This window comes from Platalea leucorodia, assembly GCF_965183815.1.
Source record: "Platalea leucorodia genome assembly, chromosome: 13".
Lineage (NCBI taxonomy): Eukaryota > Metazoa > Chordata > Aves > Pelecaniformes > Threskiornithidae > Platalea > Platalea leucorodia.
This window is the reverse complement of record NC_138835.1, coordinates 17,479,890-17,620,634: the sequence shown is the minus strand read 5'-3', so window position 1 is coordinate 17,620,634 and position 140,745 is coordinate 17,479,890. Positions and strand designations below refer to the sequence as shown.

The 140,745-nt window shown below is 43.2% G+C and overlaps 10 protein-coding genes across 18 annotated transcripts in view; 7 read left to right on the top strand and 3 right to left on the bottom strand.

The window, feature by feature from the left end:
- LOC309597005 (protein-glutamine gamma-glutamyltransferase E-like) overlaps positions 1-17,104 on the top strand; it is a 17,353-nt gene extending 249 nt beyond the window's left edge. Inside the window, exons 1-13 of one of the 2 annotated variants that reach the window (XM_082325833.1) lie at positions 4,142-4,229; positions 6,133-6,300; positions 6,608-6,850; positions 7,417-7,535; positions 8,023-8,151; positions 9,631-9,808; positions 9,973-10,108; positions 11,023-11,126; positions 11,603-11,848; positions 12,603-12,908; positions 14,684-14,841; positions 15,052-15,185; positions 16,937-17,104. In XM_082325833.1, coding sequence (XP_082181959.1) covers positions 4,220-4,229; positions 6,133-6,300; positions 6,608-6,850; positions 7,417-7,535; positions 8,023-8,151; positions 9,631-9,808; positions 9,973-10,108; positions 11,023-11,126; positions 11,603-11,848; positions 12,603-12,908; positions 14,684-14,841; positions 15,052-15,185; positions 16,937-17,084 — 2,079 coding nt within the window. In that variant the 5' untranslated portion in view covers positions 4,142-4,219 and the 3' untranslated portion in view covers positions 17,085-17,104. Of the gene's footprint in view, positions 1-4,141; positions 4,230-6,132; positions 6,301-6,607; positions 6,851-7,416; positions 7,536-8,022; positions 8,152-9,630; positions 9,809-9,972; positions 10,109-11,022; positions 11,127-11,602; positions 11,849-12,602; positions 12,909-14,683; positions 14,842-15,051; positions 15,186-16,936 lie in introns of those variants that run through there. The other variant, XM_082325834.1, reaches the window with a different exon arrangement.
- A 5,081-nt stretch (positions 17,105-22,185) lies between these two features.
- On the top strand, positions 22,186-35,883 carry LOC309596952 (protein-glutamine gamma-glutamyltransferase E-like; the record flags this gene model as incomplete). The annotated part of the gene is made up of 12 exons (XM_082325724.1): positions 22,186-22,429; positions 22,631-22,870; positions 27,201-27,319; positions 28,046-28,174; positions 28,337-28,517; positions 28,746-28,881; positions 30,483-30,586; positions 30,688-30,930; positions 32,359-32,676; positions 33,677-33,840; positions 34,549-34,673; positions 35,733-35,883. The coding sequence occupies 12 exons, from the start codon at positions 22,186-22,188 to the stop codon at positions 35,881-35,883; spliced, it is 2,154 nt and encodes a 717-aa protein (XP_082181850.1).
- A 2,570-nt stretch (positions 35,884-38,453) lies between these two features.
- Positions 38,454-55,659, top strand: LOC309596950 (protein-glutamine gamma-glutamyltransferase 6-like; the record flags this gene model as incomplete). The annotated part of the gene is made up of 13 exons (XM_082325719.1): positions 38,454-38,460; positions 41,526-41,699; positions 42,545-42,784; positions 43,295-43,413; positions 44,610-44,738; positions 46,000-46,177; positions 47,055-47,190; positions 47,871-47,974; positions 49,945-50,187; positions 50,859-51,203; positions 52,209-52,366; positions 54,122-54,255; positions 55,506-55,659. The coding sequence occupies 13 exons, from the start codon at positions 38,454-38,456 to the stop codon at positions 55,657-55,659; spliced, it is 2,121 nt and encodes a 706-aa protein (XP_082181845.1).
- A 2,039-nt stretch (positions 55,660-57,698) lies between these two features.
- LOC309597004 (protein 4.2-like) lies at positions 57,699-75,379 on the top strand. Its single transcript, XM_082325832.1, has 13 exons — positions 57,699-65,268; positions 67,178-67,363; positions 68,048-68,278; positions 68,886-69,004; positions 69,742-69,861; positions 70,264-70,441; positions 70,816-70,954; positions 71,340-71,443; positions 71,767-72,009; positions 72,851-73,168; positions 73,470-73,627; positions 74,062-74,195; positions 75,117-75,379. Exons 1-13 carry the CDS (start codon positions 65,259-65,261, stop codon positions 75,265-75,267), a joined length of 2,091 nt encoding a protein of 696 aa, XP_082181958.1. The 5' UTR covers positions 57,699-65,258; the 3' UTR covers positions 75,268-75,379.
- Positions 75,380-75,475: 96 nt separating this feature from the next.
- Positions 75,476-82,759, bottom strand: CCNDBP1 (cyclin D1 binding protein 1; the record flags this gene model as incomplete). Its single annotated transcript, XM_082325718.1, has 10 exons — positions 75,476-76,246; positions 76,632-76,678; positions 77,687-77,747; positions 78,157-78,410; positions 78,906-78,982; positions 79,289-79,362; positions 80,559-80,655; positions 81,117-81,198; positions 81,840-81,919; positions 82,549-82,759. The coding sequence occupies 10 exons, from the start codon at positions 82,757-82,759 to the stop codon at positions 76,138-76,140; spliced, it is 1,092 nt and encodes a 363-aa protein (XP_082181844.1). The 3' UTR covers positions 75,476-76,137.
- Positions 82,563-97,234, bottom strand: ZNFX1 (zinc finger NFX1-type containing 1). The gene is made up of 15 exons (XM_082325830.1): positions 97,116-97,234; positions 96,072-96,208; positions 93,224-95,311; positions 92,293-92,424; positions 91,887-92,035; positions 91,579-91,722; positions 91,012-91,129; positions 90,502-90,749; positions 90,253-90,392; positions 89,794-89,948; positions 88,971-89,116; positions 88,490-88,600; positions 87,670-87,765; positions 82,950-85,480; positions 82,563-82,608 (listed from the first exon to the last, which is right to left on the bottom strand). The coding sequence occupies exons 2-14, from the start codon at positions 96,124-96,126 to the stop codon at positions 83,048-83,050; spliced, it is 6,015 nt and encodes a 2,004-aa protein (XP_082181956.1). The 5' UTR covers positions 96,127-96,208; positions 97,116-97,234; the 3' UTR covers positions 82,563-82,608; positions 82,950-83,047.
- On the top strand, positions 97,225-103,814 carry DDX27 (DEAD-box helicase 27). The gene is made up of 21 exons (XM_082325831.1): positions 97,225-97,419; positions 97,593-97,727; positions 97,831-97,890; positions 98,207-98,363; positions 98,737-98,783; positions 98,949-99,035; positions 99,802-99,907; positions 99,998-100,171; positions 100,492-100,642; positions 100,797-100,896; positions 101,005-101,146; positions 101,224-101,377; positions 101,493-101,574; positions 101,650-101,827; positions 101,968-102,074; positions 102,237-102,342; positions 102,445-102,539; positions 102,641-102,767; positions 103,035-103,119; positions 103,322-103,396; positions 103,681-103,814. The coding sequence occupies exons 1-21, from the start codon at positions 97,330-97,332 to the stop codon at positions 103,694-103,696; spliced, it is 2,274 nt and encodes a 757-aa protein (XP_082181957.1). The 5' UTR covers positions 97,225-97,329; the 3' UTR covers positions 103,697-103,814.
- SNRPB (small nuclear ribonucleoprotein polypeptides B and B1) lies at positions 103,700-107,439 on the bottom strand (the record flags this gene model as incomplete). Of its 3 annotated transcripts, XR_014229651.1 has the most annotated exons (8): positions 107,324-107,439; positions 107,083-107,234; positions 106,439-106,550; positions 106,029-106,181; positions 105,491-105,629; positions 105,185-105,310; positions 104,090-104,214; positions 103,795-103,866 (listed from the first exon to the last, which is right to left on the bottom strand). XR_014229651.1 is itself a non-coding variant. In XM_082325835.1 (7 exons), exons 1-7 carry the CDS (start codon positions 107,324-107,326, stop codon positions 103,700-103,702), a joined length of 852 nt encoding a protein of 283 aa, XP_082181961.1. In that variant the 5' UTR covers positions 107,327-107,439. The 3 variants fall into 3 exon arrangements, 2 of the variants coding, with proteins under 2 accessions (XP_082181961.1, XP_082181962.1); XM_082325835.1 differs by lacking the exon at positions 104,090-104,214 and having other exon boundaries at positions 103,700-103,866; XM_082325836.1 differs by lacking the exons at positions 103,795-103,866; positions 104,090-104,214 and adding an exon at positions 104,781-104,954.
- A 557-nt stretch (positions 107,440-107,996) lies between these two features.
- ELMO2 (engulfment and cell motility 2) lies at positions 107,997-133,235 on the top strand. Of its 6 annotated transcripts, XM_082325823.1 has the most exons (23): positions 108,035-108,118; positions 109,371-109,526; positions 109,671-109,811; positions 115,191-115,316; positions 115,454-115,494; positions 116,004-116,076; positions 116,413-116,463; positions 117,442-117,623; positions 121,180-121,279; positions 121,491-121,642; positions 123,922-124,000; positions 127,621-127,671; positions 128,003-128,125; positions 128,760-128,894; positions 129,336-129,440; positions 129,520-129,628; positions 130,282-130,418; positions 130,742-130,905; positions 130,988-131,100; positions 131,409-131,516; positions 131,854-131,936; positions 132,269-132,346; positions 132,931-133,235. In XM_082325823.1, the coding sequence occupies exons 4-23, from the start codon at positions 115,239-115,241 to the stop codon at positions 133,129-133,131; spliced, it is 2,163 nt and encodes a 720-aa protein (XP_082181949.1). In that variant the 5' UTR covers positions 108,035-108,118; positions 109,371-109,526; positions 109,671-109,811; positions 115,191-115,238; the 3' UTR covers positions 133,132-133,235. The 6 variants fall into 6 exon arrangements, with proteins under 6 accessions (XP_082181951.1, XP_082181950.1, XP_082181949.1 ...); XM_082325825.1 differs by lacking the exon at positions 109,371-109,526 and having other exon boundaries at positions 107,997-108,118; XM_082325824.1 differs by lacking the exons at positions 109,371-109,526; positions 109,671-109,811 and having other exon boundaries at positions 108,029-108,118.
- Positions 133,236-133,451: 216 nt separating this feature from the next.
- Positions 133,452-138,057, top strand: SLC35H1 (solute carrier family 35 member H1). Its single transcript, XM_082325829.1, has 9 exons — positions 133,452-133,750; positions 133,827-133,977; positions 135,352-135,415; positions 135,639-135,711; positions 135,897-136,065; positions 136,357-136,440; positions 136,779-136,954; positions 137,650-137,779; positions 137,926-138,057. Exons 1-9 carry the CDS (start codon positions 133,583-133,585, stop codon positions 138,042-138,044), a joined length of 1,134 nt encoding a protein of 377 aa, XP_082181955.1. The 5' UTR covers positions 133,452-133,582; the 3' UTR covers positions 138,045-138,057.
- The last annotated feature ends 2,688 nt before the right edge of the window (positions 138,058-140,745 follow it).

Genomic DNA, 140,745 nt, shown 5'->3' with positions numbered 1-140,745 from the left:
AACAAGGGAAAGAAGATAATCCATCCATTACCGTACTGGAGTTAAATATTATGAAACCGCAAATAGAGCAGAAGAAGTTATGGCAAACTGCAAACTATCTTTTAGCATGAAACTTAATGAATCAGAGAGTAGTTCAGGTATGAATGAATCTTGTGTTAATGGGAATATTTGTGCCAAGAATAGACTACGGGATAGATTCTTTCCTGTAGATTCAGAGTCAGCAAACTGCAATGCCATTTTAATTATTTGTTAAAATTCGCGTGAAAGGCAAAGGCACTTTAAAATACAGACAAAGCAAGCAGATGTCCAGCAGTGAGGTCTCAGAAGGAAAGATATTAAATCAAAACACTTTAGCAAGGTTGTCGATGTTCTCACTTAGGCCTGACTTGCTGGGACCTCTGTAAAAATGTATAATGAGGCGCGACCACAGATGACGCCATTTTACCTCTTCTACGCATAGAGCTCATGCTGTGCTGGCTTTATGTGACATAGGCTTGAAAAGCTCAGGAAATTAATAAAAAACAACCATCCAAAGAGAAGAGGCTTGAGGACAGAAATGACAGGCATTGTTTTCCCTTCATGGAGGTTAAAAGAGGCACAGTTACCCCATTCTCACAGTTTTAGGAGAACTGATTGCACAAACAGTTAGGACACGAGTGTTCGTCCATATACTGTTATTTGAAATAATTCATGTTATTGACCTGATCTACTTGTGCTAGCATTCCTCAACAGCATCTGCAGTTTGCCTGGCTTGATGGCGCTTAGTTAATGACTGTCTCTATGCATCTGCTAAGTGTAATATCATCTAAATGTTTACCTGTTTAAGAGCAGAACATAGGCTGGGAGGGAATCAGGTGCATACAATGGGCATAAGGCTACTGATTACCTCATAAATCTTCTCCACTGAGCAGAGCTTAAATAAATGGCAAAACACTATTTGATAGGTCAAGCTGAAAGATTGGACTGAGTAGAAATATCCTCCTTTTTAACAAAAGAACTATACGGTAAAGTGGACAGTAAAAACCTTCATCTACAGCAATGGGCGGGGGGGGAAACCACAAACCAATTGTTTCTGCATTGTAACACTTCCTCTTAAGCAATGATTTGTCAATAACTTAGCCAAGACATTTTAGCAAGCTGATCCCTAAAAACTTCCTCTTTAAGTGTCATACACCAGTCTATCTTTCTTAACCACAAGTTTCTCATTGCATGAAATGCAAGAAGCAATAGCAGCATTTAATGAACAGACTGGTGTTTGCTGATCATGATCAGCACTTGCTTGTGAAATACCCAGGGTCCAAGAAATAGCCAAGCCCAAGTTCAGTTGGAGATGTCAAAACTGCTCAGGGATGCTCCTCACAGTGTCACGCGCAATTTTAATGTAAAAAACTGTGAGGGTCTGCATGCAGGCATGTGTGCGCATAGCTGTTTTCACTCCCTCTTTCTCTCTCACCCCCACCCTCCTCCCAGCCCCCCAACACACACATCCTGCAAATACACACACTTTTTTCCCAGAAAGTTTTTATGCATCTGTGGACCAATCTCTGATTGATCTACTTCAACAGAATGCAGAAGGTGGTGCATAAAGAAAAGGCAAAACCACCTAAAAAGATCCTATAAATTTGATAGCGTGATTTTTTTTAAGGGTTTTGATAGTGTGCAGCACATTACTGCTACTAAGGATTCAGCAATTTGTTTCACAGTCTCACACTCAATTATCTCAGCTTCTGTCTGTCACTTTTAAGCTTCAGTGTCATTATAACCTAGGTGTGAGTCACACCTGCAAGCATCTTGTTTGTGTATTAGAGTTAAGAGTGCTTGCCCACAGAATGGAACAACATGTTGGATTCTTCGAAGAAATGAGCAGAGTGACATAGCGATGGGAGCTTGCAAAGAGGTATTCTTTGCTGATGAGTGTGCAGCAATAGCTGGAAGTTAAAACTTCCAAATAATGTCTTTACTCCATTCCAATGGAACAGATGTATGCATAAGTGGGAGAGGCAGGGAAATACATTTAAATATCATAGGCTACAAATAACAGGTTGTGTGTGACTATGTGGGAGCTGTCCGGGGAGCCTAGCATAGGTTCATCCCAGTCTGTGCGCTGTCAGTTTGGCTTATTCCTGTGTGCTGGTCCCATGGTAGTTTTTGAAGTTCACATATTAGTACATGTCACTACTATGCCACTGTCAGTCTACTTTCTGGAACGAGCCATCTCATCTGGAATGAGCCAAGATCCCAAGAGAAGATCTGAGCACAGCTAACAAGGTAGCCTACTTTACACAGACAATATGGGAGCTGACTGTGCCAAGTTCAGCTGCCTTCAAAGTCTGGCTATTGGAGAACTTCAGGAACAATCAGGAACTTCATGAAGGCTTCAGGCTGCAGCAGGCTGCAGGCTTCCATTCAAAATGTCCCTGCTATTTGCGGCATTGTGAATGGAAGAGGAAGACAGAAAATAAGAAGTATGTCTTGGACAACATATAGGGCCCAGAAGAGATCTCAGCCAAATGCTCTTCCATATGGACATGACCAATCTACATCAGGGGGTTCTAGTCCTGAAGAGTGCTGATACGAGTGAGTCCATACCACTGTTCCAGGGGCCCAGATTTCTTCCTAGCGTGGTTCACAAATACAGTACAATTGTAGAAAACCACTTGACTTCCTGTGGCTAGGATAGCAGGAGTGGGGTTTCCTGATGAAATTTCTTGCTTAACTATCCAACGAGGGAATGTGAGGGGAGACAGAATAGCCCAAAGTTCTCAGGATACTGAGGTGGTCGCCAGTGAGTCGTGGCCGTATGGTTGTAGCATGGTGCTTTAGGGGTATGTCAGGAAGAGCTGTGCTCAGAAAGAATAAAGGAGCAGATAGGCTATTCTAGGAATTGATTTCCCATCCTGAAACAAAGGTACAATTAATAACGGGTGACATGTAATAGAATTCAAGTGTCACTGCAGATTCATACAGAGTTGGTGGGGAAGAGAACGACAATGCAAAGAAGGAAAGAAAGTAATACTGAGAGGAATTAGTCTATTACAAAATATGTCCTTCACTGTTCAGTGCTGAACTCTTCCTCCTATATATTCATTTCTTTAACACAGTTACTGGAGTGAGGGAACAAATCTGGGTATCACTGGAAAAGGATGTCCTGAGTTATATGACTGAACCAGTTTGCAAAAGATGATCCTGATACAGCTTATTCTGGGTACATGAAAAAAAATACTAAGATGGCTTAGAGTTTTCATTTTCTGAGGTCTAAAAGAATCTTCTCTTGCTATCCACCAGAGTTTCAAGCACCTACCTGTGCAATCCTTACATTTACAGCCACCATACAAGCTCTGCAAATACTACTTGACTTACAGGAAGCTGCCTGGGTCAGATACATTTTGCTTGACTACTATTCTGACTAGTGTTAAGATTTCTTATTAATTCAATCCTCATTCTCAAGTTTGCCCATAATCTTTAATCCAAAGGTCAGGTATGTACCATTCATCATGCAATTATGACATGGAGTGCTTGTCTATTTCACATTGTTAAACAGTAATTATGTGATAAATTAAAAATTCGTTCTTTAAATTTGGCCTGATTAAATTTGGGGCAGAGGCAATAGCTTGCTCATCGTTTTGCAATTACTACATTGTAGTGGGGGCGGGGGGGGGGGGGGGGGGGACGGGACACACACGACGACACGACAAAAAAACAGCTCCAGGAAAACAATGGATTCAGTGAATTAATTTAAAGAAAAAGTCACTGTAAACATTGCTCACGAAGTATTCAAAATTAAAAACAATGTGGTGCAAGAAGGACTTAAGCTATTCCTATAATTTTATCATTATAACAGAAAGAAAAGCAACTAAATGCTGAAATTCTTATAAATTTAAATACATTAAAAAACTCTTAACAAGTGGCCAGACTGTTAGGGATAAATATTGTCCAAGCTTCAGATGTTAAGTTGCAAGGAAATGAGATCAGGATGTGGGGACTGAGAGTGAAAAATGAATGAAAAATGAATCCTCAAGCCCCGCTGGCCAGATAAAGGCTGGGGAACAAAGAAGGCTATTCAAGCTCCACCCCACAGGAAATACTGCAAACAGGCAACTTTACACCTAGACTTTTAAAGAAGTGAAAGGCACCAGCCATACCTTGAGTCAACAGAAGCAGAGGAGGCCATTCAGAGGAAAGCTCCAGAAGCTGCTTATACAGGACGTATTGATCACATATGGGCCAAGGTGAGCAAGGGGGAAGCCCCTACTGTGGTGCTCTCTTTGTTAATTTCTTACATCCATACCTCATATTCAGTTCTGTAACTGACACTGAAAGATCACTACTTCTCTAAGGAGTTTTGATCCAAGAAAAAAAGGGAAGAGAGAATTCTTCCATCAAGAGTTAGGAGGACTTGCACAGGAATTGCATTTTTTCACTTATTGTGTGCCTGGAAAAAGCAAGCTAATCAGAATGAGATTTGGGAGAACAGGTATATCATCTGATGTAAAAATGTTGTATTTTGCAAATAGAAAGGAAGGGAAAGACTGCAGCTATCTGAAGTTGTCAGACAAGTGCAAATGAGAGGCTGACATATCTGACATGGAAGAAGCCAAGCAGAATTTGAAGAAGGTATCATTGCAAAGGCAGAGGGAGGCTACAATGAGCAGAGACGGCTGAAATCTGAAGTTAAGGCAGAGAGGATACAAAGATTTAGGGATTTTTTTTTATTTGGTGATTTGTTTGTTGCAGTGGGGTTTTTTTTGCTTACATGCTTATATTTATACATATGGAAATTGACCAGTTTAATAGTTATTATAAATGGTCCCGTGTTGCTTTTCCAACGTTGCCAAATAATTCCCGCCTTTCTAAAGACAAATCTTCCCCACCCCTCAGCTTGTGCTTCAGATGTACTTCATTGTTAAGTTTCTGAAGATTTTTTTTTTTTAGAGTAGGTACATTCCTGGAAAATCAAAGTACGTGCTGCTCGCCTCGATACTGTAAAAAACCATGGTCCCCCCATTTGAACTGTGACTACATTGCTAAGACTACTAATGTAGTTATTTCAAGGCTTACCTAAACTTGATAAACGTAAGATCATGCTGTAAAAAAATCTTTACACTAATAAATCTGGTTGAACATGGGATAATGATTTTTTACTCAGTAATGGCACAGGGTAGCTGTGTTCCACTACTAAGGACGACACCTACTCTTTCCTATTCTCCCTCTTTGCGAGGGGAGAGGGAGGGATGGAGAATAATACAAGTATTTTTAAGAAACACACAATGCCCTTAGGAAAAAAAAAAAAACTCTCTTTTTCTTCTGTACTTCTGCATTTCCTTTAAACCATTGAGCTGTCTTCTCCTAGAGAACCCTCCATAGGCTCTGATGATGTCAGAGCCAAACCTATCTCAGATGCTTATTCTTTGGCCTCTGATTGAAGCCATAGTTCCCATGCAAGAGTTTTCTGCAACTTATTATTTCACATACATTATTTTAGTAGTGTTCTCTCTCCAATTCTGCCATCTCTCCCACTGCCAAATGACAGCCCAGTGTCCATCAACATATTCTTGTTAGGTGCTTCCAACAGATAGCAGCTGTCAGTTGTATCAGAGGTACGTGACATATAAATGGGGCTAGAGATCACACGTCATGGTTTAAAATGCAGAAGTGTTTCTCAGCTCAATCAGGTTTCTTTATTTCTTATTCAGAGGCAGCAAGGCTGTGCCTCTGTTAGTACAAGGCTATGTCTTGGAATGGATGACACCTTGAAAGAATTAGTTGAGTTCAGCCAGATTCTTTATCCGAGTAACTCACAAGTATTCAGTTCTCTCAGGGTTCTCTCCTCTTAGATGCCTTTCTGATTTCTCTTTAGTACCAGATATACTATTCCTTCTATATTTAATTATGCACATAATCTCTAACAGTCCATGCAAGGTGCAGTCTCTCTCTCTCTCTCAAAAAGAAAAACAAAACAAAACAAAAAGAAACAATAAAATGCTCCAAACAAATTATTTCTGTTTTTTGTGGAAACCTCACATGGGTACTAGTTACCTGTAGAAAGTAACACGCAATTCTTGAGAGTGTGTCTGTGCTCCTTCCTCCTTGGATGTACCCTCAAGTTTTCTTGCTCTTCTCACTTTTTCACAGCTGCAATGCAGCCAAGTACCAACTGGCACCTGAAAGAAAATGCAAGAGATCACCACACAAGTAAATTTTCTAGCAAAGAGTTGATTGTGAGGAGAGGACAGGCCTTCATTGTCACCTTCAATGGAACAGAACAGCCTGAGGAAAACTTAACATTCATCGCAGAAACAGGTATGGCTCCCAACTTCTTTCACAGAAAGAGTAATGCTGCCTTGTGACGTTCTTTTGGCCTGATATGCACTATAGGGCAGCAAGATAATACCTCGGAGCCAACATGTTGGTTCACATAGCCATGGAACCATTTGAGGTGTTTGTCGTATTACTCCCATCTCAGCTAGCAGTGATAGCTTCCTTCAGTTTCCAACATATGGCACAAATTCATCTGAGGGGAGGGTTACGTCCCTGCTGAGTTTGTTGACGACTAAATCTCTATTTCAGAAAGCTGGGGGGAAAAAATGTTGTTTATTTTCTTTAAAAGGTCCAAAACCCTCAAAGCTGGCTAAGACCCAGGCCACATTTGGTATCTCCAGCACAGTGAGCAAGGAGAGCTGGAGTGCAGTTCTACAGTCTACCAGTTCCAACTCTGTGAGCATCTCCATTTCCAGCCCACCTAATGCTGTCATTGGACGTTACAAGCTGAGTGTTCAAAGTACTTCAAGTGGCAGCTCCTCTCCAGCAAGCCTTGGCACTTTTGTTTTGCTCTTTAACCCTTGGTCTTCAGGTACGAACATGTCAAATTTCCCCTGAAAGAACTAAGTTGCTTGTAGCTTCATTAATATTTGCAGCTTCTCCATTTAATCTACTTTATTACGGGGGCTGAACATTCACCACATAATGTATCAGTGAGAAAAGAAAAGGGTTTAACAGTTACTTAGGACCTTCTGGTACATAAAATCAGCTCTGTATCATGTACTTACTGGATTGCTCCTTGCCCTAAAACGTTAAGTTCTGCTTAAGCAGATCAAGTTGTGCTTTTGTCAGAGCTTCCCTATTCCTGCACAAGTTTAGAAGAGTGCGTCTGGTCTCTGTAGAACCAAGAAAAGAGTCATATCTACCAGCTGCCATCTTCTCCCAGATTTGACAGCATCATACTTCTGTCTTCACTCAGACATTCCCCACCCCTTTCTCTAATTATAGGAAATCCTGAGTTTCACTATCTGTTTATAACAGCAAGAACAGCAAAGGGTGGATATCTGCAAGCGTTCTTATTGATGGAGACCAAGGCTCCTGAGGTTTTGTTTTATTTTCCCTGCTGTGGTTGTACATATCTCTGTTTTGGCTTTTCAGGTGATGATGTGTTCATGCCTAACAAGGCTGAGTGTGAGGAATATGTGCTAGAAGAGTTTGGCATCATTTTTGCAGGCAATAAAAATCGTATCAACAGCTTTGGATGGAACTTTGGCCAGGTAAATGCAGCACTGAAACACCAGTGTTTCGTGCTCTGGTTTTGACATGAACTGGGTGACCAGGGCTTGTTTGCTTTTTCCAGTTCATCGCAGTCATACACCTCTGAAGAGCAGGCATCTGGTATTGAAATCAGAACTCATACCAAGCCCCGTTATACTGATTAATATGAGGATTTGTAATTGAGTAGTCAGTGATATGACCTAGGACTTGGAGGTACAGCCAGCAGAAACCTTAGTCAAGTACTGTAGCAATGCTGGGAGGCAAAGTCCTGGCCTTAAGTCCACAGATTCCAAGTTTTGAAAATCTCTTTGAGTTCTAATCTTCACAGTTTGTTGAGGCCACATTTTTGTATGGTAATTCCTGGCTGAGCTGCAGCACTTCATTCAGTGATTAAAAAAACATTAAACACTTATATGACTCTACTTATCCTGATTTTTAGTAGAGCAATCTGTGTTTCCAAAACACTAACTTATTTCTATAACGTAGTTTCAAGGAGATATTCTCAATATTTGCCTTTCCATGCTGGATCGAAGCTTAAACTATCGTCAGGATCCTGCCACAGATGTATCTCACCGAAATGACCCCAAATATCTGGGCCGCGTTCTCAGTGCAATGGTAAGTAACATGGTCAAAAAGTCTAAACTGTTCTTTTAAAGTAGTTAGTGAAAGCAACTATGAAGACACCTCTCAGAAAATTTTAGGGCACTATTTGTATGCACCAGAAATGCGGACCAAAGAAACGCCTAGGCAGTCATCTGATCTGAGCCTGCTAGATTTGTCTCACCTGTGGTATTTCTGATACTTATCGCTTTGATATCCAGTAGTCAAACCAAAAGTATAAGACACGGGGTGGCACGTTGAAGGACCAGTCCCTTGGAGGTCTTTAGTCCAACCTCCCATTTGAAGTGGAACTACGGTGGTACTAGATCAGTTCAGCCATGGATTTGTCAGGCTGCCTTGAAAACCTCCTAGGATGGAGGTTTCATGGCCTCTCTGGCTGACCGGTCCAAAGCTGCACTACCCTCTTAGTGAGGAATTTTTCTCTTATGTCAAATACGATTTTCCCAAACTACAACTTTCTGCTATTCCCTCTTGTTACATAACCTGCCAGAACAGAGAAAAGTTGGACTCTGACAACTTCTTGTGTTCCATTCAAGTAGTTGTAAGCTGCTATTACGTTCCCCTTATCCCCTTCTTAACCAGACTGAACTAGCCCAGCGCTCTCAACTTCTCCTTGTAGATTGTGTGCTCCAGGGCCCCTGACCATCTTGGTAGCCCTCCCTCCTGGGTCCTCTTCAGTGTCTCAACATCCCCTTGAACTGAGGGACCTGAAACTGGAGACAGATTCCTGGCACAGCCTCACTAGGGATAATTAAGGGGGATTAACAGCTTCCCTCAGTCTCCCCGTCACACTTTTCCCAGTGTAGCCTAGCATGGGCTTTCCCTTTATGATGAGAGAGAACCATTGGCTCAAATTTAATCTGGCATTTGCTGTAACTCCCAGGCCCCTTTCAGATGGACTGCCACTCAGGCAGCTGCTTCCCAGCCTGTACCAATGCATGGGATTATTCTACCCCAAGTTCTGAAATCTACACCTTTTCTTCCTGAACTTCATGAGGTTTCTATTGACACAGTACCCAAGATTTTCAAGGGGACTGTGCCCCATTTGTTGTGTCAGCCACTTCCCCTAATTTAATGTAAATTTGCTGAGAGCTCACTACATCATGATCCAGGCACATTCTGAAAGCTTAGCTGCACGATAGGCTTTGATGATGCCATTCAATCATACAGTGGTAATAGTTGCCACCTCATGTCAGGAAGGTTCACTGAAAACTGGTGTTTGCCTTTTTGCCTAGTGCTACTGTACTTGGATGGGAGAAACAGCGATTAAATGCTCTCCATTTCTTGAGAGGACATGTATTTCATTTCCCTGAAAAGATAAGGCTTCTTCCTGAAGGGCAGCTGCATGAAGCAGTGACTTTTGTCCACTAAAATGTCATTCAAGGCTTTTCTCCTCCCCACTCCCCTACTGCTACTACATCTGTTGTAAACTCTTAATTTATCTCATCATAAATATAGTGAATATTTTTACAGGTCAACGCCAATGATGACCAAGGGGTGGTGCTAGGAAACTGGAGTGGAAAGTATGAGGGTGGGAAAAGTCCAAGCAGCTGGACTGGAAGTAGTGAAATCCTGCAAAACTGGAAGAAATCAGGATTCAAACCTGTTAAATATGGACAATGTTGGGTTTTTGCAGCGGTATTGACTACAGGTATGTTTTATGTCGTGCACATAACTGACACAGCACAGATTCTGTTAAAAGAAGCACTAATAATACTTCCTACGTGAAAGTCTTTCAAGTCATTAGTATGTTATATGAAACTTCATACTCCAGAAATACTGCTTTCTGACTATGGTTTTCTGTTTGCTCTTTAGTGCTTAGATGTCTGGGGATTCCCACTCGTACAATTACAAACTTCAGCTCTGCCCACGATGCAGATGGAAATCTGCGTGTGGATGAGTTTTACGATGCTTCTGGAAATCATTTGAACAGGGCAGCTGACAGCATATGGTAAGGCTCTATGATATTTTATAGCAGGACCTACCAATGCCTATAAAGTCTTCAGGTGCAGAGTATAGATTCTAACGACAAATGCTATGTTACCTTCTTAAAAATTGCCTTAAAAACAACTACACACACAGAGGATGAATAAAAAAATACTACAAAATAATACTACAAATCTTGATGTTTTCACTCTTTCTCAGTTAAAAAGAGAATTGTGACATCAGGTGCAACAGCTAATTGAAGCCAGAGCAGGCAAAGTTACAGTTATGATGCCACAGATGACTGAAAATTTGTGATATTACACTGGAAATATCGAACAGTGGGACTTAACTTAGTTTGGAACTATTCTTCAAAAACAGTTCATGTTAAACTGTAAAAGTACAACGGAACCAGCTTTCCTGCCTTTTTCTTTTTTTTTTTTTTTTTTTTTCAGTGACATAATTTGCAGTGAAAATAATTTAATTACTGACACTGTTAAGCATCAAATGCAATTCAAACAAGCTTACATTCAGCAAAGAAAAGGTGCAGTCCCTCCCTTTTTGCCTTGTTTATTCCCCTGCTTGTTCTGGACCCATTCTAAATATAAGTGATAAGTATAATTGTAGCATTGTGCTATAACAAAAACAGCTAAAACTATGGAAGTGCATGTGCTTAGAACTTTTGGAGAAAACCAGACTCAAGACATTATGTATAATTTTACAGATTTGCTTCCTGCCCTTGAACATTTATGTCTGTTCCACTGTGCAATTTTCAGCTCCTATTTAGTTAATATAGTCAGGATCAGAGTGGAAGTGGTCAGTCTCAGATTAGAACCTATGCAAACCAAAGGCATTTAATACCTTTAAGATGACTGATTAATGATGTGAACAGGAATTTGGAAACACATACTAGTAGTTTGCTTTGTTCATTCTTGCACATAGGAATTTCCATGTCTGGAATGAAAGCTGGTTTTCCCGCAGTGACTTGGGCCCCTCATATAGTGGATGGCAAGTTCTGGATGCAACTCCCCAAGAAGAAAGTGGAGGTACACAGATTTTATTTCAGGAATAATGTAGAGAAATTATAAAGTCAGTCACTTTCAGGGAGAAGAAAAAAAGAAAAAAAAAAAAAGTAAAACCATTGTAAAAGTAATTTCTCATCCTGCTCAGAAATAGAGCAGCAGAAGAGAATACTTTATCTATCACATCAGAAAAGCCTCAGATCATCTGTGGATGCCAAGAAACAAACTAGACTTCTCGGAGCAGTCTTTCACAGCAATTCCTGTATTTCTAATGTAGGTATCCAGAGCTATTGAAAATCAAGGGATAATATAAAATAAATCAAGTGTACCTTCAGAATAAACACAAAATACATCGATGATTGGCCTGGTATGAGGGTCTATGTGGACGAATGGGACAACAGCACTGGGCAATTGAGGAGTCATTGATAAATATCTGTCTAGTAATCTGCTTACTGTCAAAGAGTTGATTAGGTCTAAATTATTTTTTCTTGATGCCGTAGGAATTTATCAGTGTGGTCCTGCCTCACGGAACGCCATCAAAGAAGGAGATGTAGATCTGGACTACGATTGCCCATTTGTATTTGCAGAAGTGAATGCAGACTGTATGTACTGGAATTATGACCCTGCAACTGGAAAAAAAACATTAATATTCTCTCAGCCTACCGTAATTGGCCAGTTCATCAGCACAAAGGCAGTTGGTAGAGACGATCGTGTAGATGTCACCAATGATTATAAATATGAAGAAGGTAAATAAAAACACTGGTTCTCCTGGTTACATAGTTGCTTCATTCCCAAACATACATAAACTGTGGGCTAGGAGTCTCTTAGTGGGCAATTTTGGGCATCTGTAAGTAGGAGGAAAAAAATATATTTGGTTTATTCAGTTCTAACAGAAAAGGGAAGAGAAGGTAAAGAGTAAAAAACACTGCCTTGTCCTTTCTGATATGGACCTGCTTTGTGGGATCTAAATAAGGCAAGTCCAAATATCTCTGAGTAAAGCATTCACTGTTCCACCTGCCTATTGCTATCGTGTACTGACTGCCTCTGCTTTGTGAGAATTAGTCTACAGCCCAGTTATATGACAGCAGGATGAAAGGTCTATTACAGAAACCTAAGCTAAATCAGCACTTAGTCCCAGGAAAAGCAACTCTTTCAAAGGGTGAAACAGAATGTAAACTTGTCAGAGCTTTGGGTTTGATATTGCCTATTCTGTATTATTTCTGAATTTACATTTCTAAATATTACAACCATAAAAAGGGATAGAAATGGGAAGAGTGAGAAACTTTGGACTTAAGATTTTGTGTTACAAAAAATGCTATTAGAGGGGCAGTGACGTTACTGACTGCAGATCCAGAATATTAGGTGTGGTTGTGGAAAACAGAGGCTCTGTTCATTTGTAAGTACAGACACTCCATTCTGCTGGCTTGTCTCTAGCAGTCATGTAAAATAAGAGATGCATGTTAACTGTTGAGGATAAATTTTCATGGTTCTTTCTGACAGGCTCTACAAAAGAGAGAGATATTTTTAAAAAAGCCCGTAAGAAGCTGGGACTTGAGGATAAATTTGATCCTACAGCACCGACACCACAGGAAATTGATCAAAAGCCTGACATCTCAGGGAAGTTCAAGGTAGCTGGTCCTTTAGAAGTTGGCAAAGATCTCAATCTAATTCTGGTTCTTGCAAACTTACAGTCTGATGCTAAGACTGTTCATGCAAATATGACTGCTTGGAGCACTGTGTACACTAGAAGACCAGTTCATGAGATCTGGAAGGACTCCATATCTGTCACTCTGTCTCCTAAGGAAGGTAATTTTTCAAATAACTTTTAATCAAAATTGTACAATTGTTTTATCAGTAAATGGGCATTACAAGCTAGTCAACCTGGGGGAAAAAGCTCTTAGAAACTGCAATCTTAAATTTCTATGCAGAAAAGGCTGAAAAAAAAACCCATTACATTGCACTTATAAACATATTAAAAATGCATGTTTCACACCATCATTTCCTTAAGTACTGTTCGCATTTTGGAAAATGTATCTCAGGAATGAAAGGAAGATGGTGAGTAGACGTGAAGTTTCATTTAATAAAATTTGCATTACAAAAAAGATAAGGACAACATAAAAGCATAGGAATCAACTCCAACTAAATGTGTTCTGGTCAATCACGAGGGGCCTTACTGAAAGGTAACAGGCCATGCCTAACAGCAGAAACAAGAAACCTGATCCATTAGCACATTAGAATGGAATTAAAGTGTGAGGAATAGAAATAGCCCGCTAAGCTCCACAGAAAAGAAAGTTTGTATCGAAGAACTGTTGAGGAGTAAAGGACTTCAGATTTTTTTTAAAATTATTTTTTTTCAGATGGAGTTTGATAACCTTATGGAAGAAATTCTCTACCTAAATATGAGTATTGTTGGAAAGATGAAATTAAGTTAACATTAGGAGCTTGGAATAATAGATACATCAGCATCTCTAAAGTGAACTGAAAGATCATTGATTTACAACTGATACTATACTGCATTAATCTTAGGCTTCGAGTCACTAGTGAGAAGCAGAAATAATACTTCATTTCTTTAATATGTAATTTGACTTCTGGAGTTGGGATCTATCAGCTTCCTCTAAAGCATTAGGAATTGGACCCTTGGTGAAGACAGAGTTTATGTGCTTACTGGCATTACAGTCACGCAGGTACCTTCTGGTGTCTTGTGCTCACACAGGCTGTGTTAAACCAGTGGCTGAATTTACAGTCAGCAGGGAGGTTTTTCCCCAGATCTGATGGTGGGGACCATTCTTTAAATGGTCCCCATTTTTTGCCCTCTTCTGCAGGTATGCAGTGTTTGCTAGGATTTGTAGTTAACAAATTTGTTGCTACTGGAGGAATCTAGGAAACTCACATTGCCCCCATTTTCTTGTTTACTTTTGTGGGACTTTGCATTGGTGACTTGTCATCTTTGCTTGTGTTTTTCATCTGCTGTATACTGCTGGAAAGTACTTTGTGAGTATTCACAGTGTTTGCACGCAGCATAGCTATTCTACAGTTCTTCTGAACTTGATGTTTTATTATATGAATGGCCAAAAACATGGAATTGCTTGGATTCAGAGACAGAGGAGATCCCTTCCAATCCAGTATTCCTTGATTTGAACTACAGCATGAAAACTAGTGTAAAAACACATGATAATAAAAAGCAGATAGGGCTAGGAAAGATAAAAGAAATGTAAAGACATCATTCAGCTTGTCTCAGTATATCATGAGTAAATAGGACTGATGAGGCCTATCAGAGCATGTCCCATAACAAATGGAGTGGCACTGGTAAACTCCTTGAACTCCAGCTATCTTAGCTTTCAGAGCAATTGGGAAGAAAACAAGCCACACAATATGGTAATAAGGAATGGAGGAGGGATAACATTGAAGAAATCACATTCTCTATAGCAAACTGATAGATTTGCATGAATTGAGTTTGGCAGTGATGGCTGAAGGCCTTCCTAGTCCCAGACACAGCATAAAAGGAAAATACTAATATTAGGTATGAAACTCTGTGGGCTTATAAAAGTGTGTATTAATTCTTTTTTTTTTTTTTCTTCCAGAGAAACAATTTCCCATTAAGATACCGTATACTGAATATCAACAGCAGTTAACTACAGACAACACAATCCAGGTAACAGCTTTATGTCATGTAGAAGGTGGGATTCAAGTGCTTGTGCAAAGAGACATCACCCTGGACAATCCTACCATCGACATACAGGTAAATTACTGTCCCTTTGCTCTAACTGCAGTGGCAGAGAAAGGGGAAAACGAGCTCTTATAAGCACTTTCTTTCCAAAAGAGATGTTCTGCTCACATTCTGCCATGGTCCATCATAGCATCTCATAATATCGCCTCTTCTGACAATTGAGAAGGCTCAGATAGAAAAGAATACTGAGAACCTGCCCTTTCAAGTGTTTTCTTTGCACAGGTACTTGGTGAAGCAAAAGTGAATAAAGAAGTGGATGTGGAAGTGATATTTACCAATCCTATTGATACGGAAGTGATGGACTGTGTGCTGCAGGTAGAAGGCAACGACCTGCTCAGAGGAATCCTTGAGATAGAGTAAGTATGAGAAATGCCTCCTTCCTGCTATTAAAGATACATGAGCAAGAACGTAGGCATGGATGACTTGGAACCAAACTGTGGGATGAGACAGAATTTTCTTCGTGCTGTAACCTGGGAGGCCAGTCAATGTAACGTCTCGTAATGAAGCATCCAGCTTTGAACCAGCTCTTCATCTAAGCTAGGCTTTGGCTCCATAGCTTGGGAGGTCAAATAATGGCTGTCATAATTGGACAGAACTTGTTTTCCTGCTTATCTAGCAGGACCCCACAGTTCCAGCAAAAAAATACATGCTTACCCATACAGTAAACTTTGCTGAGGCTGTCTATGCTGCTATAGGCCAGACAGGTTGAACCTCCTTGTTCTGGTCATAGGGCCAACAACAGGATACACGACTGTTTCTGTCCATACTATACACAAATTATAGCATATATTAACCAGGATTTCTTTTTTCACTTTATGAAATGGACTGCAGGTGCCAATCTGGGTTTTCAGCCTTCTAAACAATTCGTGTTTACATCAAACAGAGAGACGTACATGTAAAAAGCTGATGCACCAGTGTCCCAGCTTTGGGAACAAAAATGAACACAGATTGTTTAGACACAGGTTGTGATCTCAAAGGGTGGTACCTCTGAAAAGCACAATTCCAAGTGTGCTCCATGCCTAGCTATTCCAGACACGATAAATCACGACTAAGGAGGATAGCTTTTAAAGAACAGACTAAACCATGACCAGCAGCCACTCCTTAGATGATTGAATTTACTTTACTAAGGCCTGGAACTTGAACACAGCTGAAATCCATTAGGCAGGCAGGAAGAGAATAGGAAAAATGGGGAATATTACAATAAAAGGTTGGGATGGGTTGGGTCTGGTTTTTTAACTAAAATTAAAAAAAAAAAAAAAAAAAAAAAAAAAAAAAAGCACTGTTCCAAAACAAGAACTACAGGCACACTGATTTTCAAGCTCTGCTTTCAGAACTCTACAAAATAATTACATTAGGAGATTAATAAACAGAGTCAAGAAACAAATGCAAGTTATTTCTAAAAAATACCTGGGATATGGGAGTATGCTCTTTAACTGAATACACGCACAGACAAACACAAACAAACAAACATGCACAGCAGCTTAACGTTGTCATTTTCACTTCAGCAACTAGGAATGGTCTATCCCATAACTTATAAACTCTCCTGCGGGAATTTCACAACCTCATGTTGTCTATCACATAGAACTTTATCCTCAGGCAAGATAAGACAATATGACAGGGTAAGGCTGTTTGGGAAAACCATAAACATGAGTTTTCAAGAATTACAGTATACTGGTTTAAAGCATTTTAACTTCCATTCAGAATTTCCTGTTGTGTAAACACTGAGGTTTTCTTGGTGCTATAATCTATTCTGTTTCAGGAGTTTGTATTAACATTCTTCATGGTCTCAGATCATTCTTTTTTAATCAGTGATGTGTTTTACACCTTCTGTTCTGCATGCAGCTTTATCTCATATGATACTAGTATGTCCTCCTTTGTGTGCTTATTTGGGTCACTGCATAATGTATTTGTGAGAGACCTTAATGCATTGGTTTGATTATTTAGATACATATCAGCTAGCCAAGTCCTGTATGGTCTTTTCATGGCCATTCTACACTGAACTGATAGGAATTCTTACTTAAGATGGGAGATGGTTAGTGAAGAAACTCAGGCATGATGCATAAGCCTATTTTCAGCTTATATTTTCCCCTTTGTTTCCTATTTTTAGCATACCACCACTGAAAGCCGGTGAGAAATCCAGTACAAAGTTTAAACTCACCCCTTTTGAGACGGGTCCCAAACATCTACTTGTTAATTTCTCCTGTGATAAATTTGCAGATATCAAGACCTTTAAGATGGTAAATGTGACTGACTAACATGAAGATATACAACGAATATTGTGTGTGTATAAATTGAACAAAATGTCCTAAGAAATCTTGTATTTGTAAGAAAACAATGAGAAAATTAGCAAAACAAAATCCTCACTTCCTGTGATAAGGGGTTACCAACATCATATCATTAAAATTTTACACTGTAATTTTAAATAAACTGAAGAATAGTTGATTCTTCATTTACTGTTGTGAGTGTCCATGTTATTAAAAAGAGCATCTTACCTTCTATTCAGAGACTGTTTGTTTGACTTTTGTCGGGTTTTCTTTGGAAATCATTCTTTCTGGCTCCAGATGTCTCTGCACAAACATTCATAAACTCATTTTTACACATTCAAAGCCTTATGCAGCGGACTTTCAAAGCGGTGTTTCTCCTTACTGCAACTGTGATTCTAGAAAGTAGCCAGGATGAGTTACACAATTTATGTCATTTGGGTTTGTCTTTTTTGCTGCAAAGTCTGTCCTGACATTTTTCCTTTTTTTGGTAAATCACAGTGACTAAATGAGGCATAGGAAATGTTCAAAAGGAATTTGGGTGGCGTCCAATTTGAGAGCCATTTGACAAACATTTTGAGATAATTGCCCAGCTCAACATACACGGTATTCTTGCATGCTGATATTTTGCACTTGCTGAAAGTCGTCTTCGGGAAACAAAGGGAGGGTAATCTTAAGCCTAAGGGTATTTTAACTTGAGGAGTTAAGAATTCTTCGCTACAGATTGTGTGTCAGGAAGTCATCTTTCAGAGTTCAAGTTCAGTAAAGCTTACTTAAAACCCTTTATGGGAGGATAGGTATGGGCTAAAAGCTGGGTTCCAGGAACAAGTGAACTAGGTGTAGCCCAGTGAGTGACTTGGTGTCTGGCCAATAATTGTACAACAGTGAGTCAATCTCTGACTGAAAACGATCTGTGTAGATGAAGTGAATGGAAGGTCAAGCTACTCCTCTGTTGCAGTTTGGACTGCTGGGCCAGGAAGCCAGTAAAATCTTAACAAGTGCCTGGAGCCAGGTCTGTGCTCCCACTTCAACCACACCACACAGGGTACCTGTGACTTACCATAGGGACTCCTCACTGTTACATGAGCAGCCCAAGCTCAGATTGGCTATGAACTCCTTTTGTCCCTGGAGCCTGCAAAATTGCTTTAGGAGGGCACTTGCAGCCACCTAGCTTTCCACTGCCAGTCACATGATGTCAGTACGAGACCATACTGGACATATAATGAGATGAGCTACAGAGGGGCTGTACAACTAGCCCACAGTGGTACCCTCTCTTTTTCTATGATATGTTAGTGCAATACTTGAACAATAGACAAAATGACTAAGGAAATGAATGAAATAAAAGAGTAAGGTTTTCTCTGAAAGTTAGCAAACTGCACTGCAATTTCAAGGCTCTGAAACAAGGGAAAAGGAGGAACAAAATATTTTGAACCATTTGGATGATGGGTGGGTGGAATCGAGCTCAGAAAAACACCTGCGACAATGTTACGTCATTAGTCACTTAGGACCCATGACTGCTGCATTCCAAAGGGATTACAAAAGCAGATGCTGATGCTTTGCTGTGGTGAGGGTGCGGACTGGCAGGTGCCAGTTTGGGATGTAGGCCAGTCTAAGAGAGGTTCTGGTGGCTTGGTGAACACCGCTGTGGGCGTGTCATACAAAGGTAAAGGAGGTGGTTGCAGCCAAGACAGAAAGTGTGTTCTGCGATTTAATTACTTACATGAGTAGCAAGGAAGAAGAGAGGAAATAGTCATACTCCAGTGGGAGCAATGTGTAACATCTGAAGCAATCACTATAAGTACTGAATGCCTGAACTTAAGAACTGGTCGATGCGGTTTGTCACTAGGGCTGTGTGTGAAGATCAGGTAGCACCAGAAGCTTGTGGCTCTTATGGTTTCCAAAGAATATGAATTAAGGAACAGAGAAAAAGACCAACTAAAGTAGCTCTGAACAGCAATCAAATCCATTTGAGGCGATTCCTGGAAGAAGTTTTGACAGCCTGAACATCCCGGAAACTTCCAAGAGGAGGAAGGACCTCTGAATTATAATGTAAGTGGAGATACACAATACCAGATATAATGCTGCCAAGTGAGAAAAGTTTTAGTGTTTTTCTTTCAGGATAGGGCTAGCATGAATGTCATGTAAGCAAGTACTCTTTTAGTCTTTGCGATATCAAAACAAAGTTCTCAAAAAGGTGCAAGAAGCCAATTTTTTTGTAAAATCAACCTTAGAAACAGCTGCTGGACCTTAATTTCTACTTCTTTTTCAGGTTTTTCTTCCTCTGTAACTTAAAATTCAGACTAATTTAATTTTTTTAAAGTCTTTACTAAGTGCTAAAACATCATCAGTGGAGCTGCAGAATCTTAGATAAATATTCCTCCCCACAGCAATGTCACTTTATTACCTGTACACTTTTAAGTGAGGGTACAAAAAAGAAATATATTCGTAGTTGTGAAGATAGACAGGCTTAGAGTTTGCACTGATAAAAATGACTCATGGTTAATAGTTTGGGGTTTTTTTTTGAAATAAGACTTTTGCTGAAATAGTAGCATGGAGCTGACTAACGTAACAGGTGAACAGACATTTGTTTCTGGTGGGAGTTTTATCATTTCACATAAGTCAGGGGGCATTGGAGATAACTTGAGACCCAAAAAACCCCTCTAAAACCAACTCACAGCTGTTGGGGGGGGGGGGGGGGGGAACCCACACCACAAAAAAACAACAGAAGTGACATTAACCAATCTGGAAGTTAAGTAATCAGGAAATGCTCCTTTTTCCTTCATATGGCTTTTACATCCCACCACACTCCCCGTTTCCTTAACCTTAAAGATAACTTATTCATGGCACACCTATTATCCTTTGTAGGAAGTTCTTCTTGTCTTGGGATTCAGGAGAACGCATTTCCTCTGACTAAATAATTTTGGTATCTCCTCCCATAATTACACCCACGCTGAGTAGAAACATTGGCATTAGACATACATATATTATAGGAACTAGTTAATTCATTTGACAAGTCTACAGGTATTAATAACAACTGCTAAGTACCTCTCCCTTCTCTCAAATTTCAGCTGACAGCACGAAAAAATTGCTGGGTTTTTTTCTTTTTATGATTAATGTGACTTGGACATCCTTGAAGAACAAAGTAGAAGTTGTATGCAATTCTCATAAGCTGAGGGAATGGCAGGTGAGTTCTGTGCGTCATTTGTTTCCATTCAGCAGGTATTTTATTTAGGACTGTTTTCTTAAGATACATGCCCTGTAAGTATCTGCTCAGATTTTTTTATCTGAAGGAAATTTTATATTGTAATTTGTTCTTGCACTTAATTTTCAAAGTTTTAGTGTTGTTATTATTAAGACCTGTTTGAGAATAATTTTTGAGCTAGGCAGAGGATATTTTGGGAGGAAAAAAAAGAAAATAAATTCCCATCACTTCAAAAGGCACCATGCGGAACTCCATCTAAACGCTTTATTTTTTAAATGCCATTTCAGAGATGTGTTATGCTTTTTATTAACAAAATTAGTGTAATCCATCCTAATGGAGCTGTGAGCATGGAGCCTACAGATGGGAATTCAAAGATGCATTGAAACCCTACCAAAGGAAAACAGTAATGACTATCTCTGCTTTTTAAAGTTTAAAAATGAAGATTATTATCGAACTGGGCAATTGCAAAGCAGGGTTCTCTCTTGTTTAATGATGAAATATTTTCAAATCAGTTTTTAAAATGTTGCTTTGCAGGGAAAGCAGCAGCCTACTACAGTTCACTGTTGTCCCAGATAGTCACACTAAAGATTCTTTTTTAGCCCATATGCTTACTCACATTACTCCTTTGTGGTCATAGACTACAAAGAAAAAAATTCTTCTTCCTTGAATTTAGTTATGGCACTTTTTTTTGCATAAGTTAATTTTACTTTTACTACTTCTTCAAAGGTTATATGTAAATTGTAGTTTAATATGCAGCTATATTGTTTCAGATCTGACATAGCATTTCATTGCTATGCTATATGGTATGAGATAGACTTGGAAGCTTGTTTGAATATGCCTACCATAATAGTGCAGGGTGCCATAGGCCTTAATCCATCCTTTCCATCCCACTCATTTTTTTTGTTGTTATTGTTTCCTTTTGAATTCCCTTTAAAATGGTGGCGGTCATGTCCTCCCTCCCCTTCCAACCTTATTGCATTTATGATACTAGCATTAATAAAAGTGATTTGGAAGAATCTTCACCAAGGCACTTGCCCTGAGCATTTGCCAAAACTTGCAACACAATGCTCCAGGTGTACTCTGTGGAGTCTCACAGGGCAGATATAAACACAGAGGACAGTGCCTCTCAGAGCTCCTGAAGACAGTATGACTGCTCAAGTTTGAGTGTGGCAATAAAACGTGAGCTATAGAAGAGAAAATTTTGCAAGGAAGATCATATACATACTCCCTTGCCAAAAAGGTAGTTTAACATTTAAGGTGGCAAAAGCCACTTTATGGGTTTTAAACCACAGACCATAATAACAGTATGTGTGCAGGAGGACACTTGATATCGGAGAACTTCAAGCACACTGTAAGTCATCAGAATTCCTCTAGGACATGAAGGTAGTGCCTACTACAACAGGAATCCCAGTGGTCCCTTTGGACAGAGCTAAATTCAGTCAGATTGATTTGTTTGTCAAAAGCTCCAACTTATGTCCTCAAATACCTCTTGTTCATTCATATAAGACGGATGATCTCTCACTATGCATCTTTCCCTACTCTAGGCCAAATGGCATCAGGACATAAGCAGGAAAATTAAGATGTCCTAATTGCCATTTCTGGATCCTAAAAATATATATGTTGAAACTGTAGAGGGGCTACAGGCCACTTTATTTGCTGCTGACAATGAAATGACACTGATTTGCCCCCAGAAATTTTTTTTCTAAGTCCAGTGATAAAACAGCATCCAGCACTATATAGGAAGTATATAAGTCCTCGGTGTATGACAGTCCTGTAACAAAACCCAAGCAAAAATTTCTATGAGTGACCACTAGACTTAATCAATTTAATGGAGTGTCTGCTTTTGAGTTGTTCTTCCTCCAATAAAAGACAACTGCTCTTAGCAACCTCATCATGCCACTTACCAGCAAATTACTTCTTTCCATGCTGGCTGCTTCTTCATGTCCTGTCTTCTGTTTTACAGATCTGACACCAACACATATCAGCTGGCAGCCATCAGTAAATGCAGGCACGCACCATACTGACAGATATGCCAACACTGAGTTGACTGTGAGGCGAGGACAAGCCTTCACTATTACCCTGTACTTCAACAGACCACGGCAGACCGGGGAGAGCCTAGCATTTGTCACTGAAATAGGTAACGCTCCATTAGCTTAATCCATGTTCTCACAGAACTGTAATCTTTATCCCTTGTAGTTCTCCCCGTATTCTATTTAGAGATGCAATTTTTCTTCAGGTACTTTTAATGCTTCCCCCCTCAATGTGCTCATTTCAAGTGCGAGGTTAATATTGAAACCACACTCTGGAATGGAAACCAATTATCCCCTCTTTCTGGCAGGGCCATCCCCCTCAGAATCTCATCGTACAAAGGCTGTATTTAACCTCTCTGAGGTGGGGGCAAGTGGCTGGAGTGCTGTCCAAGGACCCAGTGAGTCCGGTTATACAAACTTTACAATATCCAGCCCAGCCAATGCTGTCATTGGACGATACAATCTCATCCTCCAGATAACCTCAGGGAACAAGATCTTCTCCAGATTCTTGGGGCAGTTTGTGTTACTCTTCAACCCTTGGTGCCCAGGTAGGTACCAATGCCTTTGCTCTTGAATGTAACTGACCTATTTGCTTTCATATCTGCACAGTGAGCTTGCTCCTTCAAGCTGTCTCTCTTTGTGTTGCCAGCGGCAGCAATCTCAGCTATCTGTTCAGAGATCTGGTTTTACTACATTAAAAAGCTGCTACCACACCCCCTCCCCCCCTTTTATCCTCATGAAATGTACTATATGGGGTGATATCATAGACACTTTCTTCAGGACTGAGAAGATCACTTTTTCCATAGACAAGGGCTGACAGACTTTCATAAGCGCATGTACTTCTCAGAACTTGAAGCAAGCATACAGTAATGTCCTTGACTGGCACCTAAATCAAAGCAAGACTGCTCTTGTAGATGTTAACTGCAAAGACAATAGCTCAACTAACTTTATAAAAACTGATAGAGGGCTAGTGTGAAGATTTGCATTTCCCATGTCTTTCATCAGGGGTTGAAAAGGAACATCTCCTGCTGCTCCATTTTTTATTTCTGCAGCCTCAGCATGTTGCAGAAGAAATGAAAATTCCTAAACTCAAGTTTTGCAAATATACAATAGTCTAGAAACCTAGATTAGCCTTAAAATATACCACTCTAGAGTTAAGGGAGCTCTTAGACAGACAAGTGACTAAACAGATTATAAAAGAAGAGAAAAGTAACCACAATCATCCACTGTTTTCTATGAACATATGTTAGTCAAGGGCCACTAACAAATATGTCAAGAGCCAAGATGAAAAAAGCTGCTAATTAGCTCAGCATGTCTTGGAAGACAGGAATAATTATAGATCTATGTTCAGGAAACTCAGACTGTCTCTGCATAGACAGTCCTGAGGGAAAAAAACCTTCCCAGAACCCCCTGAAAGATCACGTGTGGTGTAACTTCTAATTGATGGAAACCACACTGCAGGGACCGAAATATTTGACAGCTCCTGAACTGGAACACAGGAGTAGCAGTGGTACTCATGTGACCAGACAAATTCTTCTTAGAAGAAAACTGAGAAAAATTAAGCTGCGCCATTCCAGTTAAAACTAATGATTTTGCAGAAGAGCCCTCCAGATTTATCAGATGATGCAACGACCACTGCCAAACAAAAGGGAGTATCCTTAAAGCAGGATGCTCTTGAATGAGTTTCTACAGCGTGAAATAGCTCCCCGATTCTGACAAACAGGAACAGATTCAGTTTGCGGGTACTTTACTGCCATAGTAAGTGTCATAGCACAAGGGAAAATAGAAAATTTATTTTCTCAGCAAAGGATAAATGGCAGATCTGGTCTGTAGATATGGTTCCACATGGGAGATTATTTATTAAGCTGGAACAGACAGGATTTAATTAGTAAACTGCAATATCAGTAAAGAACTACTTGCAAGGAACCAGTCAGGACTAGAGATGAAAGGAAAAGCACTGGGTTAGAGAAAAGCTACTAGTGGATCTTTAAGTGTCATCTGAAAAAACTGCTCTCATCAAATGGTTCATTACTGACTTCAATATGCTGACATTAAGCAGCATTGTCCATACATAGATGGGCTGGGATACCACATAGAAATAACTGGCTGGCCATAGAGACTGGAGTAGTTGAGAAGGGATAAGGTACAATAATACAAAATAAAAGACCATACGTTTAGGGAGACATAACAATAATTTCAATGGTAGACTGACCAGTTGGAAATCATGAAGAATGTGAAAGTACTTGTTAATCAAAGATGAGAACCCAAGTGAAATGGCCCTGAAGAAGGCAAATGCAATCTTAAACTGAATAAGAGGAAACAGTTACTCATATTTAAATGTTAATGCCATTGTACAAAGTGATGACATCTCATTTGGAATTTTCTTTCAGTTAATCTTTTCTGAACAGGAATTATGAATTAGAACATGTTCAGTGAAGGGTTACTAGGATAACTGAACACATGAAAAGCCTTTTGGACAAGAGAAAATTTCTAGTTTAGCAAGCCGAAAGCAATTAGTTTCAGAGATCATATATATGAAGTAAAGACAGAATTTGGACACAGAAAATACTGATCTTACCATAAAGGTAACAAACCAATAAGCTTATTAATTCACTAACATATTTGTTTCAAACCTGTGGATAAAACAAAAGTGATGTTTTAACATTAATAAAGTCTCTTGAGGACATTTAAAGAGAAATCTAAGACACTTGCAAGCCAGCCTCTGATAATGATGCATTATGTCCTAATGCTATTGAAGGAATGTACATTTAACTACTAGAATAAAGAGTGCTAATCATGAATTAAATGAATGATCATACACTATTTATCTATAGCTCACAAGTGAACATGTCAATTGTAAAGCTTTAGGGGATAAAAGGATTTGTATGTTTGAGAATTTTGTAGAATGTATCTTTTTCCCTAGATGTCTGATACTTGCCACTTGTTTCTGTGACAAAGATTATATGAAGACATTACTAGAAGTATATCTATGTTAGAAAGCATGCTTAAATATTGATTAAAAAACGATCAACAGAAATTTACATCCTGCTTCTTTCTCACTATGCCAGGATAAGCTTTAACTTCAGAATGAGAGGACAGAATATATAACAACTTTGTATTTTTGTATTAAAAGGAATTAATTTAACAAAGGGTTAAGTCTATGGTGGTCTGTCTTTCTGTAACTGTCAAAAAAGAGGACTATCGTGGCTGATTGCGTTTATTTTTTCCTCCTTGTGTGTTGAGAGTAACAGAAGGAGGGGTTGTTACTGTTTAGTCATACTTGAAAGGAAGAGATTGTGTTGTGGAGTTTTTTTACTCCTTTTAAACTAATGTGAATTTTGCTCCGAGTTATTGGTAGGAATAGTGTTGTTATAAAAAAAAAAAGTCTAAGTATATTTATTCAAAGAACTGTCTCTAGATCATTATAATTGAGAGCATATAAACCGTGGAAAAAAAGACGTTCAAGTGATTACAGAAGGACATTTAGATTGCTTATAATCATAAACTCATAGGGCTAGAAGGATCTTAAGAAGTTATCTAGTCCCACACCATGCTCTAAGGCAGGTTCAGTTCAGCACTTACATCATTCCTGACAGATCTTGAATTCCTTCTTAATGATCAGCCATAAGGGAAGCTCCAGTACCTACGCCGGCAATTCACTCCAATAAAATTTTTCTCACAAAAACTTCTGTAATTGATTGCCATGCTTGCCCCATTCCTCACCCCCATTTTTTTTTCCTACCTTAAATAATTCTGAGTCAATTCATAAGTTATAGTTTCTTCATAAGTTATAGTTTCTTCATAAGTTATAGTTTCTTCATAAGTTATAGTTTCTTCATAAGTTATAGTTTCTTCATAAGTTATAGTTTCTTCATAAGTTATAGTTTCTTCATAAGTTATAGTTTCAGGATTGCTGAGCATTCTTAGTGCTCCTGTCACTCTTTCCAACTGGCCCACACCTTAAGTGCAACACCTGGAACTGCACACAGTTCTCCAGGTCTATGCTGGCCCAAAAGCTTGGGAATCAACAATGATGATATTATTAAAAAACAAAGTGTGGACAGCCACCACAAAAATAAACTTACATAATGTGATATAATTTTTTAAATAAATTACACAATCTTTTTATTTGCAGGAAGGGAAGGATGGGAAGTTCCTATAGGAAGGTAAAGAAGTTGACTCAATAAAATAAAAAAGCTGATTTCTGATTTTTATATGTATTTCCTGAAATCCTGAAGCTTTCAGAAAACAATTTTAAACATTATGAAAGTAAACACAGAGCTAAGTAGATATTGCTACCTAAAGAGTGATCAAAGCAATCTAAACATCTGTGGGAAGCCAGTGCTTTCATAGCAGCTACATACTGTGCCATAAACCAGGGAAACCAATGAGTAACAATGAAATCAAAGTGAACGGTTGAGCAGGCTATCCTAATAACATTCCTGCTGGCACTTTGGATCAGGCAAGTAGAGATCTTCATTTAGGCATCTTAAAACAAGATGAACACGACTAGAAAACAGATAAAAATGTCATTTGCGTGATTCTTTTCAAATGTCTATTCTACTTCTAACTATCCTGAGAAGGTGGAAAAACCCAGTGAGCTAGCCTGGACTTTTCTCCATCTTCCTCACAAAAATACAACGTACAGATAGGGGACAAAATTAGGGAAAAAAGTTAAAGTAATATAACATGGATTCCCCTCCGCCTCCCCCCATAAAATAGCAGGCATTTTCACTGGACTATACATGTTCAGGGTGCTATAACAATACGTTTTCCAAACAGTAGTTTTCCCCTTGCTAAATCAAGATACAAATGTTTTTGAAAGGTTGCAAGTATTCTCAGCATTAAGTGTAAAAGCATGTCCAACTTGGTTTTCAGGTGATGATGTCTACATGGCTAATGAAAATGAGAGACAAGAATATGTTCTAAATGAAAATGGAATAATCTTTGTGGGCAATGCAAAGTACATTGAAGCAAGAGGATGGTACTATGGACAGGTAAGGAATTCATTTGGGCTCTTATTCTGTCTCCAATAGCATTTTCTCCTATCATTATTTGTCTCTCTGACAGGTATGCCTGTTTATATGAAAACTGAACAAACCTGGCTAGCCTTACTTGTGGTTTGCTCACTGTGTGCCTAATAGGACTTTGGTGTGAGAGATGGCCTAGCACCATCTAGACCTCATCTGTGACCAAAGCATCCACAGTACAAGTGACAATATACTTGTGTGGCTCCAACACACCCACTATTTTTGTAATGCAGTTAAAATGGGCCAGAACTGACATTGACATAGAATCATAGAGTGGTTTGGGTTGGAAGGGACCTTTAAAGATCACTTAGTCCAACCTCGCTGCAATGAGCGGAGACATCTTCAACTAGATCAGGTTGCTCAAAGCCCCATCCAACCTGACCTTGAATGTTCCCAGGGATATAACTCAAGAGAATCTAATAACTGCAGTCAGAATAAGCTTGGCAGTTTTAGTTTTACTGCAGTCATCTCTTCTGATGGCAGAAGGCATCCTGCCAGATTTTTGCTTTATTTAGTTAGCCCTGTCTTTAGCCAATATTGCAGTATGAACTGCACACTACTGTCTTTGTGCCTCACTGTCCCTATCACCTTTGGGCTGGAAGATTTTAGAAAAGAGGTACTGCAGTAGAATCTCCTCTAATTCTGTTTGTGAAACTATCTATTTTCTTAAAAATTTATCTTATCTGATCACAGTTTCAAGATCACCTTCTAAACATCTGTCTCACCATGCTTGATCTGAGCCTGTACTATCGTCAGGACCCTGCCATTGATGTATCCCGAAGAGGAGATCCTAAATATGTGGGCCGAGTAATCAGTTCTATGGTAAGAAAAGGACAACTTAATCTTAATTCCACATGCTTAAGCAGTAAGCATTAGTTATACCACTGAGACTCAGCCACTTGCACCTTAAACAATATAATTAACTAGATATGGTGTATTACACACAATTGATTTTGTGCATTCTGTTCATTGGCCTACTTTTAGATCAATGGAAATGATAATGATAATGGAGTTCTCCTGGGAAAGTGGCAAGGAAGTTTCCATTCACATGAGAATCCATCCAGATGGGATGGCAGTGTGGTAATCCTCCAGAAATGGTGTCATGACAACTACAAGCCTGTTCAGTATGGCCAGTGCTGGGTTTTTGCAGGCGTGATGTGTACAGGTAAGCTTTAAGAATAGAGGACTGTGGTGAAATGGAGGCATTTGTGACCTCTGGTTTTACCAAAACTACAAAGCAGTTAATTCTACAAGAGGAACAGTTTTCTGAAGACTGCAAATGCTGAAGAATCACAAAACATTTAGACTTAACTTTAATTCAATGATTATAAATATCTGAGAAACAAAGCTCTGTGTTTTTTGTTTGTGTTTGTTTTTTTAAAATATATTTCAGTTCTGAGGTGCTTGGGGATTCCAACTCGCTTGGTTTCAAATTTTAACTCTGCCCATGATGTGGATAGAAACCTGAGTATTGATAAGTACTATGACAGCTCTGGAAAGAGTCTTAATATCGGCAAGGATTCCACATGGTAAATATAATTTTTTGCATCTCACCAATAATTAGAGAGAGGATTTATGAGACTTAAAGACATGAACACTAGTAGTACAAAAGCAACTGAGTGGACAAAATTTAATACAAATATCTAAATTAATACACTAGCCATCCATTGGGAAAGAAAACATACTTCATGGTTTTGAGATAAGTTACTTCAAGCAAGCAACCAACCAGCACAATTTTTTGCTGTCCTTGACCTCAAACAAGTTGCAACTTTCTTTAAAAAGTATGTTTCCATTGACAATGTACCAATTCCCAAGGCTCTTTTAACTATTGACACATAACCAGTCTGTTCCTGATAATGCAGCTGTGTACCTTCCATGCTCTTAACTGGTTTACTGCTGCCATAACTTTCTCTCATCACACATCCAAAGCCTGTGTTTCTCAGCTTGGCCTGTCATCCTCCCCAGGTAAATAGGAGCCTCCCCAAGAAGTTTTCCAGCAGTCCTTTTTAGCTAGACCTTCCCTTTGTGGGAGCTGAAAAAGAGAGAGCAATCCCAACGCTCTCCAGACTTGGTTATTGGACATTGTAGTCCAGTGCTGTAAACTGTAAGTGATCCATGATCATCAATCAAACCCCAAAACTCGAGTAGCCAAAGAAACATGATATTCTTTAAATAATACCATTTTATACTTCAGTTGCCCTCCAGTTTTAAAATCTTTACTCTGCAGCCACTTCACTTTTCAGAAAGTGAACTAACTAGGCCCAAAGGTATACCATATAGCTCAAAGTCTCTGTGCACACTAGGCTTCACCAAAAGTATCATCTTTACTTAGTCTGCTTCCTTTCACTGAGTGTATGTGGTTGAAGGATATGGGAAGCCTTTCACCTCTTAACTTCCTTAAAAGTATTAGCCTCTGAACAAAATTCAGTCAACAAATCTTCTTTTCTGGGTCCTCCTGTGACCTACATTTTACCAATCTTTCATGCTATCCTTTCCTTTCAGAGTTTGTGGAACTCATTACCACTGGATGCTGTTGAAAACAAAACTAAACAGGGCAAAAGAGATTCATAGAGAATAAGATGACTAACAACCATTAAACCCAGTGGTCTCAATGTAATGGCTAATTCATGAAGTCCCTAATTCTCTGACTGCAAGAAATCTAAAGCATATGAGGGGAAGGGTCATTCTATTCATGTGCTGTTCTTACCTCTTTTCTAAACATCTACTGCTGCACACTACTATACATGGACTATTGGACATTTTATCTGACCCAGTATAGCTATTTTAAGTTTCCATTTAAATGAAGCATTTCCCACATTTGAAGGTTACTGAACCCAATCACCAAGTGTTGCCTATATATATCCAAGACTTAAATCTTTCACTTATAGTTCATATTGCTCCCAAAGCAAGCTGCTGACATCTGTATTCTCTCCCTCCCCACTCTGAGGTCTACACCTCAAAAGCAGGAGGTAAATCTATCCTTTGAAAGAGGTAGTGAGTTGCTGTAACTAGACAGCTTGTGTCACATCTTAGAGAATCTTTAAAAAACAAAATTCCCTATTCCTTTCAAATTGGAAGTTTGTATGACTCTATATTACTATGCTTTCTAGACATTGTTCTTTGTCTCCAGGGATTATCACGTCTGGAATGAAAGCTGGTTCATTCGCCCAGACCTGGGAACATCATACGGTGGATGGCAGGTTTTAGATGCGACTCCACAAGAACAAAGCAAAGGTAACAGTGTAAGTTCTTAGCATGACTTAACATCCCTTTTCCAAACTGAGCACAACTAATAAAGTTTGACTTTTTTTTTTTTTTTTTTCTCTATGTTTTAGGATTATTTCAGTGCGGCCCTGCATCTGTCATAGCCATCAAAGAAGGTGATGTAGACTTGGATTACGACACCTTATTTGTGTATACAGAGGTGAATGCCGATTGCAACAGATGGATTGTATACAGTGATGGAACTAAGAAAAGAGTTTATTGTGATACTGAAATAATTGGCAGGTTTATCAGCACCAAAGCTGTGGGTAGCAATTCCCGCGTGGATGTCACCTATAATTACAAATATCCAGAAGGTAAAGGAATTATCCCAAATTATCTCCTTGTTATCACAATTACCTCCTACTGAATTCTTGGTGCTAGGAAGCTAGGACGGATAACCTGTTTTGTTTGAGCATCTCTCCCCTTCCTTCAGAAAATATTTCTGCCAGTGTTCTCAGATTACTTTCTTAATACAATGGGTATTACATGTCTGGTTTTGTGTATTTTGTAGTTTCCTTATGAAGACACAATACAAAATATACTTTAGTCCCTGACACAGAAGTACAAAATGTAATACATACACAAAACAGGGCTATAAAATACATTTTAGTACCCAAGGCAGACAAATCCTCAAGCTGTCATACCAAAAAGTCTTAAAACTGAGTCCATCATGTATCACGAACTGTGCAGAGGTCTGCAGTATGGGAAATTGCAGATTAATAAGTACTTGTTTTCTGACATATCTGGCAGAGGGAGTAGGGCAACAATCAAGCCATTAATCCAAAACCTTAAACTCTAGTCCTCTAACACAGACATCCATCTCCCCTATGACCTCATGCTCAGTGTCTCTCAGGAAATAAGTTCTTTCTTGCTGTGTCCATTCCAACTCCTCATCTTTCCTTTTGAAGACCGCATTACATCCTGTTCCTAAGAGGAGTGACTCACTCAATCTCCCTCTCTGACTGTATAAATTCACCGAGTTAGGCTCCCTTGTGCTCCTGCTCTGACAGCCAGCCATCAGCTACCCAGCCATTCAGTTATGTGTTTGCACTCCCGGTGGACTCGGTCTACCCATTATTGGATTCTGGAAACAAAACTACTAGGAAACAGTAAAGGGACTAAGTGCCATTCATCTGTACTTAGGAAAACAAAGCAGCAAAAGTTAAGAACTGCATAGCCATATGTTTGCAGGAATGTTTTTATCTTCCCTCAAAAACTTGGTACCTATGTCTTTCCATCTTTTTTAAATTTAGGCTTACAGATTTCATATAATAGTTTGCTTAATGTTTGTGGCTCAAAGTCTTTTAAAAAAGAAAAAGGAAGATGTATTTCACTTCTTTAAAGTTTGCCATCCAGAATCAGTGGCCACATTTCACTACTTCACTCCTCAAGGTTTTAGTGCAACCATATTTAATACAGAGGTTGGTTATCATTAGATTAGCAAAGTAACACTTATCGCACTGCTGCATGTTCTGACCAAAGAAAAAGAGATCTTGCATCTTAAACAAATACAAATGCATCATATTTCATTTTAGTGACATGTTCACCTTATTACAGTATGTTTATTACTTTCCCATGAAAAACCTGAAGGGAGGCCTAATAAAAATATGGGGAACTTTTAGGTATTGCATATTTCTGGGTGATGCAGAGCTGACACCCTTTATCATTCTGAAAGCCTTTACACAGAGAAGGTGCAATGGCAACAAAAGTATGAATTTTACTTGGTTCTTTCCTTTAACCAGGTTCTTCTGAGGAAAGACGAGTTTATAAAAAGGCCTTGGCCAAGATATTTGGATCAAACATCACAGAAGGACACACAGAATCTCCAGATGCAAGATCTTCAGAGACAATTAGAAAACCTGGGATCTCTGGGAAATTCAAGCTGGCTGAACCTCCGGTGTTTGGCAAAGACATTACCCTAATCTTAATTCTGAATAACCTGTCTTTTGACCACAAGACCGTGAAGGTGGACATGAGTGCATCAACCATCCTGTACACAAGGAGAGCAGTGGCAGAGATCCTGAAGGCAACCACCTCTGTGGATCTTGGTTCTAAAAAAGGTAACTTTTAATGTCCCTAAGGAGCCAACATAGCCCTCTTCTTAGCCACATGAAGGCAATTGGAAGGAAGAAACAACATATTTCTATCATCAGCCTTGTAGCGCATGTACTTGTTCCATATCTTAATAGCATTGTTTATGACTACATTTTACAAGATTTTTTTTTCCTCTGAAAACTTTCAGTAGTTCATTGAGGAACTGAAGGTCTCATTAAATGTTATATAGTAGGCTACATTTATATTATAGCTCCAGAAGCAACACTATATATGTACGGGGGGTGGTGTGGTGTGTGTGTGTGTGTACATATATATGCGCGTATGAGTGTGTCTATTTGCCTGTGGTGATTATTACATGTATAGGAACACATCTTACTCTTTTAACAAATAAAAAAAGTGTGATGTGTGCTTTCTGGCACTCAACAGGCAACACTTCAATAGAAATTAACTAGGACAAAGGTTAAAAGTTACAGTGAAACTCCTTGTCTCTCTTTTGAAGAGTCAAGGCTATTAAAATTATTATAGAGATCTTTTTTATCCCCAGGGACTACAAAGATAAACATTTTTTTTCATACACAGCAGAAAAGTTGTAGGACTACAATAAGCATCTGACCAGGTCACTTGAAAAGGATCTCTGTGAAACTTGACCCAAACTTTCTTCTTGACTGAGGTAAAACAAATAGGATATAAGGAAGGAATAAATAAAAATGGCTATACCTCTAATTATAAGAAATACAAATGGACAGGAATCCAGTGAAATGCAAATGAGCAGATTCCCTCAGTTTCAGGCTAAAATCCTCCATTCAAAACTGTGTTAAATGAGTTAAAGTAGAAAAGGATCACCAGAAGAGGGAAATACACAACCAGTCTCACAAGGAAGAAACATAAACAGACTCCAGCTGTCTTATCTTCTGTTCCCTTCAATAATTTCCAAAACCCTCACAATAGCTCTCTTTAACATTCTTTGAGAATGTAATGGTTCCTAAATATATCTCTGAATTTCAGGGAAACATATCCGGTTAAAAATCCCTTATTCTTATTATGGAAAATATCTGACTACTGACAAAAGGATCCAAGTTACTGCTTTGTGTGAAGTCATGCACATGCACGGGGTAAAGTTGCTGGTGGAGAAGACAATCATTTTAGAGGACACAAATATTATCATTAAGGTAAACAATCCTCTCCCTGATGTCCTGAATGACAAAAAGAACTAAAGAGTCTTTCTGGAGCTCAGATCTTAAGATGAGAATTTGGGGATAAATGCATTAATTTAGGCTGCAATTTCAGATGTTACTCTAAAATTCTGCCTGTTTAAATTGAGAAAGTAAGCATGCAAGAGACCAGTTTTGAATCTTTGCCTGAATCTGCCCACTGTTCTTCAGAACAGCTCTGTTACCTGCTTTATTTCCCAGTCCCATGCCACTGCTTTATGTTCCCAGAACATGTTTTCATTTCATCTGTATTCTAGTTATTGGCAAGTGCTTGTGTTGCCTTTAAACAATTTTGCCTACTCCCAAAATACAGACTTAAACCCTTAATTCTAATCTACATTAGGGCCAGTTTATGTTGTTTTAACACTTTAATCCTAATCAATGATGTGTGTCATCCCCCCCTCCCCCCCAAAAAGGCACTCAGGGCTCTATCTCACTGAAATTGTGCACAAAATATTGCATAGAGCTTGACAGCACTATTTAGCTAAACCAAATCCAGCTTCAAGTATTAGGAAAGGCATACCAACTATCAGTTAAATTTCACTGCTCCTACCAATATCTCATTCATCATCAAATATGAGAGATGTCTGCTTACAGTTCAACTGAAGTCTGGCTCCAGAAAAGTGTAAAACAGTGAATGATCAGAAATGTGTCTTTGTCATTTAGATTCCTCGGCGGGTTGTGGTGAACAAAGCTGTTACTCTAGAGATCTCATATGCCAATCCCCTCCCTGAACCTGTGAACCGTTGTGTATTACTAGTGACTTTGATGAATCAACAGGTCAAGATACAGTAAGTGAAAGCTGTAGCATTTACTCAGTGTTTCTAACATGACCAATAGCATGTCTAGTTTCTCAATAAGAAAAACTCATGGTTGAATTGTCTTTTTCATATTTTCTATTTATGAAAGTAAAAATGCCACCAAATATATAGCGATATTATGATTTCTCAAGCATGTATTTTTTTTTTTTTTCCCACATAGGAACTTCTTTAACAACTAAAAACTGCTAACATTCTTCCTTCCTCGGAAAGCAAACGGGCACGTCAAATTCTTTTGTCTCTCTGATATTTCTTCTACAGCTTAGCTTTGTTTTTCTAGTTTTATATACAGTACCCTAATACTACAAAAATGTCTGCGCTAAAGCAAATAAGTAAGACACTGCCATAGCTCCCCTCATTCCAACCCAAACAACAAGTTGCTCTGTTCTCCTCTAAAGTAGGAGAAAATCATGCCTTTTCAAAACATAAGAGTAAAATGTTCTATTACTTTTTTCTTTTCCTCTGGACTCTGCTGCTTTATGGATTAACTCAATGTTGAGCAGTTCATATTTCCTAAAGTTTATTTTATTACAAAACAGCCTGACTTGCTGGGCTCTGGAAATATTTGGACATAATAATCCATAAAAATATGGAAAACATTATTCCAGTGAAAGACTAAGCCAATTTAGGCCGAAAGGAGACACAAAGCACCCCTGGCCATTAGAAAAATCATATTATTACCAAAACGGATATGAACCAAGCAGGCATCGGACAGAGTGCTGACTTTTGACATAAGAGTTTTCCTATTCTGAGTTTGTGTTGACTTTCCAAACTTGTACGCAGCCCTAACATGGAAGCATGACATAGCACTTCTCATTTTCATCAGTCTGTTCAAGAGTAAATTAAGGTGGTACTATCTTTTCTCATTTCTTAGTCTACACAAAGCCTCAAACCCTAAGTAATTCTCAAAAACCAAGCCTGGGTCTCAAGCAACTGTTGGTGCCCTAGCTATCACGGAGTTCTGCTTCTTGGGAATCTCAAGAAAAGACAATGCAAGCCTGAATTAATTGATTTTTTTTTTTTTTCTTCCAGTCTGGCACAACTGGCACCGAGGGAGAGATCAAAAATTTATTTTGAATTCACACCTCGCAGGACTGGGCCCTTACAGCTGCAAGTAGACTTCTCTTGTGACAAATTTTCACATGTGAAGGGATTTGTAACCATTGCAGTAGCACCTGCATAATGTGATGGAATCAATCTCCTATTTCAGCATTAACATGGCAAGACATTCTCCCCTGTATAGGGACAGTGATGACGGCAAGAAACTTTCCACAGAAATTGGTGACCTCTTATACTGCAATAGAATCAAGGCTCCTGCTTTCACAGTGCTTAATTATTTAGTCTCTAATTATATTTCTTTTTTTTGTCCTCTTGTCTAGAAAAATGAAGCCCCTTCCTTGTAGAAATAGTTTCACTGTTTTATCAGATCTCATTGTGTTAAGCTCCCGGTTTTGACTTTTCCATCAGATAATTAATACAGTGTCTTTGTGACCACATTCTAATTGTCAGCAATAAATAAAAACTATTCATATAACTGTATTCTTTTGTAATGAATTGTACATTCCATAGAAATATTATGAGAAATCACAAGATTGAGGAAAGTTCTTTTTCCTCCATTTCACAAGCTTGTTACCTAAAAAAGTAGAACATTTCCTCCATTGTTCATTTAATTTCTGTATTTTGTGACACCTGTAACTCTGTGAATGGGGAGGAAAAAAGCTTATGAAGGCTGGAAGAAGTAATGTTTGGGGACCATGACAACAATATTTCTGTAGCCTGTGGGCACAGGCCTGTCACAGAGCAGACAACACATGTACATATTCAAATCAGTAACTTAATCCCTATGTAACACGACAGAGGCCCAAGCACCACAAAGCATGGGGAGAGTCCAGCAACACAACGTAACTAACACCTTTTTCCCACCAGCATAAGGTCACTGGAGACAAGAACACATTTGTCTTCAAACCTTCCCGATGTAACTCGTTCACAGGCAGCCCCTACTCCACACCTCTGTCACAGCATTTGCATACAGATGCCTCTTTTGTGGATTCCCAATCCTAACGTTGCCAGGTACCAGGTCTCACCTGAAATGCACTTTCATGTAGCCTTAAGGATTCTCTATTAATGCAGGCAATGTAGCCTCTCCAGGGACTGCTATGAAAGCTAATGACTGACAGGGCACAGTAACCACCTGGCCACACTTCAGAAGTAGCATGTGAGGCAACAATGGTGTACAAACAGCTCTGCCAAGCCTGAAAATTTAGATTTGTTGTCCGACTTATAAAATGTTTAAAACAGAACTAGTAAGGCCAAAATTCTGAACCACAGAGCTGTCAGGAGTTCAATATGGACATCCTTTGTCTGACAGGTGATAAAATTTCAGTCTGACACATCCAGACACGATCACAAATTCTTACTGAAAAAAATACACAAGAAACCATAACCATTAGATTTCTTTTTTAAAAATACATTTAAAGTGCAGGTAATTAATTTGCCTTTTTGGTTGCCAGCAATCTTGATATGAATGTGGAAACAAAACAGAAAACAGCAACAGACAAAAAAAAGACACAATGTAGAAGTGTAGAGGTGAGGAAAATAAGGGATCACCCCTTCTCCCCTTACTCCTCTGTCACAGTCCATTGAAAGTTCAGAACAGCGTGCAACCTCCTCTCAGGACAAATTGGCAGGGAATGCTTCTAGGTAAGTTGTGACACAGGATGAGGGAGGAGAGAGCATGAGCGAGCTTCAAGAGTGGAGAAAAGAGTGTTTGTAATTAGAGTGGGCAGGGCTCATGCCAGAAGAACAGCTCTGTAGCTTCCTCCAGGGCCCAAGTCAAGATGCCATGCCAAATAGCTACAGAGAAACTATGTACATGTATTATGAATGCCAAACTATAAAGAAAAATTATTAAAAGCAGAGGCAGCCATTAAACACTGCTCTGTACTTAACAGAAATCCCTGATGCACGGGTGACTGCATAAAAATAACCTCTGTGTGGGATGTATTGCTTCTTATATAAGAAATGCATATTATAGGTAATCATATTAGGAACAGATAATGAGAACATCACAACTCTGTATGCTTCCAAGAAAGAACAAATTATATGCAGTCATGTGAAAGATCTTCAGGCAGACCTGCCTTTAAAAAAAAAAAAAAAAAAAAGAAAAAAAAAGAAAAAAAGAAAGTGGTTTATGCTATGCAAAGTTATGATGCTACTGAGGGACACTAACACTAATATATTACAAATCTACTTAGATCACTCCAGGTCCCATACATCCATGTTGTATGATATGTATATTTGTCTATACCTGCCCTCTGTACATACAGCTTCCAAAAACCTAAACTGACACAAACCAAACCATCCAAAGTGAAGTTTCTTCTGTCTACTTAAGACTGTATTTCCTTCATTAGATCCAATTTGGGATGTTTTCCTCTCTTAGTAGTTAAGACACCAGGATACTGCTTATCATCTTTCCTCAGCTATTCACCAGTTCTAAATAAGCATAATTAGGTTCAAGATTGTATAATTAAAGCAGTCATAAATAGATGTTCACATAGGACTTTACTACAAAAACAGTAACTAGCAACCACAGGCCACACCCAGCTTGTATAAAGTCTAGTTTATGTAGCAAAGTCAGGAGTCCTAAGCCTTTCGTTACTCGTGCTGGTAGAAGAGGATTCAGAATGTTCTCACACACTTTTGTATCCGGAACCTGAACTACGCACAAGTGTGGAAAAAGAAGAAAGAAACCTTATGGCAGGTAAGTTAAAAACAGCCTGATTGCTCCTGGCATCGCTCTTCCAATACAGATGAGTGACATTTGCTGAGGAAACAGGATAAATTACATTTAGTTGTTGTCTTGGCAATTTAGTCCTTTTTAGGTTAAATGTATTTATGGGTTATTCTACTAGAACTGATTTTCTTTTTTTTTTTTTTTTTTTAATATCATGGGTCTTGAACATATTCTTTTTTCCTGTAACACAGAAAAATAGAGTAAGAAAATATTTTTCTATCTTATCCATTAACTACTCTATACAGTACTTTTGCAGCCATCTAATCAACACTGGTGGCTAGTGATTTGGGCATCAAACTGCCACACAAAAGTCCCAGGCTCTAATCCCTCTCCAATATCGAATTGATGTGTGGCCTCAGACGGGTCACTTGATGGCCTCTGGACTCCCATGTTCACCTCCCTAGAGAGTGGCTATGTTAGCCTGTGTGCTGCTTTGTGAAATCATAGAATCGTTAAGGTTGGAAAAGACCCTTAAGATCATCGAGTCCCACTGTTAACCTATCACTGCCAAGTCCACCACTAAACCTCAAGCACCACGTCCACCCGTGTTTTAAATACCTCCAGGGATGGAGACTCAACCACTTCCCTGGGCAGCCTGTTCCAGCACCTGACTCCCAGTATCTATGTATTACATTGCACTTGCTCTCACTCTCATGCTTACTGGAAAGATCTCTAGTTAGAAAGGTGTGTCATATAATACACTCACAGAGTCTATCTACAATTTAGCCTAAGGATTTTTTTCTGTTACAGCTTCAGCTTTCTCTCAGAGGCATTAAGAACCCTGTGTGCATAATGATCAGCATTTTCAGCAGTGATCACCGATTTTGCAGACTTTTGCTTATGAGCATGCTCCCAATGTCTATCCATTACAGGATAAACACCCAAACAAATTTTTCAAAGTTTGTCCAATTGTACATTGACAGGATTATTGAAAATACGTTTTTCCAATAGAGGGGTACTGAAAGCACAAAAAGAAATTATAAGATTTAAATTGAAACTGTGAAGATCAAAACAAGGAGAAACTTGAAGTACACATGGACAAAAGACTAGTATGAGGCTTTATTGTGCTCTTGCCCCACATATAAACCATTTTTTGCTGATCTCCTGCACGTAGTCACTAGAAATGCCTGTGTAACCATGGACTTTGCAAGGCAAACCAAACTATTAATGCAGTAAATTCTTAGAGCTAACCAGTGTTAGCCACTGCCTTCTTTATCCTTCCTACTTCTCCAGGTGTCCCCTCTTACTCTGTTGTACATCTTGTCTCTGCCTGTGACATTCCACTCTGAAAGTCTTAGCAGCACTGTTTAGCTCCTTAAACATCAAAGTCCCACTAGTATCAAACCCATGTCTCAGTTGCTATTAAACCCTACATCTGCTACATTTTTATTTGCAGACATGCAAAATGCTCTTATCTTCATCACTGCACAACTAATGACGCGCACGGTCCCCACCTTGAAGAGCTTGGACATTTAGCTTGCGCAGTTCAGGGTGCACAGTGGTAGGATATACATGGGTAAAGGGTTGCAAGGCTAACTTCTTTTCAAACTCTGAGGCGAAGTGCCCTTCAGAAACACGTTCTAATTAGCTTTAAATTACAGGACTTGATGTTAGGAATGCTGTTTTCTGTAGGTCCTTTTCAATTAAACATATTTAAGTCAGGAAAATAAAGTGATGATGCAAGCGAGAAACTTTCTAGGCATTTTACATCATGTGACTCAAATATCACACTCCTATCAATGGATTTTTTTTTCTCCAGGTGACATACCTGAAACAAGACCCTTCACTTAACTGAAAATACTCAAATATGTTTATGCCCACTGACTACAGGAAAGCAACTTGCTCCAGGCCCTTACTGCAGCCTCAGAACTGCATGTGCATACTCACATTTCTTCCAAAAAGCTGAAAAATGAGTATAATTAGGATTACATCAAGGCTTCACAGAATATAATTCTGTGCTGCAAACACAGCAGAAAACTCAAATCCCACCCTCTATTTCTATAGTAGAACCTTATGGATTCCCTCACATATGAACCTCATTCCAAGTGATTCAAGGTGGTGCTAAACCAAGTCCTGTATCTTAGTTCAGTGAAATGATGGAAGTGTTGCTTATAGCACCGTTAGTCTGCAAAGGGTTAACATTCTCTAGTTGTGGCAGGACATTTTCTTCAAGTGAAATTCCTCTGGAATATCATACTGGGAAAGGGCACTTCTCAAACACATGTTCATAGAGGGATCTGTATTTTTTTCTGCCTTGTTTTTCTTTGTTGTTTTGTTGTTGTTGCTGCTGTTTTAATTGATCGAGGAACATGAAAGGTTGAAAGCTTTTGTAATCTGTGCTTCAGCATCCCATTTTCAATAGTGGGTAACCTATCATGATACAATAGAGCAACCTGTAGTACCGCCTCAAGGTACGCCACTCCTAATTCTACCATCTGTCCTCTGTTGGTTATCTTTTTCCAACAGAGTGTGAAATAACACCCAGCTTCAAGCAACAAGACTGAAAATTAACTGAGATACGTGATACACGAGAAGATAACGCGCAGGTTCAACAATGAAGATACTAGCCTTCTATTCATCACCTGTCATACAGTGTTTCCAGGATCGGGCATGCACTTGCTCATGAGAGCAAGTCTAATACTTCTTTTTGTGCATCTGTAAAGCATTCTGGGAACTAGAGATCCCCACAGAAAAAGAGGATGAACATGGTGGAATAGAACAGTCTCTTCAAACTTTAACAAAGTCTTCTCTAAATACAATAGGGTTTTGATGTCTTTCTTTTTTTTTTTAAGACGAATTCTCTGAATGGGTGTTTTTTTTCTGCCTCTGAAAGACGGCTGCAGAAAAGATATTTTAGCTGTTCCTCTAAGTTGTTTATTTTGCAATTTTTAATAACAACAGTGGATTTTTCTGTTTTCCTAGAGCATACAACTCCAGCTATATATAATAAAATTACTACATTAGACAAGCTGAAAAGATATACAAGTTTGAAGGAGCAGTTTTTTTAATTAGCTCACCTTGTGTCTTTCTAGCCCTGAAAACAGCAAATGTCAATTGGCAATCCAAACTAAATAAAGCTGCACACCACACCTCTGATTACAGCAGCACAGAAGCAATCTTGAGAAGAGGACAGGCCTTCAACATCACTCTGAACCTCCAAACAACAGTGCAATCTGGGGACAACTTCACCTTTATTGCAAGCACAGGTAATTTCCTCATGGCCCTCACCTCACATCCAAGTCACTCCAGCTCCAAAACACCAGTGCCTTACAGCTGTATGTGGTCTACTCCTGAATCATTAAGGTTTGTCCTGTATCATTCAGGATTCATTGTCCTTTTAGGCTTAGGAGCTCCCATTTTAAAGTTCAATCTGTACCTTAAGGCAATAGACAGTTAAAGTAATAATTAATAGGAAGGCAGGGGCCATCCACATTCTAAAAACAAGCCTATATCTCTGCTCCTAAGGACCTACCTGCAATGTTGCAAGTTGTCTTCATTTTGTGGTCCCTGAACATTTTGCAACTCAACCTCTCACAGACCATCATCCCCCATTTGTCTCCTCTCCTGGCTCCCTACTTCACCTGTTTAAACTCCCCTTGATTAACTTAATGTGTTCCCTATTACTAGAACAGTCTACATGACCCCTCCCATTCATAAGACTCCTAGCTGTATCCTCACAAAAGGCTTCTCAAAAAAATTCTCCAGGCAGCTGCTAACTCTTAATGAAATGTGTATTAAAATTTGTGGTCCATCCTGCCTACATATTTTTGAACTGTCAGGTTTTCAGGACAATAGGCTTCCCTCCTCACTTGTCTAGAATGATTACGGTCGTTATCACCTTTACTGGGTCATGCACACAACACAGAGGGCTGCATAGTACGATTCTACAGATTGGAGCACAGCTAGTTTACAGGGAATAAGCATTTGTTTTGATAAGCCACAATCTTTCAATGTAGTCATTAAAAAAAATATGGAATTGAGATCATCACTGACCCCAAGTTTGTCACCCACAGCTGTCATTCAGAATTTCTGTCCCTGTTCCCTCTGGCAGGACCATCTCCAGCAGAATCACAGCAGACCAAGGCCATATTTAACCTTTCTGAGGAATGTGCTAGTGGCTGGAGTGCAACCCAAGAGCCCAGTGAGCCTGGCTGCATGAACTTCACAATATTCAGCCCAGCCAATGCTGTCATTGGACGATATAAACTCGAACTCCAGATTGTTTCTGGGAACAAGGTCTCTTCAACACTCCTGGGCCAGTTTGTGCTACTCTTCAGTCCCTGGTGTCCAAGTATGTTTTGGTGTATCATGTCCTTCAAATAACTCATTGTCTCAGTCAGGAAATCTGGGTGTCACAGTAAAGCATGTACCTGACAGACACAGCTAAAGAAAGTTTTTTTTTTTGGTCAACATCAAGGATCAAGTTTTTGCCCCTTCTTCAGTGCTGCAATGCATCAAAGATCCAGCCTCTTGCTTGTAGAATAAAAAATCAGAGGCAGGAAATATTCCAAATATTTATCCTATAATTTTTTTTCCCTCTGATACTTGTTTTCAGTTGTAAACCAAGCAACATCTACCAGTAAGACACATACCGACATTAGTGAAGGGACAGGATCATAGTCAGTTCCCCTCAAAGTAACCATGCTTATTTTATTCACTCTAAATGATTACAGAGGTATAGCAGGGAGTCCTAAGGCTGAATGCACAGGCAGCCTGACCTGTTCCCTAGAACTCCCCTTGAAGTGAGATTTTTAGTTACAGCAAAACAACTTTCAGCCAGCATGTCTCATTCTGCTTCTAGATGATGATGTCTATATGGCTAATGAAAAGGAGCGGCAGGAGTATGTCCTGAATGATAGTGGAATCATATTTCAGGGACTGGAAAAATATATTCAACAAGAAGCTTGGAACTATGGACAGGTAAACAGCATCACATATTCCAGAACTTTGAAAATAAGAACAGTGGGTAAATAGGCTCTTGAGAAGAGAGAATCTTTATCTCATAGTATAAGAGTTCAGTATTCCTCTCTCACTTATGATTTTCTTGCAGGTATATGTCTCACTTATCAATACATTACAGCAGCATCAGGATCATTTCCCATCTGGCATGTGCTAATACAGAAATAAAAGAAACAAAGCACAATTTTAGTTTTCTTTTGCCTATTACACAAACTGGCAAAATTCTACTTGTTTCTTGACCGTTGTAAAGGGCAAAGGAAACCATTCCAGTATTAACCTCTAGGTATTGTGAGGCTATACATCTAAATATTTATACAGTTGATTCAGTCATGGGGCAGAAGACACTAAAAGGATATCCCAAATCTACTCAACTGAAACAACTCAAGTTGGAATTTTTGAAAATCAGTTTGGCCTTCTAAGCATAACTGCTAGAAATACAGTCATAACTACAGCCCATCTGTAGTCATATAGCTATTCCGCAACTTGTTGGGCCAGTCAAAACCATTCCTGACCACTTCATGCCTTACAACTGCACGAGCAGTTGCACAGACAGCATTTCTATCAGTCTTCCTGATCACTGTGGCTACTTTTACACTAATAAATGAAACAAGGCCAGATCTGCTTTCCGTCTCAGAGGTCAAGTGGCGTCCTTGACTGAGCGCATCCATATAGCATAGCCCTTTGGCATTCTCTGGGCCCAACACAGTGTCTCTGTGACCCTAATCCACAATAATGATTTCTGTGGGTTTCCTTCAGTTCAGATCATCTGATATAAGGTGAAGGCAGCCCATTAGAGGGAAGATTTCATAACAGAAGGGTACTTGTAGGGGCATGACAGGATGTGGGAGGGTGTGAAGCCTGCTGAGCCAGACCTGGAGTGGTCTTGTCCGTTCCACCAGGCCACGTAATGTCTTAGTGAATGCTAGTAGCTATGGCCCCAAACCATGCTCATAAACATGCTGTCTTTAAAATACTATAGAGAGTCAGTAGCCTAGTGCTTATGCTTTCTTTTTGGCCCTATTTTCTTTAACAGTACAGAAAATGCCTGTATTACCAACATCATCCTATTGTGCTAGGAGAAGGAAAACAGGTGGGGAGTTTATCCTTGGGTTTATTTATGAAATTAGCCTTTAATATATTGCTTCTTTTGATTTCAGTTTGAAGAGGATATCCTTGATATCTCTCTGGCTATACTGGACCGAAGCCTGAACCACCACCAAGATCCAGCTGTTGATGTATCCAACCGAAACAATCCTATCTATGTGAGCAGGGTTATCAGTGCTATGGTAAAGTGATCAATTAGTTACAGCTGTATAATGCACCTACTAACAAAAAACCCAATACTTTATTGTGAATGCCTCAATGTTTTGCAGGAGTAGCTAACTTTTCTGCAAAAAATAGCTGCAGAAGAGGTAAAATGGAGATTTATTCTCAAGGAAAAATACCCCAAAAGTTTAATTTACCTTCTTCCCAAAAGCATGCTCATAACTGAAGGAATGTTTCCAAGAATTTTTGGGGAACACTGAATCTCAGATGTGTTCTCCTAACAGATTTTCAGTCCATTAGATCTTTTCACTAATTTGGAAAGCCTGTTTCCATTCTGAAATAATTTGCTAATTTTTTTCAAACACCGAGAGAAGCATGAAATATTTTGGAAAACCAATATTGGTATGGCTGCATTTAACGTGTGTATTTAGTATTCCTCACTTAAGGGGGATTCGTTCAGTGAAGGCTGTATGCATTTCCTTCAACAAATAGTTACATCTTCTCAGCACCCCCCCATCCTCACAAACATATCAGTGCACAACTAGGCAACTGAAAAGTTTTCCATTTTATAAATACTACATGCCTTACCACATTCCTTATCTGAGACTCCTCCTTTATAGCCGTGATCCTTTTCACCCTTTTAGACAGCACTCACTTTAGGTGATTTCAACTTCAACAGGAAGTAAATAACTCTACTTAGATGTACAAAATTACTAAAAGTACAAATACTTATGAAAAAAAATCATTAAAAAACCACTTACTGTTTTCTGTACCACCATATGTGACACTTAAACAGGCCTCTAAAATGGATGTGCACAAATATATGCAAGCACATCTAACAAGTTTGATCAAGCTATATGTACTATATGCACATTAGCAACAAATGCACATTCAGAGAAAATATGTACTTCTTGAGGCTTCCATATAAATCACTTGAGAACATGAACCAATACCGAATACACAGTGTAACAGTATAATGACATACAAGGAGGTGAACTTAATCAGTGAAACAGAGAAAATGTAAATAGGCTGGCAGTCAGTACATTTCGGAACATTTGTACCAAAAAGCAAGGCAATTTTGAATCACCAGACTCTACAATCTGATCTGGGTTTGATGCAACTGTTGCACTTGAGCAGACAAAATTCTATCTAAGATTCAAATACTATTTCCCATCACTCAGCCAATGAGAACAGTGGTACAAACAGGGTCATTTCTGCCTATTTCCCTCTCTCCCTTTTTCTGTAAATATTTTAATTCTCTCATGAGAAGGATTCTTTCAGGTTAACAGCAATGATGAAAAAGGAGTAGTGCAAGGGAAGTGGAATGGAAAGTACTGCTCAGGAACCAGCCCCTTGCAGTGGAGTGGAAGTGTGACCATCCTTCGAAAGTGGTACAGGGGGAGATACAAACCTGTCCGGTATGGCCAGTGCTGGGTCTTTGCAGGAGTAATGTGCACAGGTATACACAAAGGGATGAAGAATGCTATCAGAAAGGAAGCTTACTAGAATTTCTGTAGCTTTAATTTTCTGGTGTTATTGTTGAGGCTGTTTAAGCTTTGACAGACAGAGTGAAGAACCTATGCTCTCCATGCATGAAGGGTTATTTTCTTCTATTTTAAACAGCCATAGGTTGTAATACTGCACCCGAGTTTTGTGAGTCATCAAACAAAAATGCAAAGAGGTTTGCCATTCTGGGCTGGTGAAAAGAGCAAGGTTTCCTGTTTCAAAGCTAGGATTCAAAGAAAACCAGTGCTCTTTTAAGTCTGTCTCCTCACAATGCCAGTTTTCTACTGGCATTCTACTGGCATTTCTACTGCCAGTTGTCTTACCTACTGGTGATGCAAAAACAAATCACAATTTTGAGGACCTGTAAAGGTTGCTGCAAGTCAGGAAAAGCGTTTCATCCTAGCAGTTTCCATTCAGAGCTGCCCTGAGAAACAAGAGTCACTTTGGGGAAAATACAAAGGAAAAATAATGCAGTCAAGAGGTATGTCTCAGAGAGGAAGAAGAAAAAGAAGCAGGTAACAGAGAAACAAACACAGGGAGAAAATGGGAAAGAGAACAGGACGAAGAATGAAAGATTAAAATAAATGGGTGACTCTAACTCTTCTTAAAAAGAATATGGCAGCTAAGAATGTCATGTGAGTGGAACTGTCTTCTAAGCAATTGTGCACAATGACTGTGACTTGCATCATATCTGAGAGTGAAGTTTCTGAGCGTTTGTTTCCCCACTGAAAACATATACACTAGACTGCTTTGCCAAGAAAAAGAGAAAAATACTTTCTAAATGTCTGTAAAATAGGTTTACAGCACTTTCATGGTATTCTGTATTGCAGTTCTGAGATCCTTGGGAATACCTACTCGTGTTATTACAAACTTCAACTCTGCCCACGACAGGAATATAAATCTGAGTATTGATAAGTACATTGACATTTCCGGAAAGACCCTGCACTTGACTGAAGACAGTGTGTGGTAAATATAATTTTTTCCTTAATATTTCTTCCATTATATTCTCCTCTAATTAAAAGATCTAGAATCATGCTCCTGAAAAACATCCCCAACCTCATGCTCCCAGTGATATAAAACCCTATACCAAAGAATCAACAGAGCAGAGTGTTCAGAAATGCAATATGTAGTCAGTTTCATCAAATTATGCTTTTGAGAAACGAGTGCACAGAAACTATCACAGTGCACCTGTGTGCATGCATCAGTGCACCTGTGTACCGCATGCATTAGTGTTTCAGTCACCGAGCACCCTATACCATGTGGACTGAATGGGACAAGGGTGACATGAAGTAGAAAGTAACTGTGAATTAAATACCAACAGATAGCAATGCGTGCAGGAGACCTTTGGCTGCACAATATGTTGTTCTGGAATGTCCAGAATCGAGTACTTGACTCTGCAATAAATTATTTCCCTTTTAACATTGTTTTTTTCATAACATCCCAACATTTCTCAGAGATCTGAACACAAAAAGCTGGCAAAGAAGGGGAAAGAGGTCAAGAAAGGAGTCAGCAGCTGGTCTCTCCATAGAGGAGTTTTCATTCACCTGATAAGGGTTATTTCTTGCATTGCATCATAAATGTATCAAATCTTTCAATATAAAATTAATTGTATGAATCAGGGATTCCCTATTCTACCTCCCTTACAGGAATTTCCATGTCTGGAATGAAAGCTGGTTCATTAGAAGAGATCTTGGCTCTTTTTATGATGGATGGCAGGTTCTGGATGCAACACCCCAGGAAAGAAGCAAAGGTAACACTGTGGTAAATATAAAAAGCTGTAGATATTGTTACTGCTAAAGATTGCTACTGAAATTTCAGGACAACTCTCTTCTATCTAGTCCCTGCAGATGTAGCACTAATTCAGATGCACAAGAAAAGCAATACCCACATCAGTCTCCAGTAGGTTGCTTTTCTGTCAGCCTCTGGATTGCCTGCCAGCATGCGAATTCTTACTTTTTTTGATCTTCTGCCTTCACAAAAGCCAGCACATCTTAAGTTCACTTATCTCACCCCTGCTTGTCTTAGCTCCTAACATTACACAGATTCATAAAATGACATAGAATGACATAGAATAGCTAAGGTTGGAAGGCACCTTTAGAGTTTGTTTATTCCAACACCCTGCTCAGCACAGGGTCAATTAGAACAGGTTTCTCAGGACCATTACCAGTTGGGTTTTGAATATTTCATAGACTCCACAAACTCTTTGGGCAAACTGCTGCAGAGTTTGACCACCCTCATAGAAAAAGGTTTTTTCTTATGTTTAAATGGAATTTTCTGTGTTTCAATTTGTGCCCACTGCCACTTGTCCTTTCAGTGGATATCACTGAGGAGAGTCTGATTCCGTCCTCTTTACACCCTCCCATCAGATATTTATACACTTTGATAAGATTCCCCTGAGCCTTCCTTTCTCCAGGCTGAACAGTCCCAGTTCTCATCCCTTAATCACTTTTGTGTCCCTTTGCAGGACTTGCTCCCATATGTCCATATCTTTCTTGTACAAGGATCCCAGAACTGGACACAGCACTGCAGATGTGGTCTCACCAGTGCTGAGTAGAAGGAAAGGATCATGTCCCTTGACCTGCTGGCAACGGTCTTCCTGATGTAGCCCTGGCTGTTGGCTTTCCTTGCTGCAAGGGCACATTGCTGGCATTAGACACATTTGCTGGCTTGCACTGGACAGATTTACCAGCAAAACAAATTAGAACCCCTTTTAGTAAGATGTTAAGTAAAGACTTTAGGGCTTACAGTCACAGGGTTGAACCAAACAGTTTACAACAGAAAATAAAATATGCCCCATGACTCTACACTATGTTTTACAGGACACACTGGAATGGGTAGGAAGATATTTCATATGATGTCTCCGTGGCATGCAACAACATGGCATATATGTGCAAAGCTACATGAAAGAAGCCCCAAACTGTTCTCTGGTTCTGAAACCAAGTGACATAGAACGGCTTTTGTTCACAGCACTGAACTCCCCCTCCCAGACCAAAATAATAGCAGAGCCTGCTGGGAACAAACCCTGGTCTGTCCTATTCCCTGAATTCTTCACAGCCACTGTCTGAAAGATCACACATCGACAAAGGGAAAAAAAAAAACACATTAAGAAGCTTGCTAGCAAGTAAACATTGTGGATGACCAATGGCCAGCACTTGGGTTCACACTTTGGCTCTGGTTTTACTTACTAATACAGACACAACTTCATTGATCTAGTTTGATTACTTCCATCAAAAGATTCATTTATTTGGCCATTTAAAACCCACCAAACTCCAGATAAACTGCTTCTCATTCCCCATTACTAAGTTTACCAAATTTAGCTTCCAGGTTCTTCTCAATGCCTATACAGCATTGATAACTCACATCTCATAAGTCTGATGATTGTACTTCTGACTCGGCTCGCATCCTCTCCTTTCCTTTCACTAGACAGCTTAGCATACAGCCTTGCAAGCTTTGGAGGGTTAGAACATTTCACATAGCACACATCATAAGAAGTGTTAGCTCTCCCTACACATTATTAGCCTTACAACCTCCTCTGTGCTCCTACCTTTTGATAGAAAATGCATGTGGAATCTCTGGACATGCTGTTACACAGACGTAGAAACAATGCACTTTATCCAAACATGTCTTTGAAGTGACTACCTCTCCTTCTTGCTGTCAGCATGAGGATTTGTGTTCTTTCACAATAGATAGTCATTTAACTTCTCCCTTTCTCTAATACAGGCATATATCAGTGTGGTCCTGCCTCCACTAAAGCCATTAAGGAAGGGGATGTGAACCTGGATTATGACAGCTCATTTGTGTTTGCCGCAGTGAATGCTGACTATATTACTTGGATTCACTATAGCAACAAAAAAAAAGAGAGAATTTATTCTGATACTAGGAAGATTGGAAAATTTATCAGCACCAAAGCAGTGGGCACCAACTCCCGTGTGGATGTCACTGCTAATTACAAATATCCAGAAGGTAAATTCTTTATTACAGTTGTCTTGCCACTGATGGTCAGAAGTGAAAAGAATTTAGGCCTTCGTTGGATCGAGCATTGACTTAATTTCTTTACTTCTGGAGCAAAATATTCACAAATTTTCAAAGTCTTAGGGCTCGTTGTCAGCTGATAGTGATTCAATATGACCTTTGTGGCCCTTGATGAAATACTAATGTATTCAATACAAAGTCAAAGCTACTTCTGTAAAACATTCTGTCCCTGCTGTTCTGATCAGCTGGTGAGAGTATTTCTGTTATGACATGCAGCAATATCCATTCTGGAGAGTTGTTTGGGGAGAGTTTCTGCAAAATGATTTTTTCACCCTTCTTAATTTCAGAGGAGATGGCAATTGCCCCAGCTTATGCAGAACCAAGCTCTCTCAGGAGTTATCTTTCTACTGCTCACAGCTTCTAAGAGGTGCCCATGAACAGCCAGCTAGAGCTGACAGGCAGGTTTTACTTTCCAGACCTCGTGGCCATGCATATTCATTTGCTTTTGTGTCAAAATTAGCATTTAGGTTAGACCTCACTTTCTCTTGTGTACCCTTGCCCTCCTCAGCTTTCCTAAACCATATTTACTGAGAGCAATTATGGCTCCATTGAACTATATCCAGCATGCATGAGATCTCTGACCATGTTATCTTTCCAAGCAGGATCCTTGAAAGAAAGGCAGGTGTATAAAAAAGCACTGAAGCTGCTTGGTGTGAGAAGCACTGGAAAAAGAACCAAAATTACAAGACCTAGAAGACGATCTTCAGTAGCATGGAGACAAAATATGACACAGCCTGCACAAAAACCCAGTATCTCAGGGAAGCTGATCCTTGATGCATCTCCTGTAATTGGCCAGGATATCCTGCTTACCTTGGCACTCAGGAACTTGATCTCAGATTCCAAGACCATAAAGGTTAAACTGAGGGCTTCAGCCATTCTCTACACAAGAAAACCAAAGGCAGAGATTTTGCAGTTGTCTAGGTCTATTAAACTTGGATCTGAAGAAGGTAATTTTAATTTTATTACACCTTATGACAAGACATAGCTTTGGTTTGTGGCAAAATCACATAGAAATAATGAATGGCTCAGGAAGTGCATGACCTGCAAACGGTTGGAGCTTAAGGCTATTCAGGGGAAGAGAAACATATGTATTTGCCCTGTCTTAAGCATTTGCTTTTGGGCACTGTCAGAAAGGATACTGAGCTGAGTGACCTTTTGTCTGACCCAGCACAGCCACTATTAGCTCTACATTATGACCTTTTTTGCTAAAGAAAGAACAACTAAGAGACATAACACCGGAGACTACTCAGCTACCAGCTCCCCATAAGCAAAGTATAAAGACAGAATAAAGGCGGAAACATAAGCCTACGTCTTTTGCAGCAGTAGGGCAGTAACTACAGACTGTAGTAAGAGCTACACTACCTGCAGATAGTGGCCTTTGCCCTGCTTTTATAGGGACAGTGCTGAAAAATGAGATGTGTAGCACAGATGAATATAACTACTCTCTCAAGCTAATACACAACACATTATAACTCCTTCCACCATTTCAGCAGTAGATGAATGTTTTTTCTCAATGTACTGAGATCCATTGCCTTCCTTACTGACACAGAGGCTCTGACTGTGCACCCTCTTTAAGGCAGAGGCTGAACAGCTGCATCAGCAAGGGCATTTAAAGCAATCCATCTTTTCACTTCTGTCTTCTTTGCAAGGAAGGAGCATTAAATGCCCAGCTTCAGACAAATGAAAAAACCACCAGCAGGGGTTGCCACATATATCCATCCTCAGAACTGTCCATCTACCGAACTGTACCTGATCATTTAGTGTTTGATGTGAATGTACGTAGAAGTCACCTATGAGCATCATTGCTGTCTATTGGCTGTCAACACCCACAAATGGACAGCCCCAGGGTGATAGCATCCTTGCTCCTTAAAATACACATCTATTACAGATAGCTGGTACTTAGACACATTAAAAAAGAAGAGGGGGAAATTCTGTTTCTATTTCCATTCCAGTGAAAGAGATTTCATTCAAGATCTCCTATTCCCAGTACAAAAACTCTCTGATGGATGACAGGAAGATCCTAGTGACTGCTCTGTGTGAAATCAAACAGGGAGCCTCGCTTCTGGTGGAGAAGGATATTGTACTTCAGGATCCTTTTCTCACCATCAAGGTAAAAGCTAATCCCCTTTGCGTCCCTAGACAGATATGTCGAGAAGAAGCAACGAGAATCCTTACTCCATCTGCTCCTCAAGGGAAGGAGTGTGGGAAGTGAAATCAACTCAAGGAGTGTGGGAAGTGAAATCAGGCCTGAGAGTGATTTGATCTTGTTCCTCTAGTAATAGGACATATGACACAAGTGAAATGAAATACACTAAGGAAAAGCAAACGTTTCCAAGGCATAGCTGTGCTATGGTATTCTTGCCAGTGCTTGTTGACATGGCACTGATAAAGTTCTCAGTGTTATGAGGGTTACAAGGTAAACTTATCTCCAGAGAGACAGACAGACAGAGAGAAACAGAGAGAGACAGAGAGATCTAGTCCATATCGAGGCCTCCACTTTTGTCAGGCAAGTCTGATTGTTCTTTTCCAGTTTATTCAGGAAGCCTGATTTTTACCAAAGACATCTTCACTGACTAGCTGATAATGCCTGGGGCTGTGAGGCTCATTATTACTAATACTCAAGGAAGTTCTTTCACCTCATCAGGAAAAGTGGCGCTTTTCACCTTCTGTAACATCTTCCCAAATGATTAATAATTAGAACTGGAGGCTTTTTTTCCAGTTAAGACTGACTTCTGACAAATGTTGTACAATGGGTAAAAAGCAATTCTTGGTCTACAGGAAAGACCACAGAATATGTCTGCCCAGGGACAGTCCTCGGTTTTCATGGCCCATCACATCCAGATAAACTAGCTTAACTTGTTTTGGACAGTTGAGCACATTCACATGCTGTATCAGACAGGGGATCAAATGCTAGCTGCTTACTATACTGCAAACAACGTAGAGGGAGTATGACAATTTGCAGAGTCTTTCAGCCTCCAGACTAGATTAGCTATCCCAAACCACTCTGTCAGTAGCATACAGGAAAAGCAAGGTTACACACAGGAATAAAAAGTTTGGATTTTTGCAGGTCTGGTGATTTCTGAATACCAAGTTCTAGTGAGACTTTGTAAAAAGCCTTCTGTGCTGTATCACGCAAATACCAGAGTCAGTTTATATAGGGCAGGCACCTAAATTAAATTGCTTCAATTCAGTGACTAAGTTTCAAGAAGGTTTTATATTTCTGTTGATTGAAACTCCTGTATAAACATACAGTCAATAATAGAGAAATGCAATTGGCATGTTGGACTTCTCCATTATGTTAATTAATATTACATTGTCTACAAAGATAACCAGATATGCCAATTCCACTTTATCTCAGTCAAAATAAGGTAATGAATATGTTTATTTGCTACTTGGCACTCTATTTTTTTCCCCTGAGATGCCACAATTCACCTGTCTCACACCTCCAATGTTTTCTAATCCTAAACCTTCCATTTAGCCTAAATAAAGCTAATAATTGACTTAAGCTGCCTACAGCAGTTAGCCATATATGCCAAGTTAATACTTGTATTCTCATTCTGTTCTCACTCATTTAATAAGTATCAGATATTGTGTTATACATAACACCATACACTGACCTAGTTAAAAAGTTAGGACTAAATGGTAGATTCTACAGCAGTTTGTTCTTTCTCAGCCACGCTGGATGGCTGATTCAAGCCTGAACTCTGATGCCTAAAAATATGTACATATGTTAATTCCTGGCTCCTTCCTTCCTGTCCAGGAGATCCTAAGAGGCTAAGTGGTTTGCCATGGGAATGAAAAGAGAAAGCCATGAGAAAGAAGTGAGACTAATGCAGTGGCTGAGCAGAATGTTTTCTCTCTGTAGGTCCTTGGTCCAACAGTGGTACACAAGGCTGTTAATGTGCAGGTCACATTTACCAACCCACTGTCTGAAGTGGTGACAGACTGTGTGCTGAGAGCAGAAGGTAGTGGCCTGCTCAAAGAGCAACTCAGAATCAAGTACGTAAATGCTATCTGGCTAATAACTCACTCACTTTGGTGGGAAATGTGGAATAAAAGTGGATTTTTTAAAAAAGATTCTGTCAACCTCATGACTTTTGTTTGCACAAATCTTGGACAAAATACCATCATGTCAGTACTCTCCATATACTAGTTGGAGTTTTTTATACCTCCTTTGCCAAGCTTTGAACTACAGAATGCTCAGGGAGTGGAGAGATGGCCTGTTTTTAATGACAGCATGTAAATCAGAGTGCTATAGTTAGTGACTGAATTATATGAAGGGCAAAAATTTAAAAACTTTCTTCTTTTTGTGGTTTGCAAAAGGAAAACCAAACAATCCTTGAAGGATAAGAGAAAGTGATGATATCTTTTTTCCTTCAGATATTAAACTACTAAAAAGCCAAGACATTTGCTGTAGTGAAATGTCTTAAAAATGTGTCCACTGTTATCATAACAGTAAGAAATTGTTCTCCCATCTCCTCCATGGTTATTGTTGTAAAAACATTTTTAAAAGTCTCCAAAATATTTATGCTGGGGGAGTTAGCACCAAGAAACTGTGAGAGGAAAACAAAAAAAGATAGCAAAAGATGGATAATGATGTGAATCACTAAGGCCTCATTTACACTGAATACAAAATTCAGGTCTAGATCCTGACCTTGAACCTTAACTTGCCTTACCAGCATCAGTATTGTTCAGCTTCAGTACCTCCTTAAAGCAGAGAGGCCCTTTTCCCCGACTCTGTTTCCTGGTGCTACTATCAGTCTCCTTGTGTTGGACAGCCAAGAGTCATTTCTAACTATGGACATAAAATCAACAGGTAATTATATTCACCACACAAAAATACAGCACGAGCATATCTAGAGTACTATAAATGTTGTGAGTGTTGAGGGTAATACATACAGTTGGATTTGAGCTCTTCTAAAGATAACCTTTCTGATCATTCCTCTGGTGCTCAATACGTTTTGCCCTCATGATACAACCCCTAATTCTCTATCACAGGTTGAGAACTGCGACTATTCCACCACGTTCATTACAGCTTGATTAGTTTTTCAAGGATAGTGTTGTGGGGGTTGTGAACATGGAACATGTTGGGGGTTGTGAACATGTTGACCTGTGCTAGGAGCATGCAAACACAGCAGCCACTTACTCTGACTCTTCCTTTCCATACTGTCTTAGATTTGGGGACTCTGAAGAATACATAGCAAGAATTTTTCAGCTGCTTGAACTTACAAATGTATTCTCTCTTTTAGTGTGGCAAGAATGTCCCCCATGGAGAGTTCAACAGTCCAATTTGAAATCATTCCCTACAAGAGTGGCACCAGGCAGCTTCAGGTGGACTTGGTTTGCATCCCTTTTTCAAACATCAAGGGATTTGTGATGCTTGATGTGGCTCCTGCTCAGTGATATAACCTGTACATCAGTTCAGTTTTGTCTCTGTTTATGAGACTGATGCAGTGTCCATACATTATTATGACTGGGAGCACAGAAATGCACACTACTCAGCCAAAGTAAAGCAATGTAATATGAACAGAAATGAATAAAATGGTACTATACACTATACTGTAAAGACAGTGTCGTCTTTTTCATTCCCCAACCTGTTTTATGGACCTTCATGAATAGAATTACTAGTGGAAATCATTATACAATTTAACTTGAAGGGGAGGATCAAGTGTGATGGTTTTCAGCATTAGAGCCTGTAGCAAAGATCGCGGCTAGATTTCCAAGGAACACAATTTAAAATCACTAGTTTCGTAAGCTTCATTGAATATAATTTAATTATACTCACTAAATATAAGTTTTATTCAGTAATAGCCAAAGTACTATCCAAGTAGCTGACATAATTCAATTCTAGAATTAAATTTTATCATTTCATCTAATTACCAGAAGGAAAATACAGCAATAAGATATGACAGTCTTACAATAGAACTCTCTTCTTATGACTGGAAAAATGAGAAGCTATTCAATAAATAATACTCTTTAATTCACAGTTTCCATATTCAGATCACGATTTAATAATTTGATAAATTATAAATAATTAAATATTTGGCAAAGAAATGACTGAGAGTAACAGTACAAAAGCAGAGAAAAGAAACATGTCCTTGACTAAGGACTGGCAAACACTAGAGCATCTGAAATAATAACAGGCTGGAATAGCTGTTCCTGAAAACAGGAACGAAGCAGAACATCATTAAACAGTAAATAGGTAATCTGCCATCTGACCTAAAACACATTTATTTACACACATAGCTTCTCACACATGCACCACTGTCTCAAAATGCCCAGAGTTCTTTCTGGATGAACCAAATGAATGAGTGAAAGTTCTCCAAAGATAAAAGGATAAATCATTACCACAGCCAACTTGACTGAGACCAGAACACATTACATTTCTATCACTGATACACTATACTTAAGCACTATGCAAATTTTCATGTATACACATCTTACAAATTCACCTCCTCATACAGCCTCAGTTATCACTTACTTTAGTTAGCTCTACCAGGAAAAAAAGAAAAGCATTTGGCTCTTGAGAGGGGAGAAAAAGGTATTTAACAAGGAAAATATACTGTAAGAGATGTCTAATAGCCTCTGTACTATGGGTTCAACCCCAAATCTTGTTCAGCTGGCTACATATCTCCACAATCACGCTCTCCCAGAGAAGCTTCTGGATAATAAATTTGGCATTTTAATGTAAAACTGTATTTGAATCAATTGACATTTTAACAGCAGCTTCCATGAAATGTCTTGTTGGATAACACTGTATTCAGGTATGTCAAACCCACAGGGGCAGGAATATATCAAAATTCTCATGCAAGTCACAAAATATTTTGAGGAAATAGAGATGTCACAGCAAGTGTACTCAGAAGGAGTGCAGGTGCACAAATAACATCTCCTCTCTTCCAGGAGCATAATGTTTTATCCAAGTCTTAAACCTCCATTTGCTAAAGTCTCCTTCTTCTATCAATCACATATGCAAAAGTATCATTCCTAGTGTTATCTAAGACAACATAATCTTTAGAGATATATTATTTATGTAGTTGTGGAGGTATACACAGCATTCTTTTAAAAGATGTGGTAAGAAAAAGTCTTTGCCCCAGTTTACTCTTTTTAATGAGCACTAAAAGGAAAATATAAAGAACTGTTATTTTTACAGGTGGTTAGATCTTTAGGACATAAGAAATGTTAAGAATTCATAGGAATAGAGAACACTGAACTCAAGAAATCATTCTGTTTTCATCTAAACAAAATGCATTTGGTTTCTGTGACTCTAAGAGAACATGACTGCAAGTGGCCCTATGCAGTGGTGGAGCCACGAATGACAGAATAGCTACCAACAACCCAGAAAAAAGAAAAAAAAAAAAAAAAGAAAAAGAAGAAGGAAAAAACAAAAAATCATTTCAAAAGCAGTTTACAGGAGAGGAAAAAATGGTTCCTGTTCCCATTAGGCAGAAAGAAAAAAATGCAGCTGATGTAATGAATAAGTAAATTTCTCAATACTCTGCCGACTTATGTTCTCAGTTTTGCAAAGTAGCTCCAGAAACAGTTTCAGACAAAGCCAAAACTGATACCTATACTGTTTTGTTCATAGAAATTACCTAAACACTTTCTATTACAACTTTTCTAACTTAAGCACGGCTAAAAGCTTTCAGGACTTATATGTAACTCTGAAGCTGACTGCTATGTTTCACTGCATTTTAAATACAAACGACGGACAACACGAAGGTGCCAATTTGGAAGATTTATTGCAGGAAAAGATGACTGAGCTATCATACTGGCCCACAGCAAAGGACCCCAAACTGTATCCTCTTCATAAGGAACTGCAGCTTTTGCCTTGCAGCATTTACAAAGGCTTTGCTAAGCATAAACACGAGCAATTTCCCAAAGAGAAAATGAATGTGTGTGGGGACCCACTTTACGATGCTCTCTGGCTTTGTAATCTCATCCCCTGCTAGTCCGAATCTATTCTAGGACTAATAGGCAGTAGTAGTGATCAGAAGCCATAACCAACACAGGCAACCAGTCAATGCATTGGTCCTAATTATTTTCCTAGACTCACAGAATCATAGAATGTCCTGAGTTGGAAGGGACCCACAAGGATCATCAAGTCCAACTCCTGTTCCTGCATAGGACAAGCCCAAAATTCACACCATATGTCTGAGGGCGTTGTCCAATTTTGGCATTATGCATTTTGACAAAGTTGCAGTGGAGACTGGGGGAAAGGTTGGGTGTTGTCACTTTGCTCCAGGTCAGAAACTTCTCACTGTACTACTGGGAGAATTGGCCAAACTTGTCTATGAGACCACTTGAGAAAAAGCAGCCTATGACATGTATTTTTGTTTTGTACTGGCACTGCCTTGAGGTTGTTACTTGCTCGTGCTTGCTGCCACATACTTCACCCAGCCCTTTATCTGTGTCTTACAAAACCATTGTATCTACCCTCCTGTCAGAGGAAGTTCCACCTGTTTCCTTTCATGCAGGTATCATAAAGCAGACATGAAAAAAAGACTGGGTTTTCTGTTTGCAAAGGCAGATACTTTGCAATACTTCCAGAAGGGCTCAGAAAACACAGGATGGGAAGAAAAGGCTCAGGACAATATAATCAGAAGGATGTACAAAAATTCACAACTAACAGTCACACATCCTCATTCCACAAAGCTGCTTAAAGTAGATCATCCTCCTCCATGAGGAAGGCATGCCACCCATATCTAAATCCCAGCACTGTGTTCATTTATTCCTTGCAGAGTTAACAAGCCAAAATAGCAAAGATCTGAATGTTCCTAAGAGACAATTTGACCTTTTCCTCCTGACAACACCTAGTACTGTCCAGCAATGCAGTCCCAACTTCCCCCAGAAAGAATGTTTCATGGACACCAGCTGACTCTGTGACACAGATTAAACTGAGGTCTCATTTAAATTTCTTTGATTTAAAGCCAACAAAATCTTCAAAACATGTAAACTCCTATTTTATTACATCAATTACAATATTTTGCCACCCACACATATACTTAAAAGGGATGCAGAAGCTTGTCAAAACTAGTCAGCCCAGAGAGACTGGAATGAAGATTGAAAAGGACACACATGTGCACACACAGGAATTCAGATTTCTCCAGGCAAAGCAGAGGGGAATAGGTAGCTTTGCACCTATCAATTAAGTCTTGCAGGATCTTGGAAACTCAGGGTATACGATCCTCCACTAGCCTCAGAAAAGGCCTCGAGGTAGTGAAGGTATGTCACAAAATCTCATTAAATCCTGCAAGAACACAGACTATCATTACATTTAACACACAGTATAGCCAGGCCATTCAAATTCCTTCAGTATTTCTTCTTAAATACAATCCAGGAAATTATTTCAGACAGTGTTTGTCACACCAGCTTGGACTGACCTCATCCCAATTAACTATTTGTAAAGGAAGCCTGCTGTTCAAAGGAAAATCAGCCCTAAAGCTTGTGCCAAGTTCCAAGCTTTGCGACACTTGGGGTTGCTGGGTTTTCAGGATGTCAGCATTATTAACTGCCCTCAGCAACCACACCCAGTTCAGTTTCAGTGTTAAAATGCAGATCTGGCCAGTGCCACGTACAAGATATACATTCTTCCTGCGTTAGACATAAGACAACTGTTCAATTAAACTACTGATTATTACAGAGAAAAATGTGTAAGTGCCCAAGGAAGGATTTAAATAGCTTTTGCCAAACCTACAATCTTTATACAGCCCTTGACTCAGAAGTCAAGGGAGTTGGTGGAGTAAAAGATGGCTAATTATGAGTATTTTTCTTTATAAACACGCAGTTTAAATCTGAGCATGCCCAAGAGGCTGACCCAGCCCTCATTCCATTCTGATCACTCAAAAAAATCAAGTGAGCACTAGCTGATACGACAGATTCATACTATGAACGACATTAAAATCAGTTTCCAGGATGCTGAATGTTTCTCCCCACCATTCTGTTCTCCTGATCTAAGTTTCTAGAGCCTTGATTCAGGCAGTCAATTAAATTACTACCCTTTTACAGATTAACAAAACAAACAGAAATAGCCAAAGTTGGTAGTTTCAAATCACTTGGTTCTGTCACCAAAGCTGCATTGCTTTACCACTTGCTACCTATCACTCTTATGTACTGAATGTGGAGGGTACTGCTCACTATAAAAGACAAAACAAAAGGCACAATGTAAGCATTTCTTGCTGCTCTGAAGAAACAAGAAACTCCACCAAAAAGGAAAATTCACATCCAATTCATGGATGTGCCATGTCAGAGCTGGAAACGTAGACACAATAAAAGGGAAACTTAGATGTATGTATTTTTTGATCACTACATTCAGAAAGAGGCCCAGTTATTAAAGATGCTCAGATAACATTTTAAGCTTCTATTTTTATGGTTAATAAAGATGATAAAAGTTTTTATGGATTTATGTTTGGACCTGTAAAACAACAAGAATCCCAAGCACTATAAAAAGAATAACACAGTAATATCCAGGCAGGACGGATACTTTGTATCACTTTTCCTTTAGATTTCTACAAGCATGTCAGGGATGTAGTGGATATAGAACAGTGACAACACTTGCCTAGACCTGGATGAAGTTTTTCAGAAGAAGCAGTGCAAGAAGTGAGCGCAAAAAGGGTACAAAATCTGCTCATGACATGAAGCCATTTAAATTACTGAGGACTAAAAACTATGAGGAACTTCAGAGGGTCCCAAACAAGGCAAAATAGATGACAATATAATGGTCAGTGAAATTCAGCTTGCTAAATGCACCGTAGGAAAGCAATTTTTAGTCAGCCATCATGCAGAGTGTTACATCAGCCATAGCAAGTACAGAAGGAGACCTCAGCATAAACAGACAGCTCGACTGAGATTACAGCACCTTGTGTTTCTATGATTCCCACTAATGACATGTTAGACTGCAAAGTAGACAGGAGGGGACTACTACAAAGAATATTTATCATTAATGAGAACTCTCAGAGTGATATTAAATCTTGCATATCATGACATATTCAGTCTTGAAAATCATCAACTATGAGATGATGCCTCACTTGCTGAGGTGAAGCTCATGCACATTCTTCTGAGGCATCTGGCATTGTGTACTGTCAGAGACCAGATTAGACTGGATGAACCTCCATTCTGATCCAGTCTAGCAAGTTGTACATGCTTATGCTTTTGTTGCATTTTAGAGACAAGTATAGGTTTGGACATGGTTAATTGTGAGTGAGTGAATGTTAATTCTTACTGAATCCTTACAATGAAGAAGGGAATTAACTCGGTTGATTTCATGGATCTTGTGCACATGAGATTACACGTGCCAACACTGCTGTTAACAATACTGCAGGCTCCAGTTCAGAGGTTGAAATCAGCATAGGCAGAATGCTGGTCTATTACAACTGCAGTTTTGCAAACAATGGCACGTATCAGAAGCATGTTTAATGTGTGCTAAATGCATATTATAATAAAGGACAGCTTGAGCTCACACACTTCAACTTCTTGAATAAAAGGAAGTCTGAAAAATAAACCTGGTATAAAGCTGACTTTGTGACTGGAGAGATCAGTGAGAAGGACTTACGGGAGGGGTGGATTTTGCAGGGGAAACGCAAACCCAGTCTTTTCAAAAGAATGTCATAATGAATGCTGCTCCTGGAGCTCCAGCAAAGATAAGGTGTTCCTGTTGAAAAGACTTTCTCTTTTTGGAGCCAGAAACACACAAGTAAAAGCTATGTGGAAAGTATATGAAAGAACCACCCTTAAAACAAATCTGCAAGACAAAGTAAGTCATAAGGTTACTGAATTTGCCCTTTACAGTTCAGACTAAAAAAAATACTATTTTTTCTGAAGTGTCTGATCTTCCTTGCTGAAGGACCTTAGGGCAACACCTTTGGAGGACACATATGGTAGAGCTACCTGTCATTGTATCTGAAGGGTTGTCCATTTGCCCACTTCCTGACACAGAACATATCACTATCAACAGACAGTGTTGTACTGAAGCTAGGCAACCAGTAAGAGAGAAGAACCTTTGTGCACAACTCCAAACACAGTTATGCCAAGTGCACAGAAGAAATACTACTCCAAAGTGTTAGTGTAACCACCTTTTAACCACCAAAATATAAGGAACACAAATAATACTTGTATGTACGCTTTAAAAATACCTATCAACATGTCTAAAAGTTCAGAGTGCCTGCATAGAGACATGCAAATTGCTGGTTGCATACAGCAAAATAGCTGAACCAATCCAAACTCAACTTTTTGACAGTGCAGTTACAATTGCAATATACAGAAATGGCTGCACTATTTTAGTACCATGCAGCATTTTGGGTTTGCCTTTACCAAACACAAGTCCTGGATCAGGCGTGAATGGCATTTAAACTAACAGATAAAACAACTGACAACTGAAAGAAAATCAACATATGAGAAACCCATATTCCAGACAGAAAGAAGGGTGAGTCACAAGAAGGAAATCTCAGCACTTCTGCTGAATGTTTTGACCTCTGTAGTGGCCAATTCCTGTTTCTTTCTTTCAAATCTTGGATGGAAAACCTCAGGTATCTAATTTAGGATCGCAAATTCTCACCAGATCAAATGCCAGTACAAGCACTTGAGCACTGCATGTGGAAGTCAATTTTGTGTGTTAACCTTTTCAATAGGCCTTTTTAGCCCATTTCGGTGTAATGAAAGATACAAAGGGACAATAAGTAGTTCTTTGTTCACAGTTTACAAAGTGCATTGTACGTAGCAAATATTACTTGCAGTTGCCAATTTGACCAAGAGATGGTACTATGTGTATAAACAGCCATTACAAGGCAGTGGTGATGGGATAAATACCTGCTTGTATCTAAACCGCTCTCTGATTTAGATGTTCATAAACAGGTATACTGCAAAGGTGCACTTAAAAATACTGATCATGCAGAAAAAGTCGGAGATTTGAGCACAATCAATTGGCTTATAATTTGCATACACTTAAAGAGCACGAATCAGTCACTATATGCTGGTTTAGCTCTTTATATAAAAAGCGAGTTCAAGAGACATACTAAAATCACACATAATTGACATTGAAAGATGTATATTGACAATAAACTCACAGAATTTTCTGGAAGAGGTCTCCAGTGTGCTTATATTTAGTGTTTCCCAATTTCTGCAAATCTGGTGACCTCCATGTTTCCTAATAAAAGTCAAAGCAGTGAAAGCTTACATAAGGCAGCAATGTGTCCCTGCTGCAAAGAAAGGTAATGATATCCCGGGGTGCATTAGGTAAAGTATTGCCAGCAGGTTGAGGGAGGTGATCTTTCCCCTTTACTCAGCACTGGTGAGGCCACACCTGGAGTACAGTGTCCAGTGCTGGGCTCTTCAGTACAAGAGACATGGACATACTGGAGACAGTCCCACAAAGGGCCACAATGATTATAAAGGGACTGGAGCACCTCTCGTATGAGGAAAGGCTGACAGAGCTGGGACTGTTCAGCCTGGAGAAGGCTCGGGGGGGGAACTTGTCAATGTACATAAATACCCGAAGGGAGGATGCAAAGAGGACGAAGCCAGGCTCTTTTCAGTGGTGCCCAGTGACGGGACCAGAGGCAATGGGCACAAACTGAAACACAGGAGGATCCCTCTGAACACCAGGAAACACTTTTTCACTGTGAGGGTGACTGAGCACTGGCACAGGTTGCCCAGAGAGGCTGCGGAGTCTCCATCCTTGGAGATACTCAAAAGCCATCTGGATGTGCTCCTGGACAACAACCTCTAGGTGGCCCTGCTTGAGCAGGGGGTTGGACAAGATGACCTCCAGAGGTCCCTTCTAACCTCAACCATTCTGCGATTCTGTGAAAGTGAATCTATACAGTTAAGGCTATGCTGTAAATGACTAAACTAAGAGAGTTTCTATTTAGCTTAAATGACGCATATAAGAAAGCAGTTGTAAAGTTTAATATGCAAATACTAAGAAAAACACCAGGCTCGCCTGACCATATTGTGCAGCAGTTACCTAGTATAAATCTAAATCTCATTCTGGAATGGCTACAACTACCTCTGGATGCATCACTGCTTATGTAAGACATGGTTCTTTTTTTCCTGTTGTATATGTGCCTACACTGATCTCTACTTGCTATTTTATGGCCTAGTCATTCGATATCTTCAGATTCCTCTACAATTTGTCCAAAGCTGCCTCCCTCATCTTTACTACTCAGAATAACTGAGCAAGCTTTGCCACCTCATGTCTTTTTATCAGCTTCTCAAATTATTCATGAATTTGTGGAAGATCATACGATTTCTGTGAAACTACTGGTGACTCACTCCACATTGAAAACTGTTTATTTCTGCTGTCTTATTTCCTGTCTTTTGACCAATTATTTATCAATGCAGTGACTTTGCTTTTATATTACGGCAACTTTAAGAATGTATTTAGTCCGAGCCTCCAGTGTGATATTTTTAAATAGTCTGCATTATGCTACAGAAATTCTACTTTTTTCAGTTGTAGCTTTTAACAAGTTTCCTCATTTTGAAGTGCTTTCACTTTTTTTGAATTAGGCACAAGGGTAATGAATGTACTGACCTCTTTTTTTTACTCCTTGAAGGGTTTAGGATCTAAGTAGCTTACGGTCAATGTTGGAGAACAGCTCTTCAATGCTTACATTTGAAGTGTGTTCTGTGCATTGTTTAGAGCCAAGTTAAGATTTGCGTTTCCTACTCTGGGGTCCCCAATGCGTGGCTCTTTGAAGAAATTGTCATTGGCTGTCTTTAAAGGCTTCACATCCTGCTGTAGAAGTTAACCTCATCTGTAGGTAGGAAAGATCTCCCCTTTCTGTGGGTCTCTCTAGTGTGGGCTGAGAGATAAAAGAGTCCTCAACTTCTGCACAGCAGGCCAGCAAGATAAGCTGAAGGAGAGGTGGCAACATCACGTCCCACCCTGTATAAAGAAATAGAGCAAACAACTTTGCAAGTGGATAATTTTTAAAGAAAGCTGAAGGAAGGAGCCATTGCGCACCAGAGCAAGCAGGAGCTGAAGACTGTCACGGCACGCGGAACTAGACATGGGCCAAGGTAAGCAAAAATCACTTTGGTTAGTCCCAAGCATTTGCCAGTTGTCTGTCAGGTAAAACAACTGACCCTGCTCCAAGAGAGTGTTCATGAGGCTTGTAGAAGAGGTGATCTTCTTACAGGGCAGGAGCCAAGAAAGTGCTCTAAAGGCTAAGGGAGTTCAATTTGCACGAAGGACTCCACAAAAAGGGACAGCAAACAAAAGCTGCTACAAATGCCTAAGAGGAGTTTGAGAAAAGCAGTAAGAGGCAGCTAAGGCAGACATGTGAGAGTTTGGAAGTAAAGGCAAGAGAGTTATCCTTAACACAGGGGATGGGAAGCAGGGGGTGGAGGGAGGTAAGCCAGACTACACAACTGAAGCAGAGAGATGAATAAGTGTTTTAGCCACTTGAGCAAGGAGAGGGTCAAGGTTCCAAGCAACTGACAATAAGATCCATGAAAAGTCATGGAGGAGAGGGAGCCAGACTGCATGACTCACCAGTCTACAAGATAGTTAGAACAGACACCTTCATCACAGAGAAGAAAATAGACAAGGTCAGAGCTGGCTCTGTAAAGCTTAAACTGCTGCAGGGCTATGAACTGGGACAGTCATAAAGGGATTTGAAAGCCAGACCAGAATCATTCACTGAAAACAATGCATGACAAAATTCATATGGGAAAAAAGAAACAAAGCACACAATCCAGTGGGACTCCCACAACAAACACAGAAGGAACAATACCAATGGGAGAAGATATCAGTGCAGAGGACAAGGCAAGTTAGACATAAGGAGAGAGTAGACCAATGAAAACTGCAAAGAGTAGTAGTTGTGGCTTTAGCACAGGAGCAATGGCTTCAGATAGCAAGGGAATGCTCTGTGGATTTTTTTTTTTTAGCTGTAACAAAGGAAGGAGCCTGGGTCAGCAAGGGGAGGTAGGTGACAGGATGTGTCATTTTAGGGGCAGTAGTTACAACCCACAGGTTCAAGGATCTTAGTGATGAGTTGGGAGCTGAAGAGATAAGTGAGGTCAGGATGATCCCAAGGCTGAGAAAAATCAGGGTGTTCTCTGCTTCTCAGCAAGAAATCTGGAAAGATTAATAACACCACCAAAACCAGAAGAAAAGTGCAAGTATATGATCACACTACAGCCATTGAGCACCAAATTGGGTGCTTGAAATTGTGACAATTTTTTCTCTTTTGATGCTGGACAGAAGCATGTATGATGTGTATGATGCATGTGTAGGAGACTGGAGGAGGAGAAGTTGTTCTTCTGTCTCCTGCAGCTCTGGGTGTGAGATTGCCAGCTGATGTGGTACAAAGAAGGAACAACTGGTGTTTGATTTGCTGTGATCCAGCATAGTTCCAGGACTATACAGCCACATTGCATTCGAACCAGCAGGGAAGTTTGCACTAGTTGCTGGTCTTTGGTGCGTATCAGACATACATAGCACAGTAACTGCTGGAAGAGCTTGCACCCACATTGCAAATGGGGTGTAATAGCTTTCCCCTGTGCACAATTTCAACCATGTATCCACATGAAGAGATGCTGCTCTGAGTGACACCAGTGCCCTTGAGTACACAGAGTAAGACTCCAAATGCAGTCACAGCGCATGCTCAGTGCTAACCACAACATTTGTATCATTTGAATGCTCAGGTCTGTTCCATGTCCTTTCCTGGGCAGGAAGAAGCTTTTGCATAATCACCTGGTTCACTTAATGATGCTAAGGTATAAGCAAAGGCCACTTGACACAAGAACAACCAAGCTCAGAGTGAAGGCTCTTACAGTTACTGGGCAGAAAGTCTCAAAGGCAGCGGGGCACTATCTGAGTGGAGAAACACATGGTCAGCTGTTTGTGTGCCTCAGGATGTGGCCCAGGGCCAGACTGCGGGCAGCTCACAGCCCCAAACTCATTCTATATCTTCTCACACTACAGGTTTGAGCATCAAAAGATGTGATTTCAAGATCACAATGAACAACAATAACCACCACACAGAAGAAATCAGCACTGAAAGGCTTATGGTGAGGCGGGGGCAGCCATTCACTATCACTGTGAGCTTCTCAGCTCCAATACACAGCTACCTGCAGCAGCTGAAAAGGACCTTCCTCACAGTACAGACAGGTAACAACATTACCATACCTATCAGAGCTCTGGTCCTCCACCTACCTGAAGAACAGAGCTGGTGGCAAAAGCCAACTTCAGAGCTGGTCAGAGGTGCCCACATTTAGAAGTGAGGCCAGTGAACTGTTTATCTAAGGCAGAGTAGAGTCTCCTGCTGCTGGGACTGCAGGATCTCGTTCCAGAAGACACTGCAGCACAATAACCAATGCAGGTTCACTACTCTATGATTTGAAAGTACTCATGGGATATCTCTCTCCTGGCTTTTGGTTTAGGAATGTTCAAACTTAGCTAGCCTGTTACAGATGTTTTCTGTTACAGAGTGGTTTCTAAGTGAGACCCCTGAGAAGGGCAGCAGCATTCAGCCCCAGCTTGTTTTACCATAATCTGAGCATTTGGCTGTGACTTCTGTTACAAGATATTGAATCCCAGGAGCAGCAGGTCCGCACCATTCTGGCTGTTCCTGGTTTCTACAAATCTATGAAATACACATCCCACTTTCAAATATGGAGGCCTGAGTGCAGTACTAACCTTAGCAAGATACACTAGGCATTAAGCTGCTAAAGGGTTAAGACTCTCTCACAAGAAAGGAGAGCTATGGCTCCAGATATAGACAAGGTCCCTGAAATCTGCATGGGGTGAGGATGCATGTCTGCAATAGACACAACCAGGTATCTTTGGCCGCAGGGTCACATCCTTCTAAAGCAGATGGAACCCAGATCGAATTTCCCATCTCCAGCCTGGGAGACCAGAAGCAGTGGAGCGCAGCACTGGAAGAACAGGACCCATACTTCTGGACCATCTCTGTGAACACACCTGCCAATGCTCCCATCGGCCAGTATGCTCTACTTTTACATGCCTCCAAGTCTTACCGTCTCCTGGGCAACTTCACCCTTCTCTTTAATCCCTGGTGCCAAGGTATGTGGTCAGAAACAAAAAGGCAGGCTGGGATCAGTCACTTCACAAAACCAGCTTTTGAGCACTGGCACTCTGCCTTCCATGGAGGTTGAGGCTGACTCACCCACTGCTCCCCGCCATTCCTGCCCTGCTCCTCACAGCACCTTAGGAAGGAGGTAGGGGCGAATAAAAGCTCAAAGCTGCCTGCCTCAGCATTTCTGCACTGTTCTGGAGTACTCCAGTGCAAGGGCCCTGTCCTCCTGCTACGGGAAAAATGTTTGATAAAGTGTTTCCTATAATAAAGATTTTAAGATGAGTCAAGATTATAATTGGTCTGATTAAGGCCACTGTATCTTTCTTAGGAATGGAGAAGTCAACAGCCAGGAGAGTAAAAGAGCTAGCTAGTATAATAGCCTAGGTCTGGAGGAACCTTTTAAACAAGGAAAGAGAGATGACAATGAAATTCTTCTTTCCTGTCTGATTCAGAATCTGTGGTATTTTTCCAGGGCAGAATGCCAGGGACTGCCAAAATCCCTGGAGTGCAGTGGAGTCTGCTGATGTAAGAGAGATGCAAGTGCATCTGAGACCAGAAATGCTTTCTTCCTGATGCTTTTCTCCTCTAATCTAGACGATGAGGTGTTCTTGGCTAATGAGGCACAGCGGCAGGAGTACATTTTAAACCCAGAGGGTGTCATCTACTGGGGGACTGAAAATGCAGTCTTAGCACAACCCTGGGACTTCAGTCAGGTAAGCAAGAGGTCCAATATGTCTGTGCTCTCTTACAGCCACCAGCAGAGGAAGGGTGAGTATCTATCTCCTGTATGTGCAGGATGCTAACCATTTCCATACTGTGGCTTTGATGAAAGAACTTGCTCTCTGCACTCACTGTCTTTGTCTAAGACTGCAGGAGAACAGAGACCTGTGTATGTAAAGTCCCATAACCCAGTATATGTAATTTTAGCTACCTTCTCAGGCTGTCCTCTATGAAGGAAAGCATTGATCTATATCTAGGCTTTGTGTGCCTTCCTTTCATCAACAGATATAAAAGCATTTAACAGAGCTTAGTAACACTGTCTTTATTTTACAGATAAAGTGAGGACAAGTAGATCTTCTAACTTGCCCAAGGCCATCTGACACAGCCAGTGATTAGAACGGGATTTTATTCCACTTTAGTGCCACCATATCACAAAAGTACCTCTGTGCCAACCTAAAGAGTGCTCCAGAAAAACATCAGTTTCCCTCAATCAGGGGACGTAGTATCACACTAATGCATTTCCCACCTTCCTTCAATAAAGCTGTAGGTCTGCCTTTAGTATGTTGTGTTCCCCCTCCAAATCTCTACCTGGAGCTCTCCTCCACAGCCCACTTATATAAGACTATCAGCAGAAAGGGAGACATAACCTGCACAGTTACAAACCCTTGCAGGGACTCCAGAGAACAAATGTTGAGGCCAAATTACCTGAAATCATGTGTTCTTGTTTCAGTTTGAGGATGATATTGTTGATATCTGCTTCACGCTGCTGGATGTAGGTGAACGCCATCGAGACAAGGATCACACCCAGCGCAAGAACCCTATTTACATCTGCCGCACAGTTGCTGCCATGGTAAGGAGAGCAGACAGCAGCCCCGACCCTAGCAGAGAAGCCCCAAATGCAGAGCGAAGGCTAGCATCTTCTCTATCCCAGTTTATGGCAACCCACTGACCAAAGAGGAAGACTGCTCAGGGCAGTTCAAAACAACACCTCCTGTCCATCTCCAGCCCTTCCTGATATTCCTGCAGCAGACAAGTCGTGCTGCAGGAGTTTCTTAGCAGTGACAGTACACTTACTGAATAAATCTCAGGGGAGATGGTTGCACCTGTTCTGCTCAGCCATGACCTTCATGCTTTGGACAAAAAATCCTTTTGGTTTCATCTGCCTTGGGAGTAGCTTCATCAAACAGGATGAGGTGTACCTACCAAAGAGAGGCAATTCCTTAATCCATCTTTCTTTCCTCCTTCCCTGCAGCTGAACTGCGATGAGTTTAGAGGAATCCTGACAGAATGTGGGACCAGGCAATACTATAATGGGACACCCCCTTCCAAGTGGCTGGGAAGCAGCCCCATCCTCCGGCAGTGGGTTGCATCGCAATGCAAGCCTGTCCGCTACGGGCAGTGCTGGGTGTTAGCTGCAGTCATGTGTTCAGGTACAGTGGTGGTTCAAAGATTTCTGTATTGAGCAAAGCCTTATTTGGTCTTCAGGACCCTAGCATATGCCTAAATTCCTGGATTAACACAGATCCCAGTAATATAACCTTTAACCTTTAGGTGAGAGGAAGATCCTCAGAGTTTCCTCATCAACATTCAGCATCGCTAGCTTTGAGATAAAAGAGTATCAGTACACACCATTCACTGAACGCACCTATGATAGCTTATTTCCTGAGGAGGCAATACCTCTTGCAAAGTCCAAACAGCAGGCCATTCCTAATAGGCCTAGCACCAAAAAAGGCTCTACATCTATCAGCGGTGGTACCCTTAGGGTAGGATGCACAACTGATTCACAGCTCTTTCTTCTGCACAGTTCTAAGGTGCCTGGGAATTCCCACCAGGGTGGTCACAGGCTTTACGTGGGCTCACAACACTAACAGCAGCCTGAGTGTGGATGAGTATTATGATGAAGATGGGACACTGCTTACACAAGACAGGAGTGCCCGTGTCTGGTAAGAAAACATGGCAGGACCCAAGCGAGAATTTGAGACAATACTTGGATCGAGGAAGTGATACAGGGGGGGAAAGAAAGAGGTAAACAGCTGCAGGGAGGTGGATAGGAGACAGCTCAGCTGAGATCCTGTCTACATGGCCTGTTCTTGAGAAATCACCACAACCCAAACTGAAGACTGCCCTATTACTAGGGCCCACAAAGGACGAATGATAGCCCAGTCCAGCTGGAGAAACTCTACTTGTGTCAAAAACCATGGTCTCTGCTCTCCTCAACAAACACTGAGCTCTTTCAAAGGAGCATTCATTGGCTGTGGTTTGGCTAAAACTTCACTGTACCTTAGGGCTCAGTCCCTTGGTATAAGCACGTGCTGTTGTCTCTTGCAGGACCTTCCATGTTTGGAACGAATGCTGGATGGCTCGAGCAGACTTGCTACCAGAGTACAGCGGGTGGCAGGCACTGGATGCCACCTGCCAGGAAAAAAGCAAAGGTAAGATGTCAAAGATGGGCTTGAGAAGGTGTGGGGGGAAGTGGAGCAGGGAGCAAATAAAGCAGCTCAATATTCCTCCCTTCCCTAACTTCCAATGGAAGGACACAAAAGGACAGGGACTCACTCTGTTGACTTTAAGCACTAAATCATCATTTATCTGGCTGGTTTGTGCAACTTGTGTAGCTCTAAGAGCTCTATCACAACACTGCTCCCTAATGTCCTCCTAAACTAGATACTTCACCACTCCCAGTATAGGTCTAAACTAGGCATGGGTCTAGTTTGTAAAGCATCTGAATCTTAACTGGGCCACATTTTCTCTTCAGGTCCATCCTTCTGTGGGCCAGCCCCTGTTCAAGCCATCAAGGAAGGGGACACAGAAGTTGATTATGATGTCTGCTACTTCTTTGCTGCCCTCAATGCCAAATGCCAGGTCTGGATACAAACAGCAGATGATACCCTCAAGCCAGCTCTAGGTGGCACAAAGTACACTGGCAACAACATCAGCACCAAGAGTGTGGGCAGTGAACGCTGTGAGGATATCACACACAACTACAAGTATCCTGAAGGTACGGGGTAGGCAAGTGCCTGACCACATTCCCTGCCAGTGTTACAAGTGAAGAGTAAAGGACTAGAGAGCAGAGCCATAGCAGAGCATTAGGGTCGTCCACTTCTCATTACTTCCCCTTCCTGAATGGCACAAGAACATCTTACTCTTGCTGTGTACAGAATCAAAGCACATGTCATACCCCAAATTTCATCCTGCTTAATTACATTAACTGGCTCTCTAGAAGGCCAAGCCTTTCTTCACCAGGCACTTCCCTGTCTGTATGGAAAACTTTCTTTCCTGATTTCTGTTACTTGTACACTCTGTACATTCACCTCCCATTACCCCTGTAATATATATCTATGTATTTCAGACTCCAGCTTTCTGAAAAGGACTGTTGTGCTCCCAGATATTGTCTAAATCCCTCCCTCAAAAAGTAGCTCCCCATTCAGAATCCATTACTGACTGCTGTTTCCCTGACCCAACCCTACCATCTCATCTTAGCCTATGGCACGTTGTCCCTCCTTGGCTGCAGTCCATCACAAGAGAACCATACCCTAGCTACAGCTATAGTTAAAGAGGCAACTGCCTCTTTTACTCTTACAGATGTTAGCACCAAGGTGCTTAAAAAACTATGACAAATTTTTCCAAATAGAATCTTTCAGGTACATCCAATGAATGTCCTGTCAGCTGAAATTCTCAAACTGCTCCAACCAGAATCACAACAGGGTATCTCTCTATGCTCTTAGAAACAGTTATCTACAGTACTGCCAGGATAATTCAGCGCCATCCTTCTGCATTTACTGCTTCACGCTAGTAAACAGGAAAGAAATCTAAGATATGTGCTCCCTTTTTTGTGACAGGTTCTTTTCAGGAAAAAGAAGTACTTGATAAAGTCTGCAGAAAGATAAAGAAACTTGAGACAACCAGCAGCAGTGAAACACAGTTTAGCTCCATTCCTACTGCCCTTGAAGAGCCAGTTAACCTTTTCATCCACCTCCAGTCGAAGAGTTCTCTGCTACTAGGAGAAGATGTTCCGCTTTCCATTGAAGTGTTTAACCACAGTGGTGGAGAAAAGGCTACTCACCTGGTAGTTGGGGCCCAGTCTCTACATTATAATGGTGTGCCCATTACCCAACTTTGGAAGGAAGAGTTTCATTTTATCCTCAAAAGCAATGAAGGTAAGGACTCTACTAGGTGCATGGCTAGAAAAGTATATCTAGTCCTCTCACTTCAGGAAAAATGCACTTAGCCATAAGTTTACAAAAGGTTGGCTGAACAGTTGATTGTAGGTGATTGAAATAAAACACTGGCAACATAACCTTAGAGAATCTGCAAATCCAGTTGGGATCACTTAAGCTTGTAAATGTTGCAGCTTTTAGTATAACGGTGGGCACTAAACACTCCTAGGTGCCATGCAGACTACGATCAGACTGCACTTATCATCTGCATTGTCATCTGTATTTCACCACTCTGTTCCAGCTAACAACCTGCAGGTCTTTGTGCCTTACTCACGGTACAGAAGAGAGTTGGGAGAGAACCATCTGCTTAGGCTGACTGCCATGCTGAGAGATGAGGACTCCTACATATACTTTGCACAGGAAGAGATCAGCATTTGTGATCCCCCTCTCACTATTGAGGTTAGATCAGTCTATTATTCTGTTACTGCAGTAGTGAGAAAACAGCTTTCATAGTCATAAGCAGCAAAAAAATTCTGCTGGGTTGAGTGGCTCTCCTCATGCTGTCTTCTTTCAAAGCACTGAGACATCAGTTTGGGAAAGGTGAGTTGTGCCACACTGTTGAATACAGTACTCCCACTTCTATCTTGTCTATGTGTGAGCATAAGGAAATACCAATGACTCCTAACCCACTCACCAGTCTGGAAATCAGAGGCTGCAGAAGGAAACTACAGCAGAAGACTGTAGTTGAGAAGAAAGTAAGCCGGACTTTGCCTCTTCTGGCAACTGGCAGCTCAGGCTGAGACCTCTGGCACCAAAAAATCATTTATCTCCCTGTAATCATAGAAGAATCTCTTTCCTTCTCTCAGTTTCAGCTCATTTCCTTCTTTCAACAGTTTCCAGAAAATATGGTACAATATCAGCCAAGCACAGCAAAGATCAGCCTCCTGAACCCTCTCACTGAACCCTTGGAGAAGTGTGTGATAGTGGTTGCAGGGCGAGGGCTCATTTACAGACAAAGGAAGTACAGGTAAGTGGAAACTGATTGATCTAAGAATGGTAAATGGAAAAAGAGAAACAATACAAGCTAGAGAAACAGAAAGGCTGTCCCCAAAAGTAAGTGGACAACAATGTGGCAGGAAGAGACTGCTACAGCATGAAAGCCCCAGGCATCCCGTCCTTTATTTACAGATAATACAGAAGATTATCACACTGAAAAGGAGAAAAGCCAGATAACAGAACTTTCAACAGATGTGTAATACATAAGTTGAAGTCAGTATGACATTTGTGAAAGCGTCAACCCCAAAGGCCTAGACAGCAGAAGGAAAGCCCCTTGCCAACAAAAAGGGTAACAAGAGAAGTATCGCAAGACTTAGGCAGAAATAAACATTAAATAAGACAACAGTTATAGGTCACTTAAATGAACTATGAAATTTAGAAATTATTTGCTGTTGAGAAATCAATTGCTTTTTAGCCAGCCACTTGAACATCCATAAGCGGGGTAAAACTATACTGTTTGTGACATATCTTCCCACCCATTACCCACTGCCAGCAATAAAGACAGTCCCTGGGTACAATTTTAACAGTGTCTTCCCCTTCTCTACTGAAGAACCAGGCAAACCTGACTTAGCCAAGAGTCATCCAAAAAGGCATGCTCTCCTTCACATGAAAAAAAACCCACACTTCTCTCAAGAAGCTGCATTAGGACAAAGTAACCTTAGATGCCTCCATGAGGAGTTCAACCCTCCTGTCATATCTCCCCCCCAAACTACTGTCAGATCGCAATTCCATTGTGGTAGTTTAGATAACTGCTAGCCTCCTTCTATTTCTATTTTTTTTTTCCTACCTTTTTTTTGGCACCACACTCTGTCTAGCAAATGGATCTTGTGGGCCCTGGGAACTAGAAATACAAAGAGGTGCGCTTCCTATATAATCTCTTCTCGCTTTTCAGGTTGGGCTCTGTGCAACCTAAAAGCATTCAACAGCTGCAAATCCCATTCACCCCGACCCAAGCAGGGCCCAGAAGGCTCATTGCTCATCTTACCTGCCTTCAACTCCAGAACCTCAAGAGCTACAAAACTATCAACATTGCAGCTGCCTGATGCTCTAGAATGGGTCCTGCTGTCCTATTGACAAAAAAGTGGTCATGATCTGTGCCCTGATCTTAGGCAAGCATAGATGTTAACAGTTTAATTAAAGTTATATTTAAAACCATGTCTGACTTTGATTTGTACAAACTCAAGTCTCTCCCATCTGCCACTATGCCCACTCTCCAGTTCTATAAGTTGAACCTTACTCTGACAAAGATGGGCTAAAGGCTCAAGCAGATGCTGCATTCCTCACCATGCATATGTGCTCAACCCACCACTGCTTAGTCATTTTTCCCTACCCGTGGCAAAAAAGGATATCCTAGAACTTTAAAGTGATGACAGATGTAGCATTTCTCTACAGATACCCCCCTACAGATCCCTGTGTTGGTAAAGTAGTAAATAATATTTTCTACTGCTTTCTGAAGAAATAGAAAAGAGAAAGATAGTTCGCTCTTCTCTAAGGTTAGACAGGTAATAGCAGCAGTGCTGCATATTTTTAATGGTTCATTGGGCTGCTTGCAAAAGAAGCAAGACCCTTTCCTTCTGTATATATCCTCTGCTACCTGAAAAGAGATAAAGCCACTCATGCAAATCTAGCAGTATTTTATTGTTCTTTGAACCCCATAGTAGTTATAACGTCTGAAAAATGGGGCACATTCACAGCATTAAGATGCAGCACTGCACCATCCCAGGAACCCAAACAAAATGACACTTTCTGCAATGGCAAAGAGCAACTTCCTGGGAAAGTTTTACCAAGTGGCAGTAAAGTTCTCTCCTAAAAACATTGTTTTCATCATTCTCCCAGTAGCTGGAGAACAGCGAGATTCACTGGAAAAGCATATGCCAGACCCAGTGGCAGCAACACATGTAGACATGGAAGAGCTAAAGTTGACCCTGTGTGAAGTTCTTGATTTTATTCATGTTGTGATCTACTGCACCAGTTAGAAACTGCACCCAGCCTTCCTCTGATGGTGGACATACATGGCTTGTCCTGCAAAAGCGGAGGAAATTCATTAGGAAAGCCTTCTAGGTGTAATACTTATGCATCCAGACAACACATGGGTATTGTGAAGTGCTGAATTACCACAGCATTAAAACAGGACTCCTATGGCCCCAGAGTGCTTTGAGCAAGGAAGAACCCACATCCATGTCTCTAGTCCCAAACTTTAACACACATGTGTGTGTCTTCAGTGATAACCACTTTCATCCCTACCATCCTTTTCTTACTCCCATCCCTTTGTGACTGGATAACATCATAATTATTCCAAAACGCCAGCATTTACTGTCTAGAAATGAGTCATCTTTGACAGGAGGCAGAAAGATATCAACCTTCATAGCAGGGAACACACACTTATAAAACTGTAACTCATACTCACTTTGTAATCTCTAAGACTTTCTTTAATACCGAGGCCAACTTAGCAGCCTAGAAAAAAACAAAAGGGAAATAAAGTGAGCCAAACATGGAAAAAAAGGGGCTCAGCAGTACTGGAAAAGAAAGCAGGGTGCAGGAATGCCCAGCACAGACAAGAATGAGTAAAACTGCCACAGATCCTGATGCAGATGGAAGCTATCTATCACTGCCATGCTGGAAGCATCTCCCAACCTACTGCTGGCTGGGACAGACGACAATGAAGACAGGCTGTTTTTTAAAGCATACATTAAAATGCTTTTTTCTTTAAAAAGATAAGCCTATTAGAAATTGATAACTAATATTAAGGCATGAAGTTACAAGTGACTGACCGTAATGCCATCTGATATTAAGCAATACTTTCTTTTTTACCCCCAAAAAATCAAGCCACTGGCCAAAGGCATGAAACCAGAATTAAGAATAAAAAATCTCCGATATGAGAAGATATATACTTAATTTATGATGCAAGGGACCCCTGGAAGTCATCTGGTACAACCTCCTGCTCAAAGCAAGGCCTACCACAAAGTTCAGTCAGGTTGCTCAGAGCCTTGCCCAGTCAAGTTTTGAGTATCGCCAAAGATGGAGATTCCACTGCTTCTCCGAGCAGCTCGTTTCAGTGCTTAACTACGCTCACTGTAAGAATTTTTAATTTGTATTTTTAATTTAGATAACTTTATGTGAGCAAGTCTACATTACCCAAGGAAGAAAGTAGACATGCAGTACATCGGCAGCCTTAGACCTCACTTTCCTGAGGTACTGTCATTGGATGTCTCTACGGATTACAGTTCAGAGCCAAAGCTCAAGTGGCCATGCTCTTCCCTGAAGAAGTAAAGATAAGGAATGCATTTCCACCTGAAGGAAGCCAAGTGTGCAAGAATCAAAGGGGACTCTTCATTCCTAAGAACTTGTTACTGAGACAGTCACTAACACCCACATCTCCCTAACAGTCACGTAATTCCTCCAATTTGATTTCTTCCCCTTCTCTACAGCCAAGTGAGTTGGCTGCAGGCTGCAGATACTTACATTGAGTCGCACAGCCAACTGGTTCATAGGTGGGTACATGCTCAGTGCGAGCTCATCAACACTAGAACAGAAGAGAGGGGAGCAATGGAAGAAACGTCCTGATAGCACAACTCATGGATCCTGGTCAAAGCCTACACCCACCCTGAATGTAAATCAGGAACGGCAGTGCATGACAAGGAGATGTCAGTCATACCCATGGAATGCTTCTCACTGCCTTCTCAGATATCCGTGTGCCACTCTCACCTGAGTGAGACATGGCCACAGCTCCACCCCAAGGTGCAACATATGTTCCTCTCCCAACTTGCACAACTCTCAACAGCCTATGCCATAATAGTCTTCCCACCACACCTGCTTCCACCACCTGCTCACGGCTTCAATATCATAAAGGTTTTCCTAATCCATTCTCTAGACCTCAAGAAAGACAGGGACTGCTCTGGAGCAAAAAGTAGCATGGGGAGAGACCTGTTTACCTTGGACTGATCTCATTAGCAATGTCTGCAAGATCATCCAGCTGAGCGATCTGCTCTGGAGAATCAGCTTTGCCATAAGCCTTCACTACACCCAAGACCTTCTTCAGGCAAGCTTTAGAAGCCTTCATTAATCCCATGCAGGAGCTAAGCAGTTTCCGGTCAGCTTCTGACCAATACGTATCTCTGTTGCCCCGGAAGCCCAGCTCTTCATCTTCCATGATGTCACTGTAGGGGTCTTGCCCTTCCACCAGAGCCTGAGAACACAGATGCACTGAAAACCTAGAGCCTGACATTAATTCCAGCAACACCCAGGAGGAAAGGGAAAACGTAATCTAGAAAATATACAAATAATTTATGGAGGAATCTTTCTCCAACCAGCATCTCAGTTGCCAGATTCTGTTAATCCTAGCAGGACTGGATCAAGAAAAACTAATCCCCCACTCCAATTCAACAGGGCAAACAGCAAGAACCTGGCAAATAGTGCCATTGTTACATCAACCTAAACCGCCACCACCTGCCCCCCTGCCCCCCCCCCAGTTCAGGACATGGCTTTATGGAAACCTTATATAAAGTAAACCAGGCTTGAGTTTAAAAACTCATTAAGATCCAGGCATAATACAATAATCTAGCTCATATCAGAACAAATTTTAAATCAAAGCCTGTATATAAAACAATCCCTGTGTTCCATCACTGAACCACCACTGCAATCCATCACTGCAGGTTCCTCAAAGGCTTAAGGGCTTCCTTACACGTTCCATCTCCTCCAGAGCATCCTTGACCACACCTAGACATGCAGCCAGAGCTGACGCAACTGCTGCCTGGTTATCTGCAAAAGCAAAAAGATGAAAATCGTGGTACTGCACTGATTCAAATCAGCTTGCAACAACATTCATCTAGGTTTGCGATCATTAGATCTTGAGATTATAGGATCAAACTTTTTGCAGAGCTCAGAGCTGCATTGTTGCCATGCAAAGAATCTGGCCTGGCTTCCAAGCTTATACATTTCAAAAACAGTCGGGTTTTGCAGAATGAGTGTGCCTTCGTTATACTGGCTAGAATGCCCCTTGCAAGTGCTACCGATATTCCAAGACAACACATCCTACTTCTGTTGTTCTGCATATACAATACTCACCTCGTGGCAGGTTGGACACTTGCTCACATGCCTCCCACACACCACCAGTTGATATAAGCTGTTCCTGAGACAAGCTAAAACAAAACAAAGCCCCCCCACGTCAGACTCAATAACACCACTCTGCTAGACTGTTTTTATTTTCTGCACCAAAGATGATGCACACTAGTAGAAGCTCTGCTGGAAAGATGTCACCAACCAGCTTGTCACTAGTATCTCCTCTCTGTGTAAAGCAAGAAGTACTGGCTCCTACTGAGTTTAATTATCCGTTGGAACAAGAAGCAGGAGCCTCTTACAAAGGCTTCTCAAGGTGCTTAGGCATATTATTTACTTTTCAGCGTCTATGCAAATCAGAAGTCTGTATTAGAGATTGCTGTCCTCTGCCTAAGGACAGTGGCGTGTAATCCATAAAGAGAGGAAGCGGTTCATAGTGGTCCAATAACTAGCTTTATAAAGTTGCACAATCATTGCGTATGACAGGCAAGAACAAAAACTGCCAAACAGTGCAAATGCTATCCAGCACCTTCATGGGAATCCTGCTCCCCGCATCTTTCCTTGCCACAGACAGGATGAAAATCTACTCTTCATGTAGGCAAATGTACCTGACTCAGTCACTGGGACAAGAGGGTACTGTCAGGGCCTTGAGTGTATTGCACCCTCCTAGGAGTTTAGTTGGCTCAGCTGAAGAGTTTAGTTGGCTAAGCACAAGGTCAGCTCCTTTGCTGATAGGAGGTATTGTGAAGAAAGCTAGAATTGAGGGCCAGCCCTTCTCACCCCAGGAGATGCTTTTACCCTGAGATTCCTTCACTGGGCCCTGTTTGTGCTACATCACAGCTGCGTAGCAGTTTTGTCTGCACCCAGTCTCATACCCCCTTGATTCTGACCTGGATCCTGATCCACTGATTTGACCTTCCTGCCTTGACCTCAGACCCAACTCATTGTAATGGACGTGCTGGGCAATCACTGGATGGTGTCTGATGCTGGTTACTCTCTCTGGACCTGATCCTGACTGACTTTCCAGCTTGACCTCATCACTACGGGTTTGTCTGATGGTCTGGACTCTCAACTGAACCTCACTACCCTCACCAACACTGCTCTGCTCACTCAGATACTGGGGGACAGGGCCTTTGCTGATGAGGCCACTGCCTCTTCCCGCCTTATAACAATGCTCTGCTTCTGCCTCCCCTCTTCCCTTAGAAAGCAGTCTGCACTTGCTGCTTCCTAACAAGTATACTTGTAACTTTTTCTTCCTTTTTTTCTGGAAAATTACTACCTCTCCAATGGAGCACTGAGAATTGTTTCTGTGAGTTGGATCATTCCTTCCACTACTTCAGTGGTAGCATCTCGTACCATCTTCCGAAGAGTAGTACCTGGTTGAGATTGAGAAAGAGCAAGAAAGTTGCCACAAAGTCAGCACCAACAGAAAGCAACTGCCAAAGATGAACACACAGACTGCTCTGTTTGTGTGGATACACTGTATAAATGAAGTTACAGGTATTTTGAAGGAAGCAACGTGTTTCGCAGTTCCAAAAGGACTTTGGACAAGGATCTCAACACTTTATAAATATGAATGCTCAATCAACTATACAACTTCCTACATTATCACTCTTTCACAGATGGAAATCTGCAGGAGTAGACAGACAAGCGGTTCACTCATAAACATGTTGCAAGTCTACAGAATACCTGAGAATAGGACTATCTGCTCATGATAACTTACTTTCCTGCAGATGCCAGATCTCATATTAGGCTCTGAAATACTGGGTTTCTTTATACAGTGGTGAAAGAACCACCACCCTAGATAGTGGTGACTGCCCTGCTGTCACTATCTCACCTTGGCCCTTGGGGAGCCAGTAGTACACTGTGGCAACTGCAAGAATGGCATTTTGGACATCTTCACTCAGCTTCCGGCAATCCTGAAAATGGATAGGCAAAAGGATTAACCCTGAGTAGTGCATGGCTGCACCGCATTTAGGAAGTCTCACAAGCAATCACTTACATTCAGATTGCTTTGAAAAAAGGGAAGCATAGTAATGGCCATCTTGTTTGAGAAACAAATACAGCACAACAAGAAGATACAGTAAGCAAGCTGTATACATCGTAAGCCACCTCATGATTTGGTAACAAAACATGCCCTGGTGTAGTGGTCATGTATCAGAGAGGAAGAAGTAGCTTAGATCATTATTCTGAACTGGAGGTCTTTTTTTTTCTCCTCCAAACACACAGACTTCTCTCAATTGACAGCAAAAATATTGTGTATTCTTTGTTGGATCTAAGGTCTGTGTTTTCCCATATCCTGTCTCTATCAGCAATCAGCTGTAGCTGTTAAAGAAAAGAATATAAGAATACTTCTATTTGGTATGTCTCCCTGACTTACAGAAATTAGTTCTCTGTGCAATTCTTGAATTGGATTAATATACTCTACTATGCATAGCCCATACCGACATCCCTTGTTTGCGCTGACCCAAATGACTTTGCTTTAGTCAAGTGAACCAAGAGATACCTGAGACTTGTCACGCATGCTGCAATTTCAGAGTCTGGGGGAGCTTTCACTCACCTCTGCAGAAGTCAGTGGAGGCCTTGAGAATGCCAGACTCAGCTTTGTAGCTTCCTGTGACGTTACTTTGAATGTCTGACCTAGAAAGGATTCAATGAGAGCAAAACAATAGAAAGTAACTTGGGTAAAAGATAAAAGAACAGAGCAGCTAGATGAGCAACATCTCTGATGCTACTTTGCCCTACTGCTTGATTACTATTTCTTCCTTCCAAGCAATACAAAGACATAAACTAAATCCCACTATAGAAGAAGAAAAATTCCATGGTATACTTGTGCCATGCATGTTGCATGTGTCCTATGTCTGCTTTTTTTCTAGTTTTTTTTACTTAGCTGGTAGTGATATGCACAATGACATTTTGTGTCCTGGTCCATGATACCTTCACCAGGATGTGCTGCAAGGCTTTAACAGAGGCCAAGGGCTTTAAAAATCTAGCTGTGACAACTGTTCGATACTGGCTGCTGCTTTGCCAATGCCAACACCCTGGCGCGGAGGGCAAGCGCAACAGCCCTGGCTGGAGACCTGCCGGGGATCTCGCTTGCAAGTCAGAGCCCTGCCACGCACCGGCACCGCGGATACCCCGCCTACGCCGCAGCCCAAAGCGCCCGCCCTGGCCCGCCCCGGTCCAGACCCAGCCCGGCCCCTGCAGTGCGGCCCAGCGCCAGCCGACCCCACGCGCGGCCCGCTGCCAGCCCGCTCCCCCACCCCTACCTAGCGCGTCCCAGAAGCGCGGCAGCTCGAACGGCTCGCAGCCCTCGCCCGGTTCGCCCTCTGTAAAGGCAGAGAGAGACCTCAGCCAGCGGAGACTCGGCTCGGCTCGGCCCAGCCCAGCCCCCGCCCGGCCCCGGTCCCCACCTCGGACCCGTGCCAGCACCGCACGCAGCGCGCCGCGCAAGTCCCGCAGCGGCTCCCGCGCCTCCATGGCTGCGGGAGCTGCCACCGGCGCGTACCGCTCCGTCACAGCTGCCCATCGACCGACTGCGCGTCACATCCGCTTCCGGGTAACAGCACAAACGACGCTGTCCCGCCACTTCCGGCAAGTCCGCCCGGTCCCATGCCCTTACCCGACAGACAAGACCCCCCAGGTGCACCATACACTTTATTTATTATACCCTGTAGCTACAGGGGGGGCAGCGAGCGCCCGAAGAGCCGATGGGCCGTCCCCGGGGCGGGGAGAGAGGGGGGAATAAGAAAGGGGGCAGGCACCCCACTACAGCAGTCGGCGGAGTTCCTCGAAGTTGAGCAGGTTGTTGGCTGTCTCGGACCAGGCTGGGTGGGTCGCACCATCCATCTCGGAGGCGAGGCTGTTGGTGCTGTCCAGAGCGTGGTTTGTGCCCCCAATGACTTCATGGCATTCAGGGCACTTACTCCTCTCCATTGCCCCTCCACAGTCACCAATTACATAGATATGCCCATTTCTGCACTTGAACCAGTGGCCACGGGGACAGCCAATAGCACTGACAATCTGCACCCGCTCAGCTTCAGAGATCCCCAGCCCTGACACAGGCAAGGCACTGCAGAGCCTCTCCAGGTGAGCCTTCACTGTCGCCTCATCCTCCGCTGTGAATTTCTTTGTCCCTTCCAGGATCTCACGGACGCTGGCAATCTCTGCTGCAAGCGCTGGGGTGATCATCCCACTTGCACCTTTACACCTTGCCAAGAGGCTCAGCAAATAGGTCAGTCTCTGGATCTCAGACTGCAGGTCAGAGAGCTCCTGTCCTGTAAAACTGAGGCGTGGCTTATCCAGCCACTCCTGGACTTCATCCAGCCCCCTTCTCAGCCCTTTCCTCTCACTCACATCAATTTTGCTCATAGAATTGGTTAGGTCTGCTACACGTTCATAGAAGTTAAGCTGGTTCTCAATTAGTCCGATGCTCTTTGTAGAGAGATCAGAAGCTTTTAGTTTATCTTCCAGCATGAGGTACTTAAGGGGTAGATTCCTCTGCAGAACAGCATTCCCTGTCAGTACAGCCTGCAGTCTCTGTCTACTAGACTCAATTTCCTGTGCTGGGCCTTGGATTTTCTTTTTCACCTTTTCTATCTCGTCTAGCCGCCTTTTCACAATAGTGCCATATCTCAAATTCTTTCTGATAGGTGTCTGACAGATAGGACATACCTTCAGCTTGATAACATCATCATCTTCATCCATATAATGGTCAAGGCCTTGGGACTCAAAGACATGACCACAGTCTTCAAGCTGTACAAATCGAGCATCTGGGTCTTCCTCAAAGCCGAAGAAGATCTGGGTGAGTTCCTCACGGTCACAAACAAGGCACTTCTTTGGGCAGGGCTCTCCACACAATCCAACACAAGGATGACCACAGCACAGTAGCTTAGCACACGGTACATTGCAGCGAGGCCTATTGCATGGTTCAGAGCAAAGATTGGTACACTGGTAGTGCTGGCACCGCCACTCACATGGCTCAGTACATGGAAAACAGCTCTCTCCACATTTCTTTTTACACCTACTGTGGATACAGTGGTTCTGACATTCCAGCTGACAGGGAGGGCATTCTGTAGTACAAGGCTGCTGACACTTGTGGGCGCAGACCAAGAAGCGCTTGCATGGGCTGTTACATGGCTTATGAAATCTTCCTTCAAAGCAAGTATGACAGGAACCAGAGCATACATGACCACACTCCAGTGTGACAGAACACTTAGTCTGACATTCCACAGGCTTCCCACGTTTCATCTCCTCAGTGATCCAGCATTTAACTTGTTGATTGTGGCCACATTTCAGCATGACTGTAACCAGTTCAGGACACCTCGTAGTGCATTCCTGCCCACAGAATTTGTTGCACGTGTGCCCACAGATCAGCTTTTTCTGGCAAGGTTCTTGGCAAAGAAACTCACTGTCTGGAATAGAGCATGGCACCATCTGCAGGTGGCCACATTTAGAAATAGTTTTTTCTACTATCACCATGCATGGTCCACAGGGCTCATAACATGACCGTGGACAGCGGTGCCCATCTGCACAAAGCACCTTTTGACAAGGCTTCAGACACTGATACTCTTTGTGCTGGGTGTCATATGGGTGACATGCCCTTGTGCAAACATGTCCACAATTCAACCTAGATTCACAGGGACGACTACAGCCTCCTTCTGGGACTTTGCTGAAGTCTGCTGCTGTAGATACCAGTGTCTTGGTTTCAGGGTGGTTTTGACAGCAAAGCACCAATGAGCGGCCAATGTGACCTTTCTCCCGAAGGGTGTGAATGATCTTGCTCCAGAGAGGAACCTTGCCAAGCATTCTCATATTTCCAATACAATACAGCCCTTTCTTAGCTCTGGATAATGCTACGCATATCCGATTAGGGATCTGCAAGAATCCAGTTCTCTCCTCTTTGTTGCTCCGCACGAGTGACAGCAGAATAATATCATTCTCCTCCCCCTGGTACTTATCTACTACATGAACCTTGACACCTGCAAAGGTCTTGGCTGGCATGAGCTTACGCAGACAGAAAAGCTGTCCAGTATAAGTAGTGAGAATGGTGATCTGAGAAGGTAGATAATCCTGACACAAGAAGTATTTGCACAGTTCCACTACAAACTGGGCCTCATGTGAGTTCTGGTGGCTTTTCCCTTCCTGGATCTCTTGCTCAGGAAAGTCATGTTCCACAAAGAAGAGGTTAGATAAGACCCCCTGAAACAAGAGAAAGGAATGTCAGAAACAGAATTCTAGCTTCTGTCACTGCAGCCTGTTTCCATGTCCCCAATTATCCACTGACAGGAGGACTCTTAAGGAGAGGACTACAGTATGCAGTTACCGCATACTTAGGCGATTTCCTCTTAAGATTTCCATAGCATATTAATCAGATAGGAATTTAAGCTTATTAATCACATATCAGCTTATTAGTGACATTTCAGCATCCTAATATGAAATCAGTTCCTGTGGAGGATTTTATTCCCTATCTTTTCAGTTGTTTCTACTGTACCTTTTCAGGTTATAGAAAAGAGAAGATTAAGTGCTAGTAACATTTCTCAATGCATCATAGTTCCATTTCACATTCATGAACAATGTCTTGTTTTGGCCATGTGGGGAAAAAGAGATAGTAAGTTACCAGTGCACAGGGCTAGCACTTGCCTAAAACTGCCTAGCAAAACACATGCCTTCTTTATTACTGAAGTAAAAACATAAAGAAGCAAGGAGGATTGCTTTTCCACCACGAAAACTAGGAACACTAGCGACTCCAGTAGTCACCTGCCAGCTCCAGGGGTGTAGAGTTGTCTGCTCACCTGTTCAAAAATTCCATTTGTCTTGAGTTAGTGGAGACCTTTATTTTTTGCCTACTAACTGGAATTCTTCTATCCGTAAGAAATTCCTGGGCTGCGTGCCAGAACCCAGAGACTGTTTTTATCAGGAAAACACAGTTTTTGTAGATCAAACACAGATGTCTGGTCTTCCAAGGTGTCCATAGTGGCATAGCATCCACTGCTGTACAATTTAATTCAGTGATCACCCATGTTGGTTATTGTACTAGATGGGAAGATTCAATTTTGATGCCTTTTGGTACCTCAAGTTTGTTTTATGGTTCCATCTTGCCTTAAGATTCTCCAGAATAGTTTCTCATAGGACAAATGCAGTAAAATTTTGTGGTCTCTTAAGTTGTGTTTTGGGTGGGGTTTTTGTTGTTGGTTGGTTTTTCGTTGGGGGGGGGGGGATATGTTTGTCTTTTTATTTATTTAACTAAAGCATCTTCTACGAAATACTTGATCTGGATTTCAAGATACCAAAAGAGGACCTGACGCTTTCCCAGATAGCTTATTCTAGTAATTAAATCATCTTCAGTATTAATTTTCTCTTGTCTGGCTTCTGCATTCTGCTATAGTTTTCAGTATGCTTTCCTCATCCAGTTAAAGAGCTTTTAACTAATTAGTACTGTATTTCCATAGAGAGATTTACATAGGCTAAGCTACTGTAATCCTCTTTCAGTAGCTACCTCCACTTCTTTCTCCCAGGGTATTCAGTCGCTTGTGTTTCAGAGATCCAAGGCCTACCTCTGATAGGGCATAGCAGTGTAACCTTGGCTCAGACTTCTGGGGAAATAGTTAAGTTGTGACAGAGAGCTGTGAGCAAGTCTGCAGAACAGGACTATGCAAGATAAGAAAGGTAAATTACAGACAGATTCAAAGATGCAAGAAAAGGACCAACATTGAGAGACACGAAATCCTAATTAGGGTGGGGAAATACAAACCAGAAAACAGGGAGTTAGTGTTAAGATGGAAACTTGGTAACATTAAGGAAGAAGCAGAGGCAGACACTTCTTCTGACTGATACCTGCCTAACTACAGCAAAGACTCTTCAGTGTCTTACTGTGTGGCAAGCGTACTAATGCTTATAACTTATTAAATTCTAGCTGTTTGTTGTGCGTGTTAGCCAATAAGCGATTGCTTTATACTTTTAAGCTGAATAGATCGTTTGCAGATGATGTGTATTGGTAAAATGCCCAAACAGAGAACCCAAGGAAGGAGGGTTCCAGTAATCAAGTCACCTATCTCACACTAGAGTTTCACATATTATGCTTTAAGTCTCTCATTTAAGGTTTTCCTAGGTTTCAATCTCCTACAATTCTTTTGGCCCCTCTTTGATTTTTCACTGTTCTTTTAAAGTCATCAGTACTGGATCAGTTTCCAGTGTCCACCATCACTAATGCCAGAAGAGCTACAAATTACTTGCCTAATTCTATATCACACATTTCCTGATTCAGGTATAAATTTCAGTAGCTGAACTTAATCTAAGAATTTGAAATTCTTGAACACTATATTGTACAGAAGCTCATTTTAGCCAGTAACAGGGGTCAAAAGCAATTGCTTGGATTGCTGAAAACTCACTTTTATGTTCTCATACTTCAGGACAGAGGGATGGTTCTCCAGCTCCTGATATATATGAGGACTGAGAAGCCGGGCAATTTCAGGACGCATGCGGTGCTGAAACACAAAGCAGCTTTATCAGTCTTGAGGAAGGAGCACCATATTTCCCTGTCAATATTCTGTTGTTCCACTGTACAGACTGTGGCTGTACATCCATCCCATCAAGGATGATTTTCCAGTAAGAGTCAAGAACAGAGCACCTCCCAGTCCCCACCCTCCCCTGCCCCATTGCTGCCACCACCAGCAATTACAGGGGGAGCAGTAGTAGACTATCTTCAAGAAAATCATTTGGCAAGGTTGTTGTAATAAGAATGCTGGTTTCAGTGCAAATCTAAGAACACTGTTTAGATAACAAAAGCCAGCATGTCACCCTAACCACTACATGAGCTCTTCTAGATAGTTTTAATACAGGACTGCTGGAAGTAGAATTAACTTCTCCAGGCACCAAGACAGATTATTATAGCAATTTAGCAGGAAGCAGCCTGAGAAGACTTGTGCTGTCAGTCTCCAGAGTTCTGGAAGTTTCAGATGCCAGAATAAGACATGTTCATTGCAGTAAAACATGTGGGAACCACAGTGCTGTGGACGACATCACTGAATAACTGGAAATATACTGGAATACTCTTTGTGGCAGTTTGACAGCTCTTACCATTCTTCTCAGGAATTAAATAGCACATTCTTTTAGGCTGCTCTAAGAGTAGAAATATAAACTTAAGCGTACTACAAACTTGAAACAACCTAAATGCAAATGCAATGGATTTTTTTTATAGCTCTTCCTCACTTGGTATTTCAGACGGACAAAGGGGAAATTGACTTTCACCAGCCGTTCAAAGAGAGAGACTTCCAGATTGAAGTTCTTGGCCAGGTCATATACATTTGCACTAGGCTGCAGCTGAAAGAGAAGGGATAGGAAGTCCATGTTTTAGCACTTTTCCTATGCATTAGTAAGATTTTTCACTTATCTCTTTTTCTGTCACTGGTCCCCCATAGAAAGGCCAGAGACTGGATTCTTGCAGAAGTGCTAAATATCAAAGTTAGATACAGTCACAACTGAAGTGGATACAAGCACATGTAAAATCATACCAGTTAAACTAAAAGACAAGTCCCACAGGAGCTCTACTCCAAAACTACAGGAGACAGGACCTGTGGTATCTGTGGAAAGTGAGGAGCAGTAAGTCTTGGCAACCTTTCACATATGGTGTTTGGTTAAAAGGTTCTAGTTCATTTGCACAATGGTTAGAGGCATTAGTCATGGATGTTACCTGCTGGTGATCTCCAATGAGGATGAGATGCTGGCAAGCCTTACTCAGAGTAGTAATGGTGTGGGCCTCAAGCACCTCTGCTGCCTCTTCTACAATGACAATTCGTGGCTCTACTTTTTGCAAGATCTGACGGTATTTGGCAGCACCTGAGCAAGAAGAGAAGATAAACCTTAGCAGAATATAATTACATGCACACAGTATGACAAGAGTTTTCAGGGAGGGGAATAGGCTGTGTCTCAGAAAAGACTGGGGCTCTTCCCAAGATTCCCCACTTCAAGACTCAGCTTTTTGAACTTTAAAACAGCACCATACCAAGGATGGCTTCTACATGAAGAGTTATTAGGGAAGGCAGGTGGGGATTAGAGTCCTGTGCCTGCCTTGGCCCTTTCCCAATGCTCTCTTTAGACATAAGATACCTACTCAATACATTGATCAACACACATAAATAAACCTAAAATTGTCTCTCCAAAGGGTCATATTGCAATGAGCTTTACATTATCATCACCAGAAGGTGATGTGGGGATAGCAGTGCAAATATTAGCTGTGTTTTACTCAGGCACAAGAAGTGAAGCATTTCTATTAGAAGAATGCTGCTCAAGATGGAGGGAGTGCAAGAGTGCACAGAAACTGCTCATGCAGTTAACTGACAACTTGCACAATAGCCACATTTGCAAAGGGAGTCAGAGATTAAGAAGGCTGCAGACTAATGCAGAGCCTGATCCAGGCTGTCAAGCAGCACATGATACTGATCTTTTGGCAACAAGGTCCTTTAACCATTACTGGATGCAGTGCAATACTGATTTGCTTCCCAACTGCTGTGCACCTGTAGTTGTCATCCCCACAACTTGGGCCTCCTTGAGAATGCAGAGATCTTCCTGCAGCCTCAGTTCTGTCAGCCTTTCTGCTGCTGCCTGATACTGCTGTTCATGCTGCAGAATCCTCCGTCGAATAAACCCCTGATAGGTCTGCAACCAAAGCCTGAGAAGAAAGTGCCATTATCACACACAGCAAAGGGAACAGAATAGTGATTGGGAAGTTCTGAGTGGAGTCAGTTCAAAACTTCCTCTGTGTCTTTTGGGCAAGAGATTATTAGCATCTGTACTTAGTCCCGAACACACACAGTGGAGATGACAGCACTGCCCGTGCAACACAGGGAAGGTAAGAACAAGCATGTTCAAATAAGGAGCTGAACAGAAACACTGTGGCTGGCAGAAAGAGTTTGCAAACTGGTACAGTCCTAGGAAACATCTGCCTGACAGACCCTGCAAAATAGCTTTGTCACCTGTAAAGCCTCCAGCGGGAGCTCAGGTCAAGTTGCCACAGATCCTGAATATCCTTGGCCTCTGACTCCGTCATTGCGCTCAGTTTACGGAGCTCAACCTTCATCTTCTGTTTCATTTTCTTCCTCTGAGCAGCAGTTATCTGCAGGAAAAAATCTCCCCAATAAGCAATTACAGCACAAAGATTCTTCTATATTAGCATCCCCATGTTATTCTTTACACAGTCAAGCCGAGCCAGAGCATGCAGTTACCTCCCACTGCATAGTCTTCTGTTGTGGTTGGGCTGTTCCTTCTTCCTGGTCCTCCAGCTTCATAGCCAACAGCATGCTGGCTAGTTCATGAACAGCTCTGTGCTCTTGCTCCTTCCTTCCCTGAGGCTTTGCTGCCTCTTCATCCTCAATCACTCTGTCAGCTTGAATCAGGTCAGCCTCCTCTGGGATCTCCAAAAGCTCCTCTTCTGCTTCACCATCCCACTCCTCCTCTCTCTCCTGCTGACCACCTGCGAGAGCAATCAGTCAACATGCAGTAAGCCACAGCCACTCTAGCAGAATCACAGTGCAGCAGTCAGATCACTATGTGGAAATTAAGGTTAATCTTCTTTCCACTACCTTACAGTATCATGCATCTTTCAGTATCTGTTAAGTAGCAGTGTCTCTTTTCTGGCACACATGCACTGCTTAGGCAAACACACCTGTAGAGGATGGGGGGGAGGGCTGTCTGGGGTGGTGTTTTTTTTTTGTTTGTTTGTTTGGTTTTTTTACCTGGATTCTCAGCCCCTATATTCTCTGCAGTATTCTGGGTGAAGACAGTCACACCAAGGCCCAGCCACTCCAGAATCATTGAGTGTTGTGAAGCACTGTAGTAAAACTCCTCATCATCCTAATATAAGGAAAGTCAAATCAGCCAGGCCTATTGCACTTCAGAGTCTTAGGATGATGCCAAAGCAGCACCTTGCAGCAGCAGACAACTAGGACAAGACCCCTGAGAGACCTCCAGAGCTAGAAAGTCTGAGCAGCCTCAGATCTTCAGAAAGAGCATCCCTCCTCCCCTTCAGTTTAAGAGGCTTTCATTTGGGCACTTGTATTTTTATGCTGATAAAGATGACTTGGAATCTCTGCAGTTTAAAGGCGCAAAATTTAAAGCCCCTGCCTGCCCTGCCCGGTCTAGACTACTGTCACTTGGCACAGCTTGCTATTCACTCCCTCGCTTTCCTAGTAGCCAAGTGATGCTAAAAAGACGTGTGCTTGGGGAACTTCAGACTCATTAGCAGAAAGCATAGTAAGCATACATTGAGACTGCTTGACTCAGAAGAAAGGGTCCTCTCTTACCACACCATTCATCAGACTGTCCCAGTGCTGGCGTGCAATGCATGCTTCCAAGTGGCGCTCATGCAGAACCCCGTATGTTGTGCACTCTAAGTGCTTCGCTCCTTCATGGAGCTCCTGCTCAGCCTGTTTCATCTCACTGGTTATCTACTCATAACAAAGAGAAAAGAGGCATCATCATACCCAGAGAAACAAAGTTCAGAAACAGCAGGACAAGAAACTGATAAAGTGAACAAGGACAGAAGAATTAGTTAGCTCCTCCAATGCACAGGCAACCCAGTCCCATCATCTCCAGTGAGGTCTGCACGTACATTCACATAGGCTCTGCGGAGATGCATTGGCAAGTTGTATCGGAATTCACACTTCTTCCTCAGCTCCCTCAAGGTGAATTGCTTCAGGACCTCACTGCTACTTCTGCCTCCAACACGCACCATCCCATGCTTTTGGAATGCGTATATTCCTGGGAATGAAAGGGAAATATTAGTACTGAAGAGGCAAGCTCTGTTTTCTGCAGTAGGACAAGGGGTAGGGAGAACACCCTTTGTCTGCAAATGCTACACTGGATTGGTCTGAGTGAAGTTTTCTTCAATGCATCAATGCGGCTAGAGTCACTAGAAAAAGCCAAAAGGGCAGGTCATCACGCCAGAAGATGGGCAGAATAAGTGTTATACTATAATTTCTACGTGACCCTCCATCACACTTGTCAGGTACTCTTACCTTCCAAGAACTGATCCAGTGCATGGTTAGTGTAGCAGACTACAAGGATGGGAGACTTCTGGGCGGTGCTTTGCCACACATGCTTATTAGTCAAGAGAGCCTGAACAATCTTCAAACCCACATAAGTCTTCCCTGCAAAACAAGCTCAGAATCAGAACAGGGTAGTCAACCCTCTACAGAGTGTCTTGCAACACAGGAATCTTCAAAACCAGATAGAAGACTTCCTTCTAGGCTGCAAATCTGGTCTGTGCCAAGAAAGCTGACCCCAGAGGTAACTAGTTTACAAAATGTAAACGAAGTTGCATGACACTGTCTTTCTGGCCTGCAGTTGAGCAAGGCCATGCTCTGCAAGAATGTTGTCTTTTGGTTAATACACTAGACCTGGACCCAGGGTTTCCTCTGCCACTACATCTCCCATCCCACTCTGATACTGGCTTCATACATGACATTTGGCTGCACGTGAAACATCCACATACTAGTGGAATACAAGCAGTGGTGCTTGTTGAGTTCAGGTACCATTTAAAACAATTGCAGTTAATCTTGTAATGCTTTATTCACACAGAGGATCATGTCTGAACACTCCCAACGTTCTAATATGCTATGAAGACAAATAGAACTGTTGCACAGCAAGAGGTACCACGTTAGCAAAGATGGTTGAAAATTTTTTTCCCCAATACACAAGCAGAGCCAACAGTGCAGTTGGTGTCTACCTGCAACTAGGTCGGCAATGCGTTAAGATCAGATATAGGTATTTGAGGATAATTTAAGCTTCTCCACAGCTCACACTAACGGGGCTACTCAAGCATCAATTAAGCATGGGACTAAAGCTTTGGAGACAGTACAGCTGGCTTTCTCTGAAGTTAATCTCCCTAAATGGGGGAATCAAGGAGAACTCCTTAAATGACAGAGACTTAAAGCAAATGTTTCTCACCAGTCCCAGGAGGTCCTTGGATAATAGCCAGCTCCTTGGTGAGTGCAAGATTCAATGCCTGCATCTGAGACTCATCTAATTTCAAGGTTTCCATTGAAGGCCACTGCTTGGGATCTAGAACATGGACACTTTGCCTTCTCAAACCATCAGGGTACATCTCTTCATCTGACAGGGGATCTTCCATCAAGGGTGCAAAGTTGTAGGCAGTATCCATTGTCAGGTATGTTGGCTTCTTCACCTGTGCATCACATTCCACAATGTACTTCTGGAATGGGATATCTTCTTCCTGGATTTCCTGTAACCCTTCTAACACATGCCGGTAGGCCTCAAAGTAGGCAGTTGTCTCTACCATGAGGAAGGAGTCTGAGGGTTGAACGTCTGCCAGCAGTGCCTGGCTCTGTGCATTAAAACATAGCTGCACAATCCCATGGGCAAGATCTGCATTATCACGATTGGAAACAGTGGCAAAAAGGCATGTTTCAAAGTGATCTTTGGACATGCAGATCAAGGATCCATATAGTAACCGTTTGGAATTCTGCCATCGTACAAACTTCAATGGTTTTATGTCAAACTGGACCTTGTATACAATACCAGCTGGGGAACAGAGAGGGGTAATAATCCGTGTGTCAAAGTAGATCCTGATATCATCAAATTTTTTCTTTCTCAAACTTTTGTCCTCAAAGCTCTGCAAAAGCTCCAAGATACCTTCCCTTAAAGGCCTTACAAAGTCTTCTCTCAAAAGCCGGAAATGGGTGTCAAGATAAATGCTGGTGCTCTCATATCTTCCAGAAACAATATTGGGACGTAGAAAGGGTTTCTCATCGTGATGTACCTCATTATACGTCGGATAAATGGTCATTGTACGATAGGTTTCTTCTTGACCATCAGTCTGAGGCTGCAAAAGAGTATAGTTATCAGCCCTCAGCGTGCCTTCACGTCTCTTCTCCTGCAGATGCTGCACAAGCATCTGGACTTTATTTAGATTCTTCTCTGTTTCTTCTGTGATGTCCACACCAGAAGCTCTCAGGGCATTTATAGATGCTGGCAAGACTGTCAAGAGAATGGAGATTTTCTGTACAGAGCTGGCTGGGAAAATACTGATCAGGTCCTGAAGAAGTGAAATGATGTTGCTAATATGCACAGGGTACTGATGACGTACTGCAGGGACTGCTTCTGTTATCATGTCAGACACATACTGTGGCAGACATATCTTCAGAAAGTTGGACTCCTTCACCACTCCAAGAAGCTGCTGGACACTCTGTCTATCCATTCGGGAGCTGCAGGCTTTTCGAAGCACCTGGCAAACAAGCTGAAGAAAACTGGGTTTCATAGTTGTTTGGGAAAGAAGTTCCTTCAAACCCGAACTGGAAGCAAGTGTGATGACAACTTCTGAAGGGTCTTTCTGGAGGAGACTTTCGAGGAATTTATAGCCAATCCTTTTGACTTGCTGAGGCTGCTCACTGAGCTGGGCACCACCTGGGGTAGGGTTCTGGTAGAAAGGAGGATTCTCCCGAGATTGCACCCTCCTTCCCCTACCTTCATTTTCCTGCCCATTCCTCAGCCCTCTAGCTCCTTCCTGGGCTTGTCCACCTTGATACTTCCTTCCCCTACCCTCATTTTCTTGCTCATTCCAGGGTCCTCTGGGCTTCTCATGTGTTTGTCCACCTTGATACCGTCTTCCCCTACCCTCATTTTCTTGCTCATTCCAGGGTCCTCTAGCCCTCTCATGTGCTTGTCCACCTTGATGCCTCCTTCCTCTACTCTCATTTTCTTGCTCATTCCAAAGTCCTCTGGCCCTCTCATGTGCTTGTCCACCTTGATGCCTCATTGACCTTCCCTCATTCTCCTGTTTGTTCCAGTGTCCTGCAGCTCCACTGTTGGCCTGTCCACCTTGGTTTCTTGGTTTATTCTTGCTTGATTGAGGAACCCTCCAAATCCAACCACCATATCTCTCCTCTCTTTGCCCAGGTAGAAGAGTATAATTACTGGCTTGGGGGCTTTCCCCTAACTGAGCTGCCGGGCCTGACACATTATTTGTTCTGTTTCTGCCTCTTTGTATAAAGCCAGTATTCCAATGATCTGCATGCCCTTAAAAAAAAAAAAAAAAAAATCAAACAACAAAACACACACAAAAAACCAGACACTCCTTAATTATAAATCAACCACATTAACCTGCCTTCCAACACAAATGCATGAGTATTTTGGCCTGATAGTCAGCATATTTTGGACATTTGGCATCAAGTTAGAAAAATACCATTATATTTGCACTCCAACTTTCACATTGGTGTTTTCTTTGTACCCCTTTTTCTAACTGCTAAAAAGAGTGCCATGCCTAGAGTTCACTTAAGCTGTTAAGCCATCAAGACCCTAAAAAACTAAACCCTTTTCCACAGAACAGAAAGCAGAATTAAGAAAGGCCAAAGATGAAGTTTCCTGCACAGGACAGGATTTCCTTGGGAGTTAGCCATCACTGAAATAATGACAAAGGCAGCAGCAGCTCACTTTGAGTGACTGTACATAGCACAGTTAAAACACAGACCTTCTGGACAAAGTCCAGCCTCTCAGAGTAGCAGGAAACATAGACCATAGGGCCTTTGTCACACTCTCAACAGAACACTTAGGGAAGCACTAAATACTAGCAGAAACAGTTCGCAAAGAGATTGCTGCAGTGCATCATCACCTCATGGCCCCAAGCAGACTGCGGGGGCAAATAAGGAAGTACTGGAATTTAGGCTTGAGAGGAAATTTCACTACACACAGGCAGAAAAGGAGTGGATCCCCCCTGTACCAGCATCATCTCCCAGGCCTTCCATAGCCTTCTGCCCGGCATTCACCGGGTGACCCTCACCTCTCCCTCCAGCTCGGGGCTGCCGGGAGCAAGGCTCCTGCCCGGCACCCTCCATCGCTCGGCCCGGTGACTCCTCTGTGGGGCGTCGCAGCTCTCCGGGGCGAGGGCGCCGTCCGGCGTTGGGGGCTATACCGCTCCTGCACCCGAACACAGGCACCGTCGTGCTCGGCGCTGCTACTCTGCGCTCCCCTCCCCGCCACCACCGCCGCCGAAAGTTTCACTTTCCAGTTCCCCGCAAGGCCCGCCCCGCCGCCCCGCCCGGCCCGGCCCGCTCCCGGCGGGCAGCGCCCCGGCCCCCGGCCCCGCTCCCGGCGGGCAGCGCCCCCTCGCCCTCGCCCGGCCCCGCTCCCGGCGGGCAGCGCCCCCTCGCCCTCGCCCGGCCCCGCTCCCGGCGGGCAGCGCCCCCTCGCCCTCCCCCGGCCCCGCTCCCGGCGGGCAGCGCCCCCTCGCCCTCCCCCGGCCCCGCTCCCGGCGGGCAGCGCCCCCTCGCCCTCGCCCGGCCCCGCTCCCGGCGGGCAGCGCCCCCTCGCCCTCGCCCGGCCCCGCTCCCGGCGGGCAGCGCCCCCTGGCCCGGGCCCCGGCCCGCTCCCGGCGGGCAGCGCCCCCTCGCCTTCCCCGGGCCCGGGCCCCGGCCCCGGCCCCGGCCCGCTCCCGGCGGGCAGCGCCCCCTCGCCTTCCCCGGGCCCCGGCCCCGGCCGCGGCCCGCTCCCGGCGGGCAGCGCCCCCTCGCCTTCCCCGGGCCCCGGCCCCGGCCCGCTCCCGGCGGGCAGCGCCCCCTCGCCTTCCCCGGGCCCCGGCCCCGCTCCCGGCGGGCAGCGCCCCCTCGCCTTCCCCGGGCCCCGGCCCCGGCCCGCTCCCGGCGGGCAGTGCCCCCTCGCCCTCCCCGGGCCCCGGCCCCGGCCCGCTCCCGGCGGGCAGCGCCCCCTCGCCCTCCCCGGGCCCCGGCCCCGGCCCGCTCCCGGCGGGCAGCGCCCCCTCGCCTTCCCCGGGCCCCGGCCCCGGCCCGCTCCCGGCGGGCAGCGCCCCCTCGCCCTCCCCCGGTACCGGTGGTCCCCAGTAGGCAGCGTCCCTGACAGGGGGCCTCGCCTCCTCTCCCCCGCAGGCAGAACAGCCCCTGTCCCAGCGCCGCCGCTTACGCTTTACCTCTCCGCCCGGCGGGGCGGAGGCAGCCGTCGCCCCACCCACAAGCGGGGGCCTGGGCCGGCTCCGGCTCACGTGGTGGCGCGCCGTTCCCGGGCGGAGCTGTGGGGCTGCGGCCATGCTGCGGAGCCTGGGCCTGGTGGGCACGATCGCAGAGGGGGACGTGGGGCCCGAGGACCCTGAGTCTGGGGGCTCCGAGGATGAGGAGGTGGGGCCGGGCAGGATCGATTGCCTGGGTCGTCGGTGGGTGGGCCGGGCCGGACTGGCGTGGGGGCCGGGCCGAGTTGGATCGGGCCGGGTTGGATCGCGCCGGGCCGGGGCCGCGGTCGGTGCGATCCGGTTCGACCGTCCCGCGGTCGTTGCTCATTGGTGTTACCACAGGAGCTGCGCCGGGCGCCGGGCCCCAGACGGCGGGGCCCCGCAGGCGGGGACTTCAGTGCCGCCTTCGTCTTCGGCGAGGCGGAGGCCGGCGGGGAAGGCGCCTGGGCGGCGGCACTGCGCCAGCTCCGCGGCAAGGTGAGGCCCCGGGCCGGGACTGGGGCTGCAGTGCCTGAGGCCACAGTGCCTCACGCTCTCCCGGGCCCCTCTTACAGCTCCTCTTTTGTGATTTCCTGCCTAGAGAGCAGCTACGACGCTGGATGAGAAGATTGAGAAAGTGAGACAGAAAAGGAAGTTCCAGGTTTGGGCCTTTCTCTCTCATTACTGAGAAGACTGGTATGGGCTTAGCCTTCTGCTGTGTTCCCTCCAGAGGCACAGACTCTGAAAGCATCTTGAGCTGCAGTGCTCAAGCCACAGCCCATCACCTCGATTGGCTTTGCAGCCACACCTGATGCGTTGCTGAACTAATGAGAATGCAGAATTGTTAATGCTTAAGGTTATGCAAAACCATGTATCTGTGAACGGGCTCATAATAACAACAAACAAAAGCTCACAAAGGATTGCAGTTTCTTTTTTATCCTTTCTTTTTAAAGCTTTATTTTCCCACTTTTTTCTAGGAAAGAGAAGCTAAACAAGCAAAAGTGAAAGATGGAGATGCGGAGACTGAGGATAATCAAGCCAAAAACAGAGAGTGTGAGGATTTCAGTAGGGATGAAGAAGAAGATGTGGAGTCTCAGTATTCGTTGGATGATGAAACTATCTTCACAAAAGCAGGTATTAGCAGTGCATAGAGAGATGGTCAGGGGCAAGAATCTGACAGACTGTTGGCTCACCGGAGAAGTCTGTAATGAAGCCTTGATGGGAGTGGATATGAACGTCTTATTTTTTGTTGTCTTCTTTCTGCAACATTCCTTCTGATTTTGATCAAGCTTATTTTGAATGGTAGCCATAGTACTTTAATTGAACTCATCCCTGAGGAAGACTATTTGCTTGGCATTTTACTCCATTACATGCCTGTACTTGTTTCTGAGGCTTCTCCCTCAATAATTCATTCAGAGCAGAAAGTATGAGATGAACGTAGTCGCCGTATCTTGTTATGTGTTTAGCTGTGCTTTTTAATTCCTGTCACATTTGTCTTTCTCTGCAGATACAGTCAAAGTGAAGGAACGGAAGAGATCAAAAAAGGGAGAAATGGTAAATGTTGGACAGAATGATACTAGGTCATTCTCCAGAATTTCTTCTGGGGGAATTTGACTTTGGTTAACAAACTGTAGCTCAAAAAAACGGCCCAGAGCCCTTTGATAGCATGTTGTGTTGCTGCCTGTGTTGTTCCAGTTTTGCTGTTGTTGCTGTTTCTAGGAAGCAGAGAACTTTTTTGAAGATGCATCTCAATATGATGATAACTTGTCATTCCAGGACATGAATCTTTCACGACCTTTGCTAAAGGTATTTACCTAGTTTAGTTGTTACATATGTTACTCTGAAGAATGTTGTACAGCCTCTCCTCCAACAATCAGAATTGTCAAATTCCTCTGCTCTTTGCAGCCTCTCTGAAAACAAAATTATGTGGGAGCTAATGTGATTAGGAGCTGTTATTCCCAAATAATGGAAACCATTCTTTGATTTACAATATGTCAACACTGTCTTGAGTGAGACTTGTCACAGAATCACAGAATGGTTGAGGCTGGAAGGGACCTCTGGAGGTCATCTTGTCCAACCCCCTGCTCAAGCAGGGCCACCTAGAGCTGGTTGCCCAGGAGCATGTCCAGATGGCTTTTGAGTATCTCCAAGGATGGAGACTCCGCAGCCTCTCTGGGCATCCTGTGCCAGTGCTCAGTCACCCTCACAGTGAAAAAGTGTTTCCTGGTGTTCAGAGGGATCCTCCTGTGTTTCAGTTTGTGCCCATTGCCTCTGGTCCCGTCACTGGGCACCACTGAAAAGAGCCTGGCTTCGTCCTCTTTATACCCCCCCTTCAGGTATTTATGTACATTGACAAGTTCCCCCCCGAGCCTTCTCCAGGCTGAACAGTCCCAGCTCTGTCAGCCTTTCCTCATATGAGAGGTGCTCCAGTCCCTTTATAATCATTGTGGCCCTTTGCGGGACTGTCTCCAGTATGTCCATGTCTCTTGTACTGAAGAGCCCAGCAATGGACACAGTACTCCAGGTGTGGCCATACCAGAGACAGAGTTTAATTGCTGTATCTCCTTTGTAGGCAATCACAGCTCTTGGCTTCAAGCAACCAACCCCAATTCAGAAGGCTTGTATCCCAGTGGGTCTTCTTGGGAAGGATATTTGTGCCTGTGCTGCCACTGGGACAGGTAGGGGGTTGAGCAGGGTGCAGGAAACATGGAGAATTAGTTATTCACAACAATTGGTAATTCTTGGTAATTCTTAATTTTTTTCTTTAGGTAAAACAGCTGCCTTCATCTTGCCTGTCCTTGAGCGCCTGATTTACAAACCTCGTCAGGCTCCAATAACACGGGTATTGGTTCTAGTGCCAACACGAGAACTGGGTATTCAGGTGCACTCTGTCACAAAACAACTGGCGCAGTTCAGCAGTGTCACAACTTGCCTTGCTGTAGGTGAGTATTAAGTTGCTTATGTGAACTGCACAGCTCACTGTAAACTGCTATACAGGACTGGGAACTCTGTGTTACAAAACCAGAGGCTGTATGGTTATTGCAAGCATGCTTCTAGTAGGCGTGCTATGGTTTAAAATCTCACTTTCCAATACCATGCCATACTTCTTGTTTGTTGGGTTTCTGAGAAAGAAAAGGTGGGGTCACTTCTAGTTGTGACTGTGGTATTAATCTGAGTTGTTTCCTGTTCTTCAGGCAATTTGGATCTGTACACTGCTGCAACCTGCTCAGGGAGTCAGCAGTCCATGTTTGCTCTCTTTCAGGTGGCCTAGATGTGAAGACTCAGGAAGCAGCTTTGCGCTCTGGGCCAGACATTCTTATCGCCACTCCTGGGCGACTGATTGATCATCTCCACAACTGCCCTTCTTTCCACCTGAGCAGTGTTGAGGTGCTGATTTTGGATGAAGCAGACAGGTAGGCTAAGCAGGACAGCAGTGAAAAATGAGATGGTAGTTTTCTGCTTTCCTTTTCCCAGGCTATAGGGCAGTCTTTGCTGCCCTGCCTTAAGTAATGTTCTTAGCTAGAAGCAGATGAAGCTGCCTTACCTTGCTGTTTTTCTCCTGTGTAGGATGCTGGATGAATACTTTGAGGAACAGATGAAGGAAATAATCAGGTTATGCTCCAACCACCGTCAGACAATGCTTTTCTCTGCCACAATGACAGAGGAGGTAAGACAGGCTGCTGAGAAGCATACTGAGGCAGGAAGTTGAACGGAAGTTTGTCTAGTCTTTTACCAGAGATTATGTGGACTTTTTTTTCTTAACCTGTTTTGGTAGGTGAAAGATTTGGCTTCTGTTTCCCTGAAGAATCCTGTCCGAATTTTTGTGAACAGCAACACAGATGTTGCCCCTTTCCTGCGGCAGGAATTTATCCGGATCAGACCCAACCGAGAGGGGGACCGTGAGGCCATTGTATCAGGTCAGTGATGAGCAAAGAAAAACTGGACTCAGTAGGTGACTATGAAGCAGGCTACTGAGAGGACTTTTTTCTTTCAGCTCTACTGACACGAACCTTCCCAGATCATGTGATGCTTTTCACCCAGACCAAGAAGCAAGCTCACCGTATGCACATCCTACTTGGGCTGATGGGTCTACGGGTTGGGGAGCTTCATGGGAACCTTTCTCAGGCACAGCGGCTGGAAGCACTCAGGTATTAGCAGGCTTAGTTGGCAATTGTAGGCAAAAAAGAAATTAGGAGTTGGGAAGTTTTAGGGCAGAAGTGGATTGCTGTAGTCATTGCTAATGCATTTGCTATCTCTGATCAGGCGCTTTAAGGATGAGCAGATTGATATTCTGGTAGCTACAGATGTGGCTGCACGTGGACTTGATATTGAAGGTGTTAAAACAGTGAGTATTTGCAGTGCTGAGCTTTTTAATGAGTCCTTTAATATTGTTTCCCTACTAACACTGTTTCTCTTCTAGGTAATCAATTTTACCATGCCCAACACCACCAAACACTATGTTCATCGAGTGGGTCGGACAGCAAGAGCAGGCAGGGCTGGTCGTTCTGTTTCACTTGTGGGTGAGGAAGAGCGCAAGATGCTGAAGGATATTGTGAAGGCTGCCAAAACACCAGTGAAAGCCAGAATTCTCCCCCAAGGTACGCACTTCACTGAGGTAAAAAGCAGGGGAGCAGTAGGCAGGGAATATCGTGGTACAGAGGGACACTAAAAGAGGTGCCGAAAAACAAGATGGACTTTACATGAGCTGCTTCTGATGGTTACACTGTACCATTTTCAGATGTCATACTAAAATTTCGAGAGAAGATTGAGAATCTGGAGAAAGATGTGTATGCAGTTCTGTGCTTGGAGCGTGAGGAACGTGAGATGCAGCAGTCAGAGGCCCAGGTAAGGGGTTTTTTAGGAATTTTTTTAACCTTAGTTTTTTTAGGATCTGGAGTAGATATAGTGCATAAGGAGGTTACCCTAATGTACTTAACCTGCCTACTTTAGAAAGGGAAGAGAGCGATATTTTTTATCCACTATGAGCTCACTTCTTGTCTGAATTAGATCAATAGGGCAAAGCAGCAGCTGGAGACAGGAAAACAAGAGACTGTGGGTGAGGGTTTGGAGCGGAGCTGGTTCCAGACCCGTGAGGAGAGGAAGAAAGAAAAATGTGAGTCATGACACTGCTGCCATGTTATTTCCATAGCTGCAACTGGACTCTGCCCTGTACTTCAAGAGGTTCTTTATTCTATGCTTTTCTTTGTCTCTCCAGTGACTAAAGCCCTGCAGGAGTTTGACCTAGCATTACGAGGCAAAAAAAAAAGGAAGAAATTTATGCAGGACAGACAGAAAAAAGGCCAAATGACAGTGAGTACATTTATGGACAAGTGGGACCCTGGGTGGACTATCCTAGTTTTCCCTTAGCAAAACCTCACATCACTGTAAACTTGCATTTTAACACCTTTTAGCCAGAGGAGAGGTCACAATTTGAAATCTTGAAATCTCAAATGTATGCTGAGCGGCTGGCAAAAAGGAATCGCCGAGCAAAGCGAGCCAGAGTCTTGCCAGAAGAGGAACCAGCAGCAGTACCAGCAGGTGGAGACTTTTGTTTTACAGCTGACTTACTTATGTCAGTTACTTTGTTACAAATAGGTAAACTAAACTAATTGTGTAGAGAGAGGCATTGATCTTTGAAAGAATGGCCACCAGTGCTGGCTAGGGTGAGTGTTTGCAGAGACAAGTCATTACTTTTCCTGATGGTTAGGCTAATTGTTGTGGTCAAGGCTACTGGGCTCTAGTAAACAAGATGATGCTGTGGCCTTCTCTTGACAGCCAGTGTTCTGACTATTTTCTCTGTGTTAGGCCCCAAGCGGAAGAAAAAGCTGTCTGTGTTTGACGAAGAGCTTACCAACACAAGCAGGAAGGCTCTGAAGCAGTACCGTGCCGGGTAATATCTTAGCAATAGTACATTACTCCAGACTTTAATAGGTGGGATTTTTTTTCCATCTCTGGACTTTCTCAGGGATGCTTTGGTACTGGGGGGAAAAGGTGGGCAGAGCAGGGAAGGGATTCTTGCACGAAAGGTCTGTGCTATTGACGTACTTCAGTGGTTTTTGTCTTACCTCCTCGCCCCCCTCTCTCTTAAAAAGCCCATCATTTGAAGATCGAAAACGCTTGGGTATGGCCCAACATAGGAAAGGAGGAAACTTCAAATCCAAGTCCAGGTATAGCTCCCTTTACTTTCTTACTCAAGTTTTTTGTCTTCCTGCTTTCTCTTTCCTCTTCTTGTGATTGTTTAAAGGCCCTTGCTAAAAGGTTTGTTGGTTCTGCATAGCTTACCCACCTACTGCAGGTCTGATGCTGGGGGCAACCAAGGATAGTGCCTTTAATAGCACGTTCCTAGGCCTCTACTTGGGAGAGCTTTGCCTAGAAAATGCTCAGTGCTGTTCCTTATCTATCATTGAGAGTTAGGCTGGTGGAATGTCATTTCAAATACCTTCTCTTTCAGGTACAAGAGAAAGTAAGAACTATTGGTAATTACCAAATTGGTAATTTGGACAATGCAGACATTTCAGACTTGCTCTTTCCACGATCTGGATTTCTTTGTACTGCAAGGAGACAACTTCAGTAAAATCAAATAGTTCTTCAAGTTCTGGAATAGCTTTGGGATGTTCGTTAATACCGGTTGAAGACCCTGTGTGAAAACATCTTCAGCAGCCCATGCAATAAAGGATTGATTTCCCCCCCCGCCCCCAAAGTTTGCTCTGTTTTATGGGATATCTAGAGAGACTGAGAACGCTTATTGCTTTGTTCATATACTTCTGTGATCTCAATTAATTAATATAGCTGAAAAGGATTTCTATGGTTGAGAGCCTATTTCTAAAATAGCGGGGAGAAAAAAAAGTTTTTCAGACTACCTGTCACAAAGATGGCTTCAGAGATAACAGTCACAGGAATTAAAACAAATCTTCAAGAGGCTACTATCTGAAGAAAGGGTTATCTCCAAGGGGGGGGGGAGGGGGCGCAGACAGCTTCCTCCTAACTGAAAAGAAAGCAGCTGTAAGCTGAGGCAAGAAGGGAAGACTACAACCAGAATGCAGGCTGGTTGACATTATTGTATGCAATTAATGGTAACTTTGCTCATCCTGGCTTTTTTTTTTTTTACTAGAAGCAATGCAGCTCCACCTATAAAGATCAAGTAGGTTTACTGCAGGCTAATAAGCAGCAGCTTAATGCAGAGCATCAGAGATCACTATTCCTAATACAGGCACCATTGTACTTGTTCCACTGTGAATAAAGCAGGGAGAATTCTGATCAGTAACTCATACTTAATTTCATCAAAATGTTAAACTCCTTCTTCGAATTTTTACCATTTCCACCATCCCAACAATTTTTTTCATTAGTCTTGCTAAATTTCATTGATATGCTTTAATTCCTATAAGGAACACAGACAAATATAGACCAACTGTTAACTTCTGAGCTGTCAACATAAATTAAGCTTTTTGCTTCAAACCTGCTCTTCTGGGGTGACCAAAGTGCAGCACTGAAAGGTAATAGCTGCACTCCTCAAATAGACCAGTACAAGAATGACTCAAAATTATTGGGTTTTCCAGCTTTATTAAAAAGGGCAAACTTTACAAGCAGTAAATATAAAATATACATAGCAAAGTTCTGACAGGTGGTACTGCTCGGTATATTCCCTTAATCAGTCTTCTCACAGTTCAAAGGTACATTATAGAATATCTTATGGCCTTGGTGGACGCATGCCAGGTGGAGGGGGTCCTGGGAATAAAGGAACAAGTTGAATATTGAAGAGGAAAGAAGAAGCAAGGCTAAACCAGAAAGAGGTTTTTGCCATGTTCAAAGTGGCCTTAGGACCCCTTTTTTGGCACTGAGGCGTTTATTGACAACTACCATAGCTAGGGAGGCATTCAAATGTGTCACCCTTCAAACATTTTATTTATGTTACGGCTTCTTATAGCTTCTAGGCATTTAAGATAACCTCCGCTCACCTCTCATTCCTGGGGGTGGTGGTCTCATGCCTGGTGGGGGCATTCCCATAGGAGCACCTCGGCCAGGTGGCATTCCCATTGGCGGGCCCATAGGTGGTCTCATGCCTGGAGGAGGTCCCATCATTCCTTAAGCCGGAGAAAGAACAAGCATATAAATCCAGCTGAATATTCAAGGCACTAGCTGGATATCAGAATAGTCCTCCATAATACCAGTTCTTCACCAGACTCTGATCAATACCTCTTTATCACCAATTTTGCCACGTAACATGAGCTCCTTGCTGCCCAACTCTATAGAGTAATCCCTACCTGGAGGAGGCGCTCCTCTGCTCATGGGTGGGGGAGGACCCCCACGCCCTGGTGTGTATTGAGTTGGGGCTCCTGCTATGCTAGCAGTGGCTGCTGCAGCAGCGGCTGCAACTGTTCCACGACCCTGAGGTGTCATCACCTGTAAACAAAATAAACAGGTTCACAGAGAAACAGCACAACATCTGCTTTACGTTAATAACTAAGCAAGATTTAAATTATTATCCCTTAAGAAAATTATGCCAGTCTGCTCTTAACGTATTAAATAATGCTACAAACCTGTAATACAATTCAATGGATACCACTTGAATTCTGTGCAAGAAGCTGCACTTTTCAAGCCTTTTCTTCTATCATATAAGACAGAGTTCCTAGGGGGATCTAGTACCAAAAAAGCCTCACTAGGCTCAAACTCCCTGGTAAGAGAAACTAAGATTACAGTTCTTTCACTCCATCAATTTCTTGCATCACATTGGTACCAAGAATTACAAGCCACCCCAGAATATACCAGACAACTCTTTTTTAACAGGTCACAGCATCTCACCTGTTGGGATGGTCCTCCCACTCCTCTGACAGGGCCAGCTAATCCTGCTGGAGCCTGTGGCATGGGTGCCCCAGCTGGTACTCCCCTCCCTGCAGCTCTCCCAACTCCAGGTCCTCCAGCAGCTCCAGCGAGAGGTACCCGGGCAATTCCAGTCTGAAAACAGACACACACCCCCCAATGACAGATTTATCAAAAGTCCTCAGATCCTAGGGATGCCCATAGCCCTCCTTTGCCCAATTAATGTCCGAGCCCACAAAGGGATGAGAACTTCCTGTAGTGAAATTTGTTGGACCTAGTCACAGCAGCACCTAGAAGTCTAGGACAACCCTGTAGTAGCACTCTCCTGCAAGGAAGCAAATTTATCAGACGTCCCTTCCCTTTCTCCTTAGTTCTGCACTCATTCTCCTTACATCTTTTGGAGGTGGTCCTTCAACTGTCATGGACACCAGGTTTTCTCCTCGAAGCAACACAAGACCAAGGACTCGTTTCTCTTCCCGCTCTGGCTGTTTTGAATTTTTAGGTCTAGTAAGAAGAGAAACAAAACATTGCAAGACAGAAAAAAAAAAAAAAAAATCAATGCTGCTCTTCGAATTTGTAATGGAATATATGACTAGGCTACTCCAGAGAAGAGAACCTACCATAAAAAACACATTTTTATACGCCTCAAACTAAGTACATGGAGAAGTCTAACCACAAGATACGTATGTTCTCCGTGCTTTTTCTCCCTATGATGCTTAACTGCTACAGCAACTGTGTTGTGGCGTCACATGAAGGCATATTTTGGTTATTAGGAAAGAACTGAAACAAAGCGCCCCTTGAACCTTGGTAGTTTGGGGATTTGACAAACGAGACTAAACCCATGACTACTTCTGCAGAAGCTGGCAGCAGACATTGCCCAGCTGCTGCGCCGGCTCTCCGCTCCGAGCGGGCAGACGGCCCCGGGGCCTCCCGCCACAGCAGAGCGGCGGGGCCCGGCCGCGCCGCCGGAGGGGGAGCGGGGCTGGCGGGGCACCGCCCGGCGCTCCCGCCGCCTGGTGCGGGCCGCGCCGCTCACTTGATCTTGCGGAACTCGTCGCAGTCGCAGAGGATGAGGTTCATGTGCTTGTCGAAGGCCTTGAAGGTGCCAATGAAGACGCGACCATCCTGCAGGATGCACCGCATGCGGTAGTCGATGTGCTGCAGCATCTTGCTGCTCTTCCCCACCGTCTGCAAGAGACCGCCGTTACAGCGAGCGCCAGGGTGGAGCTAGGCTCACTGCCCCGCGGCCGCGCGGGCCCGCCGGAGCGCCCGCTCACCATGGCTGCCGCTCTCCGCGCTCCCTCCCGCCGCCGCTGCCGTCACTCGCTCCCGAAACGCCGCCTGCTCCGCCGGAAGCTCCTACGCGCGGCGGCCGCCACTTCCGCCCGCCGGCACGAGGCCGCCCCTCGCGCCGCGCACCGCCCCTTCCGGCGCGCGATGGACGCATTTCCGGGGGCGGGGAGGGGGCGGGGACAGGCCGGTGGGGCGGGGCGGCCCTGGCCGGCGGAGGGGGCGCGGCGCGGCCAGCCCCCGCCCTGCTCTCGCTAACGGAGGGGCGGGTGTCAGCGCGGCCGCGGAGCCGCTCCGGTGTTCCCCGCCAGCCCTGTGCGCAGTACTCGGCAGAGCTGCAGAGAAAGCCGCTCTGCACAAGCCGGTGGAGACCCGGTTCCGGGCGGCCACAGCCGGTCCCGGACGCAGGGCAGTGTTGGCACGGGGAACTGACGTGAGCCCTCCCGTGGCGGTCCCGAAGGAGCGGAGGGACAAGGGAGACTCGGTTAACGTCATTCATTCAGGCTGCCGAGGGGGGTCCGGTCGCGGGCTGCCGACGCGGGCTGTCACGCGCGAGGGGTGACGGGCCCGGCGGGCGGGGCGGGGCTGGTTCCGCGCCGGGGCGGGGTCGGCCGCCCGCGGTCTCCATGGCAGCGCGCTGCGGGCGCGTGACGCGCGTGTCGCGGCCAATCGGCGGCGAGGCGGCTGAGTGACAGCTGGCGGCGCCAGTGGCCAGCAGCGCCTTGGTGGGGCTGGCGGAGCTGCCGAGCGGCCGGAGCGCGGAGCGGCCGCGGCGGGGCTGGGTGAGCGCAGGGCGGCGGGCGGGCGGGGGCAGGGAGCCGGGAGCCGGGAGCCGCGCGAGGTCCGCGGGGACCGGGGCGCCACGCCACGCCGCTGGCCTCGGGTCTGGCGGGCCCAGTCGCCGCTGCTGCCTTCCCGGGCCCACTCCGACGCCGCGGCCTGGCCCTTCCCTCCGGCGGCCCGCCCCGCCGAGAGGCTCTGGCCTAGGGCCGCCTGCCGCGGGGTCGCCGGGCCCGCTCTGCGCCCGCCCCCGCCTCCGGAGCGCCCGTTGTGCTGGGGCTGCGGCTCTTGGTGCACTCGGGGCCCGTCGCGCCGCCCCGGCTGCCGGACGTGAGACCGGGGAGGGGCCGCGATCAGGCCGAGAAGCCGTCCGAGAAGGGCGCGGTTCGCCGCTCCCCCGGAGCTGCGTGGAGCTGAGGCATAAAACGGACAGCGCTTCGTCAGAAAAAATTGTCTAGCGCCTTAAACTCAGTTTTGGCCCAAGCTTCGGGAGTTGCTGACTGGCTGTCTGCTTTCAGCTTGCTCAACTGATTGAAAATAATAAAAAAGCAGTTCTGTCTTTTTGCCTGTTGCTATCAGTTTCTGTCTTTGCCAAGAGATGATCTCTGCCCAGCTGTGTTGGAATGTGCAAGATAAGAGTCCAGTGTTGTAGGCTTAGTGTTTTACAGCTAAGTGCAGTCGTGGAAGGCCTTTGGAGGAACGTAGGATTCCAGAGACAGAGAATCTGAGACACCTGGTTCTTTGGTTTCTCTAGTGGAGCATGTTTCTCTTTGCTTGTTATATGAGGTAATGTAGAAAACTGTTGGTAGCCCTCAGGTTGGACTCTGCTGTCTGCTACCCTCTTATGCTGCTTGGTCAAGGGCGCTGTCTTCTCTGCACACTTGTCCAGTCGGTCACTCTGCTAACATCACTTCCACCTTTTGTTTGGTCTGTTGGTACCACCATCTGGGGACTTGCTGAGAACCGAGTAGGATGTTTTGTCGCATCTACAGGTTTCAGAAGCTTCAGCTATTCACTTGTTGACTGGGGAATTCTACCAGGCAGCTTTTCTTTTTCATGGAATGTTCTTTCATCCTCCTCATTTTCATTCTGTGTGCAGCACACTTTGTTCTCTATCTGTAATGAAAGGAAGATTGAGTCTGTGAATAGGGAAGTTCTGTTTAAAATACTCTAGCTGTTTTAGCTTGCAGCTTCTCCGAAGTCTCTTGAATAGTGTGTTATTAGTGGCTCGACTGATTTCTCCTTGCCTTGCAGCTACCCTTCCACCACTGCTTTGTATAAAGGAACTTGCTCTGCAGAAGCAGAGTGAATTCGTCTTTCATGGATTTCAGCTTGGCTGCTGTCTCCCTGTATAAAACTGTGAGAATTGCTTACATGCTGTTGTTGAGAAGAGTGTGCTGTGAGAGACCCGTAAGTGACTGATAATCACAATTACGCAAAATTGCAGTCTGCTTCTTCCCAAGAGCTTCTAAACAGTCATTTTATCAGATATATCACTGGTGCACTGCAAAATACCCATTGTAAAATTTAACATGTCACCTCTCTTGTCCGCAGACATACAGTGAAATCTTTTCAAAGAACACTTTTGACAGACAACCTCGTGTTAAGAGGCTGACCTGAAGTACCCCTTGTATTTGTAGTCCGGTCTTCATTGTCCTCTTCTGGAAAGCTGCTTCTGCTGAGCCACTGATCTGTGTACGTCCCTCAGAGGGTTGTTTGACCCAGACTGTCTGAAGAGTTTCCTACCTTTTTTAATTTTTAATTCCTGCTTCTCTGGGTTCTGCTTAGCCAATTCATTTTGATGTTTGAATCTCTTCCTTGGCAGGCTCATGCGGTATCTGTTCCATGGTGCTGCTGTGCAATGAAACAGTCCTTAAGCTGTGTTTCTTCCACTGTGTATTTACTGTGCCTTGAATACTGATTGGAATAGGGAACATGCTTTCCAGTCATGAGTGGGTGTTCATTTATGGAAGAAGTTTGGGGCAGAAATAGTCTACCGTGAGTTACTTTCTGAGTTCATATGCAGCTAAAAGCTTTTTTTGAGATATGAAGGTAGTGTAATACAACTTGGTTGGTTACTGTTTTCAGTGGCGAGGCTATCAAGGGAGTGCATTGCCTCTAGGAGTTGTGGGCCAACCTCTGCAGTGCTTTTTTTGATGAAACAGGAGACTTTATTTATATTTATATGGCACTTAGGGACATGATTTAGTGGTGGACTTGGCAGTGTTAGGTTTACGGTTGGACTCAATGATCTTAAGGGTCTTTTCCAACCTAAATGATTCTATGATTTCTGCAGAATTTCCCGTAATATCAATGCTTTTGTTTTAACGTACACTTCCTCTCTCTGAATGATGCATGTTCTTTGCAAGGGGCAAGACAAGTTAGAGATTTGTAAAGGCTCCTACCTATAGTAGTCTGGGCATCTTTGTTATGGCGTATAAAGTACTGTATTTTCTTGTACTCTTCAGCAACAACTTGCAATGTAAGTTGCAGTACAAATAAAAGATTATGACTCTACTGTAAGAGGCTGAAGGGAGAAGTGGTAATTAGATGCTAATTACTCATGGGTATATTAGTTAAAAGAGTTACAAATTCAGTTCTTAATACTCAAGGAAGTGATCTTTGAGCCTTGCCTCTTCACTGGGTATTTGCTGTGCCTTGAACACTGAATGGATTTAGATGGTTTCTAGTCGTGAGCTGGTTCACTCGTGGGAGAAGTAATTATCTGTTCAGTTATTGCAAGCCAGCCTTATTGGAGATGATACGTTCTTATGCCATATGACTAAGATTTCTCAGGCCATCATAGGCTTTAGTTGCTGAATGGAGAACAGTGAGTGGAAATCACATACCATTTGGGAACTGTCTCTCTGTTTCTAGACTTAATGGACGGAAACCTGTATACCCTGCAGATCTGGGCGTGTCGTGCAAATTGGGCACTTTGTCTGGGGAATATGTAGAGAGCTGTGCTACTGCTTGTTTACTAGTCAATGCCATAGTGCACTTAAAGATTTAGTTGACGAGTTATCCCTGTTTTGAGCTATTGCTCCAAAAGCAATTTGAAAGTCTAAATGCTTTATTTATTTATTAATTTGTGTGTTTGTGCGCGCATGCGTAATTCAGGAAAAGGAAGCAAGGAAGACTGATTCATAGTTTTATTAGGTTCATCTATCTCTTTGCGAGACAGAAGGATTGGGTAAGCTCCAAATTCTTATGGCTGATGCTACAGAGTACGTTGATTCAGCGGCTTTCATGGTTCTGCCTTGTCTCTTTATTACACTCCACTGGGATGTTAGAGAAAGTCAGATTTTCAGGACCAGGAGGGACTCTTCTGACTTGCAGTGTGGCATGCTTGGCCAACTTTTCCTATCCTCAGAAATATCATGTGTTGGACATTGACTTGTGAACAGTTTGAGGATAACTGCTGTAGGTAGGCTTGCTATGGATACTAATCACAATAATAAGTGCTGTACAGGGGGCTGCAGTCTTCTAAATATATGTGGGTTCAAAGCATTCCTGTCTCTATGCGGATTCCCAAGTGCTTTGCTCTGCTTATGCAATGAGGCAAGGTGCTGTTCTGGTCCGGGGTTCCTTATGCTTTATTGCCTGAATTCCTAGTTTACTTTGGACAAAAGAAGACCAGCTGCTTCAGGATGAGTGCAGAAGAAAGAAGTAGAATCCAATTTACTGATTGTAATGGGAATGAAAATAGCACTAGCAGCTGTGTCTGCATTTAGGGTTAGAGGCCTCTTGAGAACATCCTTGCTGCAAGTTAACATGTCTCTCTTAGCAAAGAGTAAATTTGATGTTTCCATCTTGGAGTAAGAGAATACAACACAGATAATCAAAATTTGTGAAGAAAGAGCAGTATGTTAACATATGCTCATGGGATTTGGAGGCAGTTGTTTCCATAGGACAGCATACGCTCAGTGCTTTCTGTTTGTGAATTAGCCTACCTCTGTGGGCTGTGAAGGCTTCTTTGAAACGCTAGTTTAATTGAGCTCTCATATGAGCGGTCTTCCTTTGTGTGGCCTCACCTTGTCCAAGCTGGAATTTTTTACCTGATGCATCTTCTCTGAAGGACAGGCTTTCCTGTTTGTTGTCAAAATGAGAGTGGTAAAATTTTTATCCAGAGCGAATCTTAGAGTGGGAGATGGCTTGGTTGTTGTCTTCCCTCCGGGATCAGGAAGTAAAATATCAGGTGTTGTTTGTGTAACTGCTTGACTCTAACTTGCAATTTTATATGATAGGAATCATATAAATGCTTTTCTATCATCGCCCTCGAGACCTGCTCAACCGGATTGGTGCACTGAGTCTGTTGCTTTTCCGAGGCCAGCTCTTTCTTGATGTTAGTCTGAGCTAATGCTGTGCTGCTTATCTGAAAGGTTGGAGACATTATTTTAAGAAACTGGCAAAGCTGAACCTAACTTGACTGGCACTTTTCCGCATGAGATGTGTTTAGTCTTACAGTCATTTTATGGGTTTTAAGAAAACATAAGCCGCTCTTGGGATTGATGCTAAAAAAGATAGAGAAGGCCATAAGGAGTACTGACTGTAATCATCTCTGTGAGTTGGGGTAAGCTGTGCATTTACAGAATATCATGGAATTCCGAATCTGGCTTGCCAGATACTTTCCAAGAGGTGGGATGATGGAGCGGACAAAGTCTGGCTGTCATAGGAGTGGAGGAGGATGGTGTTCCTGTACACGTGCAATACCGATCTCCCTTTTGGGTTGGCTGAAGCCCCAGATAGCTTTGGAGTTCCTGGATTCCTGCAGGAACTGCAAAGGCCATACACACGCTGAGAACAGAGCAAATTGAGCAAGGCAGCTTCAGAAGGGCTTCTCATGGTAAACAACACTTGCTTTAATATGGGATGCCATCCAGAGGGACCTTGACAGGCTGGAGAGGTGGGCCTGTGCAAACCTCATGAAGTTCAACAAGGCCTAGTGCAAGGTCCTGCACATGTGTCGGGGCAATCCCAAGCACAAATACAGGCTGGGCAGAAAATAGATTGAGAGCAGCTCTGAGGAGAAGGACTTGGGGATGTTGGTTGATGAGAAACGCAACATGACCTGGCAATGTGCGCTTGCAGCCCAGAAAGCCAACTGTATCCTGGGCTGCATCAAAAGAAGCATGATCGGTAGGTCGACGGAGGTGATTCTCTGCCTCTACTCTGCTCTGGTGAGACCCCACCTGGAGTACTGTGTTCAGCTCTGGGGCCCCAACATAAGAAGGACATAGACCTGTTGGAGCGAGTCCAGAGGAGGGCCACAAAGATGATCAGAGGGCTGGAGCACCTCTCCTTTGAGGACAGGCTGAGAGGGTTGGGGCAGTTCAGCCTGGAGAAGAGAAGGCTCCGAGGAGACCTTATAGCAGCCTTCCAGTACCTGAAGGGGGCCTACAAGAAAGCTGGAGATGGACTTTTTACAAGGGAGCATAGTGATAGGACAAGGGGTAATGGCTACAAACTGAAAGAGGGTAGATTTAGATAAGATATAAGGAAGAAGTTCTTTACTATGAGGGTGGTGAGGCACTGGAACAGGTTGCCCAGAGAAGTTGTGGATGCGCCCTCCCTGGGAATGTTCAAGGCCAGGTTGGATGGGGCTTTGAGCAACCTGGTCTAGTGGAAGGTATGCCTGACCATGGCAGGGGGATTGGAACTAGATGATCTTTAAGGTCCCTTCCAACTCAAACCATTCTATGATTCTATGATAATAGGGGAATGGCTGATTTCTCTCTCCAGCAAGTGCCTTCATTGTAAAGCAAGTATCTCTGATCTGGGGGAGACCTGAGGGCAAGGCTAGCTGCAGTGATAACACTGAGCATTTCTAGAAGGTGCTATGAAAGAAATACTAAACTTGCACCCCTCATCCTCAATTCCAGCAGGCAGGAGTGATGATAATGGTGTGACTATCTCAGAAGGCTGCATCAGGAGATCATAGCATTCTGTTCTCCTAGGTGAGGAAGCTGCCTCAACTGGAGTGAGAAGATAGTCACAAGGGGGTGATTAAAGTGGTTTGTGTGTGTACAAATGCAGAGAAACATTAGCACACCTGAGTTTTTGTATCTTTCCATGCAGTGATACCAGTCTCTGTGAGGGAAGGAAGAGGCATATGAGCTTCATTAATTGACATCATCAGTGGATCTCTAAGTCGACATCTTATACAGGCCAGGCATACACGCCTTTTGTGGTAGACTCAGCTAATTTCATAGAAGTTCTCTTTTTCCAGGACAGTTATGTACACTGATTTACTGGTATCTCTGCAGCTGCTTGGTCTTTGCTGATCTGTGGAAAGTTCTCTCTTCTTTACTTGCCTTGCATCAGGAAAATTCCAAAGGCTGCTGGTTTCCCTTCAAATCTTAGCCTGTCTTAGCATCTCTTTACAGCCTCTTACTACCAGATGAAGCACAAACCAGCATGTCTGACACCTGTCTGGGACCAAACCCTGAACACAAGCTTATGCTCTAAGGCAGATAAAGGAGTGAAAGGTAGACCTCCAGAGCAAATGCTGAGTTAACTTTTCTTCTGTGATGGATATTCATGTTTTGGATTTGTGATGTTATAGGAAGGGAATGGGATAAAGCTAGCCGCTGCTACTCTGCCTAGGAGCCTGTTTGTGTATCCTGAGTGGATCAAGGTATCTGAGAAATATGAATGGGGCATCAGTAAGCACCAGCCCACGGGAGGGAGGCTACATGGAGAGTGTGTTCCCTCTCTCACGTACAGACAGTAGATGAGCCTAGGGAGCTATTGCTTTACTAGTCCTGTAAACTGACCTGGCAGTATGGACAGTGGGTGGCAGATGGAGCTTTGCTGATCAGAGTGACTCTCCTTGTGCGAGTGCCCCAACAAGCTCTCAGAAGTATTCCTTAGGTGATAAGGTTGGCCACACAATTTCACAATGTTCTGTTTTAGTATGAGGCCTTGATCTCTGGTACACTGGATGTTTTGTCCCTAGCAGGCCCAGCAAACCATAAGGCCGGTTTTATGTAGTGTTTTGAAGCTTGATGTTAGATGCAATGTAACGATTGAAATAGTTTTCAGAAAGCTGCTCACTATTCTTTCTTTTAACAGGTGTGGGGGTGTATGCTGTTGTAAAGGCACGTGGAGGAGTCTGGAGCAATGCCACCGCCTTCAGACATTGTGAAAGTAGCTGTTGAATGGCCAAGTGCCAATGCCCAGCTGCTGGAAATAGATCAGGTGAGAACCTGGTAACCAGATGGGGGAGGAAATGCACCACAGCCTTAATACTGGAATGTGGGAAGCATAGAAATGGGCAGTATTCCTTTCTGGTTGAGAGCAAAATGGCTACTGAGGACTCTCTCTTTCTGTTCTAGAAAAGGCCTCTTGCATCCATCATCAAGGAAGTCTGTGATGGGTGAGTAGTTCTCTGGGAATCCTTGTGGAGAAAGTCTTTCCCCCTGAGAAATCTTGCTGGGGTACTGTGGAAAGTCTCTGCTGCTTCTCAATGTGCTGCTAGCACAATCCATGCTGCCTGCTGCCAGTTTTTGCCATGGAATGGGCCAAGGTTTGAATTGGGAAGAAGAGGATCTCCTGGAAAACAGGGGCTTTGCATCTTTATTCCAGTTCTGAGTGTGTGGATATGTATGCCCCTAGCGTCAGTGTCTCTGAGGACTGGCCCATCTTTCTGTTTCTGAAGTGCAGGCCTCCAGACATTCCACAGAGCTTGACTTAGAGCAGGCTGAAGTCCTGTCAGCCCGTCAAGAGGAAGATGCTTTCTCTCCTCTTTGGGAGATATAATTTCCCATGCTAAAGCGTTACTTGAAAGTTCTTTTCCACCCTCCTGGGATCAAGCTCCTGTTCCTAATTGAGAGCCAGAAGAACAAGGAGGAAGAAGCTTATGTGTCCTTCTTCTTCCTCTGCCAGGTGGTCATTGCCAAACCCCGAATACTACACCTTGCGGTATGCTGATGGTCCTCAGCTGTACATCACAGAGCAGGTCAGTGTGAGAGGTGGCAATTTACTGATGTCCTGGGCAAGAGAGCAGAATGCCTTGGACTAGTGTCATGGAACAATACTGTCACTAATCCTTGAGGGGCAGCATCTCTGCTATCAAAAATACTCAGACTTGAATGGTGTCATTCAACTGAGGAGCCTTGCACTTCTGCCTTTGCATGCCCGTAGGTGCGATGATCCAGTGACTCAATTCAATATCCTCAGTAGGGTTGTGTGGCATAGGAACCCCTTTACTTGTGTATACAAATGTGCACTGTAGATGCAGTTGCATTCTTTTCCCCCCACTTTTCTGCAGTTTAAAGTTTATGTTTTCTTTCAGACTCGTTGTGACATCAAGAATGGAACTATCCTGCAGCTGACAGTCTCCCCGGTAAATGCTTCCTCACGTCCCTTTTTCTCAGTAGCTATCCTCATATGACAGGCTGTTTCTTGCCTCTCAGGTTTTCTTTCCCCTCCCTAAATTGTAGGGGGCTTACCTTTGTTGTAGGCCATTCTGCACAGTGAGGCGCACACTCTTGTTTTCCTTCCTGGTTGTGGTGTGTATCGTTCCTTTGGATGCTCTGCCCTTTTGTAGGACTTTCTGTAAATAAATCCAGTCTACATTTTTACTGCATCTCCTAGATTAGCATGTTGTAATGCACCTGACAGACACATTATCAATGTGAGTGCAGTTAGTATTATCAGTCAGAAAGCAACGGTACTGGTGACTTAATGCAGAAATTAAAATAAGAGACAAATTTGATGCAGAAGCGGTTGTTCCTAGTGAATTCTTGCTATTATGACCGCAACAGTTGTCTTTTTCAGACTTGCTGCAGCTTCCTTTCTATTGAAATTCTTAAACCTTTTTTGTGCAAGTGTCGTGGCATATACCGGAGAGTGAGTAGGACAGGAAAATGTTATTTGGGCAAGAGGTGGTTGAGAGGATATCGTTGATCTATGTCTGAGAAATCTTACAGAATGTCATGTGGATACACAAAATGAGCTTGTGCTTCAATTTGAATCTATGAGAGATTTTTTTTTAACATTGTATTTCTTTAATGGTCTCACTCCATATTTCTATATCCACCTCCACTCGCCTCACCAAGAAGAAAAACAAGCATTTACTCTAACATGTAAAATAGCGTTTTACTTGCCTCCTGCTTGGCTGTAACTGTTGCTAAGTGCAGCCTTTTTTCAGTCTGTCTTAGACTTGCTGACTGTTGCTACTTATCCTGTCATTGCTGGTATCTCTCTACCCTTGCTGTGCTCTCTCTGCCCATCCATGAACTTATGACAGAATGCTGATGCTGGCAGAACTCAGTCTGCAGGTGACTAGTCTGTACCTGGCATCATTCCTTTTTCCTTCCAGTCTAGGGCAGCTCGCCAGCTGATGGAGAGGATCCAGTCACACAGTATGGAAGCCCGACTGGATGCCATGAAGGAACTGGCTAAACTTTCAGCAGATGTGACTTTTGCCACAGAGTTCATCAACATGGAAGGGGTTACAGTTTTGACACGGCTTGTGGAGAGCGGGACCAAGCTTCTGTCCCAGTAAGTTTCCTGTATTCCAGGACTCTGCTTGTTGAAGTGGCATTAAGCAATTAACCTCATAGCAAATGCTGATCTATTAATTGAGACAAAGTCTTGCTAGTCGTTTGCTAAACCTCATGAGGCAAAAGAGGAGACATTTATGATGTGTGAAACTTGCATTGAAAGGTCACTTTGATGATTTAAATTACTTTTATTACCTTTCTTGTGGTCATAATCTCCTCAAGCAGTTATTCATCTGCAGCCTAAGGGAGAAGGTATCCTATGAAAAACCCACATGCGGTTGCACGCAAGAACAGTCCTGTAGAACTGGCAGCATGTACGTGCCAGTCAGCAGCAAGCATGTTAGTGGCTCTTGTATACATGGTCAGTACTTTTTGACCTGCATTATAAGAAGAGCTGCTATGAAGGCCAAAGGTATGTTTATCTTAGGGAATGGAAAGGGCTAAAGAATGCATAGCAGAGAAAGCATCAGTCTTCAGTCTCCAACAGTTTTCAACTTTAGGGTTTCCTGAGCAGAAATTGTATCTCTCTGTTTTAAGAACCTTTGGGTGTTTCTTCCATAGATGTTTCTTCTTCATTTTTTAATCAGTTTATCCTTTTGACATCTACAGCACTGTGTGGAAATAAAGTTCCACAGTTACTTGTGCTATAACAAAAAAATAATTCCTTTATTTTAAACATGTCACCTAATATTCATTGGGTTCCCTCTACATATTTTGTTATAAGAAATTGTAAATTGCTCTGTCTTCTCTGTACCATTCATAACCATATAGATCTCTCTCTCATATCAACCCTTAGTCATTTCTTTTCTAAGCTGCAGTCTTAGTCCATTAACACTGTAACTATGGCAGCCATTCCAGAGTGCTAATCGTTCTTTCCATGCTTCCCCTAGCTCTTAGCTCTTTCCAGTACTACTGTGCTGTTGTGGGGAAATTTGTTTGTAACTTTTAATCAGTTTGAAACCTGACCAATTAATTTCTACCCATTTGTTTCTTATCTTTCAGTCAGTTATTAATGCAAGAAAGGGCTTTTGTTTTTACCCTTTAGCAGCTGAGTGTTTTGGGTTTTTTAAGACACTTTAGTGAAGCACCTCATAAAAATCTTGTTCAAAGTCCAGGAGTTGTACTTAACTGTTCTCATTGTGACTTACTGATTTGTTCAGAGACCTTCAGTATTGTGGTGGGTTAATCCTGGCTGGCTGCCAGCTGCCCACCAAGGCACTCATGCTCCCCCTTCTCAATAGGACAGGGGAAGAAAACAAGATGAAAAGGCTCATGAGTTGGGCAAAACCGACTTGACTTGGGGAAAATTAATTTATTTTTTTGCCAATTAAAAATAGAGTAGGATGGTGAGGAACAAAGACAAAAAAAAGTAAAACCGCCTTCCCTCCACCCCCTTCTTTCCGGGCTCAACTTTACTCCTTCACTTCCCATTCTTCTGCCTCCTCCCCTCATCGAGCTCTTCAGGGGAATGGGGAATAGGGGTTGCAGGTGGTCCATAACACTTGTCTCTGCTGCCCCTTCCTCATGACACTTTTCCTCTACTCCAGTGTAGGGTCCCTCCCAAGGGATACAGTCCTTCACAAACTGCTTCAGTGTGGGTCCCCCACAAGACACAGTCCGTCACAGGAACAGACTGCTCCAGCATGGGTCCCCTGTGGGCCACAGTTCCTCCCAGAAAACCTGCTCCTGCATGGAGTCCTCTCAACAGGCTGCAGCTCCTGCCAGGAGCCTGCTCCAGCATGGGCCCCCCAGGGGCTGCAGCTTCCTTCAGGGCATCTCCACCTGCTGCAGCATGGGGTCCTCCACAGGCTGCAGTATGAATATCTGCTCCACCATGGTGGTCAACAGGCAGTAGGGGACAACCTGCTTCACTGTGGTCTGTCCACAAGCTGCAGGGGAATCTCTGCTCCAGCACCTGGAGCACCTCCTCCCTCTCTTCCTTCATGGACCTCGATGTCTACAGGGTTGTTTCTCTCACATGTTTTTTTCACTCCTCTCTCACAGCTGCTGTGCAGCATTTTTTACCCTTTCTTAAATATCCTTCACAGAAGTGCCACCAGCTTGGCTGACGGGCTCAGCTTTGGCCAGTGGTGGGTTCATCACAGAGCTGTCTGGGACCGGCCATGTCTGGCACGGCGCAGCCCCAGCCTCTCCTCACAGAGGCCGCCCTGCAGCCCCCAGCTACCAAAACCTTGCCACATAAACCAAATACACATATAGATGTGAAACATAACTTCCCTCTACAAAAGCCATAGCAATTCTTCCCTGTTAAATATTTCTTTTTTTCTAGTGGTATTATTCTTTTATTATAGATTCTGCCTATCTTTCTGGTTACAAATACCTAAATGCGTGATATGTCCTTCAGATTCCTGCCAGAGTCCTCTCTAAAAATTGGCATTGTTTTTGCCACTTTCTGCAGAGCACAATAACTAGTTTGGCAATATTTCGTTTTACCATGGTTCCTTTGGAATACTTCAGTGAATATCATCTGGTCCTGGAGAGCTGTTTTTCGTATTAATGGCTTGTTCCGGAACGTCTTCTAGTGATGTTCAAATGACTGATTTGAAGACTTTTCTTCTCTCTTAAAAAAACTGGGAAAAAAGCAAACTCTGATCTGGAAGCACATTCACAGTGAACTCTGATGCAAATAATTCACTTGGCTTTTCCGCACTTTTAAAGTCTTGATAACTTATTGTCGTATCATTTACAGGCCTTCTATTTTCTTATATATTAGCAACTAATATGTTTTCAGCATGGTTTGCAATCTTTCCATCAGTTTTTTTTACCTTTCTGTCTTGTGGTTAGGTATTAAATTTTCCACAGTTCATGCTGTGCTTTCATTTTATTTCAAGCCAGGTCCCCATATTTACAGAATGACAATTAATTGTTCTTTGTTTTTCTCTGATGTTAAAATATGGTTTTTGGGTTTTTTTTGTGTGTATGGAGGGGTTATAATTTCCAAAGATTTTTGCATGTTTTGTGATATAAATTTACTCTGGAGCTCAAATCTGAGAACAGCTGAAAAACCGAGCATTTGCAGATGGTTTAAATTTTCAGTTGATCAGCTTAAAAAGCTTTCCCCTTTTCAAGTTGGTCTTTTTTTAACTGATAGTCATTGTACTGAATATTCTGGGGTTTGCTGGTTTTTCGCTGGGTTTGGGTTTTTTTTTTCCCCCTCACATGAAAGTGTTGCATTTGAGTAGTGATACTTTGCACTGCTTGGGAATAAATACTGCATTGCTGCTTCTCCTGTTATTCCTTTGACTAGCCAGGTACTGATCCAGGTGGTTGTGAGTCTCTGGTGGCAGGATGAAGGGACTTGCTGTTGCTAGTTTTAATTTGTGCTTGTAATCAGGAAAAATAAAATATGATTCCATGAAACAATAACACTGTCTTCATAAATGCAAATACTTTATTGCTACCCCATCTGCCAAACTGTCGCCTGTTTTATTAGGAGAAGGTGGTGACATTTTTCTCTTATCAAGCTTACTCAGCTTGGACAGGCTTTTTCCTTGCTACCAAATCTCTTGTAACTGCATTCTTCATTTTCTCAGTTACAGCGAGATGTTGGCTTTCACCCTGACTGCCTTCTTGGAGCTCATGGACCATGGTATTGTCTCTTGGGACATGGTCTCAATAACCTTCATCAAGCAGGTAAGTTTGGGTAAAGGGGCTGACTGGATGCTATTTCTTTTTGTGCTTTAATGCAGCTTCCAGGAAGAACAAGATGACTCTGAGAAGCTGAGTACTCATTGAGAAGCACAGTACACCCAGCTTTCTGAGCCCTGTCTCCCTTAGCTTCTCTCACTCACCACAAGGTTTCCTGGATGGGCATCTGTTGACCTGCTGGTTCATCTGTTTTTAGATTGCAGGGTATGTGAGTCAGCCTATGGTAGATGTCTCCATCCTCCAACGATCCCTAGCCATTCTAGAAAGCATGGTGCTAAACAGTCAGACTCTGTATCAGAAGATAGCAGAAGAGATCACCGTGGGGCAGCTCATTTCTCATCTGCAAGTGTGAGTGTCCACCCAACAGTGGTGTGATTTAAATCAATTTTATGAATATCTGTTAATTTGAAAATACATCCTTTTACATTTAAAACACTTAAAGATGCTCTTTTTAAAGTATTACTGCTATGACATCTTACTTGAACTTTAGGATTTCTAACAGATTTTTTAAAAAGTAAGATCCTGGAAAAATATGTTCTGTGTTGTAGAAGCACTTAAGCACATAAGTCTTGAACGAAGATACTTTGCTTTAACAACTGCACAAGTGTGTTCAGTGTTAGGACCAAACCTGTGTTTTACTGAAACAACTTCCCAAAGCTTCTGCATCCAGTCATCTATTACCTTCACCCCTCTTTAAACTGTCTCCACTATAATCTAAGTGTTCATCATCTTCTGTTTTTTGTCCTGCACATTAAGGAAGAAAAAAAAAGTATTTTCTTGCTTTTTTTCCCCACCTCCCCTTCTTCTCTTTCCAAATGAACTGACAAATTAGTCTCTGGCTTTTAAGGCTGTTTGTATAGGTCAGTTCTACTCTTCCATAAAAAAAGAAGCATGCATTTGTTAGAGCTTTAAGTAGTTGTTTTGGTTTGTTTGTTTGTTTGTTTCTCAAGCCTTTTAATTCTGAAAATGTGGAAAAGCACCATTTATGAATATGATTAATATTCCTTAATCAATGAACAGTAGTTTAACAAAATTATAGTGCAAACAATGTATTGCATCAATGTCACTGTGTGCTTAGAGTGTTTATACATTTGAACCTGGTGAACAGAAAAGCTAAACAAGTTCTCATGAACACTGCAGCAACTTTGTTCTGCAAAAAGTATATGTTCTTTCAGCTTTATAATTTCTATTTTAGTAAAACACAGGTTTGGTCCTAACACTGAACACTTAAAACACTTGTACAGTTGTTTTAAGCAAAATATCTTTGTTCAAGACATATACTCATATGCTTAAGTGCTTCCAGAACACAGAAGGTTGCTGAAGAAAGTATCTGTGCAGGGGATATTGTAGAAAGGGAGGCTGGAGAGCGAGTCAGAATTTGCTGGTGTTTGTTTCGCAAGACTATCAGGAGGGAACAATCTTTAACAGAGGATAGGTTCTGGAAGAACAGGTCCATGGAAACAAGTCTGAAAGAGAAGAGTTAGAAGAGGAGAAATTAATTTAAAAATTGTTTTGCTGTGTCAAAAAGCAAGCAGTGTAGTGAAAAGAGCAGCAAACCTCAAAAAGGAGGATAGAAGAGGCGAAGTGACAGACTTCAGAGACCTGCGAAGCTTGGAGGCCCAAGGAAAACCTAGGATGATGCATGAACATTTGCATGTTTGAAGTATGGCAGATTGACCAAAATGAAGATTTGTAAGGGAGCAATAGAAGAGAGAATATGATTGTTATCCACAGATGTAACAGGGATAAATGCCAAAGTGGGGAAACTAGCTATTTAAGCTAAAAGATGTTTTAGCTTTAGATGTTTTATGAAAGTTTAATTTTATATATATATATATATATATGCACATACATATATATATATATACGCATATATATACAATTTAAAATAGTATACACACGCAGAAATTCATTTAGGTGATGCACTGGACTTCTGTTAATCAGAAAAGCTTGAAGTTCTGCAGAAGTCTCCCAAGACTAACAGTATAGCAAGAAACAAAACTGGATTTCATAGAGCATCAAGATGGGGGTGGAAAAGTGTGATTGGCATTTGGAAGCTTATTCACAACATCACAAGTGAAACCACGTGCTTTGCGTGATCTAGGAAGGGACTATGCACCCTTTACCTGAAGCTGCTCTTCAGTGAAAGTAAGAAAAAGAAAATGTGTCAAAAGTGGGCCAAACTATTGAGGTTGGAAGGCAATGCCATAAAGAGAGGCGTGCTTCCCCCTTAGTTCCATTTGCGTTTGGTGGCTTCCATTGAAAAATTACTTGCTCCATATAAGTTTCTAGCTGTATCCATATAACAGGCTGCATTATAACTATGCTTTACAGAGATAGTTTCAGCATTGGAAACAAACTGTGGTGTTGCTGAACTCTGAGCTCTGCTGGGCTGCAATCTGCACTATCTATCTTCTGCAAAATGGAGCTATCAGTCAGCAATTCCTGTCAGCTTTTTGCAGGCCTTGTGAAGACTTGGATGGCATGAAAGTAGATTACCTGAATTCTGCTTGTCCATTGAAACGAAAGATAGCTGTAGTAAATATTATTACAGTGCAGGCAAAGCAGCAAGCTGTAATGTTCTATACTGTTTGTCTCTTATCATCCTCCCATGTTTGTTTCTGCAGCTCAAACCAAGAGATTCAGACATATGCCATTGCCCTGATCAATGCCCTCTTCCTGAAGGCACCTGAGGACAAGAGACAGGTTTGTTCTTGCTTTTTGACTTTAAACCTGAATAATGGTTACTGTCTGGCTGTTTACTTTATGCCTCAGAAATCCTATTGTCTGGGCAAGGCAGACCTCGGACCTTGCCAAGAACTTATGTAGCTGTTTCAGTGTGGCAACCTAGGAGAAAAAGTACCATCCCATTAATAATATGTTCTGGAGTAGCACGTCTATGTTTAGGAGATGCTCAGAAAGGAATCTGAAAGGCCTTGAGAGACAGAAAGTAATCCTCCATACAGCATGGACATTGTTTTTGAAGAAGGATAATTCCATATGGGAGAGGTAGGCTGGGTAGAGTCCTTGGGGTTGTATGTACTTACTAAACAAACACCCCACCTCCCTCCCTTCCAAAAAAAGGGACCTTTCTTAAGTTATAGGGGGATATTCCCACTGGCAGATGTGAGAAATGAAACAGTTGTCGTGCTCCGAGGAAAGATCTCGGAGATCTCAGCTACATGCAAGATGTGCATATGTCTGTATTGTGTAGCTTTGCTGTGTTAAGCCTTTCTTCTCTAGTGCCCCGTTTGTGCCTTATTTCTGGACTCCGAGCTAAATCCTGTCTGCTTCTCTTTGTGCCTTTTTTTGCTTTCTGCCAGCAGGACAAGCTGCTTAACCCACTAGACCTGCCCATCACTGTAAGTAACTCAAGCCTGGGGGCTGGTCGTGCGGAACTGTAGGCATGTTAGCTTTTCTCCAGTTATGCCTCCTTGTATCTCAGAAATGATGCATATAGGCTTCAGATAGTGGATGAGCCTAGGGAGAAGGGCGGGAGGACTCCTGGGAAGGTACTTGGATTGTGAAGGGGAGAAGAGTAAGTAGCAGGAGAAATCTTGAATGACTTATTGTGCACACAAGACAATAAAGATGATCGTAAAAGGAAACCGATACTACAAGACTGACTAGGTGAATCAATTTTAAAACTGGAACCCGTTCTTTAGCAGTCTGGGTCTTCTTAAACTTACTACAGCCTGAGTTTATACCCCAGATCTTGCTTGCATTAATGACAGTTTCATATCCAGCTGTGTCCTTCTAAAGGTAGAGCTGTTTGTCTGTGAAGAGCAGCTAAAAAACTTAGTGCTGATTGAGGGCCAGAGCATACATTCTGCCTAATCTGTGACTTCTCCCTTTGGGATCTGTGCTATAAGAATGTTTTTTGCCCCATGCTATCTCCAGGGTAATCACCACTCTTGCTAATAAGTTGATTTGGAACCTTCTTTATCTTGAGATTCTGGTACATTTTTTAGATTTTCTGGGTGGCACAGAGAATGCTCCACTTTTGCCAAGGGTGCAGTGCCTTCAGAGGGGAAACTATGGTCTCAATAAGCATTACCTAATTTCTAAAATTAATGGATATGCTTAACACATGAAAATAAGGATGAACATACTCCTCTGTTGGTGATTTAGCCAAGATACTAAACTTCAGAGCAAACAAAATTCCAAGGGATCTTTCATTTCCTTCCCCCTCCCCCCCCCCACCCTTGAACACAATCCACATGACTACAAAGGGCCATGAAGATGATTAAGGGACTGGGATATCTTTCATATGAATAGATTTGGGATTGCTCAACCTTGAGAAGAGAAGGCTCATGGGGGTCTTATCAATGTGTATAAATATCTGATGGAAGGGAATAAAGAAGAGGGAGCCCGACTCCACTCAGTAGTGCCTGCTGACAGGACAAGAGGCAATGGGCACAGCTTAAAACCCAGGAAATCCCACCTGAACACACACACACACACACACACACACACACACACACACACACAAAATAATATGAGAGTGGTCAAACACTGGAACAGGTTACTTAGAGAGACTGTGGAGTCTCCATCAGTGGAGATATTAAAAATCTGACTGGACACGGTCCTGTGCAACCTGCTCTGTCTGATGTTGCTTGAACCAGGGGAGTTGGACTAGGCAATCTCAAGACGTCTCTTCAAACATAAATGGTTCTGTAATTCTATGACCCCATCCAGCAGCAAAACTCTCAGCAGAACATAGATCCCTTAGCAGTGGTTAGGCTGTGTGCGTGCTCATGCTTCTTACTATGCTGTTTAGAATTGTTTAATTGTCTTTGTCCTTCCCGCTGTTTATCTATCTGCTTCAGTCACCTGTTACTTCATCCCATGTACAAACTAATTCCTTCAGAGTAAAGATGCTTTGTGTTGCATGCATGAACAAATCCTAACAGCAGCCCTTGTTCTATTGTCAGTACTACATCTCATGAATCATAGTCAAAAATAATGACTCAGAGGGCAGTGTGTTATCTCTGAAACCACTTCCTGCTTCATCTAGATGCTGCTTAGATATCTTCCACTCAAGTACTGACTCATTTTGGTTGTAATATGAGCACGGCTGAACTTGCAGCCATTGTAGCTTGGCTATCAGAAAGCATATCACTTCCTTGTTTTAGGAGGTTTCTGTCTGGAGCAAAAGTGATAACAGGGACTTGGAATGAGGCTAATATACACATTTTACCAGGCCCCTTATAAAGCCTGTCAAGAGCAGGGTTGATATGAGCAGTTGGAACAGTCTTGGATTGCTCTGAATGTATAGCTGATTGAGTGCAATTGTCTAAGACTGGACATCTGCTTCCAATTCTCAGTCTGCACTGCATAGGAATGTGAAGAGATCTCAGACTGGCAGTTCTTTTGGGCTTCTTGCAGATGATGTATTGCCCAACAGATTTTTCTTACCCAAAGATTTTGCTTATAACAGCAAACTTCTCATAATATTCCATCTTGACATTAGCACTTGTGCCACTCTCCTAGCAGGTGTAATGAGATCGCTGATATTTTAAAAAGTGCATCTTCACAATTTATGAGGAAAGCACAAGTTAGATTTTTGCAGGTGCATGTGTAATTGGTCCCGGAACTGAAGGCTTGCAGCAGATACTTGCATCTGCTGTGACTGTTTGTCAGCATGACTTGATGGTTGGGAAACCCTCCTCATCTGGGGAAGGAAGCCATGCAGTAAAGAGGCAAACTGGAAGCTTTCCTTTAAGCATGAAAATTATTTACCCTTTATTTTTGTAAACTGAAGTGCTTCTGCAACTTGTCCTTAAACTGACTTCTAAATGTCTCTTTAGGAACTTAGACAAAGGAAATGTAAATTTCAGAGGGAGAGGGGGGAGACCTGAAAACGGCATCCTCTAGCCCTTGTTATCTTGGGTGTATATCTAGGTATAGAAAGTTGTGAAATGCTAATTGAAGGAACCTCTTGTAGATGACAGATTTTTCTGGGCAACCCACAGTATGCTCCCTGCTGCCATGCCTCCTGATTTTGAAGTATCATTAGATGTCCAATGTTAAGCTAAATTTTCTTCTGTTCTTTGACTGCCTTAGTGCCTTTCTCCACATTAAAGATCTTTTGTAAGGGAGCCATCCATGAGTTGTGCCATAGTAAAGATGACTCTTGCATCCCAACTTGATGCTTGCTTTGTGGTAAGATGCCATGTTAAATTGACAGTCTGTAGTAAAAGCACTTTGTTGTGTGCCAGTGCTATCTCCAATTCATAGGCTTCCTTCTTTCTCTCCTTTCTGCACAATGTGGGCTTTTTGTTTATATTTCACTCATGTTCTTTCATCTCTAAATTCCACAACAGGAAATGGCTAATGCATTTGCCCAGAAGCACCTGAGGTCTATAATCCTGAATGTAAGTATGTCTGAAATGACAGAGTGCTTCCTAATGTTCTCTCAATAGAGGTTTCACTTGTGCAGAGTGTAAATTCTGCTGCCCTCAGGGCACTTCCAGAAAAGTGACTCTTTCAAAGGTGAAATTGGAGCCACTTCTTCAAAAGGCAGTTATCAGGATGCTTCTTTCTGCTCTTACAGAGCATTATCATTATGCTTCTGATGGAATATGGAGGTTAAACAGCTGAATCTTCATATACAGAGATGTATATGCAGCCTGGCATGTGGCTACAGCTAATACCTCAGTTTTTATTTGTATTCTCTTCATTTCTACCCTATCCTTTATTTTGCAGCATGTGATCAGAGGAAACCGCCCGATTAAAACAGAAATGGCACATCAGCTGTACGTGCTACAGGTCCTGACCTTTAATCTCCTGGAAGAGAGAATGATGACCAAGATGGATCCCAATGATCAGGTCACTATTAGAGCTGAGTAAGATCTGACAGAATAGGATGTACAAGGGGCCTTATTCCTGAGCTTCTTAGCTCCATAGGATTTGCAGTAGATGGTGCATAAAGTTTCAAAACCACCCCTCACATCGTAGTCCTTGAGATTAGGGTATGCTCATGGCTATCCTGCTGTATGCTATGGGACTTTTAGAGAGGTAGTGGTCACTGGAAGCCATATATTCCTCTCTTGACCAGCGTGATGCCAGCTGTCAAACTGATTAGCCCACCCCTATGGAGGGCACATGCTTTTATCAATTTCCTTGCAGTATACAAGGAAGCTGGGCATTTTTAAGGTGTCTGTTACTCAGTTCTTAGATACATTGTGGTCTTGAGTGAGAAATGCCTTAGCATTATCTGAATGCCTAGAAATTGCCTTTAACTAACCTTGGGGCAGTTAAAGGAAAAATGCAAACAAATATTTTGCTTTACCCGGTATACTGAAACTTGCCATTTTGAAATGGATTGCCTCTTCTTACGTAATGTTAATGACCTTTGGCATCTCTCTGTATTCACTGTGTGAGCTCTGGACTGTGCGTTATGTGAAAATACTGCCCTAGTGATGGATCACATGTTACCATTTCCCTGCCTTCTGTCCTTCAGGCACAGAGAGACATCATATTTGAGTTGAGAAGAATTGCATTTGATGCAGAGTCTGACAGCAACACCGTCCCTGGCAGTGGAACAGAAAAACGCAAAGCCATGTACACCAAGGACTACAAGATGCTGGGATTCACTGTATGCATCTAGAGAGAGTGCTGACTGTAAAGCATGTAAAGGCAATCTAAGCGATCTCCATCAGAGCTGTGGGGAAATAAGGAACAGAAATAGCTGTTTGCTTTACCATACTTCTGTATCTGAGTTTTAGAAATTCAGCTACATTCAGACTCCCAGGGAAGATCATTATGAACTTGCTGATTGGTTAAATGCCAGGGCTCATTAGGCACATTCTCTGGAGATACTTATTTACCATACACACCTATTCTATGAAGAACTTTGAATCAGCCTCTCTTCTGGAAAGTTCGGATAGCATTGTCAGCAGGTGTCCAAAGTTACCTCTTGGATAGATGTAAGGGAGTGCTTGATGGACAGGCGGTTGTAAAATTCATTCAGAAAAGGTTCTCACACAATTTCTTTGAGCTAATTTTTTGGGGTTCTTTCTACACGCTCTTTTCACAGAACCACATCAATCCAGCCATGGATTTTACTCAGACTCCTCCAGGGATGCTGGCATTGGACAATATGCTCTACTTGGCCAAATTTCATCAGGACACCTATATCAGGGTAAGTAAAACTGCTGGTTTTTGCAGATACCAACACCTCAGCAGCTCTTCTTAGTGTGTGTTGCATCCTCTTCTTGTAGATTGTTCTGGAGAACAGCAGTCGAGAAGATAAGCATGAATGTCCCTTTGGGCGCAGTGCCATTGAGCTTACCAGGATGCTTTGTGAGATCCTGCAAGTTGGGGAACTCCGTAAGTACCATTTATTACCCCAGCTTTCCAAGTTGCTGGGCTGATGCTTCTGGAAGCCGCTCACAGGCTGACCAGTATTCACAAGCATTTGTATCTCAATCTCACTTCTGCAGTGTAAGGACAGTGGAAGCTTGGAGTTGCACTGTCAGCGTCCCAGTGATAATAGCAGTATTGAAATAAAGTAAGAAATTTTGTTGTGTGCACTCTGGTTCTCCTGAAAAACTGACACAAGTGGAAGGCTTCCCACTTCGTGAAGCTTCAGCACGGTGCTGTATAAAAAAACCACTCTAGAAACCATCATGAACTTGAGAAAAGTTTAGTAGCTCTGACAGTCTCAAAACAGTATTCTGAGGCAATTAACCACTATAAGAAATTCTACCAGAAGAGAGTGGGAAACAACTGCAAGCAGTCATTTGGGGGGACTAGTATGAAAAGCACACGAGTCACAGAGGCTTGCATGGTGAAGCGTGGGGATAGTTGCCATTCCCAATATAGACTGTTTATGGGGAGACGAAGCATTGAACTGTCTTAATCTCTTTTGAGTTACTACTGTTGTACGTCTCAGGTTTCTGTCACTGTAGTGGATTTTAGTTACTCTTAGTAGGTCTTGTGCAATATGCTCACATGGTTGTGGTTTCTGTTTCTTCCTGAAGCCAATGAAGGCCGGAATGACTATCACCCCATGTTTTTCACCCATGACCGTGCATTTGAGGAGCTATTTGCCATCTGCATCCAGCTGTTGAACAAGACCTGGAAAGAAATGAGGGCAACAGCAGAAGATTTTAATAAGGTCAGAGTGGAGAAGAGGTATTTTTGTAGAATCTTTTGCAGAACAGCATGTGTTCACTCAGCCTGCGCCCTTGGTTCAAGAGCAGGGCGCACAAAGTATGACAGGGCATTGATGTGGGCTGTAAGGAAGGATGGTCCAACTTTTATTTGGTATGACCTGAGGTCATTCTTTGGTCTTCTGGATCTTCAAAGTCACTGGCATGTTGCCACTCCTGGCCCTGGTCATTCTATGTCAGTTCTTTGCTGCCACTGAGCTGTGCCCTGGTTCTCTGCTGCCATTAAGCAAGAACATGACTTGCTTTTCACCCTGCCCAACCTCTTTAGGTTATGCAGGTTGTGAGGGAACAGATCACACGGGCTCTCCCCTCTAAACCAAACTCCTTGGACCAGTTCAAGAGCAAACTGCGCAGCCTGAGCTATTCTGAGATTCTGCGACTACGCCAGTCTGAGAGAATGAGCCAAGATGACTTCCAGTCACCACCTATTGTGTAAGTGCCTAACAAAACCAGTTGCCTTTTGTGCTTGCTGTTATCTCCATTTTCTGCTTACTCTTCCATACTTGATTGCCAGGGAGCTGAGAGAGAAAATCCAACCTGAGATCTTAGAGCTGATAAAGCAACAGCGCCTGAACAGGCTTTGTGAGGGAAGTAGCTTTCGAAAAATTGGAAATCGCAGAAGACAAGGTAAGGTGACAGCGTCTGCTGCATTTTTTCATGTGAAGAACTGTAGGCAAATCAGATCTAATGGATTAATCTGTCCGCAGGCATGTTGCCAGAAAGGAAAGCTGGTTACCTGCACTGTCTATACCAGCCAGTAGTTTGGGATGGAACAGATGTGCATTTCTTAAAATACTGCCATCCCCTCATGAACAGGAAGCAGTGCTGAAGAATTGGGGGAGTAGAGGGATTGGGTGGGGTGACTATAATGTAGTGGCTGTAAGACCTTATGTGAATGGTCTTGCTCAGCTTACTCTACTTGATGTGTGTTCCAGAAAGATTTTGGTATTGTCGCCTGGCTCTGAATCACAAAGTGCTACACTATGGAGATCTGGAAGATAATGCCCAGGGGGAAGTGACCTTTGAATCTCTACAGGAAAAAAGTAAGTCCTGATTACTGCTCTGAGCACACTCTGCAATGTTCTGTGCTCTGCCATCTAGAGGCTGTGATGAGTACCATCCTAGAGATGAGAAAAAAAGCTGTGGCTGAAGCCCTGACTGAGACGAGATCCACTTTTGCCCAAATCCTTTGGGTCTTGGAATTGCTTGGTATTTCTTATAACAGCCAACTGTAGGGATGTGCTACTGGTAATGTGCTTTGGAAAACTGCAGTAATGAGCTACAACAACAGGAACAATGCTCAGTTGCAAAGACAAAACAGAGTTCTGTCTTTTCATAGTTAGGACTTCTTGTTTGTGAGTTTTACTTTTTCACTGTTAGTTCCAGTTGCAGACATCAAAGCCATTGTCACAGGGAAGGATTGTCCACACATGAAGGAGAAAAGTGCACTGAAACAGAACAAGGTAAGTGCTCCCTTTTTGCCTGTAATTAATATCCAGTGCTGTAGAGTTGAAAACTCTGAAAGCAGACAACAGGAGCAAATGATCTTCCACGCTGCAGGTGTATTGTTTACAAAACCCATCTCATATCTGGGCCTTTTCCTAGTACTCATTTGTGATTGCTAGGTGCTGTGAACATAGCCTGGTTGTGCTATAGGCTATTCAGAGTTGCTCAGAATACTGATATGGGAAAGTGCACTGAGCTGCAGCAAGGCAGCTTCTCTTGTTGGGTTAGCAGGCAGAAGGTGCTGTGATGTTTTGCTCAGTCAATGAGTGAAAGATTCTTTTCCATTCAGGAAGTGTTAGAATTGGCCTTCTCGATATTATACGATCCTGATGAGACCTTGAACTTCATTGCACCTAATAAATATGAGGTAAGAAACATACCAGTTAAGCAGTAGCAATTAACTTCAGGGATTAAGAAGAATCAGTTGCTTCTCATTAAAGGCTTGAGTAGGATGTCTCCCACCAGGTTCATTCTTACAAAATGTTGCTGATGCTTAGTGTGAATCTTCTTCCTGCCCCCCCCCCCCCCCCCAGTTATTTTTCTCTTTTTTTAAAAAAAAAAACAAAAAAAACCCACTACACTAATTCCCTTAGTCTGGACTGCTGCTTTCTTTCCTCCTATGCAGTCAGTTGTTTGCTTTTCCCCATTCTATAAGACGCTGATGCCTAAAATAGCTTTGCTTTTTCTGTTGTTCTGCCACAACAGAAACTCTTGGCCCTCTCCTAGAGCCATCCGGTAATGCTTACCCCTAGGCTTCTTACTTCCATTGGAAATCTCTGTGAGCTGTTCTGGGGTTGGGTTTTTTTCCCCCCATAGGTTTACTCCCTCCTATGTTTCCTATTTCGGAGCTGTATAGGAGCATCTCCAATTGTTGCATGAATGGAAAGATTCGACATAACCTATCAATTATTTACGCCTGGAGTTGTGAATTATCCTTTTTTTTTTCCACAGTACTGTATCTGGATTGATGGGCTTAATGCTCTCTTGGGGAAGGACATGTCCAGTGAGCTGACTAAAAGTGACCTGGACACATTGCTGAGCATGGAAATGAAGCTGAGACTCCTGGACTTGGAGAACATCCAGATCCCCGAAGCGCCACCGCCCATCCCCAAGGAGCCGAGCAGCTACGACTTCGTGTACCACTACGGCTGATGGGGATGGAGCTGCACGGGCCGCGGCGGGAGGCCGGCAGTGTTGTTGCTTGCACGGAGCCCGCGGTGGGCGCAACCGTCTGCGCGCGCTCCGACTCCCGGCCGCTCGCGGCGGGGCCGCCGGCCTGCGGCTGCTGCGCTGCGGCCGGCGCGGGGCGGGGCGGGGCGCCGCTGCACGGCGTCCCTACGAGTTACAATAATAACCAGTAGCGGTCCGCTGCCTGCCGCCGCCTCTGCCTCTTTCCGCTCAGGCCCCGCCCTGCGCGGCAACGTCACCGGCTCCGCCCAGCTCGGGCACCGTCTCTCCTCCACACCCCCGCCCCGCCGGCGTCACCGGCGCCCCCGCTTCTCCTCCTCGCGGGGCCCCGCCGCCGCGGCCCGCGGCCGGGCGCGCCCCGGCCCCTCAGCAGCTCTCTCGCCTTCCCTCTCCCTCCGCCGTCGCGGCCCCTCAGATGCACCCCACGTCCCCCCGGCGCGGCGTCGGCGGCGGGCAGCCGGGGCGCATGGCGGCGGGGGCGGGCGGCGCGGCGCTGGGGCGGGCGGCGCTGGCGGCGCCGCTGGTGCTGCTCTACTATGGCTTCTCCATCGGCATCACCTTCTACAACAAGTGGCTCATGAAGGTGCGGGGCGGCGGGGCGGCGCGGGGCGGCGGCGGCGCGCGGGCGGCGGCAGTGACGGCGGCTGTCGGTCCCGCAGAGCTTCCCCTTCCCGCTGCTCGTGACCCTGCTGCACCTCCTCTTCATCTTCGGCCTCTCGGCGCTCGGCCGCGCCCTGGCGCGCTGCCGCTCCGGGCGGCCGCGGGCGGCGCTCTCCTGGGCCGACTGCCTCCGCCGGGCGGCTCCCGCAGGTACGGCCGGCGCGGAGGGCTGGGCGGCGGCGGGGTGGAGGCCCTGCCTGCCGCGGGGGAGCGAAGGGGGCCGGGGCGGGCGCGGCGGCGGCGTGCAGAGGAGCGAGAGCGGGGCGCCGAGCGGTTGCTCCCGGGTGCTGGCGCTGCTTTGGCCGTCGTGGCGCCCTCTCGGGCCTCTTCCGGGGACGCGTTGGGGCGCGGGGCGCGGACCGGGGTCCTGGGGCGTCTCCGGGGCGGGGCGCGCCGCAGCGCCCGGAGCAAGCGCGACTTCTGCCGCCTGCCTTGGGATACGGGGGAAGCGGCAAGCATCGCCCCCGCGGGTGCCCAGCACTGCGGGCGTCCCGTGCGCTTCCTTACCAGGTGCAGGGTAGGTGTAGGTCTTACTTAAAGCTTTAGTTATTTTTATTGGTCATAACAAAAACTAGTTAGAACATGGAGAGGCAACACTGAACGTGTTTTTCTGGAGGGGCCACTGGCACGTGAGAGCGTACAATGAGGGCCTTGTACAGTACCTCCATGAGTTGTCCCACAAGTTATTTTTTCTCTTTAACGTTGGTATCAAGCTATGCGTTTGTTATTTCAGGAGCTTGCTCTGGTTGGAACTCGGTCTTTATGATACAGAAGTTCATCTTACATGACACACAAAACTGCTGTAGCTGAGACCAAGGAGCGAAGCTCCTACTCAGAGCACAGAACTCTAGCTACTTCAGCAGTTCTTTGGCTCTATGTTATGTTGGCTCAGTCATCGTCATACTGTCTCCCACAAAGCAGCATCTGGTCTAAGATCTCTGGCAAGGTTTGCAATACCTTACATAATATGCTGTATGGTTTCTTGAAAAATCCTTTCTCCACATCTGTAGCAATACTACCTTTCAGTAGTACTGAATCAGTAAAACTGTTTCCTGTGCTAGGAAGCTTATATGCAAGGGAGAATAGACTGCAACAAGAGCTGCACCAGGTTTAAGGGTGCGTGCTGGGGACTGTTGCCAGACTTGCTTCTTCAGGCTTCTTGCAGTGGCCCTCATACCTGTTATCATGCTCTGATACATTCAAAAAAGACTTTGTGCAAATCTGTGATGGCTTTCAGTCACAGGGAGGGCAAGGGTTATTTCTGCACTTTTGCGCAGTGTATGTTTAGTGAGTGTGATGCTAAGCCCAACTTAAATCACAGGGAACAGGACAGAAACATAAAAAGCTGAGGGTATCTGAGCTATGTTGGTACTGAAGAGTTAACCTGAGGAAAACATTTGAGTTTTTTTCTGGGTTTGCTCTGCTCTATATACTCGTGATCAAGTAGCAGGGTTTTTGTTTTGTTTTGTTTTTTTATGTAGTGGAAGACAGTTAACTTCAGGATTTTTTTCTTTGATTCTGTAGCTCTGTCAACTTCCTTGGATATTGGGCTGAGTAACTGGAGCTTCCTATACGTCACTGTCTCCCTGTGAGTACAAACACCATCTTCCCTGGGAGCCCTGTGGTGGGGTTTAGAAAGTGCTTTGTCAGGGTCAGTTTCTTGAATGGGTGTATGGCTCGGTGGGGTTGGTGTGCAGGGTCTATGATAGCTTGCTGATAGCAATGTAGAAGTGGGTGATCTGGTTCCTAATAGTACTTTGCTGGGAAGGACTACATTGGAGGAGACTGACAGTGTATTTTGGTCCTTACAGCTACACGATGACTAAATCCTCTGCCATTCTCTTCATCCTGCTTTTTTCACTGCTCTTCAAGCTGGAGGAAGTGGTAAGGGTCCCATGCAATGCTTTAGGGAGGGAGAAGGTCAGGCATAGGGAAATAGGCAGTACGTGTACAAGAAACATATAAGTAGAAGAAGAATGCAATTACGTGGATGAATCTGAAAGAGAGGAGGTGTCTGTCTCTGTTCAGCTGCAGGAATCTGTAGCGACTTTGTGTTTGCTCTCATTCAGAGGGTGGCATTGCTGCTGGTGGTTCTGCTCATCGCTGGGGGGCTCTTCATGTTCACCTACAAGTCCACACAGTTCAACGCACGGGGCTTCATGCTGGTGCTGTGTGCCTCTTTCCTTGGGGGTATTCGCTGGACTCTCACGCAGATACTTATGCAAAAGGCTGAACTGGGTATGTAGGGCGTTAGGAAGTGGGTCATGGGGCTGGTAACGGGGAGGGCAATAAGGAGGTGGTAGCCCTTGCTGCAGAAACAAAGCATCTTGTGTAAGGGACAGTGTTTGAAACCTGGGGCAGGGGTTATCTGTTGATGGGTAATGAAGGTGGCTTGGCCTCTGCAGCAGCACAGGCGTGGGCATTACAAACAAGGTGTATGTCTAGGAATGGTACTAATAAAGGCTCTAGGAACTATGTTATTCCCTGGCTTGTTGCTACCTGGTCTGTTTATTAATTCTCCTCTTTCAGGGCTCCAGAACCCCATTGATATCATGTTTCACCTGCAGCCGCTCATGTTCCTGGGGCTCTTCCCACTCTTTGCGGTGTTTGAGGGTGCGTGAGTTAATTAGAGAAAGCAGGGATAGCTTTATAGAGTGGTTGGGGAGATTGCTTAGCAGTTTTTTTGTTTGAGATGATTCATTTAGATAAGTGAACGGCTATGAACTTTACAAAGTAGTTAGAGACCTGGAATTATAAGGACCCAGATACACCTTATGCTGGCAGAACATTAAAGAGTTCATAGGAATAGTAGCCTGCCACATTTGTGGAAGTAAGGGCTATGAAGAACTGGCTCCACATCCTCCTGATATTGGAATGTGAGCAGCCCACCCCCATCTTGTTGTGAGTGGGAGTTGGGAAAGGTACTCTGCTACTTACTGTCTTGTTCCTAGGCCTGCCTTTGTCCATATCAGAGAAGCTCTTCCATTTCCATGAAGCAGGAATGCTGCTCTCTCTGGTAGGGAAGCTGTTCTTGGGTGGAATTCTTGCCTTTGGTCTAGGCTTTTCTGAGTTCCTCTTGGTTTCCAGAACATCTAGCCTCACCCTTTCCATTGCTGGCATTTTTAAGGTAAGGCGTGGTTCCTGTGCTAATACTAGAAGGCAAGTACTGAGTCATCCCTAATGGGCCTCATGTGGTGGGAACTTCCTTCGAGCCTTAGAAATCGTCTCGTGTTATTTTTGTTCTCCTTGCACAGGAGCTTGATGCTTTGCCTTGCAGTCTCTGCAGTAAAGTGCCTTGGTCCCTGACAGCAAGGGGCAGAGACTGGTAGCTGTTCCACCAGTTTGTTGAAGTCCAAAGTTTGGTGGGATCTGGGGTAGACTAAAACATAAGGGCCTCATGAGCAATGGATGTTGTGGGGGGGAGGAGGGGTGAGAAGGGCATGCTCTTGCATCAGACCTGGATATGAACAAACTACTGGTTTGGGCTATCTCTTTAACCTAGTTTGGCACATTCTCCCCTCCTTTGAGGAGTCCGGCACACATACTTTTGAGCTGAATGGTGACACGTGAAACTTGTCTGATCTGGAAGTCACAGGATTCTCATGTAGCCAAGCTATGCAGTCAGAGGACTTAAAATCCCACCTCCCAGTTTAACAGGTCGTTCTGTTTCTAGAAACTGTTTTTAGAACTCTCTGCACATGGAAGAATGTGCTGATGGAAATTAGCAGCCTGGCATCTTGTTCTAGGCTTGAGCTGTAAAACGTCTCGTGCATGTTTCCTCAGGTCCTGCCCTGCCACTTGTCATGTTTTTTGTTTCCACAGGAAATCTGCATTTTATTCCTCGCCACACGTTTGCTGGGAGACCGCCTCAGTCTCTTGAACTGGCTGGGCTTTGCTGTCTGTCTGTCAGGAATCTCCCTTCATGTCATTCTCAAAGCCATGAATTCCAAAGGTGATTCTGTTTTAAATCCCTTTCTATTTCTCTGTATGCATTCTCATAGCGCCACTAGGAGCTGTGTCTAGTTCCGGCTCCTTGCCAACACCAGGTTTGATGGGTACTCTAGCGAGTTTGTCGCTAAATGGGCTGTCTGCATGCAGGTGAAAAAGCACTGAAGCTACACGAAGAGGCCAGCTCCGACCCTGACCTGGAGCTGCTGCTGCGCCACACTGAACATGGGGAGGAGGAGGAAGAGGATGTTGAAACTCCACAACATTGACTGAACATGAAGCACAAAGCCCCCTGCTCTGTTCTTACCAAACCTGCCTGACAGCTATCTAGGAGGAAGGACCAAGAGTCTCTGTCTGTGACCACCCAAAGGAGAGCCAGGGCCTGGTGAGAGAGTCCTGCTGTTCCGCTACAGTGCGGATCTGTAGATGCTGTACAAGAAACAGGCAATGTCCCTTTCACAGAGAGCTAACTTGGAAGACAAGCCCTGGTTCAGTGGAAGTAGAACGGCGTGGTGAGACTGGGAAATGCTATAGAAAGCTTATTAGGGAATTCTGAAGGCTGTATATTGAAAGTGTAGACCATGAGCTGTAGAATGAGCGTGAATATGTCTGGACTGCAGGCTGAATGGTTCAGGGATGATTTTAGCGTTGTTTAGGCTTTGGCTTCAAAAGAGAAGGTAGATATACCTTCCCATACTTTCTTTATGGTTCTGCTAAGTAGGAACTCCCATCTTGGTGGGAGCGGAGGACTATATATAAATCCATAGACTTGTCCCAATGAGAAGGAGCCTTTGTGCCTGGTGACCTCCATGTTCTGTGTGCATAGTGAGGAGAGAATTAAATGCTGGTATTTGGGACCAATTGAACATAGCCAAATGATGCTGGTTGGAGGAAGGACAGGGATGCATGAGTACTTCTGGCCCTACAGGCCAAGGAGAGAGAGAGCAGCATCACAGCAGATCTAGCTTGAGCAATAAGCTTATCAGAAAGTATGTGGGTATTTGAGGGGGGGATTTTTTGTTTTTTAAATAAAGTGTTTTTCTGATTCCCTTTTGTCTGCACATTATGCACCTATGCTTCATCAAGCAGAGGTCATTTGTCTTGTGAATTTCTTTCCTTTTAGACACACACTGACCTCGCTACTGCATGCTCAATTATTTTTGAGGCCTGGCACACAAAATACTTGCCCATGAACAGGATCCTTGATCTCTAGGGCTAGGGGGATCTTCCTCCAACCTGCCATATTTGTGCCAGCCAAGAGAGCATACTGACTTGTCTGCCTTCATGCATGAACAAGACACCGTATCCTAAGAAGGCTTTTAGTATTGTGGCTTATCTCTTTGCCCCATTGGATTGGATCAGTTAGTGCTGCAGCCTTGTCCAGGAAAGGGGAATGGTGCAGGATTTAAGATGTGTCTTTTTCCTTTCTACTAAGCCACAAGTGGTGTTGGGCAGGTGGCTGTTTTTTTGCATGACAGAATTTTCACCTCTTTGAAAGTTTTGTTCGATGCTAGCTTTTGGAGTTTTTGGAGTGAAAATAACTTGAGAGAGCTTCCCAAAGGGATAATAGTCCGATCTTTCTCGTGAGAGGAGCTGGGTATTAAAGTGAACTTCTCATATTCTGTTTGAGAACCGGAACCATTTTGACTAGACTGGCCCTCTGTTAATCTTGCTTCATAGTTTTCAGATATGAAGTCTGTCCTGATTACTTTAATCAGGAGCATGTCCTGTAAAAAGCTGAATCATAAAATCGTAGAATACCAGGTTGGAAGGGACCTCAGGGATCATCTGGTCCAACCTTTTCTGGCAAAAGCACAGTCTAGACAAGGTGGCCCAGCATCCTGTCGAGCTGAACTTTAGAAGTGTCCAGTGTTGGAGAATCTACCACTTCCCTGGGGAGATTATTCCAACTGGTTGTGAAGAAGAAAATTTTTGTTAATAATGATCATCCTTAATGATGTTCGAATAGACACTGGTAACTTGCTTCGCAGCAGACAGCAGGTGGTGCAACTACCTCACCTAACTGCTACTGAACCCGCAGTTCCAGGCCAGACTACTACTCTTAGTAGTTTACCTATCAGTAGGGTAAACAGAGTGAATCCTGCTGGAAGAATCACAAGTCCCAGCTACTGGAAAATCTAGCTAGGGACAGACCAAGCCATTCTCAGCTCCAGGCATCCTATTTGATGCACAAGATCCCTTGGCCTGTGTCCTGGTTTCAGCTTGGGCATCCTTCTACTGTGTTAACTCTCAAGACTGGGATTTCAGGTCTCTGTAAATCCAAAGTAAAGGCGACTTTGTTCACAGGCCAGGATTTGCACCACATACGGTGTTTGAAGATGAAATTTGATTGTGCCAATGCAAGCACTTGTGAACTCTAGAGCCCTGTAGTCTGTTGCTTCCAGTCTCATTTCCTCTTTAAGACAGAGGAGATATACCCTAGAACCTAGTGTCCACGCTTAGCATTTCTGATCTAGACACAACTTTTTGGTGACAAATATGACACTGTCATTCACTCCAGTGAAGCATGCTCAGAACAGCTTTTGGGACAAGCAGTTGGTTCTGCACCCTTCCTGGGAAAGTTGCCAGCTGCTTGCTTCCAGTGAGGCTAGGTAGATGTCTGTTTCCTTGTTCAGTAAAATTTTGTTCTTTTCAGAGACAAAGATAAGAGAAATATATATAAGATATATATATATATAAGATATAAGAACATAAAAGTGTCTACTGCTTCATGATATTGCCACAGCATATGTCCAGTTTGCTGGTGAGACTGACTGGGCATCATTAATCTGTCTTGGAAAGAATCCTGTTCTAGTTCCTTCTAGTATCCAGATAGGAATGGCAGAGGATCTCTGTCCTATTGTGCCCATGAATTTAAAAAGTCCTTATGCAGAGCTTGGTGATAATTAATACTTAATTTCTCCTTGAGATTCAGGGGACAAAGAAGTTTTTCCCCCCAGCCTCATGAAT

Coding starts and splice junctions, on each gene's coding strand:
- LOC309597004 (XM_082325832.1), top strand. Junction 68,279..68,885: donor CTTTAATCCCTGGTGCCAAG/GTATGTGGTCAG, acceptor CCTCTAATCTAG/ACGATGAGGTGTTCTTGGCT. Junction 72,010..72,850: donor CAACTACAAGTATCCTGAAG/GTACGGGGTAGG, acceptor TTTTTGTGACAG/GTTCTTTTCAGGAAAAAGAA.
- ZNFX1 (XM_082325830.1), bottom strand. CDS start 96,126: ATGGAGGGTGCCGGGCAGGAGCCTTGCTCCCGGCAGCCCCGAGCTGGA. Junction 91,723..91,886: donor TCCGCAGAGCCTATGTGAAT/GTACGTGCAGAC, acceptor TGTTATGAGTAG/ATAACCAGTGAGATGAAACA. Junction 89,117..89,793: donor TGTGGGGATGACAACTACAG/GTGCACAGCAGT, acceptor CTTCTTGCTCAG/GTGCTGCCAAATACCGTCAG.
- DDX27 (XM_082325831.1), top strand. CDS start 97,330: ATGCTGCGGAGCCTGGGCCTGGTGGGCACGATCGCAGAGGGGGACGTG. Junction 98,364..98,736: donor AACTATCTTCACAAAAGCAG/GTATTAGCAGTG, acceptor CTTTCTCTGCAG/ATACAGTCAAAGTGAAGGAA. Junction 102,343..102,444: donor GGAGAGGAAGAAAGAAAAAT/GTGAGTCATGAC, acceptor TTGTCTCTCCAG/TGACTAAAGCCCTGCAGGAG.
- ELMO2 (XM_082325825.1), top strand. CDS start 115,239: ATGCCACCGCCTTCAGACATTGTGAAAGTAGCTGTTGAATGGCCAAGT. Junction 116,077..116,412: donor AGCTGTACATCACAGAGCAG/GTCAGTGTGAGA, acceptor GTTTTCTTTCAG/ACTCGTTGTGACATCAAGAA. Junction 132,347..132,930: donor TTGCACCTAATAAATATGAG/GTAAGAAACATA, acceptor TTTTTTCCACAG/TACTGTATCTGGATTGATGG.
- SLC35H1 (XM_082325829.1), top strand. CDS start 133,583: ATGCACCCCACGTCCCCCCGGCGCGGCGTCGGCGGCGGGCAGCCGGGG. Junction 133,978..135,351: donor CCGCCGGGCGGCTCCCGCAG/GTACGGCCGGCG, acceptor TTGATTCTGTAG/CTCTGTCAACTTCCTTGGAT. Junction 136,955..137,649: donor CCATTGCTGGCATTTTTAAG/GTAAGGCGTGGT, acceptor TTGTTTCCACAG/GAAATCTGCATTTTATTCCT.